The 144179-nt window shown below is 38.7% G+C and overlaps 2 protein-coding genes across 7 annotated transcripts; both read right to left on the bottom strand.

Annotated features, from left to right (window-relative positions):
• Nucleotides 1–26903: 26903 nt before the first annotated feature.
• Nucleotides 26904–42746, bottom strand: CCDC34 (coiled-coil domain containing 34). Of its 5 annotated transcripts, XM_039367111.1 has the most exons (8): nucleotides 42257–42336; nucleotides 41838–42064; nucleotides 39284–39407; nucleotides 35155–35271; nucleotides 31966–32124; nucleotides 30228–30369; nucleotides 29321–29411; nucleotides 26904–27152 (listed from the first exon to the last, which is right to left on the bottom strand). In XM_039367111.1, exons 2-8 carry the CDS (start codon nucleotides 42047–42049, stop codon nucleotides 27074–27076), a joined length of 924 nt encoding a protein of 307 aa, XP_039223045.1. In that variant the 5' UTR covers nucleotides 42050–42064; nucleotides 42257–42336; the 3' UTR covers nucleotides 26904–27073. The 5 variants fall into 5 exon arrangements, with proteins under 5 accessions (XP_039223045.1, XP_039223043.1, XP_039223041.1 ...); XM_039367109.1 differs by lacking the exons at nucleotides 26904–27152; nucleotides 42257–42336 and adding an exon at nucleotides 42510–42746 and having other exon boundaries at nucleotides 28723–29411; XM_039367107.1 differs by lacking the exon at nucleotides 26904–27152 and having other exon boundaries at nucleotides 28723–29411.
• Nucleotides 42747–44338: 1592 nt separating this feature from the next.
• LGR4 (leucine rich repeat containing G protein-coupled receptor 4) lies at nucleotides 44339–128709 on the bottom strand. Of its 2 annotated transcripts, XM_039367103.1 has the most exons (18): nucleotides 127802–128708; nucleotides 86994–87065; nucleotides 74589–74660; nucleotides 73580–73651; nucleotides 69852–70067; nucleotides 67756–67827; nucleotides 66656–66724; nucleotides 65798–65869; nucleotides 65632–65703; nucleotides 65103–65171; nucleotides 63787–63858; nucleotides 62928–62993; nucleotides 60679–60750; nucleotides 58391–58462; nucleotides 56720–56845; nucleotides 51571–51692; nucleotides 49541–49621; nucleotides 44339–47416 (listed from the first exon to the last, which is right to left on the bottom strand). In XM_039367103.1, exons 1-18 carry the CDS (start codon nucleotides 128041–128043, stop codon nucleotides 46140–46142), a joined length of 2916 nt encoding a protein of 971 aa, XP_039223037.1. In that variant the 5' UTR covers nucleotides 128044–128708; the 3' UTR covers nucleotides 44339–46139. The 2 variants fall into 2 exon arrangements, with proteins under 2 accessions (XP_039223037.1, XP_039223038.1); XM_039367104.1 differs by lacking the exon at nucleotides 58391–58462 and having other exon boundaries at nucleotides 127802–128709.
• Between the last annotated feature and the right edge of the window lie 15470 nt (nucleotides 128710–144179).

The raw sequence follows: 144179 nt of genomic DNA, 5'->3' as shown, positions 1-144179 counted from the left end.
CGCCTTGTACGCCGGCATTTACGGTATATTTGATAGACAAAAGTGTATACCTTTTATAGTAACATTACCATAATTGAATACTATTATAAATATTTTGTTTTAAGTGCCTCCTGTTGGAGGAATTAAGTTCCTGTTTAGCATTCCTAAAAGGTTTATATAATTCTGGTGTAAGTCATCTTGCATATAGACCATAGATCATAGAATAATAGAGTTGGTAGGGACCTTGCAGATCTTCTAATCCAAGTCTCCTGCTCAAGCAGGAGACCCTACACTATGGGTGTCAAACTCGCCACATCACATGACGTGTCATGACGTATCATGATTTTTTTTTGCATTGACGGACCTGGGATGGGCGTGCCCTCTATATGATGTAACTGGCCCATGAGCCAGCAGTTTGAGACCCCTGCCCTACACCATTCTGGACAAATGGTTGTCCAGTCTCTTCTTGAAAATCTCCAGTGATGAAGCACCCACAGCTTCCAGAGGTAAGCCGTTCCACTGATTAATTGTTTCCACTATCAGAAAATTTGTCCTTGGTTCTAGGCTGGATCTCTGTTTAATGATCTTCCACCTGTTACTTCTTGTCTTGCCCTCAGACACTTTGAGAATAGGTTGATCCCTTCCTCTCTGCGACAGCCCTTCAAATATTGGAAGACTGCTATCATGTCACCCTTAGTCCTTCTCTTTGTTAGGGTTGATATGCCTAGTCCCTCAATCGTTCACCATATGATTTAGCCTCCAGACAATTATTTTTACTGTTTTTGAATGTTGGTTATTGTTGTTCTTGTTTTTGCTTTTTCATTGTTTTCCCATTACATGTTAGCATATATGATTGCTGTTAGTTGTGAAGTCATGTCCGACCCATCACGACCCCATGAACAATGTTCCTCAAGGCCTATCTGTCCTCTACCATCTTCTGGAGTCCATTTAAGCTCACATCTACTGCTTCAGTGACTCCATCCAGCCACCTTATTCTCTGTCGTCCCCTTCTTTTATTGCCATCAATCTTTCCCAGCATTAGGCTCTTCTCCAGTGAGTCCTTCCTTCTCATTAGGTGGCCAAAGTATTTGAGTTTCAACTTCAGGATCTGGCCTTCTAAATAGCAGTCAGGGTTGATCTCCTCTAGGCCTGACCAGTTTGATCACCTTGCAGTCCAGGGGACTTGCAGGAGTCTTCTCCAACACCATAGTTCAAAGGCTTCAATTCTTTTGCGCTCAGCCTTTCTTATGGTCCAACTTTCACAGCCATACATTGCAACTGGGAAAACCATGGCCTTGACTATACATACTTTTGTTGGCAGGGTGATGTCTCTGCTTTTTAGTATGTGTCTAGTTTTGCCATAGCTTTCCTCCCCAGGAGCAAGCGTCTTTTAATTTCTTGGCTGCAGTCCCTGTTATGTCCCGAGCCTTGCAAACGGCTCGGGCGTTTGCAGGCAGTCCCGGGCAGGTGCAAAGCTGCCCGGGACCAGACAGGCTGTCGCCAGCGCCGTGCGCATGCGCGGGTGCTGGCGCGGGAAAAGTAACCCATTTACCCGGGAGTTGCCTATATAAGAGGCTGTTAGGCGTTTGGGCTGAGCTGAAGCCATCTTCCTGTAAGCTGAACGCTGAATAAAAGAACCTGAGAACTCCAGCTGCTTCTCGTGTCTGTTTTCCCGCCAAGGACGCAACACTGGCGACGAGGATGGGATGCCTTGCACTACCTGGAAAGGAAAAAGTGTAAGCTTACCCAAGGAGTCCTGAGCGGCGGAAGAGGAACGGTGTTGACTCAGCAGCTGCCCGCCAATCCAGTGCGCATTCGGGGGTAGGCTGGCTGATAGACCCGTCTCCTGAAGATCCGAAGATGGCGAAAATCGGAAGGCTTGCGGAATTCGACGTCTCACATCCAGAGCGGTGGGAGTCCTACGTATCCAGAATGGAGAACTACTTCAAGGCAAACCAAGTGAGGGAAGATAGCTTGAAGGCTGCCACCCTGCTTTGCGCTTGCGGCCAAGACGCCTTCGAAATCGCAGAAAACCTTGCAGCACCTGTTCCAGTAGAGTCTGTAAGCTACGCAGACCTGAAGAAGCTGCTGAAGGACCACTTCCACCCCAAGGTGTCCGTTATCTCATGGCGCCACACCTTCGAGCAGAGGGATCAACGGTCCGGGGAGTCAGCCAAGGAGTACATCGCCGCGTTACGGAAGGCCGCCAAGCCCTGCGAGTTCAAGGACCTCGAGGAACGACTGAGGGACCGATTCGTGTGCGGGTTGAGGCATCGAGAGCTACAACAGAGACTTTTCGCTAAGGAAGAATTATCCTTCCAAGACGCTTTAAGGGAAGCCACCGCGGAAGAAGCAGCAGGCGGCGCCGTCAAGAACATGCGGCCGATCAGAAGCAGTGCAGAGGGTGCGTCCGTGCACCAAGAAGACGTCCGACGAAACTCCGAGGAGGATCCGGACGAAGAAGTCGACCGTCTACACCCCGCGAAGGGAGAAAATCAGAAGGAAAGCTCTTCAGCTCCGCTCAAGTGCATCGGCTGTGGAGGTCGCCACAGGAGAACCGACTGCAAGTTCCGCTCCGCTACCTGCCGGGCATGCGGCAAACAAGGGCACATTGCAGCTGTGTGTCTGGGCCGACGAAAGGCACAACCTCAAGAAGAACGCCTGAAGGGTACCAGAGTCCCCAGCCAGAATAGGGTAGGTTTTTGCGCTTCGCGTAGAAACATTTGTAGGACAGGCACACACAAGCCCATGAAGAAAAAGCTGTCACTCAACGTGAAGCTACAAGGGGTTCCATTATCTATGGAACTAGACACAGGGTCTGCCCTTTCCATCATTTCATTGCATACATTTAGGAAGATTTGTTCCAGTAGTGGGACTAAGGCCAAGTTAAGGCCTTCTGATATTGTATTAACTGATTTTCAGAACTCAAGAGTGTGTGTTAAGGGGGAGGCCACCCTTAACGTGCAATACAAGAGTTTTGAAGGTCCACTAGACTTGTTAGTAGTAGGGGGTGAAAGAACGAGTCTCATAGGACTCGATTGGTTTGAGGCCCTGGGGATACACGTCACAGGACTCAACAGCTTACAAACACTCGACCTACAGGAAGTCTGCAAGGAATTTGCAGATGTTTTCAGCCCCCAGCTGGGCACATTCAAAGGACCACCTGTGTCCTTAAAGCTAGACCCCACTGTCACTCCCATTAGGATTAAAGCAAGAAGGGTCCCTTTTGCTTTAAAAAGTAAGATTGACACTGAATTAGACAAACTAATCCAACAAGGAATCCTAGAACCTGTTGATTCCAGCCCATGGGAGACCCCCATTGTCACGCCTCTAAAGGCAAATGGGGACATTCGCATTTGTGCTGATTACAAATGCACACTCAATAAGGCATTGCAGCAACATGCCTATCCTGTTCCTGTGGTCAGTCACATCCTGGCCTCTCTCAAGGGGGGGCGTGTTTTTGCAAAGCTTGACCTAGCTCAAGCATATCAACAGCTGCCTGTTGATAATGATGCTGCCATAGCTCAGACTATTGTGACCCACAGGGGAGCCTTTAAGGTAAAAAGGCTGCAGTTTGGAGTGAATGTCGCTCCTGGGATTTTCCAAAGCGTAATGGAAAACACACTACGAGGTATACCAGGGGTCTGCCCCTACTTTGACGATGTCTTGATTGCAGGAGACTCCACACACATTCTAGCTGAAAGGCTTAGGGCTGTCCTGTTAAGATTCAGGAAATCAGGCCTTAAGCTCAGAAAAGACAAATGCAAGATTGGGGTGCCTTCTACTGAATTTCTGGGATTCAAAATTGATGCTGCTGGGATTCATCCTGCTGAATCCAAACTAACTGCTATTTTAGAAGCACCCAGGCCAAAGTCTAAGGCCGAACTTCAGGCCTTCTTAGGCCTCCTGAATTTCTACAATTCTTTTCTTCCACATAAAGCTAGTGTAGCTGAGCCTCTTCACAGGCTACTAGACAAACAAGCTGTGTGGCTGTGGTCACAAGCACATGAGGCTTGCTTTAAAGAAGTCAAGGCCTTGCTCACTTCTAACAGTGTTCTTGCACATTTCAACGAGTCTCTCCCTGTGTGCATCGCTTGTGATGCATCCCCCTACGGGGTTGGAGCTGTCCTGAGTCACCTCAGGTCTGATGGAACTCAGGTTCCTATTGCATACTACTCCAGAACATTGTCTTCTGCCGAGCGCAACTACGCTCAGATAGACAGGGAGGCTCTGGCTGTTGTTGCTGGAATTAAAAAATTCCACGATTTTCTATATGGCAGGCATTTCACGGTCTTCACTGACCATAAGCCTCTGCTGGGACTGTTTACCACACGTAAGCAGACTCCCCACATCATTTCCCCTAGAATGCTTAGGTGGTCTATTTTTTGTCTGCATATGATTTTTCATTACTCCACAAGCCTGGGAAAGAAATGGGCCATGCTGATGGCCTCAGTAGGTTGCCTCTGCCAGTAGTAGAAGCTGACCCCGCGCCAGCTGTCAACATTCTATCAATCCAAGCCTTGCCCGAGCTTCCTCTTAGTGCCAGGGATGTTACCGCTGAAACAGGTACAGATCACACACTTTCACGTGTCCGCTCCTGGGTCCTGTCCGGGTGGCCTGAGCACTGCCCTAGTCCTGAGTTTCAGAGTTTCTGGTCCAAAAGGAACGAATTGTCCCTCTCTCAGGGTTGTTTGCTTTGGGGAAACAGAGTTGTCATTCCCACCTCAATGAGGACTAGGGTCTTAGAATCCCTCCACGAGGGTCATCCTGGCATTGTTCGTATGAAGGCTCTTGCACGCAGCCACTTGTGGTGGCCTGCTTTAGATAAAGATATTGAGGCTAAGGTACACGCATGCCACATGTGCCAACGATCTCGCCGGAGATGCCCCAAGCTCCTGTGCATAAATGGGAGGAAACACAGTCCCCATGGTCTAGGGTGCACATTGACTACGCTGGGCCCTTTCAGGGCCAGTTCTTCTTGGTCCTTGTTGACAGCCATTCAAAATGGCTTGAGGTTGTGCCTGTCTCGTCCACCACCACTGCAAAGACTATTCAGGTACTGAGGGGGATTTTTGCTGCACACGGGCTGCCAGATGTCATTGTGTCTGACAACGGCCCTCAATTCACCTCCTCCGAATTCCAAGCTTTCTTACAGGCAAACCTGATTCGTCATGCCACATCTGCGCCTTTTCACCCATCCACCAACGGTATGGCTGAACGCATGGTGCGCATCGCAAAGGACGCCTTGAAGAGACTCACCTACGGGGACTGGCATCACAGGTTGGCTGACTTTCTCCTTTCTTATCGCACCACACCGTCCACTTCTACAGGGAGAAGTCCAGCTGAACTTCGTTGGGGGCGCCAACTTACTACGAGACTTGACCGGTTGCATCCGGACAGACTGCCTTCATCTACCTCACATCCTAGGGCACCTAGACAACTACTTGTGGGTGCCCCGGTTTGGGCTCGCAATTACGGGCCTGGTCATACATGGGTCCCCGCTTCTGTGTCCAGGATCACAGGTCCTCTCTCCTACGAGGTTGCCCTGGACAACGGTCGTGTCCTGCGTCGGCACATCGACCAACTCCGCTCTAGGCGGGACTTTTCTGCTGAAACTCCTGGGTCTTTTCCAGGGGGGGAGGGGGACCCTTTGGAGCAAAGGGAAGGGCAAGAGCTACTGCCCATCGCCACTGAGGGAGCCACAAACGGCTCGTCCCAAGGTTCTGCAATTGCTCCGAAAAGGAAGTCTTGGAGCTTACCCACACAACAGGCACTCACGCCTACTCCAGCCAGGGAGTTACCCCGGGGGCATACTCACTTGCCACACACAGCACACAGCACTCCAGCAACGGAGGATACCCGGGGGCATCCCAACAAATCATTCCCCGCAAGAGAGCTGGCACACAATGCCCAAGGTTGGCCTGACCTTACCCCAAATCCTACAGGGGGTCAAACATACACAGAGCTAGTCGAGGAACCAAGTCCCGACTACAACACCCCTAGCACAAATCAGGGGACACCTGAGTTTTGGGAGAGTACAGAAACCCACACGAGCCCAAACACAGAATGGGGTTCAGGGAATAGACAGCCTCCTGACAGGTCTTGGACTGACCTAGGGGGTTCTACAGAGACGCCCAGCAGTGGCTATCACTTCAAGGGGCCTGAGGGTCTACAGCTAGGTAGGACAACCAGGTCACAAAGCAACAGAAGCCCTGGCCTGACGAGCCCGGTGGGCAAGCAAGCAGGCCAGGCATCGGGGCACAGTCCTTGGAAGACACCAGGGCACAGTAGAGAGAACAGGCTCACGCCTCCCTCCAGTCAGGGGACTTATGCCAGTAACCCAGAGCTAAGAAGGTCACAGAGAGCAAAGAAATCTCCTAAGTACCTAGAAGATTACATAACATTGTTGGCAAGACAAAAGCCAGTAAACAGTGGGAACACTGGGGAGCAAATTGTCGTGTAAAATAAATGTTGTATGTTGGTAGTAGTTTTAGCCCGGGGGAAAGGGGTGTTATGTCCCGAGCCTTGCAAACGGCTCGGGCGTTTGCAGGCAGTCCCGGGCAGGTGCAAAGCTGCCCGGGACCAGACAGGCTGTCGCCAGCGCCGTGCGCATGCGCGGGTGCTGGCGCGGGAAAAGTAACCCATTTACCCGGGAGTTGCCTATATAAGAGGCTGTGAGGCGTTTGGGCTGAGCTGAAGCCATCTTCCTGTAAGCTGAACGCTGAATAAAAGAACCTGAGAACTCCAGCTGCTTCTCGTGTCTGTTTTCCCGCCAAGGACGCAACAGTCCCCATCTGCGGTGATCTTGGAGCCCAGGAAGATAAAATCTGTCACTACCTCCATTTCTTCCCCATCTATTTGTCAGGAATTGAGAGGGCTGGATGCCATGATCTTGGTTTTCTTAATATTGAATTTCAAGCCAACTTTTGCACTCTCCTTCTTTACCCGCATCAAGAGGCTCTTTAGTTCCTCTTAACTTTCTGCCATTAGAGTGGTATCATCTGCATATCTTAGGTTGTTGATATTTCTCCCAGCAATCTTAATATATAATAAAGTAATGTATTAGCAGGTACTTAAATTCGTGTTCTCATATGTTCTCGGGCCTGATTCTCAGAGATAGGAAGATATTTAAACTTAGAGTCTTCTTCAGGGGTAAAAATATCTACTACTATTACTCCTACTACTTCTACTTCTACTTACTATTACTTACTACAGAATGGGCACAAAGTTAATGCAAGTACAAATTTCTTGATCTTATTGAAAGAGAGAGGGGATATTGGAACTGGGAGAGAAGGGAGTAAAACTGCTAAAATAACTTGCTCAGATTCTGATAAAACATGAGGGGGGCTCCTTTCCCCCAAAAATAATAGCTCAGATTATATTAGATCAAACACGCGACATCACGCGACACATCGAGACTTTTTCCCAATTGCCGGCAATGGGGTGGGTGCGGTTTTGGCGTGACACATCCGGCCTGTGGGCCGGCAGTTTGACATGCCTGTATTAGATCCTAAATTGACTTCACAAAAGGGTTTTGTTTGTTTATTTGGTTGGTCAGTTTCTTTTCTGTTTCTTTTTTTCCTTTTGATAATCCAGATAGCAATAACTAAACATTAAAAACAGTTAATGATTTTCTTACTGGTTGCAGCCAGACAGTTAGTGAGACAGGTAGTAAGATTTGGATAAACAGGAAAGACTTTGAGTATTTCCATACAGTGACAAATGTGCTAGAAAATAACTTTAATGGAAAAACTAGCAAAAAAAAGGTAGACAGCAATATCATAATAACTCAGAAGATTTTTTTTTTACTTCATTGGGTTTAAACTTTAATTATGTGCAAGAAGGACAGAATGATTGTCTACTAAGCACTTTGATGTTAATGCTCATTTAATTCACTCTCTCCCCCCCCCCCAATTCCCACCTCTGTGCAATAATTTAGAAGCAATATTTTTAGAGCCAGCTGCTGAAATCCTTTAAAACCATAGGAGAGCAGTCTGTTTCTAGCTCAAAACCAACCTTGGTCCTAAATTGCTCTAAAAGTTACATTTTGTTGGACTTTGCTTAAATATGCTCTTCTATTCTTAAAAAGCCAAATCCAAGAGGGGAAGAAAACCTGAAACCAAATGCCGTGTCATTGGGTCCAACCATAACATATGAAAGTCCAAAAATAACAGCAGAGATATTGTGGCAGTTCCTGACCTTCTGAATCACACATTGCCTGCATCACATGCCACACAAGTGACTTTCCAAGCCTGTTTATCAGAGATGCAGAACTATTATATGAAAAAAGCTTTTCTGGGATTATACCTTTTGGAAGTGAAAGCAAAGGTTCATACTTTTGAACATTGCGAATAAATTAAAAAAAAAAGGAAAACTAGCAGCTCCTTCCAGCCATATAGGATAACGATACTGCTGCTATTTTCAATACGCAATGAAGGTTATTGTGAATGAGAACCATTATTCAACCATGGGTTACTCTTACTTGAAAGCTAAAGTAGTGTAGCCTACATAGCAAGGGTAACCGCTTGATTTTACTGAGCAAAGGACCAAATCCGGACAAATAGGGAAGAGTCCTTGTTCAATCAGATGCAGGTTTGGCATTCAAACTAGTCATGAAAAATTGGAAAATTCCCAAGAAAATCAAGTAAATAAAAGGGCCTGTTGATTCACATCTAAAATCATCTTAAAATTTGGTTTGGAAAGTGCCAGGGTCATTTTTATAAAGCCAGGTCTTAAAAGGTTCAGGGAGTTGCTTTTAGATCCCAGAAGTGACATAATACTTGAAAATAAATTTAAATGTTGAATGTTGTTTATATCTATGAAAAAATAAAAATGTAGACCTTTCCAGCATTTATTCAGGCACTTTTCTTTTCCAAACAATCCTTTTAAGTTTTTTTTCTGTATTGTTTGTATTGTTTCTCCTCTACAGCCTTAAAGTCTGGATCATTTTTTTTAAAAAATATATGCATTATATGTATTTTTATATTGTGGTGTGGGAAAAATCCAGAGAAAGAAATATTTTGGGAAATATTAAAAAGGCAGAATATATTTCCTCAGAGGCAAAATATATTTCCCCGAAGGATTTCAAAGGCAGGAACCAACCAACCCCCCACAAGTCTCTCTGCCCCAAATAGAAACCAGGTCTGCAGAAATGCAGATGTGATAATCTTGTCAGAAAGATTGGAGTCAGGAAGCTGGGATTAGAAAGAAAGATCCCTAGAATCAACAATCCCTCACACCAAAAAATCCAACAGCTATCAGCCACAGCCCCAGGGAAGCAAGATATGACCTCTGGGACATAATAGGATTAACCACCACCATCAGAATACCAGAAAGGCACAGTCAGACTCAGATCAAAGTTCATGCCACGTGAACGACTCCAAACAAAAGCCCAAGAAGGTATAAAAACCCACTCCCTACTACATGTGGTCAGTTTTTTTCCAGAGCCATCTTTCTGTCTGGCTCTCTTCTTCAATAAACTACAACCTTCTTTCTAAAGCAGTCACCATGTTGTTTATTCCCAGCTTGGACTGGACCCTGATGAAGATTTTTCTTTCAACAGTGGATCACATGAATATGTGAGGAAAGAGAGAGAGAGAGAGAGAGAGAGAGAGAGAGAGAGAGAGAGAGAGAGAGAGTGACACATCAGCGATATCCTCTTTGCCTTGCTGAAAATATTTTTACTAGGTTTCTAAAGGGTTAGCTAAACCTTAGCATTTCTAAAGCTATCATTTAATACCTCAAGGCTAACCCAGGTCTAGAAAGACGTTTTCCAGAAACAATGTCATTATGTATAATGGCTTTAATAGCAGTGACCAAATTCTTAGCTTTAACTCAGGTTTACTTCCACAGAAATGCTTTTCACTGAAAACAGTGGAAGATGCCCTAAATACTTAAGATAGAATTGTGGAACCAAAGTTTTACTTTTTGTTGTCATTGACATCTTGTCTCAGAATTCTGTTCCCAATAGTGACTATTGGTTTGTTGCTCCTGTTTTTTGTTTCTCCAATATACCCCAAGTAGATTATTATTTATGAAATAATTTAATTTCAATTTAATAATTACCTTATTTAAGTTTCATTATGCAATGTGGTAGTTTTGTAACTGGGCAATCTGGCAATTATTTTACTCTCTTGTGATTTTTGGAGACACAATCATGTCTTTCATATGTGAAGTGTATCTTTAGTATCTCTTTTTTTTTTTTGCAACTTCTTCAGCCATATCTGACCAAAATTTATCTTTTATTGAAAATTTTTAAAATTTTACAAAATAAGAAAAAACAACCCTCCCCAACCCACCCCAACCCTCCCACTCCCTCCCTCAACTTTCCCAGAGCTGAATATAGGCTTAATTAAATTTTCTTAAATTCTTAAAGAAAAAAAATATATAAACCATAGATAAATCTAAATACGTTACTTAAACTACTAATAGAATAATTAACAATAATATATATATATATAAAAGACATAAATATTAAAGAAAAAAAATACTTAAAAAAAGAAGAATAAAGAGAAAGAAAGAAGAAAAGAAATATAAGAAAGTAAAATAATAATAAAACATATAAAGAAAAAAAATAATACAATCTATAAAATATTAAAATTTGTGTATAAATTATTGATAAACTAAGTAATATTTTTTATATCCAACTTATGTTGTATAAAATCTATCCATTTTTATCCTTAGTATCTCTTAAACCAAAGCTTTTGAATCTGATCTCTCCTGTATCACTCATTTTTCCCCTCCATCACAAAACTGAATACATTCTAAAAAAATTAATGTATGAAAGCAATTTTTCTTTAAAACATGATTATCTCAAACTACTTCATATTCCTCATATACACTTCAGAATATTCATTCTCATTCAAAAAGACAAACATAGTTTAAAATATCAAAAACAGAAAAGTTCTGCTTTGCCTTTAAAAATAAGCATTAATTTTCATCCAGTGTGCAGGAAAGTTTATGTCATTTTAATTGTAATGTTTAAGCAATTGTAATGTTTAAGAAAGAGAACAGAGAGCTTGCAAGTCATGGTAATTCTAGTCAACAGTTGCAGTCTAAACAACAGCCTCTAATTTTCTGCAAAGTTATCAGTAAATGTATCTTGAAATATTTAATATAATTAGAAAAACATGCAGTTAGAAATCATGATAACTACAATATCACGTATAGTCAATAGCTCATAATTTATGTACACGTGAGCTCAGTTAGTTTGACTTGTACTTTAGTTTCAGATAATGGTTAGGGGAAACAACAATACAATATTATTGGAGAATGTGGCCAGAGAATATCTCTGGAAATTAATCAAGAATGTTATTTGGTTTTGAGAAATACATGCCAATAGATTCAAAGGAAAATCAGTTTTAATCAAAACCCCTTAGAAAACCACAGATCTCAAGATCAAATAGCATAAACCTCTGTCTGTTTCTTTATTTTTTTTTCCACTTGGATCTCTATGGAGATTTGTTTTTAACTATAGATTCGTTGTTTTAATTTCCTGTCTGAGCATAGTGCCATAATTAGTATATTTCTAGTAACTCTATTCTTTAAATAAGCAATTTGTTGTCCACTAATTCAACATTTCAAAATATATGTCCAGTCTTTACACATATAGCAGATATTACATTGGGAAGGCTGTGGCATTAACTCTACACATTTCACTATTTGGCACATATTGAACTCTTTGTCACTGAAAATGTCCTCGTTAAAGATGACAAGCCTTCCCTAATTTATCTGGCAAGAATGTAGCACTGTGGCTTTTCCCACCAACTGTGTTATTTGTGTAAATAGAAAAGAGAGAATCTAAACCAGATAGCATAAGGAGGGTTCTGGGGAAAAACACACATACTCCCAGCTATTCCTCGGTCAACACATTATTGTCTCTAAACAAAGTCATGCATTTACATCCCCACTTTGGGCCAATTCAATGTTACCTGATTCAGATCATAACCGTTGTACATGGATAATAGAAAGTTAACCCGTTCCTCATCTGTAATCACCTTCTAAACCAGCGTTTCTCTGCCAGACAACTTCAAGAAGTGTGGACTTCAACTCCCAACCATTTTACTTCACCAATTTATTTTTTTAAAAAAACAACACCGTCCTACATTCCCCCAAATTGACATAGTTGAGTTTCTTTTTTTAAAAAAAAAAAAAAGCTTGAGGCAAAGAGTAACATTTTGGTTTAAAAAGGATATAAAAGAAGAAAGCTTTCTTCACCCTCCAAATAAGACTATGTTCTAATTAAAATAATAGTGTATGTTTATACGTTGTATGCAAAAACTTTTAGGCTTTATATATTTTATGTATTTTGTAGCTTAATCTCAATTCTAGAGAAAAGGTTGGTCAGGGATAGCCAAAACAAGTATCTGTGTGTGCTGCATTGTAAGATCTGAAGATCTGGGTCTATAACATTAATTTAAAAATGTCTATGGAAATTCTTAGTCATCCATGTCATGGGTGTCCCATAGGTGCTTCTCCAGGACTTTCTTGTTTTTCTTTGAAGACATTTCACTTCTCATCCAGCTCTTCAGCCCCACCATCTAGTCAGAGCTGAAGAAGCAGCTTGGATGAGAAATGAAACATCTTCAAAGAAAAGAAAGTCCAGTCCAGTTGCCTCCTGAAAAAGCATCTTTGGGCATTAATATATATATATATATATATATATATATATATATATATATATATATATATATATATATGCGGGTCTTTGGTTGTTCGGGTTTTCTCCCACGTAAAATTGGAAGTGTCTTGATGACGTTTCAATGAAGTCTCATTCGTCATCTTCAGGCTGGTGCTTTCAGCTTCGTGCTTCTAGGAGCAATATGTGATTGTAGCTGTTTCCTCCTTTTAACTGCCAGTGGGGGTATGAACTGATTGGATGAGAGCTTGGCTGTGTTCTGATTGGATGGAGGTGTGTTCTGATTGGTTAGGAGCTTGGCTGTGCTCTGATTGGCTGGGGGGTTGGCTGTGCTCTGATTGGCTGTGCTCTGATTGGCTCAGTCAAAAAAGAGAAACCAACTTCTTCCCTGGTCCAACATCTTAAAATCACAGGACGTGAAATTGACTTTTAAAAGACCAGAACTATCGCCAAAACTGAACATTTTAATAACAGAATAATCAGAGAAGCCATCGAGATAGAAAAACGCCCACACAGCATGAACAAACGAGATGATATCTCCCGCTTACCAGCCATTTGGAAACCCGCCCTTATTGACAAACGACTCCCTAACCCAAAAAAATGACACCAGACCCACACTCACAAAAACCACACAGGATGTCACCACCACACATCCACGCAAAAAGCAAACCCAAAGCCACACCGATGATGAGGCATGACCACAAACCAGAAGCCAGACCACAGCTGCATCATTAGCCACTTTAAACCCCTCCAATCCATACATGAAGCAAACTGACACCCACCACGAAGATGAGGCACGACCACGAACGCGAAGCCAAAAAATAGCAATGCAGCTCACCATTTTAAACCCCCCTGCAACTCAGACTAACCTGAGCACAACAAAGCCCCCATCCAAACAGAACACTCCCCCAGCCAATCAGAGCACAGCCAACCCCCCAGCCAATCAGAGCACAGCCAAGCTCCTAACCAATCAGAACACACCTCCATCCAATCAGAACACAGCCAAGCTCTCATCCAATCAGTTCATACCCCCACTGGCAGTTAAAAGGAGGAAACAGCTACAATCACACATTGCTCCTAGAAGCACGAAGCCGAAAGCACCAACCTGAAGATGACGAATGAGACTTCGTTGAAACGTCGCCAAGACACTTCCAATTTTACGTGGGAGAAAACCCGAATAACCAAAGACCTACATACAAACACCCGTGAAAACCTCAGAAAACAAATATATATATATACATACATACATACATACATACATACATACATACATACATACAGTGCTTTTTTTCTAAAAAACAAAGGTGCCGGAACTCACACATGTCATACAACCCGCCTTGCCTACCCTACAAGGTTCCATCCAAAAAAGGTGCCGGAACTCCGAACTACACACTCTCACTAATGTACTTACATCCAATGGATTCCAAAGAAATAAGATTACCAAACTAATCCAAAAAGAAACCCCCACTAAAACCCAAGACAGAGAACAAGAAAACGGCAAAGCCCTCCTCCCTTACATAAAAGGTACCACAGACAGAATCAGCAAGATCCTCCACAAACACAACATTAAGACAGCATTCTGCACAAACAGAAAAATATCCACCATCCTAAGAAACCCCAAAGACAAAATAGAGTTAGAAAATCAAGGAGTATACGAAATCCCAGGCACTACTTGTCCCACCACATACATTGGACAAACCAACAGAAGAATAAGTGCACGCATTGAAGAACATAAGAACTCAGTCAAAAAGGAGGAACCAACTTCTTCCCTGGTCCAACATCTTAAAATCACAGGACATAAAATTGACTTTAAAAGGACCAGAACTATCGCCAAAACTGAACACTTTAATAACAGAATAATCAGAGAAGCCATCAAGATAGAAAAACGCCCACACAGCATGAACAAACGAGATGATACCTCCCGCCTACCAGCCATTTGGAAACCCGCCCTTATTGACAAACGAGTCCCTAACACAAAGAATGACACCAGACCCACACTCACGAAAGCCACACAGGATGTCACCACCACACGTCCACGCAAAAAGCAAACCCAAAGCCACACCAATGATGAGGCATGACCACAAACCAGAAGCCAGACCACAGCTGCATCATTAGCCACTTTAAACCCCTCCAATCCATACATGAAGCAAACTGACACCCACCATGAAGATGAGGCACGACCACGAACTCGAAGCCAAACATTAGCAATGCTCACCATCTTACATCCCTCTGCATCTCAGATTAACCTGAGCACAACAAAGCCCCCACCCAAACAGAACACTCCCCCAACCAATCAGAGCACAGCCAACTCCCCATCCAATCAGAGCACAGCCAAGCTCCTAACCTATCAGAACACACCTCCATCCAATCAGAACACAGCCAAGCTCTCATCCAATCAGTTCACACCCCCACTGGCAGTTAAAAGGAAGAAACAGCTATGATCACACATTGTTCCTAGAAGCACGAAGCCGAAAACACCAGCCTAAAGATGACGAATGAGACTTTGTCGAAACGTCGCCAAGACACTTCCAATTTGATGTGGGAGAAAACCCGGATAACCAAAGACCTACATACAAACACCCGCGAAAACCTCAGAATATATATGGAAAAAAGTAAAACTTTGCCCAGCTTCAGCTTATGAGGCCAAATGGGAAAATCTATGACAAACATAACAGCAACTAAGGTCTCACCCTAAGCACAAATTTTGGTCTGCATTCTAACCATTGCTAGATTTTTTTTAATGTTGTTTTGTACTCTTTCAGTGTGCTTATCATCAAGTAGCCTAGATTTTGAGGAACCTGTCTTCCCTTTTTTATCCTTTTGTCAAGTGCAGGGGCCCTATATGTAGATTCATTCCTCCTGCATGATCTGCATGGAACTTACAGCCCAGGAATTTATGCAAGGTAAGAAGGATTTAAGAAGATAATGAAGGTTGTAGCAACAACTTTGTAGTAAAAAGAAAAAAGCTTGCATTTGGGAGCTTGTGCAAGTTATCTGATAGATTATATGTGGACAGATATTGTACTACAATTATAGCAGGATTGGTCAAGCTTTAACCTTCCAGCTGCTGCAAAAATTACGAGATCTGACATCTTCCAGCATTGTGCATCCTTGCAGGAAATGCTAGGAATTGAAGTTCTGCATTAAGTGAAGAACTCCAATTACCTTATTATATTGAGAGGAATTGAAAACATTATCTTTGGGACAATTTCTTCCATATCATTTTCCTGATTGTTCATCCATTCCAGGCCCTATTCAAGAGGAAGACGACATAAGATAGACTTCCCCAATCCAGGGTCCTCTAGATTTAATTTAATATCACCTGCTGACTTTTTTCTTTTCATTTTCTCCTTTCACTTTTCCTATTTAATTAAAATAGAACAGAACAGAATAGAATAGAATAGAATATCAGAGTTGGAAGGGATGTTGGAGGTCATCTAGTCCAACTCCCTGCTCAGGCAGGAAACCCTATACCATTTCAGACAAATGGTTGTCCTATCTCTTCTTAAAAATATCCACTGTTGGAGCATTCACAACTTCTGGAGGAAAGTTGTTCCACTGATTAATTGTTCTAATTGTCAGGAAATTTCTTCTTAGTTCTAGGTTGCTTCTCTGTTTGATTAGTTTCCATCCATTGTTTCTTGTCCTGCCTTCAGGTGCTTTGGAGAATAGCCTGACTCCCTCTTCTTTGTGACAACCCCTGAGATTTTGGAAACTGCTATCATGTCACTCCCTAGTCCTTCTTTTCATTAAACTAGACATATCTAATTCCAGCAACCATTCTTTGTATGTTTTAGCCTCCAGTCCCCTAATCATCTTTGTTGCTCTTCTCTATGCTCTTTCTAGAGTCTCAACACCTTTTTTACATCGTGGTGACCAAAACTGGATGCAGTATTCCAAGTGTGGCCTTACCAAGGCATTGTAAAATGGTATTAATACTTCACATGATCTTGATTCTATCCCTCTGTTAATGCAGCGTAACACTGTGTTGGCCTTTTTGGCAGCTGCAGCACACTGCTGGCTCGTATGACTCCCCAATTCCTATTTTAAACCCCAATATTTTAAATTAACTATCAAGCTGATTTTCTTCCTAACAACTGAAAGAAACTATATATTTTCATTCACACAGAGAAAAACAGGGACAGAGGTATTTATGATTAGTTGTATAAAGGTAAATAGCTATTATCCTGTTCACTACTGCAACCTTTTGTCTTTCTTCATTATTTTTGGGGGGGACAAAGTTTTATGCAATTATATCTCACATGGGATAATTCCCAAAAGGAGTAGCAAAATACAGTTCATTTTCCTGAATTAAGATGGATGATATTGTTGAATATTGTTGAACTCTTTAATCCTGAAATACTATATCCCAAAGCAAAGCTGTTTTCAAGAACTTTTCCAGTATCATATTATATAGCAGCATTAATGCCCCACCTGCAATAATAAAATTATTATTTTTAATAAAAAAATGATACTTTTGCTTGGAATTTTCTCAAACACAGTTGCTCACTTGGAAGGCAAGTCTGTCTCAAGTCATGCATTGAAACCATTTTCAAATCAGTAGGACTTCATTTCAAAGCAGAACCAGATTCCAGTATAACAAACAGAACAGAAAATGAAATAAATGAAATAAAAAGCAGAACGCAAGCTTCCTGCTGACATTTTAAAATCAACTCTTTGTTGAAGAATAAGACCTCTTTCTTTCATGCAGTACCTAAGCTTCAAATCTGATCCATCATCCCCAGGATATCTGTCATCTGAACAAGAGTAATTATGTATGGTTGTATTCTAACAAAATGTAAATATCATCATTTTGAGATAGTTAAGAGCCCCCTTCGCCATATAAATCGGTATGTGGTGGCAAGCAAGACAGTTCTTCAAAAATGGACCCATTTACCTCCACAAGAGTTCTTGAAAGTCAATTACATGCATGTGGTGTGACGTGTATTAGGTATTTTCACATAGCATGCTCATTCGTTTTCAGGTAAATCAGAGATTAACTGATGTTCCAATGTTCTGGGTTTGGTGCCATATTAAACTATCCAGCGGTATTATTCACATTACTCTGCATCTATCAGTAGAGTATACAAAAAAATGCATACATTCTTTTTGGCTGTATTTGAAATCTATAAAAAAAATTCAAGCTTTTTTCATATACGGGTGCTGACTAAAATAAATATATTGGAAGCAAAAACCCATACCTGATTTGCAGTTATGGTTTTCTGTCAACATTTTGAATTAGGGTTGAGCTGGATTTTTGTTTGTTGTTGCTTTGTTTCTTTGGGTAAGGAAGATTTTCAAGGTTTGGGAATTGTGTCTATATTAGTTTTATTGATGGAGAATGTTTCCCCAAAATAGATAAACAAAATATTTCCTCCAACGATATTTGAAACTTTATTACTCAGCTAGTACTGCCATATGCAATCATATTTTACTTCTCTTAATTTAGTGTACTAGAATTATATTAAAAATGACATATTGAACCATAAGCTAATCACATGGGTAAAGCAAAATTATGGCTGAATATTTTGAGGTTTAGTGTGACATACAAGCCCACACTGTGTCTCATTCTAATGACTGTAGGCAGTAGATACAGAACTATTTAACTTTGAGTATTCCCAAGTATGTACATGTTCTGCTTGGTCTATTCTCCAAAGCACCTGAAGGCAGGAGAAGCAACCTAGAACTAAGGAGAAATTTCCTGACAGTTAGAACAATTAACCAGTGGAACAACCTGCCTCCAGAAGCTGTGAATGCTTCAAAACCTGGAAGTTTTTAAGAAGAGACTGGACAACCATTTGTCTAAAATGATATAGGGTTTCCTACCTGAGCAGGGGGTTGGAGTACATGACCTCCAAGGTCCCTTCCAACTCTGTTATTCTGTTATTCCGTCTAATTATACAATGCATTTCTCCTTTGTATGAGAAAGATGGGGGTTCCATTTCTTATTTATTCCTTCCAACTCAACAGAGTGTTGGGAAGAAACTGTGTACAAGGGGGCTTAGATCTCTGTCCATCTGTCTGCTAGAGGATTACTCTCCAAAATCAGAACAGAATGGGATTGAATGTAATGTGCTGAGGAAAGCTGTCAAGAAAAACATTGAGTTTTAAAAGGGCAGGTCTGGTTGAGAGCAGCGGGAAAAAGAATCCAGGGGGGAAAAAATCCCTAAAGCATCCCTATGGAAAGATAATTGGGTAGTAGTAATTGTTAACTTTTCCATTCCAAACCCAGTTTCTCCTGCCACTTAGTGGTAGAAGCTAAAGTGGAATGTGTACAGCAGGGGTCTTCAAACTTGGCCTCAGCACGCTGGCTGAGGAATTCTGGGAGTTGAAGTCCACAAGTCATAAAAGGGCCAAGTTTGAAGACCCCTGGTATACAGCCTTCTTTATAATCCCAGCATACATATACATATAAAGAAATACAGCCACAGGGAACAAACAGAAAGGTACACAGAGTGATGCAAAATGTTACTTTGTTACACAGAAGAAAATACAGATGCTTTTTCTAGCTACTAATAGAAACAGGTTAGAAAAAAATCCAGAAGAATGCTTTTCCCGTTATTAATCCCTAAAGCTTATTTTAAAACACTGTGATTTGGTTAGACATATAAGATCATTGATCAAAGTGGAACATTGATCATGTAAGTAAATGTATTTTCTAAAAGCTAATGTATAATTTTTCAATGTTTGGGAGATCTCTAGGTCTACAATTCCTTTACCACCACTTCTGCCCAAAAAATCCCTCTTGCTCATTGTTTGTAATTAAGTCTTTCTGATTTCATTGGAGGACACAGATTTTTTTTCTTATTATTATTATTATTCTATCATTGTAAATCCTTTCTTCAAGAATAAGGACCTTCTCTTATGATTCTGTACCAAAAGCATACCAACAGTATTTGTCTTGACTGGTTATTTACCACAGAGTCAGTGTCAGCTCTTATTTGCTGCATAGACAGATATTTTCCAGCATGATCTGTCCCCAGCCTGGTCCATTAGGTCTTCCAAGGGTGCAGCATTGCCACAATAACTGTGTCCATCCATTTTCTACTAGTCAATTTCTTCTCTTCTACCTTTTCCAGTATTATCAATTTCTCTAAAAAGCTAGGATTTTACACTATGGTCAAATAAATTAATGTTATACAGTATGCGTCCTGAATGAGAACTCTGGGTTGATTTGTTCAATGTTTTAATTTTTTTTCTTGGCAATTTGTAGTCTTCTCAGAGGTATTCTCCAATACCAAATATGTAAGGTATGTAATGTAACATAACATCAGATATGACTAAGGAATTCTGTTTTCCCCACGCCACATGAAGAGAGATGGTTTTTAATTGATAAATGGCAATTTCTGCTCTCTAATATCTTCCACAATCATTTGAGGTCAGGAGACATGGATGTAGCCCTGGAATATAAATTCTTGTGGTGAGAAATGAATTAAATAATGGCAAAAGCTCAAATCATTTGAAGCTCAGTATCCTTTAATCCTTCTTTTGGAAGCATTTAAGCTGTCCTTAGAGAAGCTATACATCAGTCATGAAGATCTCGTATTAAGAGTTCCTCCTCCACTGAGAGTAAAATGGGTCAGTCAAGGTTACTGATTGTAAGGAATCTGAAGTCAAGGTTAAATCTAATAGTGTAGATCAGTGTTTCCCAAACTTGACAATTTTAAGGCATGAGGACTTCAACTCCCAGAATTTCACAGCCAGCAACGCTGGCTGTGGAATTCTGGGAGTTGAAGTCCACATGCCTTAAAATTGTCAAGTTTGGGAAACACTGGTGTAGATCCATGTTGTCTTAATTACAGTGCTACTAGATTTACTTTGAAAAACATTGAATTGCTAAAAAAACAACAACCCACAACCCTTCAAAATTACTCTGTATTATCTCCAATGGGCTAAAATCAGTATTTGGACAAGTTTGTACCCCATGTGTTTGCAGTACAAGCAGATAGGCTTTTATTTGAATTTTCTCACTTTATAACCAAAGATGTTTCATGCTTAGTGAGGGTAGGGCACTACCCCCCTCTTGCCTCTGATTACCCAAGAGAGTCTCTCATCTATTTGCTTAACATAATTTTCATGGCTGAAGTTCAAGCCCCGGCATCCAGTGATGGATAAATGACCATCCCAGTCAGGACATTGGCAAATAGTTCTGGCATGAAAGGTTGGCTGATGAAGATTTGCTAGAACAGACCATCTGATGATGTTTGCCACATCTTTTTTTGCTATAGTTACATGTTGATAGTTAAGATGCCAGTGTATTAGTTCAGTGATGGCAAAACTTTTAGAGACCGAGTGCCCAAAAACTGCCCCTGCCCCCACTCCACCCTCCTGCCCTGCCCCTGCTCTGCCCCCATCCCCCCCCTGCCCACAGGACCACTCACCACCTCCAGGGCCCGCCGCAAATCACCCAGGCAGCCCAGCAGTGCTATGGCGACCACAATCTCTGACTGCACCCCGCAGCATCAACTACATGATGGGGTGTGAGTGCAGAGTCTTGTCTATGCTGCCTGGCTGCCATGTCCTTGGCTGTGCTGCTCCACGTGAGCCACGCTCGAGGGCAACTCTCCTTCAGGGGGGCTGCTGGAGAGGAGGGGGTCACAGAGGGAGGCAAGGCTGGGGCAATGGCATATGTGCCCACAGAAAGGGCTCTTTTGTGCTGCCTCTGGCACCTGTGCCATAGGTTCGCCACCACTGTATTAGTTTATTTGAAAATATATTATTTTTAGAAACAATATACTTACTTTGGAAAGTAAAATTTAAATTGCTTAAGTTGCAGTAGTTGGCATCTCTTGCAGCCTCCTGGATTTTTAAAAAAAATATGTATTCTCTCAGCTTTTCTCTTTTAATTTATTTATTCCATTGATTTTTGCTCTGTTGGTGGGTCTTGTGGGTAAAATTCTGTGCAATTGCTCTACATTTGGGAGAAGCATATAAGCACACTTCAGATATTCCCCATGGTGAATATACACATTCAATCATCATTATGTAATGTACATGCATATGCATTTGCATCATAGTATCTGCAAAGCACCAGTTTAGGACCATTTTCCTAAGTCCATATCCAATCCTATTCAGTTCACTCAATTTGATCAGAACAAAGTAAATACTTTTGGAATGTAGTATCACGGAGATGACTCTTGACCTATCACGATTCTGTTTAAAATTGTTCTTTCTACATTCTACAATGAGTAACAGATCAATACTTTTTTTGCCATTGTCTTTGTTTTACTGTTATTTAAACTAAGAGAACTGGTTGTGACTTTGAACTCTGGATTTTGATGGTGAAATCTATCCAAAGGGAAGAGTAGCCAAAAATACATTGATTTGTGACATCTAATTATATGTAGAAGAGGAACTTTCATCAAAACAATGAAGCAAAAATTTTGTCTTTTCATAATTGTGTCACAAGGTGACACAAAAATAAATAAGGGGTGACATTGTGCTATGGTGCATGTTTTATCACTCGTACCATTTCTCAGATGAATAGATGATTGTTGGTGTCTCCACCACTAATGAATATCTTTATCACTAGCAATATAGTCTCTTGATCATGGGAAGGAAGGCAAGGTTCGACTGATAAGCAGGAAAGATAAGGTGTGTATTCACTATTGGGCCAAGGTTAGACATTCTGTAGTTAACTTTTGTTTAGATGTTTTGATTCTTATGCTACAATCTTTGGGACAACTTTTCCTTGTTTCACCCAAAATCTTTTGCTGTTTAAAAAGCCGAGAAGAGCTATACTTGTCACCATCTCCACATCTGGCAACAAAATCCTAAATAGGAAGCTTGTTCACGACTTCAGTCTTTCTGGCTTGAAATAGGCAACTATGTGCCAGACAAGCTCAGTTAAATATAAGTAGGTTTTTTTGTTCCTTTAAACCCATCTGACAAACTTGTCTAACAGAGGTCTCCATCTTACAAACAGCTTGCCGTCAGCCAATATACCTTCTCTTGCTAGTAATGTAAAAAAACAAAACAAAATCCATCCAAATCAACAAAATAGCATAAAATAAAATAAAGTACCCTGGAGGAGCATCAACATTAGGATGCAACAAGAGAGCTGCACTTTGATTTCTGTAGTGTTTCTGACCGTGGCTGTTTGCTTACAAATGTTTCATTACTCAACTAGTTAACATCATCGGTGTGAGTGTAGGGTTTGCTCCTTGTCAATATACAATAGCTTCCCTGGACAAAATTGGTGGAGGCATGCTTTTCTGTTTGGGAGTTCCTTGGCTAGGATATTGTTTTCTGCTTGCTTGTTTGTCTAGTGTTAATCCCTGCTGATCTGGGTTTGGGCTGTTGGAGCAGATGTATTCAGGTCTGTTTCCTTCATAAATTTTTATCTCTCTTAAATGGTAAGTAAATATGGTTTATTTCTATGTGTCTTATTGATGGTTGTCTTGTCTGAATGCCAAACATCCAAGAATTCTCTAAAATTTTCAGATTTGCTTGATCCAGAATGCTCATAGTTTCCTACTTGCAACAGTGGTTGATTTTTATTGTATATTCTGACTGCTCATTGATGTTCATGGATGGACTCTGCTTGTCTTCTGCCTGCCTGTCATACAGTGGCATTACAGCCTTACATAATATGTTGCAGTTCTTTCACAACACCCTAATCAAGGAACTGCAAGGAGAAAATCACACCAATTAGCTGCAGGGCAAGCTAATGTATATAATAGAGAGCAAACATCTGATGATGTTACCCTACTTGAATAATGAAACTTCTGCAAGCAAAAAAAACCAAGTATAGAGAGTACCAAGGACTCCACTATTAAATTCTCTTTTATTTGAGGCTTTGAATTGTTAGATACCTCACAGACATTGTTTTTTTCCTCCGTCTTTAGGGGCTACATCCAGAGAAAAAGCTCACTGAAGAAGCTGGGAAATATTGCCACTTGCATATGAGTTAATCTAATCAAACTTGCATATGAGTTAATCATTACAACATTTCTTTTTTCCCCCGGTGTTTAAAATATGTTTAAGACTAAAGATCTGCCTACTTAGAATTATTTGGATTGCTTTATTTTAAACCAATCACACTTTTTTCGATATTCTATCATAACATAAAATTTCAGATGTATGCTTTGTATCATTTTGGAAACCAACCAAGTAATGCTTTTCTTCTTCCCTATTCACCAGTACATTATGTTGACTGAACTGAACCTGACATGTACACTCATGACCAATCTTGCCTAAAACCTCATTCAGGAGGGTAGAAAACCATATTTGTAACGCCATAGATAAGATTGCTCAAGAGCTTTCATTTTGAAGTTGCTATTTTTAGAGATTTATCTTTTTTAGATGCAACACATTCTACAAGCTAAGCAGAATAATACCTCTCTCCCAAGGACATATGAAGACAAAGATAAAATTAAACATGTAGAAAAATGTCAATTTTTAACTGTCCCTCCTCTCCCCTCCTCAATATAGAATTTTTTGAGCATCTCAGATGGTGTGGTATCTTAGTATTGTCTTCTCTAATTTTAAAGTGTGTTTGCATCAACTCAGAATTGTTTAAGAAACCTATTATTTTTTGGATAATACAAATTAAATTGTCAAGGCAAAATATAAAGAAGTATTTTTAAAGAATACCATGAAGAGGTATTTCAGGCCTTTTGATGGTAGATTTTATTAGGACCACACACCTTTGCTTTGTTCAGTAACCTGTAAATAAATTACTGTAGGTTTAATTGTAGGAGACCTATTCATTAGCTCCTTATATTTAAATATATAGGAGTCTTGATTAATATGCTAAATATAGCTAAAGTGGGTGATAATTAAATGTATTTACTATTAGAGATTGTGAGTATAAACAAGTCTAGGGACTCAAGTCATTTCTAGACAAGACTTGATTGCAATTCAAGTAATCAAGGTTTTTTTCCTATGCTACCCCAGACACTATATTACAAATATCTTCCCACCACTCTGCTCTTAACAGTGTGCGGCTCTTGTCCAGCAATTTACAGTGGCCACCAGTAGGACCGCCACCAGCTGCGTTGGGAGCCTGTCCCCCTCCCCTTGTCCCTTCCTGGGCATGGAGGGAGGGAGGGAAGGAAGGAAGGAAGGAAGGAAGGAAGGAAGGAAGGAAGGAAGGAAGGAAGGAAGGAAGGAAGGAAGGAAGGAAGGAAGGAAGGAAGGAAGGAACAATGAAAGGGAGGGAGGAAAGGAAGAAAGGGAAGGAGGAACAATTGAAGGGAGGGAAGGGAGGGACAATGAGAGGGAGGAAAGGAAGGAAGGAATGAGAGACAATGGGAGGGAGGGAAGGAAGGCGCCCACCCCAGTCCCACCCCTCTACCAGAGACTCATGCATCCCCTCATAGCCCCACCTGCACCCCCACAGGCGCCCCCCAACCTGAATGACGAGCTGGCCACACACCCCTGGCCATTGACTTCGCTTGTCAAAAAGTTGCAAAAGGTGAGCACATGATCCTGGGACACTGTGACCATCATAAGTATGAATCAGTTGCCAAGCATCTGAATGTAAATCACATGACCCTGGGGATGCTGCAAAAGTCATAAGTGTGAAAAATGGGCAAAGTCACTTCTTTCAGTGCTGCTGTAACTTTGAACAGTCACTAAGTGAATTGTTGTAAGTCAAGGACTACCTGTGTTTTATCATTTTTTTCCTTTTTTGGGGTCATCAAGTTTTTGACACCTTGCTAGGTGACATGGTAGTCGGAGACTGCCTTATCCTAAAAGTGGTACAATGGATGAAAAGGTTGAAAAGCCCTGATCTAGACCATATATTAGGTTGCCCACAAGATCGCTTGAGGAATACGGTGTTCAAGGTTCGATGATTTCTAATTTATTTTTTGTTAGATATTTGGGAATTTGAAATAATGCATTTTTATTTTAAATATGTATAGCCATATCATAGAATCTTGTACTGTATACTACAACCTCTGAGTAGGTGATATGAAAGAGTATCCTGAAGAAGCAAAGTATAACCTTTTCTGTCTAAAATTCCTTTCCTACACAATTCATTTTACCATTTGAAAATTCTCTGCACTATCTCAAAATACCTTATTTTCTTCTACATTTTCTTTTTCACTGTGGAGTTAAATGTACTGGAATAAGTCTGGGGAGACCTATCCTATACCATGCAGGCTATGTGACGTTGGACCATTCACTATTCTTAACCCAACCTAGTCCACGTTTGTCCCAAATAAAATAAAGCAGCCATAGCTATAAAAATAGTACTATAAATCTGGTTTTTCCTCCACCTAGAAAAAAATTACCTGATGTTATAAGCTGTTTGAACATTCATCAATATTTGGTGTGTAATAACCTTGCTACCAAATGCATTTTAAAACCATCAGCTGTGTTGAATGTAAATATTTGTAGCAAACTTATTTACAATTAGTTTTCATTTGAGCCACAATCCTGCATTATAAATATTTTTTAACTCACATGCAAGCCATCCTAATTTGGCTTTTGCATCTGCAGCATCTGATTTAATGTGAATGATATTTATGGGGAATTATTCAGACTATTCCCACCTTCAGCATTTTTCATAATGAAAATGGAACAGGACTGTAGTGGAAGGATTATGTGCATTTATATGCTCAATAGAAACAGTATAGGAAAGTTAAACTTTCTTTGGGCTCTCAGAAATACTTCATTTGCAGTATTCATTCTTCATGACACTCTCTAATCAAATTCCACTGGTTTTTAGAAGCCAAGTATAATATTTTACTCTAGGTCTTAATGGTGTTTAATACAACTGACTGACCCAGGTACTATTTTAATCACTGATCTCTTATATAAGATTATGTTCCTCCTGATATCTCTTGTTTTAAATATGTTTTGGTCTAAAATAAATTATCACTAAAAGTGTGAAAAGACATTAATAGAATTAAATTTAGGCTAGAATTTTATGATGCATTTTCTTAACTAAAGCCTCTGGCAACAGAAATAAAAATCGCTTCAGTAACAAACTAACTGATAACTCCTAATCCTATACATAGGTGTTTTGTTTTGTTTTTACAGTTTCATTCTGATTAATTGTGGCATTTCACAACATTCTCCTAAGCCCTTCAGTGATTTGAATGGAAACTTTAGAGAAAATTGCTCACCATGTTATGCAAACAGAAAAATGCATTCCTTTAGCCACCATTAGCACCCAATGCAGATACATGCATATTTCACACATATACTGATTGGTTAGATCACAAGAGTTTAGGGTTATTTTATTTCCTCCTAGATTCAATAATATTAAACAAAGGAGATAGACTGTTTCATAGCTTCAGACATGGGGAAGAAATAACTTGGATGACCGAAATATTTCCTTCTTCAGTTGTACTCCTTTGAAAAAAAAACATTTAAGCAATATTTTCTCTAACTCTGCACCCTCCACCTACATTCCCATCAATACTACCTCTCACAGTAATGCTGTACTATGCCTTCTGTTTATTTCACGCATTTCATGCGTGCTAGGAGAGGGAATCAGAGGAATTAATGACTAACAGCCTTAGATTCATGGTTCTTGTCTTCATCATTCCCAAACAGACGGGCTTGGGTTGAGATTGAGACTCTGCAATTACAAAGACCAGATTCAGTGAGTAAGATAAGGGAATAAGTATAGCAATCTGCACTTAACATATATAACAAAAGTATTAGTTAACATTATTTTAAAATAATTACCGATAACCCTATCTAAGCAAGCCTTGTATCATACATTGGGTCGGTCCTCGAAGATTTGCTGGAAGTGTTTATATTTCTGGCCTGTGTTTGGAAGCCTGATGCACAAGCTCTTTATGCCCACTTTTTTTCCATAGCACCATCATGCTTCTATAGTAGAATGTCAGAGCACCATTGAGCTGAGTATGGTATGCTATATTGTCAACATAATCTTTCTCAGAATTCATGGGATTGAAGTTGAAGAATGAACTACAGCATTCCAATGCAGAGAATCTAATAATTAGAGGATAGAAGTATATATGGCAACTTCAGCTTAGTTTTTTTTTTCTAAGCCAGGCCCTGAAAATAGTCATTACATGTACAGCTATTTATTTTTTTAAAAAGGTTATAAATCTTGACCTGTTTGAAATCATCCAGTAAACATCAAGGAAAAGCAATGAAAGATATAGAGGTGATGCATATATTTAGGACTCACACCAATATGAGGTACTCTTGAGCAATTGCTTGAGGGACAACATTTGTTATCACCCATATTGAGTCCTGTGGCATTAAAAGCAACATCTGATAGCTGAGCAGTCTCCACAATAGCCTGTTTGTTTGATATTAGAAGCATTATGGGAAATCAAGTTTGACCAACATCCCTAGAATAACTGCTGTCATCTCTATTTACAAAAGGCCAATTTGTAGACAGCTGTGCACCATGTTCTGCAAGTCAGTTTAAAATTACCCATAGCATTTGGAACTACAGAGCACCATATTTTGTGAATAAACTGTCGAACTTGATGTCTCATGCTATTAAAAAACTGGATAAGCTAATGAGATTCAAATTGAATTCATCTAGGATTCATTTTGTACGAGCCTTTTTTAGAAGACTGATGCAATCTCTTCTATAACGACAAAAAGTGTGTAGGAAAAGAATTATAGTCTAGTCGTTTCAAAAATTATGCCTATTTGCCTGGTTACTCAAAATATTAAGAAATAAAGCTCTTTTAGTTCATTAAGAAAAAAAGAATAATTATAAAAATGGCCAAGGTTTCTTGAACATATAATATTCAGAATATCTGAAAGAGGATTTCCAGCTAATGGCAAATGGATTTAATTCTAATCATTATTCTAATAAGGTCAGCATCACCAAATTGTATTTCTTGCTGCTCAATTTTTATTTTATTTTTCAGGCAATGTTGCAGACTTCTTTTCTATAGAATGGTTGGAAAATCTATCTGGATAAACAACTCTTGTTTTTAAATTATGACTAAACCATAGTTTCTCCTCTTATTCTCTCTTTGGTATTGATAATTATATTAAAACAGAATGCACTTTAATTGTGCATTATTTTATTATAAGCTTGCTCCTCTTTAAAAATCCTAAAATTTACATGTAGAAGATATAATTACTTCTTGTGTATAATCAACAACTTTATGCTTTAATGTGTACTATATTTTATAAGCCATTAACGAGAATCATTAATCTTGTAATAATTTGTTTTATTCCTTAAACAATTGCTTTTAAAACATAAAATGAAACAATTTATTTAGAAATTACAAATTGTATTTACTGGTAGGTGCACTATATACTGTATAAAAATTCTATTCCTTCTGCTAGCTTAAGATTTAAAATAAATATTATTTATGCATTTAGCTACCACAAACGAATAGTATTATCAGAAAAACTAAAATGAAGAGAAAATATATTACAAATATAGCACATATTGATTATGTCATATTGAAGGGATGCATTTCACAAATCAATAAATAGGGAATTAAAATGTTCAACTCCACAGACTGCAAGTTAGTTAAACAAGCATAATTAGATAAAACCCAATTCAGTTAACAATAAAAAATGAAAAAGTATCAAAAGCCAAGAAATCATAGATGTTTACATGTCACACCTAATATAACACTTTGAATGTCACTAATATTATTTACAAAATGCCTGTGCTATTTCTGAAGTCTCTGTAATGATCCAAGATAAATATTACTCCTGGATTTTTGAAAAAGCATTGATGAAGATCTATGGGTGTGGCTGGATAGAGGCCTCTTATTTTTCTTCACTGAAACATACTTCTCTTCCTTAGGAGGAGGCGCGGGGATTGGTTTCCAAGGTATGGGGTTGTAAAAGGCTGGAGCTGGATAGGCATTTCCATCTGGGTATGCTGAAAAGTTTAGAAAGCAATAGTTAGGAACTAGTATGCAAGCTAAACTTCACTGTCAAACTGAAGAAAATAGTGGATTAATTATAAAGTATTTGATAGCCTGACTTAGTCATGATTAAATGAAGATTCAAAGAGCTTTCCTTGACTGATTTATCTGGCATAAAATTGCAGTTTTTCGCCTCATCGACCTAAACCCATTGATACTCCTTTCAGCTCTGGTCTACAATTTGCATAGGTTCTTTCAAATATTACTCAGAATTTGCTTTTATGACAGCAGCACTTATGGTATGCAGACATTTTTATATTGCTTAGCAAACAAAAGACCATCATGCCCCTAATCATATCTTCTTCAGCTGCATCTGTCCCTTCTCTGTAGTGTACCTCCACCCTTAGCCTGGTTGGTTCCAGGCAATCCAGTAATCATTTAATTATTAGGCTGTGTGATATTATCTTGTATTTATCTTCACTGGAAAGAAAAAGAAACCCCTATGTCTTTCTCTTTCTTCTTAGGCCAGGAGGATTTTTTTAAAAAAGTCTGTTGTAACTAGTAACAGCAATACAATGTGACATATTTTAACCTATTTGCTATAATAGTGAAGTAGGTTATATTTGTAGGCATATGCAGATCTCTATGAGGTCACTGGTATGCTGTTAAGTATGCTCTGAAGGCCTGTCTTAGCACTTAATGTCCCTTCACATCCAAAATATTTACCACCTGGCTAATTAACATTTTAAAGAAAACTTTTGAAAAATCAACATTTCTATACAAGTTGAGGATATATTGGTTATAGTAGTTGACTGACTACTGATACAAACTTGCAAGTTTCCCATTGACATAGGCATAGCCAGCAGAAGCTGGGCGGGGCTTGTTTTTAGAATTCTGCAGCCATTCTTTGAACATCCTCTCTGATTTTTCTTTTTTCTCCTGTAATTCAGCTTCCCGTAGCTTTTCCTTTTCCTGCAAAAGTAATAGGCATGTAACCATATTTAAATACAAAGTGCCTTGCAACCTGCAAAAATATATTTCATCCAGGTAACTGACTGCTCTAGAAACAATCGGGTTATAGTTACACTTTTAAGTCATACTGATTTGAATTGGATTATTTAATAAGCACATGCTTAATTCTCACACCAAAATAAAAAGTTTTAAAGGTGCTTGTAATCTATAGTGGGTTTAAATTTTCCAAACCAGATTTAAAATCAGCAATATGTTTACAATTTAATCATTATTCTGAGTATATCAACACACAGCATCTACCTTCTTTTGGTGGGACCAGGGTAGCAGTACACTGACTTGTAAGGTAATCTTTAGATTAGAGATGCTGGCTTTCATAAAATGTGAGCAATGTTAGGATATGATTGGCCTATAACAGGAGTGTCAAACTGGTGGCCCATGGGCTGGATGCGTCACACATAGGCCACAGCCACCTGGCTCCGCAAAGGCAAAAAACATCACAATACTTCACGTGACGTGATCGAGTTTGATACACGTGACCTATAACAGCCAAACCTGCTAAAGCCTACTGGGGCCAATTTAATCTAACAACACAGTCTATTTTTTTCCTTATTAAAAATGAATTGGCTTTTGTTTTTATGTTGAATTGTTCTCTATTATAAGCTACCAGATCTGCATTGTTTAAGTTGGATAACTACGTACATTTTATAAATAAATTAACGAAGTTTTATGAAAGCCTCAGTAAAGGTCAATGTTCATGGCTGCATGTATTTATGATTATGTCACATGAAATACTGCAGTTTGGAATATAAGAAGAATGCAAGGTTAAAAAGCATAAATTAATGAATGGAAGTTTTAAAAATATATTTTATTTGTAAAAATAACAGAATAGGGAAGACACACTAGAGCTAAAAGAAGGTAGTCTGATTTTCAGGAATGGAGTTGATGACTACATGAACCATTCTTGTTTCTTCCATGACTACATATTGCTTTATGTTCTTTAAATTACTTGTCTCTTTCTGAGAAATTTACCAATTCCACCAAACTATAAATTTTTTGGTCTTCCTTTTCACCAGTTTCTCTAAGAGGGAAGAACATAATGAATATGTGTATACGTATGTAAAATTATTTCAGCTACTCTTTTACTTAACTGGTTAATCATTTTATTCACAGTAGTTACTGCATTAGCCACATTGTAACAGATATTTCAGGACAATATATACAACAATTTAAAATTCAATTATAAATGAATATAGCACTAAAATATAAAAAAATATCTCAAAAAAGGCAGATTAGAAAGCCTAGATTAACATGTGTATAAAGAAAACCCTGTGCTGAAAGATACTGTCAAATATGCAAAATGAGTTGTTGTGAGAAACATATTCTACAAATGTTATTTCATCACTGAAAACATATTTCATCATTTCTCGCAACTGTGGATTTTTTATGCTTCAGTCTTAAACCTAACAAACAAGATCCAATTATCTTTAACCAGAATAAACAGGAAAAAACTCATTCTTTTTTAATGTTAGTAATTTACACCAAAAAAGAAAGTTCAGTTATAAGTTTTTTCCAAATAAAAAGCTAAGTTAAACTTACTTTCTCTTCTTTCTTTTTTTGAAGATCTTCAGTGTTCTTTTTCTTCAGCCATTCCTTATACATTTCTTTTGCTTTTTCCTTTAACTGTATTTTCTCAAACTCTTTTATTTCCTTTTCCCTTATTTCTTTTTTGAGCTTACGCTGTCTCTCTTTTTTTTCCTGCAGAAGTATTATTTTAGAAAATATAGGTAGAACTATTATTACTCAGACAATCTAAGTTCTTGATATCCTGAGCATTCATGAATACCTACAACTGAAAAGTATGTGCTCCCAATGCAGATTTACTACCTGGCTTATATACCATGGCTATTTATAAGGATACTATACTCTTCTTTTGCAAATTGAACCTGTCAGAGTCAATCTTGGACATGATTCAATGAAAGAAGAAATGTTTCATTTCCACTTTCTTCTGGAAGTCTATGGGACTTAATGTAGCATTTTTTCATTTTGCTAGTTACTGGTTTTATGACAGTTATTTACCATTTTAACCAAGAAACTTTGGTTATATGTGTTGCTCTATGCAGAAGAGGTACACTTATAAGCTTCCTCAATTGAGCATACAAAAAAAAAGACTATTTTCATATTTGTAGGCTGATTAGGTAATACCTGGCTAAGATTACTCATAAAGGGTCATCAATAAACAATTACAGGAAAATGCATGTGACCATCTCCATTTTAAAGGCCCATTGACCATCTTCAGCCTCAGTGGATTTATATAATGTTTTGTCATTTTATACTATGATTTTTTCATGTATTTTTAATAAATGCATTTAGGAAAAAAGTTTGCTCATAAATATAAATATTAATATTATAGCTGTGTTTCATGTACAAGACAATTGTGATTGTTTGGTTTATGTCATGCCCAAATTAGTCAAGGGAAGACCAAAGTAAGGCTAAAACAGAAAAGAGTGGGTGAGTCTCTAACTATTCATGCCACTGCTCAAGCTTGTTTCAGAATGGCTGACATTAAGAATTATTGATTTTTACCATTTATTGTTGTCGCTGGGGGCAGGGAGTTCTTTTTTTTTTAATTTTCTGTACTCTGTTTTCACTGCTTGTAAACTGCCTAGAGTCACTGTGAGTAGATGACATATAAATTTCCAAAATAAAAAAGAGAGTGAGAGAAAGAGAGAAAGAAAGAAATCTGTATCCCACCTTTATTATTTTTATAAATAATTTTCCTCACAACTACAATCGTACGAGGTGGGTTGGGTTGAGAGTGAATGACTGGCCCAAAGTCACCTAGTTAGTATCTCATGCCTAAGGTAGGGCTATAACTCACAATCTCTTGATTTCTAATCTGATCCTTAACCACTGGACAATATAGAGGGAAATGCCAATGTTCCTTATTAAAACATATATACAGGTAATCCCCCAAGTTCCAAAGGTTCCCTTAGTGAATGTTCAAAGTTATGCGATAAGTGCCCCCTAGTGTTTGCGAGCAAGTCCCCAAAATACAAATGGGCCAAAGAAACCTTGGAGGCCTGTTCCATCACTAGACCTCCCCATGGCCTTCTCCACCCTGAGAAACCTCATGTGCACGTAACGAACTGCGCATTCGCCCATGCATTTGATTAGTGAATGTGTGGGCGAAAGCAGGGAGAGATCTTGTTCAAGGTACAAGTTTCATTTCTACGAATTTTCGAGTTATGAATGGAATGGGCAGGCTCCATTACATTTGTAACTCGAGGATTACCTGTATACTTTTTAGATTATTAACCTGGTCTGCTGATATCAGCCCAAAACAATCTATGTACCATTAGAGTTTAACTATCTCTAAAGCAAAATACCGAGCAGCAGCAGCATCACATATCATAACATCAATTCTGCATACCTGAACATGCCAAAACTAGTATAGTTTGTGCTTTGTATTTAGCAAAAGCAGTCTGACACCTCAGTTAACAAAATTGATTTTTCCATTTGTCTACAGGGCCTCCACAGGAAGAAAATATAACAAGGTACAGATGGCAAACAAAAAATTACAACATAATAGTGAACATAGCTTAATTATTTTATTAATTTCCCCAAAATAAAGAATTTAAAACACTTTATACTTACGTTACAAAACAATTTACTAGTTACATAACAGTTCTTATGTGTGTTTTTTTCTTGTTAAATTTGCAGTTAGAATTTTAGCCTAGTTGTTAAATTTCCTCTGAACCATTGCCATTCTGGGATAATTTGACATCTTCTGGAAGGTAATTATTCCAGATAAAACAGGTCTGTCTTATCTGGAATGTCATGTCTGGAGCATTTCAAACTGCATCTATTTTGGATGATTTACTTTCAAAAACTGCTAAGCTGCCCCAGGGATAGCATGACCTGGAAAAGAACTGACATTTTACCTATCTGTAATTGATGGTTTTGGAATCTTTCTGGTATAATATATATTGGTCTTAATCTCAGTGTATGTCTTCCAAACTGTGTGGGCAATTTGTATGGGCAGTACTCAAAGGTTAAGATCTATCTAGTGCATATTTCCCAAATTTGCAACTTCCACATATCCCAAAATTCTTAGCAATGGCTGGGAAATTCTATAAACTGAAATCCCACTAGTTTGAAAATTGCCAAGGCCTAGGAAACATTCCTATACAGCAAAGAGTATTCCGAATTACTTGCAAAATGTATAAAAATCATTGTAAATAATATAAATATAAGCCAAATGATTATCATTTGGTTATGAATTACATAAATTATGTTTAAGTCTCATGTATTTTCCTGTCTAAAACTCAAATCAATAGAAAACAGAATTTAAACAATCTTTAACATTAAATTAGCAGAAAGCAGGTATTTTTAAGAAAAGAGTTTTTAAAAAAACCCACAGGAATTTCTATTTAACCATGAGGAATTTTCTTCATTAGCAGCACCGATACTGAGCAAACTGCTACCCAGAAAAAAAAACCTCAGTATAACAAATGGAACCTAATTCTGAAAATACACGTTTGTCTGTTATTAGTTAATTGATCTTAATCACTGTTATTAACAAAATAAGGAAGGTCACGTTTTCATCCTAAGGGGAAGGAAATACATTAATTCCTGCTGAATAACCAAAATAAAATCTAACTAAAAATCTACAGTGGATTTTAAAAGCTTAGGAACTAAAATATTATTTTGGTTCACATTAAAATAGATATTATATACCATATCACAAATATAATATATAACTGAAAGAGAAAAGCAGTTCTTCACCCTTTTCACCTCTTCATTTTTTCTCTGGACCCACTCTTTGTGTTTCTCTTCAGCAATTAATTTTTTTCTTTCTCGTTCTTGTTTTTCCTTTGTTGCTTCCATTTGCTGATTCATTTCCTATTGAAAGAGATGGAAATTACTCTTTGCTTCTTGATTGCTTTGCATAAACCACAGCAACTTTGGATCAAATACAGTTCTCATTGCAAAGTACATGACAAATTCATTTTATTTTAAAGTAACAGTTACCAGAAATCTTTTTGCTACCTAATGTTTTGTTATGATGTGTGTATTTAACTTATCATAAAGTTTTCTCTGATGAATGAGTATGCAGTTGTGTAAGGGGCTACATGGATGAATAGTTAATGAATATCTTGGATGTTTGTCCTTCCAGAACCTGTAATCTAAGCTTGTCTTGATGAAAACAATAAACATTGAAGTCATTTCTAGATAAAATCTACAGGCTGAAATTCATGTTTTGAGGCATATGTCCAAATCCTTGTTCTCTTCAGAATCATGAGGTGCCGTTCTCCTAGTCACCCCAAAATGTACTCAGAAGAAAAGGGTTAACCTTATTTTCTTTTCAGAGGCAGAGTATGACCTTGGCAAACTGCGAATTGCCCTGAGTTTTCTTCTCAGCCATCTCACTGAATTAAGTTGCAAAATACAATGTGTTCGTGCATTTATTGAACATGTTAAACATATTAATTTTAGTTCTGACTGACTGGGGACAATATTGGCATCAATGTCCCTAGTTGAGAAAGATTAATTCTCCTCCGAGAATTAGATTAGAAACCTCAGTTTGTGCAGACAATGAATACTTAAATCAAACTCAATTGCTCCTTCACTCAAAAAAAGCTAATGAACAAATCATCACAGTAAACATAGATAAGGATCCCACGGTAAACATGGATTAAGGGCCAAAATGTTAATAAACTTTGGTTTGTGTTTGGTTTGCTTCACTGAAAAGTTTTTAACTGGCATCAGTTTTTGCATTTTTTTTAATGTAAGGTGTTATGCTTGTTTACCACCAGAAGTTGATTCAATATGAGTGGCACATAAATAAGATTAATAAGTTGTTATTAATCTCTTATTCAAGTTCCTTGTGTGGAAGAAAGCAAGATTGTGCAGGTCTGTTCTACTAACCTAATCTTTCTGCCTTTCTCATGTTTCTGCTCAGGATATGTGAATGAGGCAGCCATGCATACATAAACTAATGAAATGGAATGATCTATTTAGTGATATCAACATCTTTGTATAATTATTGGCTACATGCAAACGTTATGATTTAATGAAGATCTCACTGATATGGATTGGGCTACATAATGCTCTAAGCCACAGGTCGGCAACTTGCGGCTCCGGAGCCGCATGCGGCTCTTTGAGCCTTCCCCTGTGGCTCCCAGCCTCCTCTGCCTTTGCAGAGAGAGACAGAGACAGAGGCAATTGCACTTCCCTGCTTCTCTCTCTCTCTCTCTCTCTCTGTGTCTGTTTGTGTGTGTGTTGTGTGTGTGTGTATGTGTAAAAGAGAGTGCACTCACAGTGTTCTCCGAGGAGCTGAAAAGCTTTCTGGGCGGAGCTCCTCCCTTTGCTGCGTCTTTGAAGGAAGCAGGAAGGGCAGGAGAGAGCTAGCTAGCCCAGCTAGGCTGACTCAGGAATTCTGGGAGTTGAAGTCCATGAGTCATAACAAGAGACGAGGTTGCCTACCCGGAGGTTGTTGGACAACAGCTTGAAGCTTGCCAGGTGAGCAGCAGATAGGAGGGGGAGAGAGAGAAAGAGAGAGAGAGGGAGAGAGAGAGAGTGGGGGAAGAGGAGTGGCAGACCAAGGGCAGATAGAGAGGGAGGGAGAGAGAGAGACCCTTTTGACATCTAAAATGAAGATAACACTGCATATATCCTTTTTTTACCTTTGTGTGTATGTAATTTTATTCTCTTAAAGCATTCTCTTGGTGATCATTGTTTTAATAGTATGGATATTCCCAAGAGTCATATTTTTACTTTTATTTTTAATGTGTATATGTGTGTGTGTGTATGTGTGTGTGTCTGTGTGTGTGTATGTGTGTGTGTATATATATATATACACACATATACACATACACACACACACCTATAATAAAGGTAAAAAAGGATATATGCAGTGTTATCTTCATTTTAGATATCAAAAGGGTTTTGCGGCTCCCAGTGTTTTGTTTTTGGTGGGAAACGGGTCCAAGTGGCTCTTTGAGTGTTTTGGGTTGCCTACCCCTGCTCTAAGCCATAATGTAGTTGTTTTTTTGCTTAGCATATTGTGTAAACCCAGCTCTTAAGATTTGTAAACATGTTTTATTTAATGTAAATATGTTTATTGTTGTAACCATAGTTCATAACACAGAGATGCCATAAAATACATTAAATCATAATGAAAATATAAAACAAAGTAATAGAAGTATTAGAAGTAAAAATGTTGCAATAAAGTCAAAGCTACAACTAAGACCTTAAGTATTTCTAAGTGTAAATGACAACAACTTGTTTGCTGACTGTTAGAAACACATGTGAAATATAGTTTAATTTTGCAAGGCTTGAGGCCTTGAGTTCATCTGTCATTAATAATTTGGGCCTGATCCCATTGTAAATGAAGCAGTGGAGGATATAATGGATATCTTCCACTTGATCAGCACCACCACCACCATCACCATCAGGACACAGGCACTGTTCAATAGGGAGCTTACAAAAACACTCCCTTTGAGATATGCAGAGGGCCTGGCTTGCAGGCAAGGGATGCTACAGTCATTCTCAGGGAAGAAACTGGTTATTTTAACCAAGTACTGGAAGAGGCTTCTATGTTTTACATAATGACACCAAAATGAAACTGTGGATGATTGTACTGTTAAAACATGATTTACTGCAATGTTTCATCCCAGCAACTGTTGCTTAATTAATATACCATGTTTAACGAAATTGAAGAACACACATGAACCACTTGGTATCCTCATTTTTTTACTTAACAATATTTTGGACTTAGGGAAAATTATTTCTTGAGCCTAGGCCAAACTGACTTCCTAAAGATTGCTCAGAATGTTTTAAAATTAATTAAAAATTTAGAACGTCTTTTGTTCTTTGCCAAAAGTGCTTTTTTTTCCCATTTACTAGAATTCAAAACTGGCAAACTGAAAGAAGATTTACATTAAGTAGATAAAATAATAGTTATGACAATAAATTCTTTCACCAGTCATTCAAAAATTACTATTGCATTACAGTCAAAAATGTCTATCAGCATAGATAGCAATGGGAAGGTAGAATTTTTCCTAAAATGCAGTAGTGCAAACAATATTGAGATTAATATAAAGACTGCATCATCTCAAAAAATAAAGTGGGACTATTCTGAATATTACTAGAAAATAAATTCATGAGCAAAAAGATTACTAATACAAAACTTTTTAGAAATAAATTTAATTTTGAAATGGACAAAGGCTCAACATATTCCTCTAACACAGCGGTTCTCAACCTTTGTGTGACGGCAACCCCCGTCACACGGACGCGCCGCTCATGCGTGGCGCGTCGCACATGCGCGGAGCCGCCCCCATGCGTGACGCGCATGCGCGGTGGCGGCCCCATGCATGGCGCCCCCTGAGGGGGAAAAATGGCAGATCACGTTGTTTGGCGACTCCCGTAAAATGGTCGCTTGACCCCAAATGGGGTCGCGACCCAAAGGTTGAGAACCGCTGCTCTAACAGTCATGTAACATACTACAGTTTATCACAACATATGTCGACCATAATATAGTCAACCATCTCTTATCACGGATCATATAACTTCACTTACCCATGAACAGCACACATTCTTTCAGGTGTTAAAGCTTCAATATAGACATGGGTAAAAAAAATTTCAAAGTATTAAAATATTTTAAATTTAAATGTTTAGGAGGGAGCTGGTTAAGTAAAATGCAAGTAACAGCTTCTATCAAGCATAATATACGTACAACACAATAAAAATAGGCACAATTAGTAATGAATCAGGACATAATCAGCAAACAAAAAGCAGGGTAAATATGATCAAAATATAAAAAAATCTATATTTAAAAAATAATTGGGAAAATATGCATTTTGATGTCTCACCGTCTATTGCTAATTATAAAGATAATAAGCTATGTATTCACCTCCAAAGCTTTTGCTTGAAAACGAGCACGTAGTTCTCTCTCTTTGCAAAGGAACCATTCTTCCCATGGTGAAAGACTAGTATGAGCAGGTGAATGTTTATTTTTATCTTTAATTTGTTCCAGACTGTGAATTGACAAATAAGAAATCAGATGCAATAGTGTTTATGAATACTATTTTAAAATAAATCTGTTTTCAAATAAAACAAGAAACAAGTAATTTTATGAATAGTTCTTTACAATATTACTATAATTATGGGACTTTACTCAAAAATTTGTTTGCTACTGTGTAGGCTTCTCTGCCTTTAACATTCTCCATGAAATTCTATAAATCTGCTTCTGTAGGAAAACAGAAAGTGGTCACAGGAAAGAGAGAAAAAATTATATTATAATAAAAATCAGTATAACCTTAGTAGATTTCAGCCAATGTTATACAGAGTTCCATTCATATAGCACAATGTCTCTCTCCTCCTGTATACAGAAATATATAGCAATAACTAATAAATTCAATTAAAATGAAACTGTTTTCCTCCAATAAACTTTTTTTCAATGTATACTGGTCACAGAAGATACGGCTTTTCTGTATTGCATTAGTATACTGTAAACACTCATTCAGAATGTGATCAATGCATATATAAAATATTGTACTCAGATATATGCCAAAAAATATCAAAAGCTCATACCCATGTATTTCAGAATTGCAGATTTTTCATAATTATATTGGATGGAGGGGGGAAATGACATGATTAAATTCATGATTTGATCTAAATATGTATTTTCAATATATATGAATGAATATGAATATGTGAATTTAATTTTAGTTAAAAATGTATATTATCATAAAAATGATAATCAGAACATTTCATCTATGTCTAAGGTCTTTATGATACAGAAAAATAAGCTCTGGTCCTATTGTAACACATTGTTTGCTAGCCAATGAGTATGCAATTGTTACCACAGTACCCTGGATTTTTTGAAGCAGCCACAGTATTCAGATGCATGCTTTTGATTTTTAGAGGTGCAACAAAGTATTCATTGTTAATTATACTATGACTTTTGAAATTAACTCAAATGATGAGGCCTTGTGATAGAATACCAATGTTTGTTTTCCTAAAATATTAAAATAGTGTATAATGGTTATCAATTTGAAGGTGGAGGGGGAAGGTGAGTAAAGTTTCTGTCCAGATTTTTTTGGCTGGGAAATGATCGTAGATGAATGTTAATGAGTAACTTTAATTCCTTAAACACATTAAACATAAATACAAAATGATATTTATAATATATTGTAATCCAAGAACATTCCTTTTTCTATTATTTTTTAATACAAATACACTTGCTACAAAAACTAAGAATATACATCAAGCTCCTTCCTGTCTTGGTAAAGATAAGTCTTGCCAAATACTAATATTTGTAGACATCATTTCTTCAGTCTTCCAAACGGGTCCCTTTCAGAGATCCATGGTCCAATTCTCTGAGGTGCAGTCTCAACACAATTGTTTAGGGGAAATGATCCCTAAATCAGGACTACCATTTCTGCAGTTTACTTCTGATTATTTTAGCAGCTTTGTTTTCCTTGCCTTTATACCACTTCATGTTTAATCAAATCAATGCCTTTATATGATAGTGCTCATCTGATTTACTAAGAGCCAAAACATGGATATTTGAAAGTAACCAAAATGCGCAAAATTATCTTTATAAAATTTGTTATATAAATGTTATATAAGCCATTCATGCAATGTTATCTGATTTTGTTCAATTCCAATTTATGTGTCCCCATCTAATTTGGAGGATATTCAACCCTCCAGACCACAAAAATCTGATCTTTGTGCCCCTTCTTGGATGTGAAGTACTTGAATATCCACTTTATTCTTATTTCTTAAAATTTTACTAATCACTAAGCTTGTTTTCAGTTATTTATTGATATGACAATTCTAACTTTCTAACTTGACACACATCCACCTTGTCTATGGGAAACGAATATCCAATCAATCCCTGGTAAAACACAAACTAGAAATAAATTTCTAGGCAAGAAATTGGATTTCTAAGTTTTATATATTTGTAGGATGTATAAACTGCTTCAGTCTAATATGGCTCTATGCAGTATATAAAGCAGAAGCCATTTTCTCCTATAAATTAGTATAGAATCTCTGTGTAAAATATTGAAGATTAGTCTTTGGGGCAAATACGCCATTAACCAACCTAAGGTATTTAAAAAATACTATGATGCCCTTTCCTGTATAACAGATGCCACTTCCAGTGCTTTAGGGTTAACTTTGATGACACTTTATTGGGGCAAGAACAAACAGCAACACTGCACAATAGAACAAAGGGGAAATTTTGCCGTTTTGCAGACTTCTAGGCTCTGTCCAGTAGTGATATAAAACTCCTTGTTTCAGTTTGTGGCACCTCAGGGCAGAGGCGTTTGGATAAACAAAATGCTTTCCATTAATATTAAATATAGTTTTCCAGTGTCTTTCAAACTATCTGGGCCCCCATTAGCTTAATCAAAAAAAAAGCCTAATAAAAGTATAAAGTTGCACTGTGAGTGACACATTACCTATGGTGGTGTTTCATCTTCTGAGGGATGCTCGATCCCCTGCTAGTTGTTGTTTCTCCCTCTCCCTCATGGTGGAAATCTGATAACTCTGGATGGAAACTGTCAGAGACCAGGGAGAAAGTGGAAGACTTGCCGGCCCCCTCGTCATCAGAACTAGCAGGGGAGGAATAGACTGCCTCCCGCCTGCTTTTGGGGGGCTCGGAAGTAGGCATGATGGTGACTAGTACCTGCGAAGAAAGGAGCGAATGGAGCGAGAGGTCTTCCTGGACGTCCCTTTCCCGCCTCTCCACCTCGAATAATGCCCGACTCTCCCCACCCTACCCATGGCTACGCCTCAACCCCTCTCTGGGACAGGCACCCCAGCCTTTGCACCTTCCCTTCCCGTTCAACGGTCCACTGACGCAACGCCCCCACGCTACCTGAGGCCGCCGCTTCTAAACCCGCAGCGCCTACTCCGCTCCCAGTCGTCCCTGCGGCACAGCTGACTCCACCAATCACTATGCGCAGTGGATGTCATAGCAACAGGGACGCCTCCTGCCGTCTCTCAGGAGCCCGCCTAGAGCGTCTCGGTCCCCGCTCCGCTTTGGCGGTGCGTGGCTTAGGCTCCTCCTTCATTTCTATTTGTCTCCACAGCTAGCCTTAATTTAACTTTTCCTTCCCTGGTTGACTTACGGCGCTTTAATAAATGTTCAGAACCCACAACTGCATGTGGGCCTGTATAATCTTCCCGATTCTTCTCTCGCCGTCCAGTTATGTCTGGCTGAGTTACTTCAACAATGCACCGTCTCCGTCACTATTGCAGGCGAATCTTCATTTCAATACTGGGCATCAAGCTGGCGGGAGTGTTTTGCGCGACATGTCAAAGCTTAGCCAAAGGGCTTAAGTTCTCAGTGAGGCTGAGGCTTGGAATGCGCAAACAATGGAGTTCGAGCGCTGTCTGCATGTGTTTCTCTCTCCTCCCCCCTCCCTCCTCTGCGGAAATGTGCATTAGAAAGCTTTCCAGGAGAACAAATCCGCACCCGACTTCCTTCAGGTTCTGAATTAAGATATATATATTTTTTTACGTTCTGCTGTAATTTTCCTGCTAGCATGGAGCAAGTTGCAAAAAAGATGTTGAGACTTTCGAGAAAGAACAAAGAAGAGCAACCAAGATGATTAAAGTCCTGCAGAGTAAAGCGTGAAGAACGATGGCAGTGTTTGGGTTTGGCTACTCTAGAGAAAAGAAGGACTAGGAGGGATATGATAGCAGTATCCCAGTATTTGAGAGGCTGCCCCCCAAAAGAGGGAGTCAACTTAATTTTCCAAAGCACCAGAGGGCAGGACAGGAAACAATGGATGGAAATTAATTAAAGAAGCAACCTGGAATTAAGGAGAAACTTCCTAACCGTGAGGACAATTAATCAGTGGAACACCTTGCCTTTAGAAGTTGTGGGGGCTTCATCACTGGAGGTTTTTAAGAAGAGACTGGTCAGTCACTTGTCTGAAATGGTATAGGCGGGGTCTCTTGCTTGAGCTGGGGGTTGGATTAGAAGACCTCCAAGGTCCCTTTCAGCTCTAGTCTGATTAAGTGGCAGCCACTATTGTACCTCCACCATCACTCTTCCCTGCAACCTTAGAAAATTAAAAGCTCCCAGAGATGGTTTCAAAAATCCGGATGGTCACTGGATGTCACTCTTTGCTCCCTTCTAGTGGTTGTCTGAATCTTTTTTCAATACATCTATGGTAGCCCATTATGGATGCAATTTTTGTATGTTTCTTAAATAGGACCAGAACAGCTCCCTTGTTAGAGAAACCTTTCAACCATGTTATCTCTGCTTATGCAACAATCTGTATTTCTAGCTTGATTCAGGGTTTCACTAAATATTTCAAGTATGGCAAACTCCACTAAACATTTGAAGTATGGCAAACTCCACTAAACATTTCCAGGAAAAGAACATGTCAGTAGATCAGGAAAGAGAAATTTCACCATGCCATGGCCAAAATATAAAACCTTGTTATATTCAGCCGGCATATCTGTAACATCCAGTCTCTTGTGCAAAGGAAGCAATCATGACCCACAACTTTCTGCTTTACCCTGAAATCCAACAAACACTGGAACAGTACAAAGAAATGAGCCATAAATCACAGTGTAAGACAGTTTAGACTTTTTGGCACTGCCCCATGAAATAACATCTATAGATCAATATTCCTAATGGGATTTATTTTGGATTTAGTCTTATCATGGAAGTAAAATTACTATTAATGATTTATATCCAATTGTGTTAATAGCAGGAATACTAATAATTGTGGTAGGAGTTGTTTGGGAGAACACAGCAGGGCAATAAATCTATGAATATGCATGAATAAAAGTGTTGATCTTATGACAGTGACCTGGTGAATGTTCATGACTACTGCATGTAATACTATGTGTAAAGTTACATGGCACTTGGCCTGTAGCATTAGGTTAAATATACAACTCTAAGAGATGTAAGTATAACAACAGAACATATTAGAATACTTCCTTGTTTTCATTTTTTCTATGATTTTACTAGGAACAATTTAGGTTTACAAAATTATAGTATACAAGAATGATAGTAGCTTATATTTTGTACAAGTTAATTAATTTTGGTACACAAAGCTTCCGGTTTTATTACAGTAACAATATACAACTGAAGTTTATTTACAATGGAAAAAAATATAAACCACAATTTAAACATTCTGCTACTGGCAGCTTCTATATTTCAGGAGGTAGCTTTAATTAACAAAATGTACTGAAGCCACATTTCCCATCAAGTGTTCTATCAAATAATTTACAAACCAAGAAAAATTCTTTTTATGCACACTATGTACAGTTTAATTTTCATCACTGCAATTCTAATGTTATTTAATAAAATATGTGCCAGAATTTCTGGTTTGGCAGTAGAATTGCTCTCATTTAACATTTTGTTTGAAAAAATGTAGCTTATGCATTGATAATAAGAGAAAAAGGTTAATTTTAAAATGCAATGATCTGTGCATCTCCTTGCTTCCCCTTTTAAGGAAAGTCAACCTGGTTTCACATTACTGTAACATTACAATGAAATAGAAGATCCTTAGTATAGGTACCTTACATTGTTCTGTCTCTACATTAGGAACATCTCAGCCTCTTTTACTCTTATAAAACCTATTCTGTTAGTATATTCTATCTCAGACTTTGCTGTGTACCTTCCAGATGTGTATCTGAGAATTACTAATCTGCATCAGGAGAGCACCAGGTTGGGGAAGATTCTACTATGTGCTGTAGTTTCACTGAAAATAAAAAGATTTTCATCTATACAAAGTAGAGTTAGTTTTTTTTTGCTGTCAAAATAATATATAACCCAACATGCACATTTAAGATTATAGGACCATGGAGTATTCTGTTGCCTTTGTGAAAATTACTTAAACAGGCATTAGAATGCTCCCAATATATCCATTTTCCAATGCATGTAGATCAGAACATCCCCTTTTTGGAGGCGAGAAACAACTGTTATGAAACAACTGTTATGGCAGAACTCCAAAGTGAATCTCAAGACTATAGGAATGTTCTAATAGCATATATTTTCAACAGAGGTTAAATATTAGTGCAGCAAACCTGAGTTTGATGTCCACTTAAGTATGCAAAAGATCAGTTTCAAACTGTTTTCAAGCAGTACTCTCAAAATAAAAATTACTATGCCAAATTACTCAGAATATATTATAGGGGTGATAAGTATTTGGCTGAAATAAATAGTTTTAATTATAGACAAATTAATCCATAATTTGACCTAAAAAAGAATGTTTTGCCTGTATTTATCTCACAGTTGCATATGGGAAAAATATTCCCATCTTTTGGCCCTGCAGTAAATTGTCCTGAGATTCAGTCAAAAATGCTATACAAAAGTTAGCAACAGCCCCCCTTGCCCAGCTCCAAAAATACCCCCCCCCCCAAAAAAAAACCCTATAATATTCTGTTGTGTTGTGCTTATTTATAAAAGTTATCAGGATCCATATCACAACAGAAAAATGAAATTTAAACTGCGTAACATGGAAATAAGCTTCAAATATAATATATACTTGCTTGGAAAAAAAGTTTTTAAAAATGGATTACAAATTTTGGTTTTCTAATTATTTACAAAAGAAGCAACAGCTCTTATTTAAAATGTATAGCTCACGGTACTTAGGCCTATATCCCTTATTTATAATTAATATCATACAATGATTAATAAAAGTGCTTTCAGATGAAAGAATGAAACAGGCATGGTCTATATATGAAGCATCGTGCTTCCTCCTTTTTAGCATATGGATTGCTTGCAGTAAAGCCCTTCAGTCTTTAATCCTCGGGGTGTTGTAGGCATAGCGAACTAACGGAAAGCCTCTGCTCTGATAAAAGCAAGCTCGCCCGCAGGCCTGCACCTGATCTGAACTATCCGATACAAAGGAGTCCTCTTCGTCAGCGTAATCAGAATGGGCAGACTGTGTACCACAATCTGACCAACAGCCATCAGGCCTTTGGCAAGGCACTACAGTCAGAGCAGGACAACTGTGAGATTTTACTAAATGTTTACATGGTGCAGGCTTGGATATAAGAAGTGACTCACAACATTCGCACATGGTCAAGCTACCTTGCAAATGTGTGTACATGCTACAGTCGTAGTAGAAATCCTGAGTCCTACAGCCAGTTTGCGTATTGACAGCAACTGTTCCAATCCCGTTCCTCTTGGTGATGTGCCATCTCAGTAACTTCCAATCTTCCTTGAATTTGGGGTTGAAGAACACATATAAAACCGGGTTCAAACAAGCAGGCAGTGGGAAAAATATCAGAGTGACAGACTTCATTATTTCAGGGCTGATGGCGATTGCAGTGATGAGTGGAGCAAAAGAGAAAAATGCAACAGGGCAAAAAAAGATGCAGTTGGTGAAGATGAGCCAAGCAACATGTTTAATCATGCTAGCTTGATTGTTCTTGGAGAGATCTTCCTTTTCTAGCTTGCAGTAAAGTTTTGTATAAATAACAGCCATTAGCAAAAAGGCTAATGAATTAAGGAGCACAAGGGTAACTGTGAAGCCTAAAGAAGGGGCTTCTCCAGTAGGAAAAGGTAAGCAAAGGGGTGACCCAGAATATTCTCCTTTATGGAAGACTGGCAAGCATGCTGCCATCAATGTACACAAGAATGCAAATATGGCTGCAATTCGAAAATGGTTTTGATGGCTGCTTTTACCCTTTTTAATGATTTCCTTGGCAGACAAGCTCCGCTCAATAGTAGCCAACAAAAGGAAAAAAATTGCCCCTTCTGAAGAGAATATAGCCAGAAACTGAGCCACTTTACAACCATTGCCAGTTTCCCACCAAATACCAAATTCAGCGAACCGTCCCCAGGAAACTGCATCCAGGAAAGTTAATATACCGGTGTAGATCCCCATCAGTAAATTAGAGATAGAAATCAAGCCAATGAACAATTTGATTGAAGGCAGTGAAGTAGAACAAACAAATATACTTAAGATGACAAGTATATTGAAGAGTAGGGCAACCAAAAAAATAAACCAGACTGTAAGACGAATCATCCAGCTTCCCAGTAGGTATTCGCATGGCTTGAAAGCACCTAAAACAGTGGAAAAAAATGTGCTAAGAAAAAAAGGTTGCCAGTTGTAGCATATTATAACAAATAAGTATTTTTTTTTCCTGAAAACAACGTAAGAACATTTACATTCAGGGTTAGATTAATAGAAAAAGAAAGGTAGGTGAAGCAATTAGGTAAGAAAATATTCTTGAAATAGCAACAATCAAATTAAGACACACTTAAGAAACAGTTTTATAACCTGTGTGAAATATACTCTGTATTTCTGATATTGTGTATTATAGTAATGGCTGCATTGGCTGAAACTGTTGTTTTTGTGCCCTGTTTAAGGAAGCCTTGACTGAAGCAGTTTATAAATTCATAAATGGAACATGTGTAAAATAGAAGTACTGATGAAATGTAGTATTTTCGGAAAAAAGAAAAGGACGAGAATGAACACTAGCAGCTCTGAGCTCCCTACATCCTGGGATGACTTTGCTATGGGTTTTTCTATATACCACTTAGACTCTCAAACAAAGCTGCTTGCCAAATCTTCAAACTGTCTAGTTCTACTCCTCCATTTAGTAAAACAGGGAAGAAAGTGGGATGATACTTCACTTATTCTTACTTCTACTACAAAATCTATTTTGCATCTGTTTCCAAATCTCCTGAGCGGTAGCGTATCTAAACATGGTAAGGATGTAAAACATTAAGCAGAAACCCCAGGGCAGGAAACACAGCTGGACAGGATGACATTACTCCCTAAGCAACTGGCTAATGGAGAACTTGCAGTAAGTGCTGGACTACTGCCTCATTAGAAAATAAGGGAAGATTATGCTAGAAGAATGACAAAGGTTATTTTTGATCCACAATAAAAAGGAAAATATCAGTGTAAAGAAGATCTTATGGCAGATGCTTAGACTACAGTAAATGAATAATATCTCTGGAAACAGCGGCATATTTCTAGGGATGCTAAAGAAGCTTGCATGTCTTATTTCAAAGCTTTTGTCTGCAATTTTTGAAAATCCAGTTTGTCAGTCAGTCTGAATTCTGAGAGAACGCTAGGACATAGACATTTATCCTTAAAAAGAGTAGAAGGATGGATGGATGGGAAATTAAAATTAAATAGCTGCATATTAATAAGGTCAAATCAGGTTATTAAAGATCAGTTAGAGAAAAGTATATTGTTTTTATTAAGAGCCAACATATTTATCAATTATTAATCTAGTGAAAAATCCTTATCTTTTTTTCAAAATAGCATGATAAATGAAGAAAAAACAAAAATATAAGCACATTTTGATTTCAGTATAATATGCAAGAAGCTCCTCATTTTGTTGTTAAAATAAAATAAAATGTAGGGTGGATAATATTTATTTATTTAGAATTGTTTGGCCACCTAATTTGCCATAGCGACTGGACAGCTACAACAGATAAAAATACAAGAAAACAGAACAACAAATATATAAAACCTATAAGGCCTTGCTTAGATAGGAATCAAAGCAATATATACAGAAGAAGAGATATCATCCAAGGATGTAAAAAGGAACCAGTTATTTTAGTTCATCAAAAGCTGTGTGTGATGCAGCTACTTACAAAACCAATTTTATACTATATAAATTTATAGTATCTGCATCAGAAGATGTAATTACTTTATTTTATTATATCCTTGAGCATTAAGGCCATGCCTATGTACTATATTTTAATAAGGTCATTAATAAATCAGAGTTGAAAAATTAAGTTTTATCAAAATAATTAAATACATTGACTAAGCTTAGGTTGCAAAAGAGTCACAAAACACAATCTGCAAACATCTCATGATGTCATGCAGAAGGCATGAGAAGTAGCCACAGATGCAAACTGGAAATGAAGCAGACTTTGCAAAAAACATTAGACATTAACCGTGTCAGGCAGTGGAACAGATTGCTTTAAGAAGTAAAAGGTCTCTCAGAATATTTAAACAGATACTGTATGCTGTAGATGCTTCCTTTACTGCACCTCCTTTATTATGTTGAAGAGCAGGCAAAATGTCATCTGACAAAAGGCAGACAGCGAAGGAAACTACCTGTATCTTTTATCACACAATTGACTATATACATAAATAAAACAAACTTCTATAATGTGAGATAAATTTATCTGAAATAGAAGAGGAAGTGGCCACAGAATATGTACCTGTTGTGGGAGTACAGTGGATTACTGTTTGACCTGGTTCTTTCACTTCAGCGCTACTTAAGTCATCTACATCTGGTGCACCTAGATTAAAAGGACAAGAAAACCAGGTTTACAGAAATATGAAAATCTACTTGATATATTTTTTTTTTTTTTAAAAAAAACAACTCAAGAAACTAACTTTTTTTTCCTCATCAAGTCAATCTTGACTCTGAGTGACTGCCTGGACAAATCCCTGCAGTTTTCTGGGCAAGATTTTTGGAAGTGAATTGCTATTGCTTTCTTCCCAGGACTAAGAGAGAGGGGGACTGGCCCCAAAGTTATCCAACTGGCTTTGTGCCCAAGGTAGGATTAGAATGCATGGTGTCCTAGATTCTAGAGCTGTGCTTTGACTACTACAACCAACAGTTTCTGTTACATAGAATTACTTAAAACAGGGATAAGAAACAGATTCCTCAGGGGCATTGCCATGAACACCCATCAAGACTTCATTAAAAATTCATAAAAAAAGGAAAATAATTATTAAATGAGAGAGGAGCCAAGACTGGAAAAATATGGGATATAGTAAATCACAACATAACAGATGGGCAGTAATTATATCCTGAATTCCAAGGACAGGATGTGTCATTAGAAGTCTCAATTTATGATAAAACCTCTAGCCATGATTGGGATAGAAAAATGGAAAGTCTTCCTTTTCTATTCCAATTCATGAAGTCAGTAACTAAGCACAGATGGTTGAACATTTTTAAACTAGAAGTAGTTTCTCTGCAACTCAGTGTTATTTATTATCCATGCTTTTCTGGAATATATGCTTAACTCAAATTTATCCTTTCTCCCTATATCTTAAAGTACTGATATTTTTTGTCTCTATACATTATTTTTCTATGTTATTAAATTTTATTTTCATTTTGTGAATTGTATTTACAGCTCCAATAGCTATGCATTCTTTTCCTTTTAATTGTGGTTTTTTAGTACTCAAGAAAGCATTTTCAAAATTCTTTGCAAGTGGCTAGGCTAAATATGGCATTTCTAATACAATATTATAACATAGGGGGTGGAAAATGCTCACTGCTGTCCAATTTCATTTTTTTCCAGTCACTGCCTACAGTGCCTCTTTATGGAAACCATGCAGTACCATCAGAGATTTCTCAAAATTCATGAACACAAAGAGAAAAGGTGCACACATACATATTGCTTTCCCTGGATTTGATATAAATATATTGTGATAAAACTCTTGAATTTGCAATGGATTATTCATAAGCCATTGTCAAATTAAAACATATATTCATGCCTCCAGAGAGCAAATAGATAAAACATCCCAGATCTTATACTCTTATGAGACAAAGACCTTTATGAATGTTCCTACAAATGCCAACCACATCTAATCAGATAAGATACCATTTCTTTGAATTCAGAGGTGAGCTATGTTTATACTTTGAGGAAAATAAAGAGGAAATGTTTTTGAATTATTATAACTTTTTATCATTTTGCATATGGTATGCCTGCAAGACAGACACTTTGTGGAGACCCACAGCACTTTTTTAAAGTTCCAAATGAATAAACACTACGTAATAAACACTCTAGCAAAGATAAGTTTTAGAAATTCTTTTAGGTAGGCAGCTTTTCAGGGGAAAAGCATTTTTTTAACATGGAAATATACTCAAACATAAACATATTGTTAAGCAGTTATCCCTCTTCAAAAATATAATTCCATGTAATAAAAATGATTCTATCCAGGCCCTGATATGCCACTGAGCATGCTTTTGCTTTGGAATTTTTGACCAGAATATTATACATGTTTATACCCAAATCACGTAATATGGATTATATAGCCCCAGCTGATCTCAATCATAAAATAATATAAAAACAAAATATTCTGCATGAGTGTTTAAATAGGTTAAATATCAGACTATGTTCAAACTATAAACATAGCTAACAACTGAATTCATTAACATATGCTCTATTTAACATCCTTAAAATCCCTTTAACTTTTAAATAATCTGCATATATTATGATTGTAACAGAACACTCACTTTGATCATTTATGATTTCTTGACTCTGATTTTGGAGGCTGGGATCTTCAGTATTGGAATTCAAATAAGAGTCACAACCCCAGAAAGGACAACATTGGTAGGCATAAGGGACAGACAAAGATCTGAAAGTATGAAGAGAACGATAGAAAAAAAAAAGTTTTATTTATTTTACTTGTATTTTGGTACAACTGATTGTAGTACATAGCAATAATGTAAGAACAAATAAATAAAAATAGAATAATAATGAAGACCTCATAATTATAGGCCAACAATAAAAAAAAGCGTAACTTTCTATATAATATCTGACCTGGACTTCACTGTCCCATTCTAAACCGGTTGCTTTGAGGACATCTTTATTTACAATACATTATAGTAACTTATCAGGAAAGTAGCCATTGATGGTAATAATGGCTGGGCCAGGAATCTCTAGGAAGAGATGTAGTTAGTAAATCCATCACAGATAAAAATAGGGGCTGTTCACAATCACTCTAGCACACTGAGAGATAATCCTGACCTCATCCCTTGTGACTCCACTAGTCATGTTGCTGGCAGATCTAAATAACTTTCTCAGAGAAAACAAAAGCAAACACACATGGCTGTCATGATTTGCCATCACAGACTCTAACAGACCTTCCAGAACTTTCTGGATTTATGTCAGCACTCATATTAGCAGAAGAGCTTCCTTAAGTGATTTTCCACAATTCAGTAGTAGCAAAGAAAAAGCTTTTCTCCTTGGTGTAGACCTTCCAAAACATAATAGAGTCATGTTAGCTTTTAGATTTTTGCCACTGGCAGCCTAGCCATAGGTATGGCTGCTTCATCCCTCACAATTTTTCACTAAAACAGCTGTTTTGATGAAGAGTCAAAACATGTTTAAGAGTCAATTAGTCAATAGCTTTAGTTGGACGTTCCAGCCTGTCATACCAAAGGCCTCAACTGAAAGCTGGAATAATAAGCAAATTCTGAATTTCACAGGATCCAAAAGCCATAACTGGTGGGCCTTATTAACTGATCCATCTATGATAAAAAGGTTTGTGACATGGAATACCTTCCTCAGTGCAGAACGTCTAGGCCAGTGGTTCTCAGCCTGTGGGTCGGGACCCCATTTGGCGGTTGCCAAACAATGCAGTCCGCCATTTTTTCCCCTTTTTCCTTAGCTGTGCTACTCCCTTTTATTCTATTGGCTTTTGAAAGCCAATAGAATAGACTCTCTTGAATAGAGTCTAATTCTATTGGCTTTCAAAAGCCAATAGGAATTGTCCAGGCTGTCTCTGCCCTGCTGAGCCCGCCAAAAGTCCCATTCTGCAAACGGTGCTGCACCAGTTGAGTAGTCCTCGACTTACGACCGGTTGGGGGGTCGCGGCATTAAAAAGGTGAGAACCACTGGTCTAGGCCAAAGTGTTCTCTAGTCTGATAGAGAAATGGAGGTAGATATTACCTGAAATAGGCTAAAGAAAGTCACAATGACCATGAACTAATAAGCTGCACTCAAGAGCTTGAAAATCTCAAGTACTAAGCTGAGATTCAACACCATCTCTAAGACTAGCACTATTAGTTCAATTAGGAAAGTTCCTGAGCAGCAGAATATCTAGAGTACCATCAGGATTTCTGTTTTATTTTATTCATTCTGCTCTAGGTACATTTACTCAGAACTCTTAGCCTGTGTCATTTTAGGCTCTGTCATGAGAATGGAATGGGAATCCTTTACAATGATGGGAACTCTCCCCTTCCTGAGGCCCATGTCATAGCTCTGCTTCACATCACAGAAACCAGGTAGGAATATCTGAGATTAGATGATACTGTCCAGCTCACCCAACCAGGTGTCTGTCACACATACCATCTTTTCATTCCAGATCAGATCATTCATGAAGTGGGTCTCATTCATGTCCAATTTGGTATTCAACAGGAGAATTGACAAGCTTTTCTCCCCTCACCTCTTTAAGCAGTAGCATTTTTTGAAGCAGATTTTTTTCCCCAAAAAATATCTTCTGAGAAAATCTTGAAGTTAAAATGAATGTTGCAATTTCCTAAAGCTTGATTTTATTTAGAGAAAAAAGATACAATATAGATTGATACAAACTGAAAATTAAGAAAAACTCATCTGAATGTAATCCAATATTATGTTATAGTGTTGTTATCTTTAGAGAAGCAAGATGTTTTGTGAAATCATGTTGTTACCTGTGCATAGTGAAATGAACGTTCATCAAGTTGGCTGGAGAGCAACAGCCTTGCGCAAGTGAATTCCCAGGAAAGCACAAGCACTAAGCCCACACCTGTCATCCTTATTGTTCTCTCGGGTTACATGAAGTTCTACATACTGCAAGTCTGGATTTCCTGCCCTGTCCCTCTCTCTTAACTAATTCAAGGAATGTCAGAAATATTTATGCATTCAGAACAGGTCAGATCCATATTTTCTATTATTTTTAACTGTATCCTGTCATATTACTTAGTTATTAAAAAACTAATAATTCCGATTAACCTTAAACATATAACAAATGAAAAATATTACCAACAGAACAGTAACGTTATCAGTGCTAACAGACACTAGATCAGCTTTTCTCTCTCTCTGAATAAAAACTCATCAACCAATGTCCAAACAGCGGGGATACATCTGACCTGCTGGGCTTATCCAAAATGAGTTTTCCATAGGAGATGTGTAAGAAAAAGAAGGAATAGGAAGAAAAGCCAGAGGAAATACAGCAGCTAGATAAAAGAAATCTGAGTCTGGGGCAGAAATATAATTTGAGAAACTTTTTCAGACATGACCCTTTCTAGATCTCCTGAAAAAGGAGGAAAGAGCACATTCAGACTTGCAAGATTTTGTTACTATAACCTTATAATAAAAGTATTAGGTTATATGTTTTCAGGTTTCGTGTACCTTGGAGGACTGACAAAAGTTATTAACAAACAACAGAGCCTTGCCCTTTATTTCTTCTGAATTAGCCTTAATGAAGGAAATAATTCAAGTTAACTTCTGAGAATGTTTGTGCATTTGGTATACTAGTGTATACTTGTCATACTATTTTCTTGCAGTTGTAGGCTGAGCAGAAACAATAGGTGTTGTTGCTCTTTCAAGAGTATAATACTTTGGGCAAACTCATTCCATCCAGTATTTATGCTGACAATGTCAATGTTAAAAGATTTATAGTAATCCACTACTCTTTCTTACCCTGGGTAAGAAATGAGAGTGGGGGAAAAGATAAAAAAAGATTAATTAAAGCATGATTACTTGCTGTTCCAAAACAGGCATGTCAAACTGCTGGTCCATGGGCCAGATGCGTCACGCTGAAACCGCACCCACCCCATTGCGGGCAATGGGGAAAAAGTTGTGATACGTCATGCAACATCGCGAGTTTGACATCCCTGCTCTAAAATAATGAACACCTGATGGAAAGCTGAAGAATCCTAACAATTGGGATCTCTTACACTCAGACACTGTACTGCACTATAAATTCCTATTCTATATATCAAATGGGAAATGTACTTTTTCCCATTTTATTTATGATGAACACATAGGACAGAAGCTTAACTGTATCAAAGTCAATATGCAGGTCTACTCACTACAGTGCATTGGTGCCAATACTTTATAATGTCTGGTACTACTATCTATCTATCAGCCAGAGAACCCTGTCTACAGTATTACTTGTTCTATGAGTACAGAGTACAAGATTCCCTAAAAGTATGCTGGGAATTTTTTTTTACAGATTCTTGCTTGCTCCCTCTATATCTGGAAGTTAAACCTGATAATTATCTCAAGATTTTCAAAATGAAACATAGGTAAACTGAATTATAAATGTTTTAGAGCCTAGTGATACAGCTAAACCATTTAAATTCTTATATTAGTTATGTTGATTTGGCACCATCTCTCTATGACCAAGGTAAAAGTCTAACTGATAAATATCATTAAAATAGAAATGCCAAAGATTGGATATGGTATATTATTAATGTAAAATGTGAGTTTTATAATTCTGTTAGAGCAGCGTTTCTCAACGTTTGTGTGACGGCGACCCCCGTCACACAAACGTGCCGCAGATGCGCGGCGCGGATGTGCGGCGGCGCCCCCATGCGTGGCGTGGATGCGTGGCGGCGCCCCCATGCGCGGCGGCGCCCCCTGAGGGGGGAAAATGGCGGATCGCATTGTTTGGCGACCCCCGTAAAATGGTCGATCGACCCCAAATGGGGTCGCGACCCATAGGTTGAGAACCGCTGTGTTAGAGACTGCTGAACTTGACTAATAAGTTAGAAGTCTTATAAAAGAAAAAAATACAAAAGAAATTCCTTTCTTGTAATTCATCTCAGTGTTGTCTATAATCAGCTACTTCATTATAATTTAGTCAGCTGGCATGAACTCCCAAAAATTTCATAAAAATCTTTTGAAATGCAATTTGGAAATGAAAAGAATTAAATATACGCTTAGAAATGCAAAACAAGCATGGTACCTGTGAGATACATTCCTTTCCATAAAGGGCACTGAGTATATAAAATATTGTGCATCTATAATCAATGTGAATCAAGATCTATTTGCAATATTCCTCACTGTATGGTTTTCCAATAGCTTATCTTCTTTGCAACTAAACAGTTGGTGAATTCTCTAAGTAAAATATTTTAAGGCCTAAATACATTTATTTGGACATTTAGCATTTCATCCTCCAGATAAGCTATGGAGAAAGGTTAAGCTACCAAAATTTGATTTGGGAAAGGCAGAAACAGCACGAGTCCATATTTAAATTTTTGACATATACATGGAAGAATAAAGAATTTTGTCCCAATTCTTCACAACAGATTGAACACTGGATTAGTTTCCTACTAGTAAGAAGAACATAAGAAGCCTTATAGTGATACATTACTAAAGAAGAAGAGTGGTTTGGTGATAATTCTGAATTCAGCAGGGATTTTAAGTGTAGAATCATAGAATCATAGGGTTGGAAGGAACTTTGGAGGTCTTCTAGTCCATTCCCCTGCCCAAGGCAGGAGAACATATACTATCTCAGACAAATGATTGTCGAATCTCTAAATAAAATGCAAGAGTGCTTGCTAAAATACAAGGGTGTCTTAACTGAACTGACATGATTTGGGGAAAGCAAGTGTAATCTGAACAGAGTAACTGTATAGTTAAAATATGAGGGTACCAACTTAATTATTGACTCACCTTAGTTTCGTGAAGTCTTTTGGTGATAATGTTTCTTTCAGTTCAATATTGCCTATCAGCTTAAGTTGCTTTAATCTACTCAGACCTTCAGTTGGAAATGAAGTCAACATATTGAAGCTCAAGTCTCTAAAGGGATGGAGAGAAAGAAATAAGTATGAAGGGGAACAAAAATACCAAACAGTTGAATTTGCAAAACAAAAACAGAAGAAATAGCAAGTAATTCTACAATAAGAAGGCTCTACTAAAAAGCTGCAATCTATTTTTTTTGGTTTATAGTGTTTGTAGCCCTCCAGAAACTTACAAAGGCATATGCTTAATAAAAGCAAAAAAAGCCTTAGCTGAGAGATTACCTAGTGAGTTTCATAGCTAAGAATGAATTGGGACCTGACCTCTTTTGCTGCATTTCACTGACTTTAGATTTCCTGTTGCTACATTTATTTTGTCCGACAAGCATCTTATCCAAAAGGGAAAGGCAGATATTTACCAGTCTCCTTTGCTTTCCCATACTTGCAAGGATTGTCATTTCTGACAACACAGCAGCTTTTGCCACCCTGACAAGTAAACTGTCCCATGCAGCCGGGCAGCTAACGACTGGGCAGCAATCATTAAGCGGGTATGGAAGGAGTATTAAAAACTGTAAGTGGATATGACACAGGTAATTTAAAGAAATTGGGAAAATTTATTGTATATGCGCTGATTAAAATTCTCCATTAGAAATCTTATAACTTGTCCCATGTGCAGAATAAAGACGGACCCACACGTTGGGTAGCTCTGGAAATTATCTGGGGTATCCTATTGAAAAAGCACACTTCCTAGGTCCCAGGAGATGTCAACATTTAAGGGAAGGGATCTAGAGCATGCACTGTATCTGAAATGGGCAGATGACTTCAAAGAAAGACGGTTCTGTAACAACTCGGCCTGTACCATCTAGAGCTATAAAGGTGATAACCAGCACCTTGAATTGCACCTGGAAATGTCGTGTTGTAACTCTAAGCTCCACATAAAACTTGTTGCAAGGAAAGTGACAAGGCATTAGTCACTATGAGCAAGATTTTCTGGTTCAGGAAGGGGCTCAATTGGTAGGTAACACATTCCTCTCCACCCAGACCTTCACAGAATCCAGCATCGTGGAACTTCTAAAAGGCATTCTCTTCCTGGCCAGGGATGGAGATATATAAATGATGATATTACATCTTTTGCTGTCAGATAACCTCACCCAATGAGGAGAGTTGAAAGATTTGCACCCTGAGGTATCCCACATTGTAGTTGCCTAGGGCTGGACCTCTCCTTCCACCTCCAAAAACAACTGCCACTAGCTGTGAAGAAAGGAGGAAAAACACTGGAAAACAGTGCCTCTCTCTACCATTCTCCACAGTCTGTCCAGAAAGATACCACAGTCGATGGTATTGCAAGCCGCCAAGAGATCCAGATCTCCTTTGCATGAGATCAGGTAATGGGGATTTGAAAGAAAATCAATGTCAATCTAGGTTTCCACAGGCTTTTTCATTAAAGTGCAATAACATATGTGATGACATACTACCTTGGACATTATTTTTGCTTCTTTTAGATACAGGATGAATGGTTTTAACACACTGTGCAAAAGATGGTTTTTTTGAGGAGTTATAATATTTTAAGATTGGAAATGTGCACTATGCTAAATGGCCTACTTACAGGTTGGTAATAGCACTGAGCGTAGTAAATGCTTCCTTGTTAACCCGGTGGATCAGGTTTCTGCTGAGATCACTGCAATTTTAAAAAAGAACTATTGTGTTAGTGATTTACACTGACACTTCCGAATGGTCATTGTTTGCAGTTCAATGATTACATTATGTTTTAGGTCACACTAAGTTTCTAACAGATAAATAACTTGAGTTTATCTGTATTTTACAAGGTCATTTTGACAATTTTCTTTATCTAATTCTTTTAAAAACACTTAATTCACTGGAAAGCGTTACAGTTTGGGGACTATAAAGATCTAAGCTCCATACAGTACGAAACTGTAATATTCTGTTTGTTCTCTGTTCTCTAGGGCACTACCAGTTTACCTAAATCAGAATGCAATTAAATCTTGAAACCTGGGGCATGAACACTTGCTTTGTTGCTAGGAAAGAACACCAGACTCTACTCCACATAGGAAAATGCCTTTATGGACACCAGAATGGAAACTAATGTTAAAAATGGCTTATCTTTGTATTTAGATTCTCTTTTGCATGACAAAAAAGTTGCTTCCTGTCATTGGGTTAAGCCATATGCTATCAGTTTAATGGAACAATTTCCCTATAATATCTGGATGTTATCTCAGCCTACATTGCTCTAAGGAAGAGCTGGTGTGTGTGTGTGTGTGTGTGTGTGTGTGTGTGTGTGTGTGTGTGTGTGTGTGTCTGCATTATTAATTTCTTCTCTTCTGCTATAAACCTACACTAAAAGCTGGGTCTGTCTGTGGCCACTCAGTGAAGGAATCTGTAATTCAAACGCATCAAGGGTCATTTTCATTTAAATCTTTACCAAGAACAAATGATTCTTTACTAAAGCCCATCAGAAGTCAACACAGGTTTACGTGTATTTGATTTACTTTGCAGATTCAGCTAATTAAGTTTCAGAATACTTGATATGGCTTTTAAATATGAGTAAAACCAATTTAAATGCTTCAGGGGTGATTTGTCATTTCTGGAAGTAAATTTTCTAAAACAGAAAAATGTTTGTGGTATTCTAGATGTAGTTCCAGGAGGAAAAAAAATACATTTTTGGGCAAACCAGAATATGCCACAATCAGAATACAGAATTACAAATATTCCTGCAGGTTGGTTACCCATTACATTAAACCAAGCACAACCCAACATAAGCAGTGTGGGTTCCAACATGTAAAACTTGTAATATATAAGCAAAAAGATGAAAACCAATGTTTAATAGAAAACCAAAGAGTTTATATTTTTCACATGCTTGGATTAAGAACTAGCACACTTGTAATCTAGAACATTTACAGTAGTCCTCAATTTATAACTGATTGCTTAGTGACTGTTCAAAGTTACAACAGACCTCCCCAGGGTTACTTATAACCCGGATTCAAAGTTCTGACAGCTGACCTTCCCCCCATGTGATCACATTTTGGGTATTTGGCAACTGCCCACATTTACAGCCATTTGCAGCATCTCATGGTCATATGACCACAATTTAATACTTTTTTAATGCTGGAACTGTTGTTTACTTCTAGTTTCTGACAAAAACACCTAATACAGGCAATATATTCAGTTAACAACTGCAGTAGCTCATTTAACAATCTTCAAAAAATGGTTGTAAAATCAAATCAGGTCCTATGGTGATCCACTTATAGACCGTCCCAACTTATGAAATCCCAGGCCCAGCTGTGGTCATAAATCGAGGACTACCTATAGTGTTTGAAATATTAATCCATTTTTTTAAAAAAAAATCCAAATCATGGAACATCAGGACTCGTATTGCTGGCACAAGATATATCTTCCGACTTGTTGAAGAAAACATTTCACAATATCATATTTGTTTACTGATTATCAATTTGGTGCAGCTTTTAAATGAGCAAAATGTGTAAGGAGGCAGTTGTATTTAGATAGATTAAAATAGATAGTCAGGAGTGGTGGTTTGGATTTAGACTGATTCTGAGTGAGGATTTGTTTACAAAATTTGATAGATGACAATATGTAATGTGATTTTTTTCTATTACTTCTTCCATCTTTTTTCTTCAATCAAATGTACATACACACTTACATATTCAAAATATTAAGGAGAAAAAGGGGGAAGATTTATGTAATAAATTTTGATTGTATCATTGGTACCACCCCAAATCTGAGATGGGAAGCCAATAGATATTTTACTGATTTTTGTTTTGTTCGGATAAGCAGCTTGTCTTCCAAAACTGAAAACAACCATTCACTTTCAAACTTCTCTTAACTTAAAAGACATCTGTAAAGAGAGAGTATACTTACAGAGTATGCAAAGATGTTAGTCCCTGGAATGTATCTTCTTTGATTTCCTCAATTTGATTATGCTGCAAATATCTGAAATGCAGAAATTAGGTAGGAATGTTTTCATCAAGAAAAGGCATACATCAGATGATTCATTATATTCTGGTGAAACAGAGTCCCATTTAACATGTTACTTAATACTAATTATTGCTTATAAAATAGCGTGGAAAAAAACAAAAGAATGTCTTTGAGAGCGGAACAAGAAATAAAATCCTTTTATCTGATGCTTTCATAACATAACTGAAACTGAATGGAAATGATTCTGAGTCATGACCTGCAGTGCTTTTTGGCAAATTTCTGTTCCTATCTGAAAACAACTTGGCATATATTTGCATCCAGTGTAAGCATATAGCGCTGTTTAAAAACAAAGACTGGAGCACTGAGAGGTTAATACTTCATCTCCTAAGAGAATATGAACAATCATTAGATCACAGAAAGAATGTGCTATATCAGGAACTGACTCTCCAGACAGAAAAGACTCAAACAAAGGAGAGCATGAAGCGAATAATGACAACCAGAAGTAAGAAATATATAAAATATCCTGTACTTCTAGAACTCGGGAACATCTTTAAAACCTTGCTGAAGATAAAGAAAGAGGCCAAAAGTGAAAGAATTAAATTTAACAGAAACAGGAAGGAAACAGAAATAATCAAATTCACAATACTGCATGCTTCCAACACTAGTTAGAACAGATCAGCTTCCACAAGAAGAACACAGGTTTAAATGCAACCACTTGCAATGAATTATAAACCAATTAAACTTTTTTTTTAATTTTCTTACTCCATTTATAAAAGCTCTGGGCAGCTAACAATCAGAAATATCACTAAATCCTCCTCCATCCTAATAATAAAGAAATACTCTTCCAAAATAAACAATTCACAACATAAATCAAATATACTATTAGAATTACACAAAAGTGGAAAAAAAAAACATTGAGTAATGTGGTCAAGTTTGTGTTGACTCTTAAAGACCACATAGATAAACCTTCTCCCAGAATACATACTACTGTACTTTCCGGCGTATAAGACGACTTTTGCAAGCTTTAAAATTAGCGCCAAAGACGGGGGTCGTCTTATACGCCGAGTCGTCTTATACGCCGGAAATAATGATAGTTTCCGGCGTATAAGATGACTTTCTAGGCATGCAACTCGGCGCTGAAGACGGGGGTCATCTTATACGCCGTGTCGCCTTATACGCCGGAATATACGGTATATATTCTCGAGATTTAAATCAATAATCATAGCACAACTTCTTTCCCCCTTGTGACAATAACCAGATCTTAACTGCTCTCCTGAATCCCAAAAGAGAAAGAACAGATTAAATCTCCATGGGGAGGCAATTCCAGAGTTTGGGAGTATTTATCCAAAATGCCCACTTCAGATGGACTGTGTTGATAGTATTCAACTTGAGTGGACAGGTAGATAAATACTGGTCCTGAGCACTACAACACCAGCACTACTGGTCCTGAGCACTACACTCCCGAATCACAAGTCAGAAGCCAACAACCGGTGCAACACCCAAAGCAAAATGGTCTCTTAGGTGTATATGGATAAGCCCATAAATGCTTGAGCCACACTTTGTACTAGCTGAATGCTTTCCAAGGGTAGCCTCAGGTTGTAGTCCAAGTGGGAGATTGCTTTGAGCAGGGTTATCTGGCGCAGAATTATTCTAAATAATCAGGTCAAAAAAAGATTTGGGGGGCAGGGTGTATACATCAGCTTATTCCAGAGATAATGAAAATATCTCCTCACTGAAAGAAGTAAACATTGCTGCTTGAATCCATTCTCCTGCCATTTCACAAGAGGCCTTAACCAAACACGAAAGGTAAGACAATCCAAACATATATTAAGAAGAGATGTGGACAGTCATTTGTCTGAAACAGTATTGGCTTGAGCAGGTGGTTGGACTAGAACAGTGGCCCCCAACTTTTTTGGCACCAGGGACCAGTTCCATGGAGAAAAGTTTTCTGCAGACCAGAGAGGGCATGGTTTTGTGTGTTGCCTGCACCCCGTGGATGGGGCTTTGCCTGTTTGCACAGCCCGGTTGCTGGCATGCCACAACCTGGTATCGGTCCACGGCCCAGGGGTTGGGGACCCCTGGACTAGAAGACTTCCAAGGTTCCTTCCAGCTCTATTCTGATTGATTGAAATAAGGAAATCAAACAAAACAGAAATCACTAACAAATTAGACCCAGTGTGTTTTTTACTTACATTTCTTCTAGGGAACTGCAACCTTTAAAATGTGGAAGTTCTTTTATATTGTTGTAAGACAAATCCCTTAAAAGATAGGAAAAGGAAAAAAGAAAAAGAAAAAAGCAAGCTTAATTTATACAAAATTGTTTGTTTTTATGAGCTTTATCAGCAAACCATCCTCTTCCTAGTTGTTGTTTTTTCTTAAGAAACTGACATTATTTTCCATTTAACTTAATGTGGAAGGACAGAAATAGAGCACTTAAATTCAGAAGTCACAAAATTACTATAGTAAAGAAATATTTCTAACACTGTATCCTCTGTGGGAATAAATTAAATAGTAAATTGATGTGCTACTGAGGAATCATTAAAGATCGCAGGATCAGCTATTTTCTTAAAAGCTCTCTTTATTAAGCAAAAGGTAGAAAAGAAGTTAGAAGTTTAAATGTTGCCTCACAATTTTAATCAAATTTGGAAATAAACCACAATTTATTAGAAGTTATCATCTGTTCATTAACTATACATTTGTTTCCTAGCATACCTAATGTCATTTGGACAGGATTTGCTATAATCTACTATTTATAAGCTAGTCTTATAATATCGAACTGAATAAAAATCATGTGTAACACACCTGGCTTTTAATTAAGGTTTGTTTCTTAATTAGTCAACCAACTTGTAAGCCGCCTAGAATCGCCTTTGGCAAGATGGGTAGCATATAATTTTAATAAATAAATACACAAACTGTATAAATTGGTCTTGATGTGTTTTTTGTACCCCCAAAAACCAAACCATTACCAAATTTACCAACATCAAATTAATTTTCTGAGATTATGATCCCTATTTATAAAAATAGATTAGAATCAGAAGTTTATGTACTTACAAAGTCCGAAGTATCTTTTGCTCATGGCACAGACCAGTGGGAATATTACTTATTTTGGCACCTGTAAAAGTTCTGTTGAATAAAATACCATTATCTGTAAGAATACCGGAAACAGGATTTTTTAAAGGAACAGCTTTTCTAGAACGCTATAAATCATATGAACCTAGCTTAACCAGGTATTGTAGAAGTATTGATGTATCCACTTAAGCCACTTTATAATAATACGCTTTTTATTTAGAACAAGAGGTTTAAAAATTGGACCTGTTAACACAAACAGTAAGCTAGCATTTCTGGCTTACTGATAGCAAAGGGTTGATACACACTACCTAATAATTCCTTCATGGATTTTCCAGTAACTTTTGCTTGGAGGTATTAATTGTATGCATCTCATCATTATGTTAAAGATAGACAACTCTTTAAAATATCCTGACTATCTAATCAACAAACAACTCTGGCTGTAGAGGGCATATAAGTCAATGATTTGGATGTAATGCTAAGCCATCCATGACTATTAAACTTCCTGCTGTTGTTATTTACTTTTTCTTTCATGAGAAACAATTGGGAAGCATACGCTAGCAAGCCTGTTAGCATACTTAGAAATTCTGAGCACCCATTTTTTGCGCCAACGCTATCAAGCACAAAAACTGCTTTACAATAAATCTCCATCATTAAGAGATATACTAAACTTGATTTTCTTTACTTTATCTCTATTCACGGAATCTAAATACATACATATTAAATCTAAATAAGTACGTATTAACAGTATTTTGTGTGTGTGAAAAAAGGCACCATAAATATGTCTTTGCCTTCCAAAATTTTGGTCTATAATTTTATTTATTTAATAAATCAAATATATATAGCTGCCCACCTCACTGAAGGTGACTCTGGACAGTGTATAACAAACAGATAAAATCACGTATAAAAGCCACATATATATATTAAAAAATACAAAAATCACAGTAATAGTAAATATTATAACAACAGAAATACAAATTAGGTAAAGAGGGAATAAAATAGCCAGCTCATTAATGGTATCATCTAAGCAGTGGAGCCATTAGTAGATGTGTCCAATTCCCTAGGAGCTCCAGGCCTGATAATATAATCAGGTCTTGAAGGTCTTCTGGGATATCAAAAGGGAAAAAATGGGGAAAAAGTTACAATATGTGATGACACATCATGTGACATCGCGAGTTTGACACTCGTGTTCTATAAAGTGGATACCATGGCAGAAAGGGCACGTCTCCTAAGACCCATAAAATGTAAGTCCATAGCTTTACTAGTTATTTCATTTTTGAAGTCTGATAGTAAATACTTACAAACTCTCCAGATTGATCGTCCCTGTTAAATTAGGAAACCATTGCACCATGTTGGCTCCACGAATAACTCTAAGAAAAACAGAAATGTAATACATTACAGCTTCACTGTTCAACAGAAAAATCAACTCTATGGAAACAGAAGGCTTTGTTAACATTTTTTTGCTAGTGTTTTGTACTGAGGTAACTTCCTCTTTCTCACTAATATTTACTAATGCCAGATTTAAGCCAAGAGGTTGAATATTCTCAATTCTTTGTAGCATTGCAGCATTAACCAAAATTATTACCAACTTCTTTTAAAAAGTTTTGTTTACTAAGGAAGCTAATGCATTTGCACTTATTTATAACAATCTGTATTACACTTATTTTAGTCTTGTTCCAGGTTCACTTGTTTGAAAAAGTAACTACCTATATTTATGGAAACAAAATCTAAAGCAAAGATTCTGAGAAGTAATTCCACTGAATATATGTACTTAGGATTAGAAGACTAATTAGCACAAACTCATTTTAAATTAACTGCAAGGGTACTTACAAGGAATGCAAATCTGATAAGTTTTGAAACGCTGAGTTCCCAACGAAGGATAAAGGATTATCATACAGATGTCTGAAAGAGGAAAAAAGACAGGTTTTATCATTCATACGTTTATTTTTTGATCCATTAACACCCCCCCCAATTTTTTTAAAAATTAAATACTTACATTGTTCTTAAAAGCGGATTTCCTATAAATGCATTATCAGGGATCATGGAAATATAATTACTGTGAAATCCCCTAAAAATAAATTGAAAGTGTTGGATTAATAGTTTATTATTTGGTGATCATATATCGAATTTTAATAATCTTTTCAAAATGTGTAAAAGGAAACAAAGTAAAAAAAATTCTGTAAGAAGGAACAATCTCAGCTTCTTTTCCACAATTTCAAAAGCTCTTTATATGCAAGATCTATGTACTGGAAGATAATCTTTCTATAAGTTATTTCAACAATCACACATTAAAACTGTAAGTATAGTTTCCATGCAAAAATGGACAACAGATATTAGAGTCTGGCAACTCAAGCTGAATTTATCCAGAATTATCTTTAACCAAACCTCTCAGCAAACAGAATGAAAACAATTGGAAGCTAGGCTAGAGCCATTAGAAACTAAACAATGTAAAAATAATCTGAATTTTAGAAGCATACTAGAAGAATTTGGTAAGGAAGGAAAGAGATATAGAGAACACTTACCTCATACAACCTGATGAAGATAACTGTTACATGATGTAATTTATATATTTATATATTTCAAAACTAAAGAGGCAATTTTAAAGGAAATAAAATCTTCTTTGAAAATGGAAGTTATTATAATAGTCATATTAACTCGTTAAAAAAATAATCTGCATTGCACTCAACTAAATAATACCAAATATGAGAGACCCAAAAGCCAGATTACTTATTATTTTAAGTTGATCCTATAATTTGAACTTAATTCATTTTAGTTTAAGAAAAGGAAAAAAATAATCTTCATAAAACTAAACATTTTTTGTTGGAAAAAAATAAAAGTATATAGTAATACTCACAATTCTTTAATGCTCGGAAGGGATTTAATTGCTTCTGGAAATTCCACCATGCTGTTATAATTTAAATCCCTTGAAAGAACATAAACAATGGCATTATGTTGTCTATTATGAAAAAAAAATAATTAACAGTCTTTAGCTTATTTAAATCCTCTTGGTTTAAGCTTGCTATTTGCCTCCTACTATGCCATAAATTCATGAACACACATTAACTTGACACACATTTATTTCAAATACTTTATCCTCTCATAGGATAGTGTTATAATTTAGCTCATTAATTTTAACAGATTTTAGAATCTGGATACTGAATCACTAGAATTCCCTCCCTCCAATGTCCTTGATTGTTGCAATGCTTGCCTTACCCTCCCTGTTGACATTCAACTATGAAATTACAAGTCCTTCTTGGTAGGAGCCAAAGATCTTCTTGCTCCAGAGTAATGCCAGTTTCCCTCTCTCAATTCTGCCCTCACTCAGAAAACTGGCACTCAGCTATTCATTGTTGGGAATGTTATTTCCTTTCACCTTGCAACAATGTGACTGACTGTAATGATTCCTTTAAGGCAGTTCCTATCTATAATTTCTTTATCTCTCTGATCTTCGGTAATGCCAATTAATAATAGGTTAGTATCATCTTACTAATATATATCTATTTTTTATAACTTCTGTTCATGGTGGGTCTCAGTCGCTAGATCAAATGTGTTGCATAATCACAGTATATATGATATCTCAACTTTTCATGGTTGCATGTTTATACCCCTAAAAGCAATAATTCTTTCCATTTTCTCTTTTCAAGTATCACTCCTTCTTTATGTAGATGAAAAACTAGGGAAAAAGAAAGAACAAAGCTAAAACCAGCCCAGCTACCAAAACCAAAGTAATACATTGAAGGAACTGTGAAATTTCCCCATTCCTGCAACAAAATAATTTGCGAAAGAAAATCAAACCAAGTTGTAACCAGTTCTCTTTCACAACAAAGTTAAGTATATTTGTAAATGTATGTAAATCTGGATAATCACAGCATATTTATGTTTAACTATAAGCCTAAACGAAATAGTTTAAATTCCTAACGTCAATATTTCAATATTTGAAGTCAGAATACTCACAAAGTTTCTAGGTTGTTTAATCCATAAAAACAGTGTTGTCCCAATGTTTTTATCTTATTGTTATGGAGATGCCTGAAAAAGAAAAGGGGATGTAGAATCCATTACTTCATGAATCATTTTTTGCCACACTGTTTCCCAAAATTAAGTTTTATGCAAAAAATGCATCACAATGGAAAGACCATCCTGAGTAGTGAAATATTAACATATAAAATCCTTTTGGTGGTCAAGCAAGGTAGTAGAAGAACAAATAAGTTATATATTTTGAAATCCACTCTGCATTTTTTTTTGTTTTTAAGAATAAAGTGTCTAGGAGTGAAAAAAGTCAACCCTCTGATTCTGACAAAATCTATGGAAGAATCCAGAAACGATTTTTAAAATGGATTTTCACAAAAACCAACTTGATAACACAATTCTCCTCAAGTCACAAGTATGACAGGAAAGGTTATGTAAATTAGTCCAGTGTTATAGCTGATCCCATGAAAGCTAAGATGGAGAGATGAAATGGCATAAAAACACCTGGAATGCCAGTGTGGAAGGACAAGAAGTAAATTAACTGGGCAGAGGTACGTGCCTCGGTTCAGGCCTAGTTCTGGGAAATAACTGCACTCCAGAAGTTAATATGGATGGCCAATTTTCTCTAGGGTACAATCAATAAGAGCTCCTTGTCATTATGCTTCACTGGCAAAGTCATGTAGATTCGTTGAAAAATTATAACTGAGTTATTGTCATGATTGACAATATCTGGGATTTCTTTTGGCCTATGACTTCTCAGGAAGCAGACAGGGTGCTGTTTGTGATACCTTGCCTTCTGCTGACTGGATGTTTGCCACTCTTAGCTTCTTCATGGGGGAAGTGGATAGCTTTCTGGATCTGGGAGAGTCCAACATCAAACTGTGGGAAAAAATACTGCCAGTGGCCCTGAAGAAATCTATAGATCACATATTATAAGAGGCCCTCTCTGGTTTCAGAAATGTTATCAGGTATCCATCTTTCCTTTTTAGGGTAGGTTCTTGTGACAGTAATGGGAAATCAGCTGTGAAGTACTCTAGATAAAATAATCTGGTCTCTGTTCAGTCAGGACTCAAGCTTGGATGTGAAAAAAAGATGACAATGGTCACACTAATGCATGACATTTATTGTGAACTAGGATAAGAGAAATACACCAATTCTAGTCCTTTGATACCTTTGAGCTTGCCTGCAGGGGATGAAAATTGGGGATGAAAATTGGGGCATTATGTTTCAGTATTTCCACTCGTTCTTCAGTGGGTGATTTCTGGGTGGGGGGGGAGAGGGAGATTTGCCTTTTGACTATTCTCTTGAAGCATGCCACAGGAGTGAGCTCTCTATCCCCTATTTAACTTTTATATGAAGGCACTAGAGCAGGCATGTCAAACTGCCGGCCTATGGACTGGATGCGTCACGCCAAAACCGTGCTCACCCATTGCCGGCAATGGGGAAAAAGGCCCGATACATCGTGCGACATGTGACGTCGCGAGTTTGACATGCCTGCACTAGAGGATGGAAGTTGCAGCCAGGGGTCTTTTGTCAGCTTTAGTTGTGTGCCAGTTGTAGTACTATCTGATGCAAAAAAAAAAACACCCTTTCTACAGTGAGTCATGCTGTCTATTTAGATTAGTGTAATGCACTGTGCACGGGGCTATTCTTAAAGGCTGCAATTAATTCATTGACTCCAATACATTGAGGGCATAATACACCAATACTACAAGCCATACAATAATTACATTAGGCTTGTGGGTGCAATTTGAAGTGCTAGTGCTAACCAATAAAGCCTTACATGGTTTAGGACCAAATTATTGCAGGATCGCATTCTCCCACTGTCTGGCCAATATGATCTACCAGGAAGAAACTATTAGTGGTTCTCATCATACAGAATGAGATGGGCTGAACCTTTGTGGTGCTTCTTTTCTTTCCTTTGGAAAGATCTCCCTGAGAATATCTAGTTGGTTTTCACCCTGGTTGCCTTCCAGAAGCATCTTGGAATGAAGAATTTTCCTTTATAAAAATGTAATGAAGTTATAAATCCATTTTTCGCTTAAATTAAGCATGCACTGAGATGACAGAATGCAAATACTTACAGGACAACAAGGCTTGACAGATTTCTGAATGCAAAGTCAGGGATGTGGGCTATATTATTGAGAGCCAAAGTTAAAGCTTGCAGTGAGGGAAGATTGCTGAGTGGGATAACAGGAACTTCAGTCAAACTGTTATCATCCAGCCACAAGTGACGTAGTTGAATGAGACCCTCAAAACTGTCTTCTGGGACAGCTGAAATATGGTTAGCATCTAAACGTCTGAAGAAAAAGAATATGAGTGTTAAACAAAAGGTGACATGAGAAGCAAATTATTATTTTTAAAAAATAAACAATTAGAAAGAAGTAAATATTTGAAACTGGGGGAACGCAGCCCAGAGGCTCAGTCATGGGCCTAATGATCATGCAAATCAGTCTAGAGAGAAGGTACTAAGTTATATACACCACACAGTACAGTTTATCTGTCAGAAGAACACAAAACATACAAAACAAATAATTGTCCAATTACTCATTGATTCAGTGAATACTCCTTTTAAGCAATACAAGGACATCTTCATTAATAATTTACCTCCTGCGCAAGCAAAAACTGACCTGAGAACTTAATGCAACTCCTCTTTCAGTTACCAGGGATTCCTGCAGGTTTATTATTGTAATCACAGTTAAAATATCCTTAAAGGACTGAACTGGCTACTTACAAACAATTCACCCTAATTCAACATGACAGCATTAATCTATAAGATCTAAACAGCTTAACAGTCAAGCTCTGCAGTATCTGTCAGCCCCTGAATAGCTGATAAGGCATATTTATGCCTCCATCTTAGGAATGCCTCCACCATGTGACAATTCTTGTTTTCCGGAATTCTCAATGATGGCAACCCAATTACAGAACTCCTTCAGAAAGTAATGCTATCAAATTTGAGATAATTTAGATCGTGTTTTTTGTTTACTCTTAGCACCTACAAATAATGCCCCAGAACCAAAATGTTTCCATGCTACATTTGTTCATTTTCCAACAAACCTACGTATCTGTGAATGTTTTAGGCACTTTTGCTAATAAGAAACTAAGCTTTATCAAGTGTTGCTCAAACACTCTGATTTTCATGTATTTCATTTCATGTATTTTAAATATTACATTTCCAAAATTAATTTGCAGAAATATAAAAAAGAATTGTATGCTGTACTATTATATACATAGTACTTGTGCTTTTTACTATACTTCTGAAAATGATCTGTTGCTGAACTGTGGTTACAAAAATTGTAAGAAAAAATTATTACAAAGTCAAATTTCAATTTATGTAAGAGCTTCCTCTCACTATCTAAGTTACAGCTTTCTCTGAAACATTTGGTCATAAGCAATCTATTTAAAGACTGGTCAATAAAATTGTGGCCACTGGCCAAAAATGTCAATTTCATTTTTACCTTCCTCCCTCAACCATTTCCAAAGCATATAAAAGGCAGACAGAAAAACCAAAGGATCAATTATTTCTTATATAAATGTAGGATGCAAATGAATGAGTGATATGCAGGAACTTGCCAAACTGATAATTTATTCCCAAGAGCATAAGTTAGAGGTGATGAGCAATGAGCATAATAGAAGGCTATAACAACATCCTTTGATAAAATGCATTTCTGGCAAGGTGAAGAAAGCAACGCCAAGTAAGAATATTATTTCTCCAATTATTTCTGGTCAAGAGATTTAGATGACATTTATAATCAGAACATAAATTATGTTTTATAAAATCCAAGCACTAAATACTAATAAAAACTAATCAGCAACAAGAATAAAGCAGTATGAATGAAGAACCTCTAAGATGATTATGCTTCATTATCCCTTTACATGTTATATCTCTGTACAATTAGAGTCTGTATGACTTAGTAGTACAAAAAGGATACAATGGAATATAGGGAAGAAAAAAGAAAAAGATCAGAGTTTTAATTATACAAGACATAAGCATAATAGCTTCCCCTGTTCTGCTCATGATAAGAAAAAAATCATTTAATATTTCATTACTTTTCAATCACTTTATACCTTGCTCAGGAAACCCAATTGGATTATTCTATTATTGATTATGACAGTCACCTCAAATAAGCCTAATCTTTAGTCTGAAAGTTAACATACCTTTCAGATAACAAATCTTTGATTTAAAAAGCAGATTTGCATTATTTTTCATTTTTAACAAAAAAAATTAGTAGTCAGAAAATGTGTATCTCAATAAATCAAAAGATATCAAACCATCCACTCAAGGCCGGAAATTAAACTATCCTAAACTAAAAAAAAAAAAAAAGTCAAAAGCTTCAGAGGAAGAAAAACTTATTTTGTCATCAATTAAAAGTCCCCCTAAAGCACCCTTCCCATGTAGAAGGGAAAGTTGCCAGACATCCAACCAAGTCACATTTAATTTGGAAGATTCTGGAATGAGATGATAGATTAAATATTTGTTTAGTTAATATTTAGTGAAAAAGTATCTTGGCAACAAACAGATTTTCCAGTATTTTACATATTAAGTGTTATCTATTTTGAGACTATACATCTCAACAATTTTCAAAGCATTTTTCTTTGGAACAAAACCTTCCTCAAAAGGTCAAATTCTGTTAATAATATAGTCACAAGATACTATTTTATGCTCTTCTTAAGTTAATTACTTAGCCTCTGTATTTGACAACCTCTGCAACATTTCCTAGAACATGTCTCTAAGGCAGTGTTTCTCAACCACAGCAATGCTGGCTGTGGAATTCTGGGAGTTGAAGTCCACATGCCTTAAAATTGTCAAGGTTGAGAAACACTGATCTAAGGCATACTGCCAAATGAAGATCTTTTGACCATTACTCATACAAAATCCAAGGCAAATTTCTGTACTACATTATATATACTATTATCCACCACAAATCTTCTGTAGCTTCAGTTAATATAGAAGAAGCTACCCCAGCCAGGGTGCTCTCAGTCACCATACTGTATTTGCTTTTATTTTTCTCTACCCTCACACCAGGCTGGTAAGCACAATTCCAATAATTAACCAGGCTGCCTCTGGAGCATAATATTGTCAATACAGCACCAATTTAAAATTTGGGAATGGAAGACAACTATGGACTCTAAACCCTTTGCAAATATAATACCTCTGAGTTAATCTTGAAAATAAATATAAGTGTCCCACCCTTATTATGAATCTATGCACTATTAACATTTATTCATTTATTCATTCGTTAAACTTATTTCTATGCTGTCATAATAAAAAAATATTCCTGGTGGTTTACATAAAACGAACTAAAATTAAACTAAACTAACCTAAGAAAAATGAAAATGGCTAACATTCACATAAGAGGTGGCATTTTGAAACAGCTTTTATTAATTAAATTTATATGCCATTATCTGACTATCTTCAAGAACTACTGAAAGACTAACCAAGACCAACCTCTCGCACCCCCACACTTGATAAATTCCTTTAGATATTTCTATTTATTTTATAAAAAATTAAATCATGTATAATTACTTGAATATAGCACAGGGTATGTTCTCCTGTAATAAAGTGAATCAATCAATGAATTAAAAAAATCTATAATGAAGTCTCTGGAGCTTCCATAATTGAGCTGTGTATTACTGTTAGGTTTTTCTATTACGTACATTTATTTGAGCTTTAATTTAAAAAGCCTTCCATTTGCAATAGTTAAGAGAGCTGTATGAACAATCCTCATAATTTTAGTTTCCAAAATACAAAATAATTCATGAAATATAAAATATGAATCCAACTAACATGCATTCAGGCAATAATACTTACAACGATTGTATTCCACTGAGTCCTTTGATGGCCTCTTTAGGAATAGTTTTCAATTGATTGTTCTGCAAAGTGCTAGAGAGAGAGAGAGAGAGAGAGAGAGCTGTAAACTGATATCCATTGATTTAGCACAATTTGTTCCTGCTATAGGTTTTGTATATGCCTCCTTCCTCATTTCAAAATTCTGAATTAAATGTATTTGTGTAATATAAGATGATATATAGTAATATACTATAATAATAGTATACAGTATATAGCTGTAATGTAATATAACTGTCTGTCTTAAGAAAACCTTGCTCTCCTTGTTATAGCAGTTTTTTTCTTAATATAATAAAAAAGAAAAAAAAATCAAAGAAAACACTATTAGGAAGAGAGGCAATCCTTCAGGGACTAGTTGTTTTTTCTTTATCCCAAAACATTTTATCTAGCATCATAATGAGGTACACAAGTGGGACATTTGTTCACTTGGAAAGAATTCTGGCTAATTTGAAGATACATTTTGCAAAAAATTCTTTCAAGAAATGTTTTCTAAATGGAAAGCACGTATAGCAGGGGTCTTCAAACTTGGCCCTTTTATGACTTGTGGACTTCAACTCCCAGAATTCCTCAGCCACAAGTGATAAAAGGGCCAAGTTTGAAGACCCCCTGACCTATAGGATTAGTTGACTTTCAGCTCTCCATCAGACACATTTGGAGATAGCTTGGCAGAAAAAATAACTGCTGGTGGCTCGCCCCACCTATTTTGTCTAAGCTGAAACCATGGTATTCTGTGCATTGATCCTTAAAGAAAAAAGAGGTACAAATACATGTTTTTCTTTTTCTCAGCAACTAACTGAAAGGTTGATGTTACATCTGAATTATGAGAAAAATAAAACTTTTTTCTCATTATTAGCTCTATACTGTACTAGAAACTAGAGCAAAAACATATTGTTCTGCTCATTCTATCAGTGAACATGCTGACTGGACAAGAAAGAAGAATTATACTATGAAGCACTTAAATTTGATTACTTACAGAACTTTGAGTTCTTTCAACCCAGACAAGGCTTTTGGATGAATAAAAGCAAGGTCATTGCCAGCCAGCCGTCTGGAAAAGATTGCAATAATAATACATACACAGTATTTCTATTTGTCTGATAAATTATAAATGCAAGTATAGAAATAAACTTTTACACACATTCCAGAAACTCCCTCCCAATGATTTTGTATTTCATTGTCATCAACATCACATTTTCTTATTCAAAGCAAAACACAGTGAACATGCATTCTGCAAGATATTCTCTTATATTTAAGCTTAGTTTTATATTTACTATTTACATTACTTTATTATAATCAAAATTCTTAAATACACACACACACACACACACACACACACACACGAATGAATGAATGAATGGATGGACAAGACCAATGTCCGTCCTAGTCTAATATTCTTTATTGTACTGGTTGTGAGATGCTCAAAAATAAGGTACAGTATGAGATTTCTAAAAGAATCATATTCAGTATCTGCTCTGATGCCAAGGACCCTAGCCATTATAAATAGGATTTCTTAATGACAGTAAAATTTGTAAGACTAAATCCCTTTTAAAGCCATCTAGGTTAGTAATCACCATTACATTTTACAGCAGTGAATTTTATATAGTTTAACCGTGTGTTGTGCATAGATGATGTACATAGTTTTGCCTGCTGGGATTCTCCTGTCATTTGATTTAACAGGATGTCTGGATTCTAGAATTACAAGGGGAAAAATGTAACTCTTGTTTCTTCTATAAGGCTTTATTTTATAACTGTCTATCACCCACCTACACTTTTCCCTCAAAGGCAGGATCTAATAAATAAATGTATTTGTTAAGATCAATAACGTGGACTAATTTAAACAATTTAATCCACGGTGTGTCATTTTGTTTTTCAAATCAATTGTACAGCCTCTATGTTGTATTCAAGGTGGAAAAGAAATTTTGAAATGATTTATTTTGGTCTGATTTTTTTATATTCCCAAAACCTAGCATTTTAACAGGGGAGTTTATAGACTTTCTATACTCACCGTAGGTGATCTGCTATAGGAAAACAGTTATTTTAACATATGGTTAGCAATTATTTTTTTTATTGTAAAGTGTGTGTGTGTGTGTGTGTGTGTGTGTGTGTGTGTGTGTGTGTCTGCATTATAGAACACTTTAATCCTGGCTAACGCTAGTTGATTTCCTTTACCTTTCTTATAATAATTCCATCTTGCTTTAATTTAACTTTCAGCTGTTTAGCTTTTACTTATTTCAATGCTACATTCAAGCAAATTTCATAGCTAAAGCTACATGATCTCAATCTAGGGAGGGTTTCTCCCCCCCCCCATTTAATGTTAAACAGTATGGGGGACAAAATGAAATCCTGTTAATACTCCACAGTCCAAAGGTACGGAGAAAAACAGAATAATCATTCATTATAATTACTGAGGGAAATACAAGCACACCAGATAAACATGATGTCATTTTGACTTCAGACAAGGAGTCCCTGCTAATTTACACCCTCTGTTTCGCTCAACCCTCCCCTCCCCTTCCCTGCCCATCCCATTCTTTTCTCTTTTCCAGTGTGCATGATGTTTCCTTTCTATAACATGAATGTAATGACCCTGCTCTATAGTTATATAAGCATCTGGGAGTTGTGCAGCTGAACCAATATCTTGCTTGAAGTTCAAGGAAAGGGTTGCAAAACATTTTATTCAGCTGATGTTTACTGTAAAAAAAATTTCACTATAGTTTTTTCCCCCGACAAAGAATGCATTTCAGGCAAAAATAGACAGTAAAGTGATCAGCTAATCTTTTTTTTTAAAAAAAAAAAATGGGGGAAGTTTAGATGTTATAAAATTGAAATTTAACTAAGTTGTTTACAGGCTACTCTGCAACAATGCCCAATTGATAGCTTGAAACAAGTAATTCATTCTAGCGGTTGTCCCAAATCATATGGGAAATTTCTATCTTCTGGCTAGTAAATTAAAAACAATTTAATCAGCAACATCTGATATCACTGTGAATAGGTAAACACACACATAAAAACAATACCAAAAAAATATTTATTTTTAAAAATTGAGTTTTGTAAAATAGAGGTTGCCACGTTTTCAAGTGTATTAAAATGAAGTGTATATATTTATTTTTCTAATATACTCCACACCCAGTTAATAAGAAAGAATAGATCATATACTGTCCTCGTAGACTATGTCAATCATACTAATTCAATGGCAGGATCATCTTTAGTGTAATTATGTTCTAACGTGATGTGAAAACTGGTATGTCCCGAGCCTTGCAAACGGGCTCGGGGCGTTTGCAGGCAGTCCCGGGCAGGTGCAAGCTGCCCGGGACCAGACAGGCTGTCGCCAGCGCCTGTGCGCATGCGCGGGTGCTGGTGCGGGAAAAGTAACACATTGACCCGGGAACTGCCTATATAAGAGGCTAGGAGCTTTTGGGCGTTGCTGAAGCCTTCACTTGTAAGCTGAACACAGAATAAAAGGAAACCTGAGAACTACAACTGCTTCTTGCGTCTGCTTTTCGCCAAGGACTCAACACTGGCGACGAAGGTGGGATGCCTTACATCGCCTGGAAAGAAAGAGGTGTAAGCTTACCCAAGTGAGTCCTGAGCGGCGGAACGACGGAACGGCGTTGACTCGGCAGCTACCCGCCAATCCAGTGCGCATTCGGGGGTAGGCTGGCTGATAGACCCGTCTCCTGAAATGGCAAAGGTTGGAAGGCTTTCGGAGTTCGACGTCTCACATCCAGAGCGGTGGGAGTCCTACGTAGCCAGGGTGGAAAATTACCTCAAGGTGAACCAAGTGAGGGAAGATAGCTTGAAGGCTGCCACCCTGCTTTGTGTCTGCGGTCAAGACGCCTTCGAAATCGCAGAGAACCTTGCAGCACCTGTCCCAATAGAGTCTGTCAGCTACGCAGATCTAAAGAAGCTATTGAAGGAGCACTTCCAGCCCAAGATGTCCGTCATCGCATGGCGCCACACCTTCGAGCAGAGGGATCAACGATCCGGAGAGTCGGCCAAAGAATACATCGCCGCATTGAGGAAGGCCGCCAAGCACTGCGAGTTCAAGGACCTCGAAGAACGACTGAGGGACCGATTCGTGTGCGGCTTAAGGCATCGAGATCTACAACAGAGGCTTTTCGCCAAAGAAGAATTGTCCTTCCAAGATGCCTTAAGAGAGGTCACCGCAGAAGAAGCAGCAGGCGGCGCCTGTCAAAAACATGCGGCCGATCAGGAACAGTCCAGATGTTGCATCCGTGCACCAAGAGGACGTCCAAGGGAACTCCGAGGAGGATCCGGACGAGGAAGTCGACCGTCTCCACCCCACGAAGGAAGGGAATCAGAAAGGAAGCTCTGCAGTTCCCCTCAAGTGCATCGGCTGTGGAGGTCGCCACAGGAGAACCGACTGCAAGTTCCGCTCCGCTATCTGCTGGGCGTGCGGGAAACAAGGACATATTGCAGCTGTGTGTCTGGGCCGACGAAAGGTACAACCTCAGGAAGAACTGCGCCTGAAAGGTACCAGGGTCCCCAGCCAGAATAGGGTAGGTTTTTGCGCTTCGCGAAGAAGCATCTTCAGGACAGGCACACACAAGCCCATCAAGAAAAAGCTGTCACTCAAGGTGAAGCTACAAGGGGTTCCATTAACTATGGAACTAGACACGGGGTCTGCCCTTTCAATCATATCCTTACATACATTTAGGAAGATTTGTTCCGGCAGTGGAACTCAGGCTAAATTAAGGCCTTCTGACATTGTGTTAACAGACTTTCAAAATTCGAGAGTGTGTGTTAAGGGGGAGGCCACCCTTAACGTACAGTATAAGAATTTTGAAGGTCCACTAGACATATTAGTAGTAGGGGGTGAACGAACGAGTCTCATAGGACTCGATTGGTTTGAAGCCTTGGGGATACACGTCACGGGGCTCAACAGCTTACAAACACTCGACCTACAGGAAGTCTGCAAAGAATTTGCAGATGTCTTCAGCCCCCAGCTGGGCACATTCAAGGGAGTGTCCTTAAAACTAGACCCCACTGTCACACCCATTAGAATTAAAGCAAGAAGGGTCCCTTTTGCTTTAAAGAGTAAAATTGACACTGAGTTAGACAAGCTGATCCAACAGGGAATCCTAGAACCTGTTGATTCCAGCCCTTGGGAGACCCCCATTGTCACGCCTCTAAAGGCAAATGGGGACATTCGCATTTGTGCTGACTACAAATGCATTCTTAATAAGGCATTGCAGCAACATGCCTATCCTGTTCCTGTGGTCAGTCATATTCTGGCCTCCCTCAAGGGGGGGCGCGTTTTTGCAAAGCTTGACCTAGCTCAAGCGTATCAACAGCTGCCTGTTGATGATGCTGCTGCTATAGCTCAGACTATTGTGACCCACAGGGGAGCCTTTAAGGTAAAAAGGCTACAGTTTGGAGTGAATGTCGCTCCTGGGATTTTCCAAAGCGTAATGGAAAACACACTACGGGGCATACCGGGGGTTTGCCCCTACTTTGATGATGTCTTAATTGCAGGAGACTCCACACACATTCTAGCTGAAAGGCTAAGGGCTGTTCTGTTAAGATTCAGGAAAACAGGCCTCAAGCTCAAAAGAGACAAATGCAAAATTGGGGTGCCTTCTACTGAATTTCTGGGATTCAAAATTGATGCTGCTGGGATTCACCCTGCTGAATCCAAACTAACTGCCATTTTAGAAGCACCTAGGCCAAAGTCTAAGGCCGAACTTCAGGCCTTTCTGGGCCTCCTGAATTTCTACAATTCCTTTCTTCCACATAAAGCTAGTGTAGCTGAGCCTCTTCACAGGCTATTAGACAAACAAGCAGTGTGGCAATGGTCACAAACACATGAGGCTAGTTTCAATGAGGTCAAGGCCTTACTCACTTCTAACAGTGTACTTGCACACTTCAATGAGTCCCTTCCTGTGTGCATCGCTTGTGATGCTTCCCCTTACGGGGTAGGAGCTGTCCTGAGCCACCTCAGGTCTGATGGAACTCAGGTTCCTGTTGCATATTACTCCAGAACACTGTCTTTTGCTGAGCGCAACTACGCTCAGATAGACAGGGAGGCTCTGGCTGTTGTTGCTGGAATTAAAAAATTCCATGATTTCTTGTATGGCAGGCATTTCACGGTCTTCACTGACCATAAGCCTCTGCTGGGACTGTTTACCACACGTAAACAAACTCCCCAAATCATTTCCCCTAGAATGCTTAGGTGGTCTATTTTTCTGTCTGCATATGATTTTTCCTTACTCCACAAGCCTGGGAAAGAAATGGGCCATGCTGATGGCCTCAGTAGATTGCCCCTGCCAGTAGTAGAAGCTGACTCTGCGCCAGCTGTCAACATTCTATCCATCCAAGCCTTGCCCGAGTCCCCTCTGAATGCCAGGGATGTCGCCGCTGAAACAGGCACAGATCACACACTTTCACGTGTCCTTTCTTGGGTTTTGTCTGGATGGCCTGAGCACTGCCCTAGTCCTGAGTTTCAGAGTTTCTGGTCCAAAAGGAACGAGTTGTCCACTTCTCAGGGTTGTCTGCTTTGGGGAAACAGAGTTGTCATTCCCACCTCAATGAGGACTAGGATCTTAGAGTCCCTCCACGAGGGTCATCCTGGCATTGTTCGCATGAAGGCCCTTGCGCGCAGCCACTTGTGGTGGCCTGGTTTAGATAAGGACATTGAGGCTAAGGTGCATGCATGCCACCTGTGCCAGCGCTCTCGCCCAGAGATGCCCCAAGCTCCTGTGCATAGATGGGAGGATACACAGTCCCCATGGTCTAGGGTGCACATTGACTACGCTGGGCCCTTTCAGGGCCAGTTCTTCTTGGTCCTCGTTGACAGTCATTCAAAATGGCTTGAGGTTGTACCTGTCTCATCCACCACCACTGCAAAGACTATTCAGGTACTGAGGGGGATTTTTGCTGCACACGGGCTCCCAGATGTCATCGTCTCTGACAACGGCCCTCAATTTACTTCCTCCAAATTCCAAGCTTTCTTACAGGCTAACATGATTCGTCATGCCACGCCTGCACCCTTCCACCCGTCCACCAACGGTATGGCTGAACGCATGGTCCGCATCACAAAGGACGCCTTGAAAAGACTCACCTATGGGGATCGTCATCACAGGTTGGCTGACTTTCTCCTTTCTTATCGCACCACAACGTCCACTTCTACAGGGAGAAGCCCAGCTGAACTTCGCTGGGGGCGCAAACTTACTACGAAGCTTGACCGGTTGCATCCGGACAGACTGCCTTCATCTACCTCACATCCTAGGGCACCTAGACAACTACTTGTGGGTGCCCCGGTTTGGGCTCGCAATTACGGGCCTGGTCATACATGGGTCCCCGCTTCTATTTCCAGGGTCACAGGTCCTCTCTCCTACGAGGTAGCCCTGGACAACGGTCGTGTCCTGCGTCGGCACATCGACCAACTCCGCCCTAGGCGGGACCTTTCAGATGAGACTCCTGGGTCTTTTCCGGGGGGGAGGGGGACCCTTTAGAGCAAAGGGAGGGGCACGAGCTGCCCACTTCCAATCATGGAGCCACAAACGGCCCATTCCAAGATTCCGCGAGTGCCCCAAACAGGAATTCTAAGAGCCTATCCAACTACCAGGCATTCACGCCTACTCCAGCCAGGGAGTCACCCCGGGGGTACAATCACTATTCACCTGCACAGCACAGTACTCCAGTCAGGGAGGATACCCGGGAGCATCCCAATAAATCATACCCCGCAAGAGAGCTGGCACATAATCCCCAGAGTTGGCCTGACCTTACCCCAAGTCCTACAGGGGGTCAAACTTACAGGGAGGTGGTCGAGGAACCAAGTCCCGACCGCAACACCTCTAGCCCACATCAGGGAGTAACTGAGTTTTGGGAAGGTACAGAGACCCACACGAGCCCGGACACAGAACGGGGCTTAGGGATTGGACAGCCTCCTGACAGGTCTTGGACGGACCTAGGAGGTTCTATAGAGACGCCCAGCAGTGGCTATCACTTCAAGGGGCCCGAGGGCCTACAGCTAGGCAGGTCAACCAGGTCACAAAGTGACAGAAGCCCTGGCCTGACGAGCCCGGTGGGCGAGCAAGCAGGCCAGGCATCGGGGCACAGTCCTCGGAAGGCACCAAGGCATGATAAGGAGAACAGGCTCACGTCTCCCCTCAGTCAGGGAACACCTGTCAGAAACCCAGAGCTGAGAAGGTCACAGAGAGCAAGGAAATCTCCTAAATACTTAGAGGATTACATAACATTGCTGGCCAAACAAAAGCCAGTAAACAGTAGGAGCACTGGGGAGTAGAACACTGCATCAAGAAATAATTGTATGTTGGTAGTAGTCTTAGCCCGGGGGAAAGGGGTGTTATGTCCCGAGCCTTGCAAACGGGCTCGGGGCGTTTGCAGGCAGTCCCGGGCAGGTGCAAGCTGCCCGGGACCAGACAGGCTGTCGCCAGCGCCGTGCGCATGCGCGGGTGCTGGCGCGGGAAAAGTAACACATTGACCCGGGAACTGCCTACATAAGAGGCTAGGAGCTTTTGGGCGTTGCTGAAGCCTTCACTTGTAAGCTGAACACAGAATAAAAGGAAACCTGAGAACTACAACTGCTTCTCGCGTCTGCTTTTCGCCAAGGACTCAACAAAAACCATGTTTACTGAGGATGCCATATCTTCTTTATTAAAATGATATTTCTCTGGAGGAATGCAACTTCACAGAATAATGTTATTCGCTTGGAGAGATAAAAGCAAAGCAGAATTTTGTGACTGTTTGATCAAAAATAATTTACAATATCCTTTTATTTCTGTCTCTTATCAACACAACATGTAGAGATAGTGGAATCAGCAACTATACCACACACACCCCACGAACCTGTAAGGACAGTGACTACAGGGTTAAAAGGTGGTAAGAAAAAAGCTGAAAAAAATTCTATAAAACTAAAAAACTGAGTCACTATAGGGCAGTGGTTCTCAACCTGTGGGTCGGGACCCCATTTGGGGTCGAACGACTTTTCACGGGGGTCGCCAAACAAGGCTGTCCACCATTTTTTCACCCTTTTCTTTGGCCGCGCCCCTGGCACCCGGTGATGTATAAGTGGTTGGGGGTCACCACAACATGGGGAACTATATTATGGGGTCGCGGCATTAGAAAGGTTGAGAACCACTGCTATAGGGTTATATAAAATGTAATTAAAATTCAAGAAATATTACATGGTGCTACCTACAAAGGTAAAATAAAACCTGAATTAAAAATTAAGCTGCAGTCACTAGCCGAAGTAACTGGAGATTAGTCACAGCAATATAATTATAGGAGTTATAGAATTTATATTTGCTTAGCCTGTCCAGATGTGGGTTTTTGAAAAGGGAGAAGTTTGGGAAAATACAATCCAGTACTCTGTACCAAGAATCTGAAAGTGATGGTTCCAAAGAAGAGACAAAGCATTGCTTTCAAAGCTCTAGAACAGATTTTGGAATGCTCACTTGGCTGCTTCACTTTCCCCAGATGTCTGCACACACATATATTTGCACAGACAACAGTTCCTTCAAAACTGCCAGCAAAGCTGTCCACATTCACAAATGCATAGACAGTATGGTTAGGCTTTAGAGAAGGATTTTCAACCTTTTCACCCATTGTACCACTTTTAGGATATGGCAATATCCGAGTAGCACCAGTCACCCAGCAAGGTATCAAAAACTTGATGACCCCCCCTAAAGGGAAAAAGTGATGAAGTACAGGTAGTCCTTGACTTACAACAGGTCGCTTAGTGACTGTTCAAAGTTACAATGGCACTGAAAAAAATGCCCCCCCCAAGCCACACACCTGCCTGCCCGCCCACCTGCGCTCTTCCTTCTGTCCGAGGTTTTCATTGTTGTGAGCATTTCTGTTGAGGACTGGCAGCAGGGGTGGGCTGGGGAGGGTGGTGTTTGGTTTTTATTCCCCCCATCTGCTGGGTGTTTGTAGCAGGTTTTGGTCACTTCACATGACCCTGAGACACTGTGACTGTCATAAATATGAATCAGTTGCCAAGCATCTGAATGTAAATCACAAGACCTGGAGATGCTGCAACATTCCAGCTGATCGGTGCTTCTTCAGGACTCAGCAGAAGCGCCAGGATCAGCGCCGAGCTCCAACTGGATCCTGGTGCTTCCGCTGAGCCCTGCAGCTCCAGCCATCTCTCGCTCAGGCTTGTGCAGTGCGGTTCAAATCATTCCCCTCCCCCGCTACTTTTCTAGGATGGTCGCATACCATCTGCCAGGTGCCAATGTACCACAGGTGGTACCTGTACCACTGGTTGAAAAGCCCTGCTTTAGAGCTTCCAAAGAATGCAGTTACTTTAACAATCCAAGAAGGGTCTTTTCATTGCAAAATACTTCTTTTAAATACTCAGCATGGCTATAAAGTATTAATTAGATCCAGCTTCATATCATGAATTCTCTTATTTTATTCCCCCAAAAAAGCTTTCATATGTAATCAGAGCCCCCCCCCCCCATATGTCCTTAAGTACACACTCACTTCTTTGGGTGTCTTTTCATTTGCATATTCCTAACACTGCTTTTTTGTCTTTTCTTTCTATTGTTACTAAATCTAATGCCATATTGAATTTAAATAACCACTACTATTGCAACAGTTTGTGCACTTTTGAATGACAAAGAACTCCAAATTCTGGGATTTTAAATCCATTAATCCGAATGCATTTAGGCTACAAAGGAGTAGCCTACAAATGCTTTAAGTTTTTTAAAACTAATTTTGTGGAATACATTTAGATATTTCAGTGTTTCCCAAACTTGACAATTTTAAGGCATGTGGACTTCAACTCCCAGAATTCCACAGCCAGCGTTGCTGGCTGTGGAATTCTGGGAGTTGAAGTCCTCATGCCTTAAAATTGTCAAGTTTGGGAAACACTGAGATATTTGAACAAAACTGTAGATACTTTGTAAGGAAAGCAAGAGCTCTGTCAAACTCTCCCAGGAATTCTAGTCCCCATCTAATACTCAGGGCAGCAACATACTAATTACAGCTGATTTACAGTTTGTAAAGGAATCTTGGCAAGTGCCCATGGAACATGAGTAGAACAGTAGAACAGGCCTTAAAATAGCTGTATCAAGCTTTCAAGAATGATTTTCACAGACTTAATGCTCATGCTGACATTACGTACAATACACATATCATTAAAGGAAATGGCAAGGTCTTTGATAGTTTTCTGTAATGCCTTTTTATAAATTACTTCCAGAAGAGTAATTGCCACAAAAGAAAGAGTTTCCATTATATTCATTAGCATGCTACAGATTATTAAATGCTAATAATGCTATACACATACTTGTCCTGAACAGTGTATAAACTATAACTTTTTCTTTTGACTACACTTGTAATAATTCATGGTCAACATTAAATAAACAACTTCCTCATGTTGGAGGGAAGGAGAAAACAAACCAATGTTAACAAATGTGACAGGAGGAAATCTAAAAATATTAATCAACTTACATATTTGAATATAAGATAATTTCTAAACTAGTATAAAAAAAGAGTATGTGAACCATGCCTGTTATAATAGAAGGAATTCAACAGGCCCACGTTATAAGGGAGTTTTATTTAATTGGTTGGACATTATTTTAACAATATTTGCAATATTCAGTAGAATTTGTTCTTGAGTTCTGGTTCCCATAATATATGTTTATGAAGTTTACAACAACAAATATTACAGATGGTACAAGAGTTCTGAATATCTGTCTTAAAAGTGGAGACAAATGGCCCCAAATGACTATGCTGCTCTCACTTATAAAGTTCTCTACTAACATAAAGTTCCCAAGTACTAATTGCTTTTCCTGTAAGTAGTAGAGGATGTTTCAGGTTTGTCAGCCTATCCTGCTCTGTGAAGTACAGTGTGCATCAAAAGTCAGCAAAATATTTTCTAGAAATAAAGACTATTTGAATGGCTTTCCTTGAGGCTTTTGTCTTTGGGTGGAACACAAGAGACAATTTAGACTGAATAGCTAGGTGAGGCTTTTTTCAGTTTCTATGCTCCTGGGAATTTTAGAACCTTCCCTTTTAATTCCTATAATTTAAAAACACTGTCCATTAGATATAAAAAAAAGCTTCTATCACAGAAGGACGCATCAATCAGAAAACCTTCAAGAATCTAATTGCTTTCCTACAACAAAAAGAGATCTGGAAATTGGCAACTCCCCTGACAAACATCCAATGCCATGTAAGTCCAATGCCATGTAGTTGAGTAAACTATATAATGATCTTCACACCACTATATAGCCAATATACAGGCTATTATTCTACTAAAAGAAATGCTGTATCTGTGTATTGCATGCAGGCATATGTGTGTTTGTGTGTGTGTATACTACAAAAATCCTGTGTGTGTGTGTATACATACATACACACACACACACACACACACACACACACAAAGTTTAGTGTACACTTTAGTATTACAATTTACAATAAATTGTGGGCTGCAGTTCCAGTATAAAGTGGCTAATCTTAACACAACAAGTTTTCTTTTAATTTTCCCTAAGAATGAGATAAAATTTCATCACAGTCTACTTATTAATACCAGTGGTAATCTGTAACTCTCAGAGGCAAAATGTGGCTCTTAGCTACAGAAAAATTCGCAGCTGATCATATTCAGCAAGTAGCAATAATTTCTTAGTGGTTAGAATGAGACACTTTTGTAAAACAGAGTTGGTACTTTTTTCTTGTTCATGTATCCAAGTTAAGCAAACTGGTTATAAATGTTTGATAAGCTGGGATCATGAACTGGATAAGGTACAAAGATACCACACCTCCTTAGATCAGGCATGTCAAACTGCTGGCCCGCGGGCAGGATGCATCACGCCAAAACCGCACCCACCCCATTGCTGGCAATGAGGAAAAAGTCGCAATACGCCGCGCAATATCACATGACGTCATGAGTTTGACATGCCTGCCTTAGATGATTTAGATCTACTTTAATGTTTTTTGGGGGAATCTCTACTTAGTTATTTTTAGGAATTCTGAAGTATGCCTCTGATACAGCAAGGACTAGAAACTGGCTTTTTAGCTGTCAAATTAGACAAGACAAAATATTTTTCCCTATCATTCAGATGTTCCTGGCACATAGTAAGCACAAGGATTTGTCACATATTGTATATAAGTTATGCAATCAATATAGCACAGCTCCATTTAAAACTGTGGTAATTACACACTCCCATATTGCCTTTGGGCAACACTGTAATTACTCTATGTCATCACTGAAATCACAATTAAAATAATTACTATAAAAAGATCTCTTGCAAATGGTGTTTGAAGAAATATGTTTTCTCTCATTAGCACAGTATCATTACTGTTTGTTATTTAGTTGTCAATGAATTCTTCAGCCAATTTCTACTCATTCACTCTCCATATCACATACCACAGTATTATATTTAATACTCACAGCTCTTCAAGATAAGGGAAATTCTTGAAGGCATTCTCTGGTAATCTTGTTATATTGTTCATACTGATGTCCCTAAATGTGGAGAACAAAAAAAAAATTACAATTCTGTGATAAAAATATTTTGATCAACTAATTTAGGTACTTAGTTCAGTGGTGGGATTCAGCCAGTTCACACCACTTCAGCAGAACTGGTAGCTAATTTTTTGTTGCCCAGGCCCAGAATGGACTTCCATAAGCAGCATCCACACAGAGAACTGGTTGTTCACATATTTGAATCCCACACTGACTTAGTTGTACATGTTTCCCCAACTCGGAGCTATAATTGCACTACATTTTTTGGATTGCAATTATCAGGACATCTATGCACACATGAACTCTGCATTTTATTAAAACTATTTTTGTATTACTATTGAATTTTTTTTTAAAAAATGAGCACCATGAATTTGAACGTTCATAACAATCTCTTCCTTTAAAAGAAAGCAAAAACAAAAGAAATGAATACATTCAAACCTTAAAAATTAAGCCACTCAAACTGATAAGTATATAGTAAAAACATGTCTCAGCTCTAACATGGTCATACTTTTCTGTAAAATATTTGTATTTTTTTTTAAAAAAAACCTCAAGGTAATTGTTTTAAACAGACTTGAATTTCAGTCCTACAAACAAATGCAGACAAGTACTTACATGACAGGTATGCAAAACAATTTGTTGATTTCCTCTCATAGGAAGAGAGATTGAACAGGATAGTTTTCCTTATGGATGATCAATTACTTTTAATATTAGAAGTCATATCATTGGAAGGATGAAAAAGGAAGCTGATGGCCCAGAGTGTTACAACAATATTTATTTAAATGAATACGTTCAAACGAGTAAGTCTTTCTGCCTATCTACTGAACAGATTCAAGCTATCATACAAAGTATTCTAGTCCCACCTTAGCCATGAAAGTCAGCTAGTGACCTTAGGCCAGTTACTTTCTCTAGACTTAGCCCAACCCATTTCAGAGTCATTGCTGTGGGGAAAATAAGAGGAGGAAGTGTGTTGGATATGTTTGCCACCTTGAGTTATTTGTAAAATAAAGACAAAATACAAATAAATAACAATAGATACAACTTAATTTTAACTGTCCTTGCTATTATTATTTTCAGACAGCATTTAATGTACTGGCATATTATTCTTGTCTTCCCCCTTTTCACCACAATAGATACATCAATTAAAGCCATTAATTAAAGTCACTGAAAATTCATATATGATCAGCACAGGGATGATACCCTATGCTCAAACTGACAATCTCTCCCATTACTTTTATTTAGATGCTAAAATGTGTAGAATCATATAGAGACCAAAGAGATCACATAAATGAATTGCTGAAAACAACAGTACCAGTTTCTGTGATGTTCAGCCAAATAAATCTGAAACTTCCTCAAAGCATAACTTTATATCGTTCAAATCTTCTAGAAAGATACAAATAATAAATGCTGACAACAGATGAAAGCAACATAATGTACTTCCAGACTCCATCTTGTTTCATGCATGAAAACAAGCAACATAAAATCAACACTGAACCAAGACTGAAAAAGATCAATAGATCAAAGAATCATAAAAGTTTGAAAGATAACCTTCCCTTATGGGACATTGAAAGGAACTGTTGGGTTCAGTATACCTTTTTTATAGTGGTTACTTTTTATTCAATTCATACTCACTCATCCATTCATTCTTAATCCTATTTATTCTTTTACTATGAATACTTTTTAAAGTACAGTGGTACCTTGGTACTCAACTGCTTTGAACTCACCGAATTTGGTACTCAACGCATTTTGACTTGAAAATATTGTCCCGATAGTCATGGTTTGGTACTCAATGCACAAGCTAGAACTTGTTGGTGTTGGCTGCCTTGTGACTCACATTATTTCTTATGGGAAAATTTGTTTGGTATTCATCGTTTTTGGCACTCATTGGAACCAATTAACTTTGAGTATCGAAATACCACTGTATCCCATCCTCACTGCATTTAACTTACTTTTATTTCAGCTAGATCAGGGGTAAGCAACCTCGGCTCTTTTATGACTCATGGACTTCAACTCCCAGAACTGAGTTGAGTCAGGAATTCTGGGAGTTGAAGTCCGTGAGTCATAAAAGAGCCGAGGTTGTCTACCCCTGGCCTAGATTAAGTAGTTAATATTCTACTGTAACAAAATAAGCAAAACCATGCTATTATGCAGTCATGTGCACTTTTTAAAAAAAAATAATGTTCTCTACAGCAGATCACATACTATTCACCTCCTTTTTCCATTTACCTATTTCTAGTAAAGGTACATATATTTATCTTCTTGCTCTGTTTTTTTTCTATTCGTATATAACTTGCAATCATTTCCTCCATCATACACAACTATCTTGGTTTTTGATGCATTCATTTTCGGACCTGTAATGAACAATATAGTGACAAAATGGCATAATCTGAAAATAAAAATACATATAGCCACACCCAGCACACCTTTAATATCACCTCAAGTATTCCTTATATATTTATCCAACAGTATATTAACTAAGATCACGTAACCCTTCTTTGTCTCTCTATCTCACTAGTGTTGAATCATTCACTAGGCATTCCTTTACATTATTTACTTCAATCATATATTGCTTTTATCATAGCAAGTTTCGTGTTCTCATATTTGCACAAAAGTTCCACAAGCCTATTATCATATGCTTTCTCTAAACCAACAAGCATACAATAAACTTTCTTACACTCATATATTTCTCAATGAAGAGCTACAGAGGAAAATTTGGTCTGTATACTCTTTGCCTCATATAAAGCTGCATCACCCTTAACAAATTTTGCTCGTTGTCAGCTTTCACATACTTTTGGGCACTAGGGACCAGTTCCGTGGAGAGAGGTTTTTCCAAGGACTGGAGGGGTTGTGGTTTCATGTGCTGTCTGCATCCCATGAATGGGGCTTCACTTATTTGCATGAACCGGTTTCTGGCATGCCGCGGACCAGTGCCAGTCCATGAACCAGGGGTTGGGGACCTCTGCTCTACACCACAATTTTTCCAGATTTTTGCCAGGTGACCTTAGAAGACTCCAATCCCCATGTAGTTTTTGTATTCATTTATGCTACGTTTCCTTTGGTATATAGGAACAACAATGATATTGCCCAAATGTCAAGCCTAGATATAGTCTTGAGACATACATTAAACAAATCACACAATTGTTCCATAAACCAAGCATAGATCTATTTTAATATTTCAATAGTTACACCACCAAATCCTGCATTTTAATTTTTCTCACAGCATTTATTACTTTCTTTGCATCACTTTTAACACTAGCATTCATTTCAATTCCATCTTTGTCTTATCAAAGTTATTTCCATATAAATCCCTAACGTACTCCCTCCAGCATTTCCTTACTATACTTTCATTGCAAATTATCTTCTCCTGCCACCATTCATTGCAATACAACACTAAATACTGCAAAGGGGAAACCTTATTTCACACAGGTTAATTAATGCTGATTAAATGTAACTCAGTTCATAACACCATTTATTTTCCATTATGCCCGTTTGTCAGCTTTTCTAAAAGTACAATTTAATTCCACCAAATCACATTGTTCACATCAACTAAGCGGCTCCCCTTGAGGAATTCAGATCATATCCATTCATGAAATAACGAAAAAGGGAAAAAATGAAATTCCTTATGAATTGCAAAGAAATAATATCCATGCAAAACATTATTTGCTATTTTTTCTGTACAATGTTTTTTAAAAATATGTATTGTTATAACTAACAGTAAAAAACTAAAAGTATTCACACGTAACTAAAAAGAACTGGATTAAATTATGTTTTATGTAATCCTCAAATGGAGTGGAATGCAATCTCTGTCCCAGTGAAACAAGAATAGTTGGTTTTCAATACTTGTTGTAAAAAGACTTTCTAGTCTATGAACACAAAGGCTAAGAAAATTAAGGTACAATTTTAGGAGATGTTTTATTCTCATAGTTAATATATATGAAATAAACGATAGGTCCATGGTGGCAGAGGGCACCTACTAAAATCATAATTAAAAAGAACAATAAAATACTCCCAAACCAATTTGTATAAAGAGACACAAAGTATGACGATTGCCCCATAAGGAATGTATTGTCTAACTGATAGAAATATATGAAATATTAAGCACAACCAGTTTTTGCAGATGGGAGAATTTTGAATAGCAAATGTATAGAAAAATGCATGGGCAAGACAGAGCAGGGAAAGTGTGGCTCTCAAGTATCGCTGGCTTACAATTCCCACCGTTTCTGGCTGTGATTATGTCAATGGCAACTGTAATCCAACATTTATGGAAGCCTATGAGATACTGAAAAAGTGATATTGGCATACTATAAAAAACTATGTAATAAAATTCTCCAGACAGTAAAAGCACAGGATTTTTAACACTTCTTAGTGATGAACAGATCAGTCAAGCCTCCTTAAGGAAAGAATTTTATAAAACAGGGAGCCAGCAGAGTTTTCCAGTCAATATATTTTCATCCCCAGTATCACCCTAAAATTTATATCCAGACAATTATTTGCTAAGTAAACTATTATCACTGTATGCTTTGATTTGGGGAAGGGGTGTCCTCATCTGCCTAGATGGTGTTAAAGAAAGTTATGTCACCTTCTTCTCCCATTGTTAGGAATAAAATTTTAGAATAAAAAGTAAAGTTAAGTGACACATACTCTAAAATTTCTACATGTGGACTGCAAGATTTCTACACAATTTCTACATGTACACGTACCTTGGAAGAGTTCTGCACGTAGGCTATAGGATTTCCACACTGAGCTATAGGATTTCATGATAAAGTACATATAAGGGAATAGGTGAAGCAAAATAGCAAGGGGCAGGGATAGTGTATTTTGTTTAGGCGATCCTGATAAGACTGTAACCTCAGAGGAGGGGCCAAGGAGTCGGGATAGAATGTATATAATGTGTGTTTTCGCTGTGACTAGGTGTGGCTCAAATATTTATTTGGAGTCCACCACGCTTTGCAAACCGTTGTAGCCAATAAATCTCTGTCTAATTCCAACTTGCTGTTTGGTGTTATTCAGAGGGCTAGAATTTCTACCAACACCATTAATACGACAGTGTTGACAACTGCTAAGAAAGATGTGCTGACTCTTCTCCTTGAAATTAGAGAAGATATAAACACCACTAAAGACTCTGTTAATCTATTCAGTGTGTTTCTGAATGGATGTTGCCATGAATAGAGTAACTCAGCTGGAAGAATGTGGGAAGCCAATGAACATAACTATAACTGATTTATTAATGATGGTGAAAAATATTTAAAATAAATTCAATAAATTTATTAAAGAGGTTTCTTTAACTTTATAATCTAGCCTACTTCCCTTGCATTTTCCAGTGGTCTCCTATCCAAGCATTAACCAGGTCTGATTCTGCTTGTTTGTTTTTTAATCATCCAATTTACTGAATTACTGCCATCTGCTATGATGGATATTTAGAGATGAATAAAAAAAAAAAAGTTGTATCTCCTACAGGTTTGTTATGGAAAACTATGGGCTATCAGATGGCTTTTCCTAGTAGTTCTTCTAAATTTTAAGCAACCTAACTCTCTTTGTTAATGAAGAATAAGAAAGTCCTTTTTCTGCATACCTGGAAATCACCATTCCAGAACTATCCCCATATTTTTTGTAGCCTATTTTTATAAACATTAAAAATATTAAATTTTGAGATTCAAGCAATGTTTTTACAGAAGCAGACCAGATCATATCAAAAGTGGGATTTTAAAAATAGTTTTACTGGCAGGCATGACTGATACATTTCTAGAATTTCTGGTTTCACGCCTGCTATTCTTTAGAAAAGGATTTTACTATGTCAAAATAATCTGACAGTCTTAAATTCACTGTTTCTAAAATGTAGCATAACATTAAAAACACTTGAATGATTTATGTTTTATTTGCTTTTATACTAAATACGGATTCCAGTTAACCAAGATAAAGCATTGGCAAGATTGATTTCACGTTACATCCCAAGAAAGTGCCAAGGATGCGCAATGGAATTTGCCACCAAAAGATTAAGCTGCAGTGTGAAAAGGGCTGCGAATGCAAGATTATACTTGAAAAGACGTATGATACCCATACCTAAATAATTCCACACCCTGAACTGAGGGTATTGAAAGATTTGTTTTAATTAAAAGAAAATTAACAGAGCAATTGGTAAGCTGCAAGTGAAGCAACAATCCTCTGCAAATCCATCTTTATTTTCACATTTCAAGAATGTATGGGATTCCTTAGTAGAGTACAAAGGCAACATTAAAAAAAAAAAGTGTCACCATTACTGATAAAAGCAGGGAGAACAACTTAGAAGACATTAGTTTCTGGTGTAGACATATTAATGTGTATGTGTCTTTATTTAGTGTATGTGTTAATCCGGTTTATCTAAAAATATTCTGTTTGCCAGATTTGTTTGTACTGATTTCTCTCAGTTTGCTTCCTATGAAATGGATATTTTGCTTTGCTCTGTGAGAAGCAAATATGTAATTTGATATTCAGAAATCATACCTACATATATATTTTGTATTTAACTTTTTAGCTAGATATTTCCTTCTGAGCTTTGTCATTTTTATTTTATGAAATAAAATCTTCAGCAGAAATTTGAAAGTTCAAAACTATGGTTTTGTGTTTTGGAATTCAAATTTTATCTCTGGTTTGTTTCTAATTTCTCGGGCAAATTACATTTATTTTTGACTTTTTAGTTTGATTCAAAGAAAATGCATGTTTTATAACTCTTTTTTTTTCCCACCAGAATAGTATTTGTGACTACACACATATGGTCACCAGATTGATTACCTATTGGTTTATTTGAATTACTGACTTCATAATTTCTCTTTCAAGAATTCACCCCAGAACTTTTAAATAATAATTTATTAAACTTATATGCTGCTCAACTCTCAATGGCTCATATTACATTTCCATTCAATCAAGATGTGCCATATCACATTCTTGTATTCTAAAAAATTAGTGCAAATTACTAGTAAGGTTTATGAAAAAATCAATGTTATAGATTATGAATATTTTACTTCCAAAACTATTATATAATTACCTTGGTTAAAATGTAATTTATGTAGCAAAAATAGATAGTTCAGAAGGCAAAAGACACTAACCCTTGAGTAAATCATAAAAAGACATTAAAAATTAATCTCATCCCTCTAGAACAGTGATTCTCAACTTTTTTAATGCCGTGACCCCAACCGGTCGTAAGTCGAGGACTACCCAACCGGTCGTAAATTGAGGACTACCCAATCAGTCGTAATTCGAGGACTTTCCCTGCCCAGGAGCGCCGTGCATGCGTGGTGCCGCCCCCTGCAACGGTCAAGACGTAGCTGGCAAGGGGCAGCGATGGCGCAGGGCGAATCTCATAGACATTATTCCTGCATGACACAGAGTTGAAGGGAAGGACATCAAATTCTTCAAGAACTTTTAAAATGCATGAAACATGTACAGTTCATTACAATTAGTCAATGAAGAAACTTCATTATCAAAAGGAATAGTAATTTGATATCAGGCCCCGAGAACCAAGAAACACAAATAGAGTTAACTTCTGAACAATTAGCACTTTGACTTATATACTGCTTCACAGTGTTTTACAGCCCTCTCTAAGCGGTTTACAGAGTCAGCATATTGCCAACAATCTGGGTCCTCATTTTACCAACCTCACAAGAATGGACGACAGAGTCAACCTTGAGCTGGTGAGAAACGAACTGCTGAACTGCTAGAAGCCGGCAGTCAGCAGGATCAGCTTGCAGTACTGCATTCTAACCACTGCGCCACCATGGCTCTTATTGTTCTTCACCTAAAGACAGAAATCTTGCTATAAACTAATGCCATTACTTGCATTACTATAAATATTCTCTGAAAATTTCTAGAGCGGAGTCTTCTTAACTCTCTTTCTCCCGACCAAGCTATCTAAGCTTGAGCAAGCTATTTGCAAGGAAAGGGGCGTTGTCTTACCTGAACGCCTTTTCTCAGCAGGATGATGTAGAGTCCAAATGGATGGGTTCTATGACGGCCTTCCTGCCTGGCAGACTGGGTAAAAACTTCGGCCACACCCCTTCCTTTGGGCGTGACCCCAGTTTTGACTTAGGCGAGAAACTTTGTTGGAATTAACCTTGCAGCTCTTTATTATATCTTTATTATATCCCTGCCTAGACCTATCCTCTGGGTGGGCTTGGACTCTACATCATCCTGCTGAGAAAAGGCGTTCAGGTAAGACAACGCCCCTTCTCCAGCAGGATGACTGTAGAGTCCAAATGGATGGGACATACCAAAGCCCTCATGTCCCCCTGGGAGGGAATGTCTAGGCTACCGAACTCTGAGCAGATACGACCTGTTGAAGAACTCTTCTGCCAAAAGCCGCGTCTGCTGCTGCTAGGGAGTCTAAACGGTAGTGTCGAATGAAAACCGAAGGTGAGGACCAGGTTGCGGCCCTGCAAATCTCTTCCACCGGAGCTTGCGTTAGCCACGCCGCAGATGTGGCTGCGCTCCGAGTTGAGTGGGCAGTCACCTGAGTGGGTGCTGGCAAATCCTGTGAGACGTAGGCCTGCGCTATGCAGGCTCTGATCCACCTGCCTATGGTGGAAGAAGATACCTTCTTTCCCATAGTTGATGGTTGAAAGGACACAAATAATGCTTCAGTCTTTCGGAAAGCCGAGGTGCGTTTCACGTAGAAACACAGTGCTCTCCGTACGTCTAGCTTGTGCCATCTGTGTTCTAGCTTATGTTTGGGTCTTGGACAGAAATCAGGAAGCGTAAGTTCCTGAGATCTGTGAAAGGTGCTATTTACCTTCGGGATGAAGGTCGGGTCTGGTCTAAGAACGACCCTGTCTTTGAAAAAGGTACACAGATCCTTCCTTACTGACAGAGCTGCTAGTTCTGAAATTCTCCTTGCCGAAGTAATTGCCACAAGGAAAGCTACCTTCAGTGATAGGTGATGGAGTGAGCATGTTTCAAGAGGTTCGAAGGGTGCAGATGTCAAGGCTAGAAGGACCCTAGGCAGGTTCCAGGACGTGGATGTTGTGCTAGGGAAGTTAAGTTGTCGCAGGAGAGTACGGTTGAGAGGGCCGAAATCTGTCTGCGGATGGTATTGACTGACAGGCCCCTATTAAGACCCTCCAATAGGTAGTCTAGGATATTGGGGATAGATACTGCGGTCGGGTCTAGGTGAAGCGAAGCGCACCACCTGCAGAATCCCTTCCATGTAGCGTCGTAAATCCTATTGGTGGACGCCCTTCGTGATGCCTGTATGATCGATATCACCCCTGCAGAATAAGATTGTTTAGTTAAGCTTTGCCGCTCAAATGCCAAGCGGCTAGTTGTAGCCACTGGGGATCTGGGTGTACAAGCTTGCCCTGACTGAGTTTTACCCTGTCCGGGGGAATCCTCCACGGAGGTGATATCGAAAGGTCCACGAGGTCGGCAAACCACGGGCGCCGTGGCCAGTGAGGGGCAATGCAGACCATTTCTGCGCCCTCCAGGATCATCTTGCGTATGGTTGCCGGTATTAGTGGCAGCGGTGGGAAGGCGTACAGGAGTTGCGCCGGCCACCGGCACCTGAGAGCATCCGTTCCCTCCGATCCCGGGGACGGGAATCTGGAGAAGAACCTGGGGAGTTGTGTATTCTTGTGGTTGGCAAATAGATCTAGGTGCGGTTGTCCGAACCTCCGGGAGATCTCCTCGAAGAGAGCCGGGTCCAGACGCCATTCCGACTGGTCCACCTTGGCTCTGCTCAGGGAGTCCGCCTGGGTGTTTGTTTCCCCTGAGATGTGTTCCGCTCTGATGGAACTCACATTGGCTTCTGCCCACCGAGCCAGAACCAATGCTTCTTTCATTAGTTCCACTGATCTCGTTCCTCCCTCCTTGTTTACATGTGCCTTGGCTGCTACATTGTCTGTAAGCACGAGGACGTGTCTCCTCGTTACTAGGTGTGAGAAATGACGGAGGGCCAGGTGTATGGCCCGGAGCTCTAGCCAGTTGATGCTGTGTGACAGGTCCTTTTGACCCCACTGGCCCTGTGCTATCTGGGTCCCCAGATGGGCTCCCCATCCGAACAGGCTCGCATCTGTCGTGAGCGTGACCCTGTTCGGTTCCCTGAATATGCTCCCCTTGAGTGTCATGGGGGATAGCCACCATTTTAGTGATTTCATCACCTGTGCTGGTACCAGCACACTCCTGTTGGAGGTGCTGAGGTTCCTCCTCTGGTAGGGTAGGAGGAACCACTGCAACTCCCTCGAGTGGAGCCTTGCCCATGGGATGATGCCCATGCAAGATATCATCTTTCCCAGGAGCTTCGAGAGTTGTAGCAAGGGCACTCTCCCGATCTTTTGAATTTGGTGGATTAGCTTGGATATGCTGATCAGTCGCTCCTGGGAAAGGAATACCCTGCACTGTGACGTGTCTATCACCGCGCCCAGGTGTTGCAGTCTCCTTGAGGGAATGAGGTGGCTCTTGTTTAGATTGACCGAAAATCCGTGCCCCTGTAGGGTTCGGATTGTGGTCTTGAGATCTGTCCTTGCTTGTTCCCGAGATCTGGACTGAATCAAGATGTCGTCCAGATAAAACTGGACGCGAACCGGAATCAACCTGAGATGGGCCGCTAGTACAGCTAAGATCTTTGTGAATACCCTTGGTGCTGACGACAGTCCGAAGGGTAATGCCCTGTATTGGTAATGTCGCCCCGCGTAGGTAAATCTGAGGAATTTCCGGTAGCTGGGGTGGATGGGGATGTGTAGGTACGCCTCTGTGAGATCTATTGAGGATAGTAGATCGTCTTCCCTGACGCTGGCTAGTATGGACTTTAAGGAGTGCATCTTGAACCTCCTGTACTTTATGAAATAGTTCAGGCCCTTCAGGTCCAAGATTGCTCTCCACCCTCCTGATGTCTTTGGGATGACGAAGAGGATAGAGTAAAATCCTCTTCCCTCCTCCTCCTTTGGTACCTTCTCTATGGCCTGAATTGACAGGAGGTGGACTATAGCCGAAGTTATCAGCCTCGTCTTGTGTGCTCTTCTGGAGATGGGACATCTGATGAACCGGTTTGGTGGGGGAGAGCAGAAGTCTAAGGTCAGGCCATGTCTGATCGTTTCCAGGACCCAGGAGTCGGTCGTGGTCTGCTCCCAGACCCTGATGAAATTTCCTAACCGACCCCCAATGGGAGTATCCTGTTTGGCGTCACTTGGTGCGTTTAAAGGATCTGCCTCCCGCTCCCCTATATGGGCGTCTGGACTGGAACTGGCCCCTGGCTCCCGGGCTCTGGCGATCCTGGGTTCGATCCTGTCTGGGGTAGAAGGATCGTGAGCCTCTGGGCCAGTCCCAGGATTGCCCTGATCGAAAGGGCTGCCTCCATTCCCAGGGGCTTCCTGGGCGGGAACCCTGTCTCCGGAAGTCCTGACTGCCTCTCCTGTCTAACTTCTTTGATGGGTGTACTAGGATTTTTTTCTTGTCTCTGCCTTCGCTGACATGTGGGTCCAGAATGGAACCAAATAGGTCTACTCCACTGTATTTGGACGTCGAAAGACGCCATTTGGACCTCAGGTCTGTCTTCCAATTTTTGAGCCATAGTAGCCTACGTGAGGCCACTGTGGCCGCAATGGATCTAGCCGCATACTTTGTTGCGTACAGTGAAGCGTCTGAGACAAATTGCGAGGCCGCGAGGAGCTTGGCCAATGTTTGGTGTATTCTGACCTGGTCTGGAGGCACCGTGCCTTGCAGTTCCCTCAGCCACATGATGCTGGCCCTCGCGAAGAAAGATGAGGAAGTGGCTGCTCTGGCCGCCCAGGCTGCAGCCATATGGGAACGCCGGAGTGAGTGTTCAAATTTCTTCTCCTCAGGCCTCAAGACCTCCGCCATGTCTCCTGGAATCGCGGAGGTAGAAAATAATGAGATTAATGGGTTATCGACAGTGGGAACCTCTAACATGTTAGAGAAGGAGGGAGATAGATTGAAAGGCTTTCTTTCCGCGCTGTTTGGTGCCGGTGGGCTTGCAAGTGAGGACCATTGTTCCTCCAGCGTGGTCCTGAAGACCTCCGCACATGGGATGTACTTATCTTGTGGAACCTTTTTGGCAAACAGAGGATTGGCCTCCTTGCTTGTTGAGGGCTTCTCATCCTGTACTGATGTTAGGTTGACTGTGGAAACAGCCTTTACCAGGAGTGATTTTAGGAGCGCTGGGTTAAAGAGTCCAGAGCTCGTTGCCTGCTCAGGTGCCGTCTCCTCGTCCTCCGAGAGGGGCATGTCTGACATGTCGAGGTCCACTGAGTCACCCTCTCCCAGTTGAGAGGAAGTTTCAGAGGTGCTGGTAGGGGGTGGCCTAGCCCGACCCTTACGGGGTGTGTGAAAGGCCACTTGTCCCTTAGAAGCCATGAACTGGGAGAATGCATCCTGCATGAATGCATGGAATTGTGCCGACCAAATGCCCTCCTGCGCTTTGTCGTTAGAGTGAGGCGCTGGGGTGCGGTCGGGTGAAGAAGCTGGTGAGGAGGGGTTGGAGGAGTCTAACTGTTCAGTTTCCCCAGGAGGAGACCAAGTCTTAAGCACTTCCTCGGCAGTAGGGTCTGTGCTGGGTGCCACCGCTGGGACAGGGGAAACCGAATTTGTCCCATTGGCATTGGTTCTCTGTGCCCTGCTAATTTGTCTTTCTAAAGCCAAATGTCTCCTCAAAGCCTCTCGCTCAGCCGTTTTAGACTGTCCCTTCTGAGAAAGGTGTTTTGTTTTAGCTTTCTTCTTCCCCCCCACCTCAGATTCAGAAGATCTGCGTTTTTGTTGTTGCTGTGGGGGGGACAATTGAGGGACCTGTGTGACTGAATACGAGACATTGTCTGCCATTGTGCCAGACACCCCGAGTAGGTAGTGCCTGGAGTGGGGGACAGGATACGCAGATCAGATGCAGATGTTTGGGGCTGAGCCCTCCTCTGCCTATACAAACAATGGCCGGACAGACAGGAGTCTTTGGACAGAAGATCCTGCAAGGCAGTGACTAAAGGTCACTATAGGAACAGTCAGAGAAAAATACTCCTCCTCACCTCCTCACTTAGTCCAGAGAAAGTGCAGTTTATACCTCTCTCTCCCCCTGTCTGTGGCTGTGGCAGCAGACCACGATCAGAAAGGTTCTCTTCCTTTTCCCTCTTCCTTCCTCCTGTCTCAGTTTCTTGCGATAATCCCGGATTTTAGCTTAAGGGCTGCCCCTTTGTCTGCAAGGGAATGGAGTCCGGATGGCCCCGCCCCCAAGGGAAAACGGCGGGAAGGTCCGTTCGCTCAAAATGGCGAATGGGGAAGAAACCACGCCTCCTAATGTTAGCCCGGGAATCCACGAGGTTCAAACAATGGCGGATCTTTGACTCTGAGGCTCTCGCGCCGCTCCGCTGGTCTATGCCGAGCGGCGCCGCGGTTTAGCCGCTTTCCGCGCGGCTCAGCTGTTTCGCGCTGAGCGGCGCCTCGTTCTATCGGCCCCAATCACGCTTTCCGCGCGGCTCAGCTGTTTGGCGCTGAGCGGCGCCTCGTTCTATCGCCCGAACCGCTCAGCTGTTTGGCGGCCCCGGAGAGCGGCGAGCAATCCGGTAGTGAAACCCCCGCCCCAACAGCTGCTCGGTGGGCCGGTTATCGGCGGGCGAGCGATCCGGTCCGGCTCCAAGCCTCCCGTTAGTCCCTGACGCCCCACTCACGAATCCGCCGATCCCGGCTGCCTCTCTCGAGTCCTATCCGCTGCCAGACAAATTTTCGTTCAACTGGAGGAAGAGGGGATTCCCTTTTTTTTTTTTTTTTTTTTTTTTTTTAAGTTAAGTTAGTTTGTTCTGAGAGCTGCTTCTCGCACTTCTACCAGGCTTCGAGACTGAGTCAAAACTGGGGTCACGCCCAAAGGAAGGGGTGTGGCCGAAGTTTTTACCCAGTCTGCCAGGCAGGAAGGCCGTCATAGAACCCATCCATTTGGACTCTACAGTCATCCTGCTGGAGAAGCAGCCCTTTCCTTCTGGGAATCCTGATTACATTCCACCACATCTGAGTTTAAATAAATTCTATGCAGTTGTCTTAATATGTTTATATGAAACAGTTTTGACTTTTTCAAGTGTTTCTCATTTTCACCAAGTTGCATAATTATAAAGATAGTGAATTTCAAAAAAGACATACTTTAAGAATATGAATTCAGAATTCTTACTGCAGATATATAATTAGGGTTCTAATCAACAGTTAAACAAGGCAAAGTTCTGTTAGTTTTTATATCTTCAGATTTATTAAAAGTATGTACACAATGCATATTTTCCTTTTGGCTCTCTAGAACAAGTGCTGACAATTAAGACTTTGTCTAGCTAGAATTTGAACTATTAGTGAACAGGTGCATTATGTTATCTATGTTTCCACTTAACTATGTGTGAGGACTTGAGATCATTTATGGGGGGGGGGGATGACAAAACTAAGTAGAAAATCTTGCTTGACTGATTCAGTATGGAAAATCCTTGAAATCAAGCCAGGACATTAGGGAGGAAAAACACAAGCATTTACATATTTGAGGTTTGAGAATTTATACCATATTCCAAAACTTTTCAGTAGAATAGGAAGCCTTTCTACCATACTAATTTTGAAATATAGGAACCACTTCTTTAATCACATGAAATTCTTAAAAAAAAAAAGTACGGAAAACATCCAGGTAAAATGTCATGTTAAGAATGTTATGGAGTTGCAGATGTTCAGATGAAAACATGGCAGTCTAGTACATCTCAGCAAAACAGCATAGATGATACAGAGGCGAAGACCGACAGCCAGGCTATATGCCCAAACTAACCAAGCTTTTTAGAAAAAAAGATAAGCCATGAGATTGCCGACATGAGCCACGCAAAGAAAACATGATATGCTCACAGCGTTCATGTGAAACCTCCTTAAGAGATACTGGGTGTGCCCAATCCACTTTCCAAAGCATGTTTAAATGGAGCAAAATTAAAATGTAAAGAGACCTTCAGAGTATTACAGCACCTAAAGCCATCTGGAGGAGTGCACCTACCATCTGAGAAAAAATAGAAGAAAGAAACCAATTACAAAGAATTTTTAAAAAAAATAAATGCAAATAATTTTGGAATGAAAAAGTTAAAAAGCAGAATAGTTAAATCTGGAATATTGCCTTATTTAAAGATTTTTTTTAATTAATTAAAGAAAATATGCACATATACTCTCATCGACCCACTCCCCCCCCCTCTCTCTCTCTCACACACACACACACACACACACAAACACATCCATCCATTTGAAAGAAGATAGTTTAAATTTGTTAAGGAAGCTGAATTGCTGAATTGCTGACCTTGTTAAACAAAGAGATAAGCTGAAAAAGAAGGGAAACATGAAATTCTGACACATAATTGCAAAGTATAGATTGCTCAAAGGGACTAAAGTTTTATGCATATGGGAAAAAAATTATGTCTTATTTTTTATTCCCCTTTTATGGATTACTAATTTCAAATTAAAAAGAATGATTATTAATAAGGGAAGGGAGGGGAGGATTGTTGGACAATTCCAGAAGAATATATGACAAATACATTGACAAAGAAAATCATAACAGATAAAACTACCGTATATTCTGGCGTATAAGATGACTCCCGTCTTCGGCGCCGAGTCTAGAAAGTCATCTTATACGGCGGAAACTACCGTAATTTCCGGCGTATAAGACGACTCGGTGTATGAGATGACCTCCGACTTCGGTGCCGATTTTACCACTTGCGAAAGTTGTCTTATACACTGGAAAGTACGGTATTTCATTGGCCAGTAAGATTATTCTATGTGTATAAAACATAGATATGTTGAAGTACCCAAAATGGAAGATAAAATAACTATTGTGAAATACAGAACCTTTTATGGATTTTTTTTTTTTTTTGCTGAAAATGGAAAATGCTAAAAATGATGCTTTTTAGATTGAATGATGAGAAAAGTATTGAATAAGGGACAAAGTAATGATCATTATATTTAAGCAGGAAGAGGGATAATTTTGAGTGTAATTGCTGTAATAAAAGTTGGAAGTCATTTTTTTGTTGTCTTTTCTTTTTTTCCCCACAACACAGACACACAGACAAATGGATAAGGTAACTGTTAGTATTTTATTCTTATACATGTACTGTTATCACATATTGGTGCAGAATAATGCTTTACTATTGCTAACCTTATTCTCCTTTTAGATAGCATGGAATAGTATTGTATTGTATTTTATTGCTTTTATAATAAAATATAACTATTACCTTATACCAGGGGTCGGCAACTTTAAACACTCAAAGAGCCACTTGGCACCATTTCCCACAGAAAACACTGGGAGCCGCAAAACTCTCTCTCGCGCGCACACGCGCCGGAAGTGGGGCTTTATTGAAGAGTTTAATTAAAAAGAAATAGAGGCTACTGTGCATGCGTTCTCTCTCTCTTTCTCCATCTTCTTCTCTCTCTTTCTCTCCTTCTCTTTCTCTCCCCCCTCTCTTCCTCTCCATCTCTCTTTCTTCTCCCTCTTTCTCTCTTTCCTCTCTCTATTTCTCTCTCTCCCTCTCTCTCTTTCCTCTCCCCCCTCTCTCCGATCTTCTACTCACCTGGCAAGCTGACTTCACGCTGTTCTCGGACAAACTGACACACGTTCTTATTGGGCTGGCTCTCTCCTGCCCTTGGTCTGCCAGTCCTCTTCCCCCACTCAGTGAGAGAGACAGAGACAGAGACAGAGACGAGACAGAGACGAGAGAGAGAGAGAGAGAGAGAGAGAGAGAGAGAGAGAGAGAGAGAGAAGGGAAGCGCAAATGCCCCCCCTCTCCAAATGGCAGAGGAGGCTGGGAGCCGTAGGAGAAAGCTCAAAGAGCCACATGCAGCTCCGGAGTCGCAGGCTGCCAACCCATGCCTTATACAGTTAACTTTAATATTTTATATTTAATTATTCCTATATACCATATAAGTTTCTAAGATATTTTAATCACAGAATTATGGGCTATACATTTATTTTTTTAACTGTATCCCTCACAGTCTAGTATAGATTCTCGTTATGTTTGGCGAATGCAAAACTCTATGTTGATATTGATCTCGCATTGCAATAAATAAATCTGATTTCACATTTTATTTGCTAACTAGCTTCTAATTGCATAATTTTCCTTACATTTTCTTCCAGAAGATACTAATGAACAATAAAATAGCTATTGACAAAGAAAGAAAAGAACACATCCCAGGCTTTAGAATTGTTGCAACTGCTCTTGTCAAAAAGATCACAGACAGTCCTAGCCCTGAATTTAGGAACTTATCATGCGCTGGAAACATAATACAATGTCTTGTTTTTGCTTTTGAAATATATGTGTAGTTTTATAATTAGATAAGCTCCCATTTATCAATTCTATATGTAAGTAAGCTACATGAGCATTCTGAAGTCAATATTTAGGAATTTTGTAAACATACTTTTAAAAACATATCATGTCTACATATAAAAAATATATAAATTTAACAGGTGTGATCCTCATATTCATTCAGTCGTGCTGTTGAATTCAATGAGGCTTATCCCTATTCCTATTTGTTCCTCAATAAATGGGAACATGAATCTAACAAAGAAAACCTAGATTGCATCATAACTGCTTTTTTTCCTAAAAAAAAAAAAAATCCAGAAGACCTAACAGCTACTGTCTATTCCTACTTTGCAATTTCAAATATCTTAAAATTCCTTCAGTTTCACGTATTTTGATCCTCCTTTACCCACACCCAGTGTTTAGAAAGCAACATGAGCCTCACGTTTCAGAATAAGCCTGACATTTAGAAAGCTAATGTTTAAGAAGTGCAATAAAACCAGAACAAAACTGAAAATATAAACATAGTTTAAGTTGTAACTATGCCAACGAGAATAGGATATTTTAAGCATGCTAACTACAAAAATGCTAAGAACATAAACAGTTCCTTGGCTGGATCAGATTGTTGGCTTACTGAGAAGTCTTTGATTAGGAAATTTATCAAAGGCTTTTTGAAAATATAAGTAGATGGTGTCTATTGGTTCTGTGAAGTTTATTAACACCCTAAAAACATTCTGGTAGGTTAGTTAAAAACATGCAACCTGTCCCTACACTTGGCCTCTGTAGCTGCAAATTGGGAAGTAGTCAACATAACTTCAATTATTAATAAGGCTGATGGGGAGATCTAAGAAATTATAGGCCCGTCAGTTTAAATTTGTGTGGGGAAGATACTTGGAAACTGTTCTTAAAGATAAAATGATTAAACATTTGGAGATACAGAGCTTGGTTAGGGATACCCAGCATGATTTCACTAAGAAAATGTCCTTTTTAACCAACTTACCAGAATGTTTTTAGGTTACTAATAAAAATGTAGAGCCAAGACTTCTCAAAAAGGTTATAATAATGGTAAAAAAGGAAAGCCTTTTTTGTGAATAAGCAGTTAGCTAAACAATTTGAAAACAAACAGTAGGGATAAATAGACATTTCTCATAAATGTAACTAGAATAGTTACAAATGTAGTTGTAACTATCCTAGTTACAAATGTAACTAGGATAGAACCCCAAGGTTCTATCCTAGGGCCAGTGCTCCTTAACATTATAAATGATATGGAATTGGGCATGAGTAGTGAAATAGCCAAGTTTGTTGATTGTTCAGAGTGGTTAAAAAGAAAATAAGGGATTGCAAAGAGCTCCAAAGGAATCTCTGCAAATTAGGATAGTGAGTATCAAAATGGCAGAAAACATACAAGGCTTTTCAACCAGTGGTACGAGTACCACCTGTGATACATTGGCACCTGGCAGGTGGTATGCGACCATCCTAGAAGAGTGGTAGCGGGGGAGGAGAATGAGCTGAACTGGTGACAGCACCGCACAAGCCTAAGCGAGAGATGGCTAGAGCTGCAGGGCTGCCAGGATCAGCGCTTCTTCGGGACTGTCAGGGCTCAGCTGGAGCTCGGGGCTGAGCCCAGAAGAAGTGCTGATCAACTGGAATGTTGTAGCATCTTCAGGGTCTTGTGATTTACATTTGGATGCTTGGCAACTGATTCATATTTATGACAGTCACAGTGTCCCAGGGTCATGTGAAGTGACCAAAACCTGCTGTAACCACCCAGCAGACGGGGGGAATAAAAACCAAACATCCCCCACCCCACCCCCGCTGCCAATCCTCAACAGAAATGCTCACAACAATGAAAACCTCGGACAGGAGGAAGAGCGCAGCCGGGTGGGCAGGCAGGTGTCTTGCTCAGCTGTGGCTTAGGAGGCACTTTTTTCAGTGCCATTGTAACTTTGAACAATCATGAAGCGAACTGTTGTAAGTCAAGGACTACCTGTACTTCATTTTTTTTTTTATTTTGGTCATCAAGTTTTTGACACTTTGCTAGGCGACTGGTGGTACTCGGATATTACCATATCCTAAAATTGGTATAATGGATGAAAAGGTTGAAAAGCCCAGGTCCAGCAGTTTAGCTAATGTGTCATACCCACCTTTGGGTTTGCATTCAACAACCCCATCCAGCTATCTATATTCCTAATGTTTGAATCAAGTAACCACCAGAAGCCTTATGCCACAAGAGGAGATTCCTCAGGGTGAGAGAAGATTGGTTTGGCCCTTAAGAAATCAGTCTTTCTTAACAGAGAACTTTTCCTTAGTCCAATGTCCTCTTTCTCAAAGATCCTCATTCTCTGTGTTGCATGGGGGATTCTACTATCACATCTCTGAGAGGGTCTCATCCTTGGCCACGTCTCCTTCTTCTCCCTCCTCCCACCTTAGCCCATTTACCTCCAGTGTTCCTCCTCGGCTGGCCTGTCTCCAGCCATTCTCCTTGGCCAATAGGCCCCTGACCCTCTGCCCTGCGCCCTTTCACTGAGGCACCCTTTGTCCCGGGCCTTTGGCTGCATGGGACAGATGGCCACAAGACAACTGGGTGGCAGGCATGCCCTGGTACTGCAGTGACAGCCTGTGATGGATGATTGCAGAGCTGTGGGGGGGCTTTCCCCCAAACAGTTCACCTCCTTTCCCTCCCCCGTTCACCTCCTTGCTGCCCCAAGGTTCCCCCCAGTAATGGCAGAAGCCATGCCAGCGCTGTTCGCCTCCTTGCTGCCCCTCGCAAGGCTTCCCCCACACACACACACACAGAATGGCAGGAGCCCCAAAACCTGCAGAGCAGCTGCAACACCTTTGAAAAAAATCTTGCATCGCAGCTGCCCCCCTCCCACATAGCCCCTGTGATCACCCATCACAGATTGCCCCTGCAGCACCATGGCATCTGCCTGCCACCTGATTGGCTGGCGGCTATCTGTTCCATGCAGCCAAAGACCCAGGACCAAGGTGCCTCAGTGAAAGGGCCAGACCGAACGGTGGGGGTGGAGGTCAGGGACCCACTGACCAGGGAGAATGGCTGGGGGTGGGCCAGCCAAGGAGGAATGCTGGAGATAAATGGGCTAAGGAGGGAAGAGGGAGGAGGCACGTCCAAAGGTTGGAGCCGAAGGATCTTAGACCCCCTGAGAACACCTTCTACCTGCTTGTCTCTTCCTCTCTTTCTTGAGACAGTTAGTCTCAAAGGGTCAAGCTTGTTTTGTGAGCATCAGAAAGTCCCTACACCAGGGACGCCATTATCTCTTAGATAACCATACATGTGACACTTAAAGCAATATATCATGTATATCCCACACACCTACTATCTCTCTACTTTCAGATATATTTTAGAAGACATGTTTACATTTAATATTTAGCTTTACTGTTGAATATATTTTAGAAATCTTTTGCTTCTGACTTCTATCAAGAAATACTTAAAAATTTAAAAATAAAATGTTGCTATTTACAGCAGCAATGATTAAAATAATTAGATATTAGGTGCTACTATGGAGTATCAATGGCCCAAGTAAAGTTTGTGAGACATGAGTCATGCCATGAAAGAGTCACTTGATAGTAAGATGGATGGCATATAAATAAATATATGTATGTTCCATATATATAAACACATTAGATGAAGTCTGATGCAAGGAAGGCAGAAAGGTTATTAATGAATGGGCAAAAGTAGCACAGAGTATAGTAAAGCCGAACAATAATTAAAACGTTAGCACAATGAACTTATCATTTCATCATGTATTAGCTTTATATTCATAGCATTTTGAAATAAGTATTTTGATTACATTTTCTAATTAGAATTCGCTGGATTCATTTCAAGAAATGCTGTGTCGTGATTTTTCCAATAGTTTCAAAGATATATGCCTCTCTTTCCTAAGAATAGTCAAGTCAGTAACAACATTAAGGGGAAAAAAAGTATTTCAACTTAAAACAACAATGTGCATTACTAGTCTTGAAAACAAATAGACACACCAATCATAATACGGACAGTTACAGCTCATTATTGAAAAAAGCATCTCTCTAAAACACCATTGAGATTCAACTACTAAGCAATAGTAGAGCTAACCAAGTGATCTATGAAGAAAGAAGGATCACTCTGTTATTTGATGCCAAGAATGTGGGTGGCAATCTCAGCCAGAATCCAAAGAACCATTTAACTAGTTCCACATGGTCAAGAAGACTTTGATTTATGCTACACTGCATGTAAACTGAGGAGAAACATCATTCCTACAATGACAGAGAGAGACAAACATATAGTGTTCCAATGTTGCAATGGGGGGGGGGGAATCATACAGTACTTGCGTTTAGTTAAATCAGGCTGCAGCTATCCTGTGGAAAAGAGTGGCAATAATTGGCTTCTTTCACCTCTGATGAACAAAAGCATCATTTGATTTCACAAGGGGCAAAATGAACCAAAGATAGTCAGCTAGCTGAATCAATGGGGTGGAATAATAATAACCTGCAGCATTTTCTTTTTCTCTTTGTTCAAACTTTCAAAGTTGTTAATTAAGACCTACAAAAAGCAACCCTACTGGATTCTTTCAGTAAGGCATTAAACTGCCTTTTTACTTGTATTTAAAAAGAGAAAGAAGCCCAAACTTCTGAAAGACGGTAACTAGTCCAGTTATTTTTGTGTATTTTCGACAGGAAAATACATTTACAATTTACCTCCTGAAAATTATTTTCAAGAAAATATAGGGTGTTCTGTGAAGTTTACTGCATCTTATTTTTAGTGTAATGTTAAAAGAAACATAAACATAAACTACAGATAGTTCTTTCGCTTATTACAACTGAGCTCAAAATTTCTGTTGCTAAGCAAGGCAAGGTAAGGGAGTTTTTCCCGTGTTATGAATTTGCTTGCCACGGTTGTTAAGTGATTCATATGTTGTTAAGTTATTAAATTAGTTACATGATTGTTAAGTGGATCTGGCTTGCGTTGACTTTGATTGTCAGAAGGTTGCAAAAGAAGATCACATGACCCTGGGACAATGCATCTGTCATAAATACATGCCAATTGCAGAGTGCCCAGATTTTGATCATGTGACCACAGGGCTACTGCAATGGTCCTAAGTGTAAAAACCAGTCATAAATCACTTTTTTTCAGTGCCGTTATAACTTTGAACAGTCTTTAAACGAATGGTTGTAAATCTAGGACTACCTGTATTCTTAGAAACCATGCTAATGAAAATCTATACCTTGTATACTTTCTTAAAAAGTATACAAAACTGTGTTTTTAGAGATTAACGACAGAAAGATGTCTGCATTTCTATCACAATACAAAGCCATGATAAAATTGCCTAAAAATACTTTATGTAAATTCAATAATTTCTTTTTCTTTTTTAAATCCATTCAAAAAACAACTTCCCCAACATATTAGAAATGCTTTTGAAATTCCCCCTTGGTTAAGCAATGGATTAATACAGAAGCTGGAAAACATAGGCTATTAAACAAGCTTCTGTATGTTATGTTCCTGTCGTGACTACCCACTTCTTAATTATTTCAACTATATGTTTCAAGTGAAAGTCTATACTAACAAGCCAGAAGGTCAAGCTATCATTCAGCCTCAAAGCTTACTGTATAATTTTGGTTATTCGCTTTCTTTCTTTCTCTTTCTTTCTTTCTTTCTTTTCTTGAATTCCTGAAGATATATAAAACTAATACATTTATCTAAATTACTCTGCGACATAACACATACATATAGTATAAGACAATGCTTTCATATTTTCATCCTAATCAACCACTCTGGAGATAGGTGCATGCTTGAAAACATGTGTTTTAACAGGATATTAATGCTCCAATATTTCTGTCGCTTGCTTAGCAGACGAGTCAACATGGAGCCCTTAAACATGCCAACAAATAAACGGCTGATACTTTAGCTGCCCTGGAGTGGTGAATTATTAAAAAAGGAAAGCAGGTGCTCTCATCTCTTGCCTTGGTCAAAACAGTCCAACAAAGCTGCACTTCTCTACCTGTTATGTTCACAGAATTTACTATCAAAGTTAAAAAATATTAAAACTAAACAAAGACATCTGATGCATATACATACCGTAAATGCCGGCGTACAAGGCGACCCGGCGTATAAGACGACCCCCATCTTTATAGCCGGGCCGCATTCCTAGAACGTCATCTTATACGCCGGAAACTACCAGTATTTCCGGCGTATAAGACGACCCCCATCTTTGGCACCGATTTCAGCGCTCGCGGAAGTCGCCTTATACGCCGGCATTTACGGTAGCTATTATTTTAAGAGGTCCAATGACTTGATTTTGATACTCTATTGACTTCTGTAAAGAGAAGAACCATTTTACGCTTCTGTAGGGAAATAAGAAGCAAATTTAGTTGTGAACTACAACACAGTTAATGAATTTAAACCCTATACCAGTGATGGTGAACCTTTTAGAGACAGAGTGCCCAAACTGCAAGCCAAAACCCACTTATTTATCGCCAGGTGCCAGGTGGACTTGGCCCACTGGGTGGACATGGCTGTGGTCATCATGGCAGACTGGGTGGGTGTGGCCAAGGTGGGCATCTTCACCTCGATGTTGCTCCTGAGGAGGGACGCCTGTGGGGGCCGGGCAGGGGGAGATCCAGGGGGTCTCTGGCAGGTGAGGTGGTGGGTAGGAGGCTTGTCCTGCTGGGTGAGGCGAGGCAAGCGCAGGGGTTCCATTGTCACAGGGCATGGTGAGGCAGGGGCTGGGGCGGCTGCTACCTGACACCATCAGATGCTGCACACAGAGGCCAGTTGAGTGCATGGATGCTGGGATGCATCTGGCCTTGTGGGACCTTGGCGAGTTAGCGGGTGGCTGGTTGAAGAGGGACGGTTGCCATCTCCAAGGCATGGCGCGTGTGCTCACAGAGAGGGCTCTGAGTGCCGCTTCTGGCACGCGTGCCATAGGTTCACCACCACTGCCCTATACTAAGTCCTAGTTCCCTAACAAAGAGCCTCTGAGTGCTGGTATAAGACTTTTTCTTTTAATTTAAAAAGAAAATTAAATGGGATGGTAGCATACCTCAGACATTATTTAATTTTCAATAATGCTTTTGGGCCCTCCAAAATCCCAAGGCATTATAAGAAAATCAATCTGACAGGAGGCCTTAGGCAAGAATACAAAAAAAAAAGCACATGAATGCCACATATGACCCTCTGGGGCCTCAGGTTGCCTAGTCCTACCATTATTGTTTACAATAGCAGTGACTGGGCACACAGAACATTGTAAGCCAAACTCAAAATGCATTACGACTTAGTGTGTATGGCGAATCCAGCCACAAAATTTTAACTTCCAATTTCTTTTAATAAAAATTAAAGTACATCAATATTTATTCGCAAAATAAATATTTTTACAGACTTACACCTCATTTCACCATCTCCTACGAATATTCATGGGCAGATAAGGTTGCAGTACAAACCTAACTCTTTTATAACGCTAGTTCTGTAAAATATTAACAATCAGATAAACATTAGAACAAGGTCTTTCAAAAGAAAAATCAAACTTGTTAACATTAAGAGGATCGAGATCAAACAGAGATATAGGAAATACATCCCGCTTACTAGCTACTGCTCTTTGAAGTTATAACAGATTTCTAGCCCAAGTTCTAAGTGTGAGGAATGTTATCCAACCCCCTTTTTTTTCTCCTTCAGATATTCTAAATGCAAAACTGCCATATAGGTAGTCCTTGACTTACAACCATTCGCTAAGTGGCATTTTGAAGTGACCTATGACTATTTTTAACACTTATGACTATTGCAACATCCCTGTGATTAAAATTCAGACACTTGGCAACTGACGTATATTTAGGACTGTTGCAGAGTCCTGGGTCATATGATCACCTTTTGTGACCTTCTGACAAGCAAAGGCAATGGTGAACTATGTTACCCACTTCACAATTGCAGTAATTCACTTAACAACTGTGGCAAGAAAGGTCATAAAATGGGGCAAAACTCACTTAACAACTATCTTGCTTAGCAATAGAAATTTTGGCCTTAATTACAGTCATAAGACAAAGGTTACCTGAATATGAATATACTATTAATTTACCCAATCTGAGTGATTAACTACATCATGTTACAGTGCCAGCTCTAAGATATTATTTGATTATCCTGTATAGCACAATCATAAATACCTATATAATAAGCAGTTTTCTCAGAATGCTGATAGTCACTACATTGCTGATGTGCCACTCCGTTGCTGATTATGTGTACTGTATGAGAATGGATTTACTCCCAAAGTATTCTTACATGAAAAATAAAACTTTAACAAGGTTATAACCAGTGCTGGATTATATCAGAAACTATCTAGTTTCTAAATCTAAAACTAGTTTTAAATCATATTTATTGTATATTTTATACTGTTTTACATGTAATAATTCACAAAAGAAAAATAATTAAAATGTAACAATACAGATACAATAGATTAAAAATGTGCATGGATATAAATACCCATGGCGGCCACACATCTGTTTGCATGAACTAAAAAATTCTGCTCAGATTTTAGAAATCACATTTTAGAAATCACATTGTTAAGTCAGACCTAGAATTGGTCTACATTTAAATTTCCTATATGCATACACATAAAAATATGGGTCACCAAAATTTAAAAAACCCTGAAAAATAAACTATTGTGGGGGAGGACCTCCTTTACAATTTGCTAGAATCAGAATGTGTTTTAAGAGAGTTAAAGCTGTACTAAGAAACAGAGAAAAGAAAGAAGAAAAATAATTAATAAGATATCACTGTACATGTTAGAACTCATTAAATGTTTACAATGAACATTAAGTAACCTTAGCATAATTAGATGAATAAAGCCTAAACAGGAACCCCTACAGAGTACATCATATTTAATTTTTTTTTCTTATAGGATCTTTGGTGCCTGGCTTTACTATAAGAATAATTGTAAAAAATGCCCCTTCCCAAAACCTAAAAACTGAAAAATTCATCACATTTTTTTTGCAAATATTGATGCATCATTACCTATTTAAAAACATATCATTTTTAATTTTTTTTTGCTTCCTTAAATACAGGGCAAAATAAAGCTCTCATCTATGTGTACAATCAATTTATATTATAAAGTGCTATATTACATGACAGCATACATTTAAAAGCTACAGTCAGAAGCTGTCAGTATCTCTCTTTTGCCTCATTTAAAAATATTTTTTCATTTTCTAGACAACTGAAAACAGGAAGAAAACAAAGGAAAAAATAAATGCTATACCTATAAGAGTACAAATTAGACCGATGCCATTTATCAGAGTAGAATTATAATTTTCAGTATTCTGCTTATCACTGGTCAAGCATGCTTGGTTACATGTTTCTTTTATGGAGTTTATAGGATTTAAATGCATATAAAACATTATTAGATTAGTGGTTCTATGTACATCACAGATCATCTTAATTATTTCAGTGAGATGCTAATACACTTAATGAACCGTAATATAAACCATACAGAAATGATTAATAAATTTGTTAAATCATTTTAAAAAAAACTGCATTTAATATAGCTAATAGGCAGTTTCATACATTTTTATAATAAAACAGTATTATTAAATATTTCATGTCTTTTATTTTTTACTCTATTTATATACCTATGTACTTCTTCTTCTTCTTGTGCCATATCCGTTATCGGACATTGGCGATCATGTTGGCGATCCTGTTTTTATCAGCAGCCGCACGAAAAAGTGCTGCTGAGTTTTGTCCAAACCAATCCCTTAAATTTTGAAGCCACAATGTTCTTCTTCTGCCTGGACCTTGTTTGCCTTCAATTTTCACCTGGAGGATTAAATGGAGTTTGCCGTATTTTTCTGGGTGTCGCATCACATGTCAAAAATATTCTAATTTTCATTTTTTAATTGTTTTTGATGATTTCCCTTGGCTTTTCCAGGTGGCTTATCACCTCATTTCTGAACTTGTCAACCCAGCTTATATATAACAGCCGCCTGTAAATTCACGTTTCAAATGCTTCTCGTCTCTTCAGATGGCCTTCTGTCAGAGACCAACTCTCTACTCCATAAAGCAGGATAGAAAAAATATAGCATCTGATAAGCCTGATTTTCAGTCTCAGGCTTATGTTGTGACTGCAGAAGACATTTTTCATTTTGAAGAATGCTGTTCGGGCTTTTTCTATCCTTGTCTTTACTTCAACGGTCATGTCCCAGCTTTCATGTAAATTGGAACTGAGGTGTGTGATCCTTTCAAATTTTTCTAGTGGTTTTCCTTCTGAATTTATTGTGGTAAATTAACGGTTGTTTGCTGACGACCATGATCTTGGTTTTTGAGGTGTTAAGCTTCAAGCCATATTTTTCAGGTATTTCTGTGACTCTGTTGATGATGTGCTGAAGGTCTTCATGCTTACTGACAAGCAGAACCATATCGTCAGCATATCTTAGCTTATCTATGTACAGAGAATTGTTGTTTGTAGGTACACAAAACACTTCTAACCAGTATTTAGCTGGAACACTAGAATACACTTTCAGGCACTTGTAAACTGCCAAAAATCATATGGATTGAACACTAAGTACTACACAAATTAAAGTATTACTTTCAGAAAAGCAATGAACCAGCTACATACAAATACTAAATTGTAAAAAAAAATTAAAATCCTTTAGGGATTTTAACCTTTTCAGGTCACAGAACCGATTGTTTAAAAACTACAATTATAATCCCTTGACCAAGAGGCAAAGGCTTAGTCATAAAAAATTGGCTGTGCTCAATTTGGAGGGGGGGAGTAGGTGGGAGGGGAAGATTTAGTCTCTCACAAAATTCCAGAAAATTCCTATGGACATGAGAGTTCTACGGAACCTAGTTTAAAACTCCTGCAATGTAGTATATTTCATTGATACATTTTAGAAAGGCATTTAATTCCAGAGGAATCTAAATCTTATTTGGTATTTTTCCATAATTAGGCATTAGCCTGGTTTTTATGGTATAATTCTTTCTTTAGTTTCACAGTATTTTAGGGAATTTTATATGAAATGCGACCAATTTTATTTATCAGCCATCTAGAGCAGGATAAATAAAATAACAACAACAACAACAACAATAATAATAATAATAATAATAGTAATAGTAATAATAACAAACACTTTACTCATGAACGAGCCTGAAAGATTTACATATGTTTTTATCTTCAATTTAAAATAGACATCAGAATCCAAACCTGGTACATTAGACCCTAGGAAATACAAAATTAATTATTTAGTTTTGAATACCACAAACTACTGAAACACATGAGTATTTTCATTCTGTAATACAGGGGTGTCAAACTGCCGGCCCACGGGATGGACGCATCACGCAGAAGCTGTGCCCACCCCATTTCCGGCAATGGTAAAACTGTCCTGATACGTTGTACGATGTCACGTGACATGTCTGCTGTACTAGAAGCAACATGGCTGAGCCCAGAGGATAAAAACCAAGGCTCTCCAGCCTTCTTTCTTAGATATTTTCCATGATTACATACTGTATATTCTGGGGTATAGGGCGACCTGGCATATAAGACGACCCCCTAGTTCGACGCCGGGTCACAAGATGATCGACACTGAGTTGCAAGATGATCGACGCCGAGTCGCATGCCTAGAAAGTCATCTTATACGCCGTAAACTACATTATTTCCGGCGTATAAGACGATTGACGCCGAGTCGTATGCCTAGAAAGTCGTCTTATACGCCAGAAACTACCTTATTTCCGGCGTATAAGACGACTCAGCTTATAAGACGACCCCCGAGTTCGGAGGCTGTTTTGACGCTCTCAAAAGTTGTCTTATACGCCGGAATACATGGTATCTCAGTTTTGTCTCTTGCTTTGATAAATCAAGCTGGTAGTTATGCTGTAAGCAACTATTTTCAGGTGGTGGTGATTGCCTATCATCTTCTAGCATCATCCTTTATTTAGCCTTGCTGTTTATGAGAGGGTTCCCACAATTTGTGCACCATACTAACAAGTAAAGGGTTAAGAATGAAATAAATCAAGATGGTAGATATGAGTCTAACAAGACAAAAATCATGGATTCAATAATTCCACAAACTTTGGAGCCATCTAAACAGATTATGCCGTCAACAGTGGATGATTCATTTTTCTTTTGAATATTTAGAGCACTGTTTCTCAAGTCTCAGCAACTTTTAAGATGTGTAGACTTCAACTCCCAGAATTCTCCAACTAGCAGCCAGCTGAGGAATTCTGGGAGATTAAATCCACACACCTTAAAAGTTGCTGAGATTGAGAAACACTGATTTATTTCAGAAATGTAGCACTGGCACATGTAGGCTTCAACAACTTCTGAAGCGTTAAGCATAGGCAAATCTCCATCTCCATCTCCAGTTCATTTCTTTCATTATTTCAGGAACTGTTATTGTTTAAAAAACTGGGAACTGATTAATACTTCGTATATTCATTTCCGAGGATATAAACACGTTCACACCCTTTCTCCCACCACAACTGCATCCAGAATTTGAATAAGCTTTTGTTAGATTATATAATAACATAAAAATGCAATATAGAAATATCCTTAAGTATTTGGATGAGATTCAGTCTGATTACAAATGCAGAAGAATTTATTCTTGACAATTTAGCTTCATCCTGGGTGTCATTTAATTATTAATTACTTAATAACTGATAATTTTAAAGCATTCAATTATTTAAGAATATCGGCATAAAAAGTGATAATTTAGACATGTTAAGTAAAACACAGTAAGCAAGATAGAGAGGTATAGAACATCATAATAAGAGTTTCGGTTTTCTTAACCAAAAATAGAGCCGTGCCCATGCTGGAATGTTCTATATACCTTCAGAACATGTCACTTGGGAGAGGGCAGGGTCAATATGGTACTTTCCAAAAATGAAACTTCTGGACTGGAACCAGTTTAAAATGATTCAAGGGTGGCCCTGCCATAAAAGAGGCTTGTTTCATCTGGAACACTTCAACCAACTTCTAATTGGGAGAATTTACTCCAGGAAACTGCTGAACCACCTCCAAAATGACACAAAAAGTTGTGGACAAATTCCACCCCCATACATAAAACTATTTAACCAGCTTGTCAAGCATCTGTTAAGAAGTATTCAATCAATGGTTCACAAGACAGAAGAAATAACAAGATCATATAGAGAGCTATTCAACCACACAATATACTGTTGAATTCAGCAAGAGAATATTCCCCTTAAAATAAGCACTACAAGGATGACCAAAAATAGGCAAGGAACAAAATTGGAAACATGCATGTATCTATTACTTGGTAAAGGAAACTTTAGCTTGGTTTGAAATACAGGTAGTTCTGACTTAAGGTCACAATTGAGGCCAATATTTTCACTGCTAAGACAGTTATTAAGTCCAGTTTGCCCCATTTTACGACTTTTCTTGCCAGAATTGTTAAGCAGGGTGGGTAATAATTGATGATTTAAAAAAATAAAAAAATCGAATTTTTTAAATTTAAATTGGATTTTTTTATTTTTATCAAATTTATTTTAATAAAATGCTTTTGGAATAAAAATCTATCTAAATATAGTTTTCTATTTAAAATACATTAATAATTTAGTTTATTCAGCATGAAATGGAGCTTAGTTATATACTATGAGGCTGTATATTCTGCAATATTTACATTTTTGGTAAACTCATTCAATGAATCCAAGCTCTGCAAGCTGAGATAACATGCATGGCATTGATGCATTCATACAATTTCACAGTAACCATGAGATAAATCATAAAACAAAGTTCAGGAATATTCCTTTATCCCATTGTTTTGCAAATCTGCATACACTACAAACTGTATGATTGTTTGAAGAGAAATGCATCTGTATCAGGCTCTAAATGTTTTAATTAAATAAACAAATTTGACTAGTTCTCCAACTATGTGTGATTAACCAGTTAAATCGGTTCTGATATCACTGTTTTACTAACCTGACAGCTTATTATTCTCTATAGGAAACCTTCATTTTGTTTGCAAATAATAATATCAAAGATTACCAGCAAGAATGAGTCCTTACATTAAAGAGCACCTGTCATCCATTCACCGGCTGCCCGCCACGTCCCTCACCTTGTTGTGTCACTGTCGCATCACCAGCCATCCCATTAAAGTGAATGGGACTGTCAGTGAGTGAACAGCAGATCAGAGGAGCCGCTGTGGGACAGAGATGACAGCTGCACTTTAATGATTTAAATCAAGCCTTTTTACTAGTGATTTAAATCATGATTTAAATCAACTTGATTTAAATCAAATCCAATCTGTTGTTAAGTAATCACAACAGTTTTTAAGTTAGCAACATGGTTGTTAAGTGAATCTGCTTTCACCATTGACTTTGCTTGTCAGAAGGTCGTAAAAGTTGATCACATGACCCGAGGACACTGCAGCCATCTTAAATATGAGTCAGTTGCCATGTCAGTTGAATTTTGATTACATGGTCATGGGAATGCTGTAACGGTTATAAGTTGTGAAAAACAGTCATAAGTAATTTTTTCATGCCATTGTAACTTCGGAATGTCACTAAATAAACTGTTGTAAGTCAAGAATTACTGTACATGAACATTAGTGTCAAATAGCTCTAGTAAGTTAGTGTTTTTAAACCAACATCTTCAATCTGTCTCTCTGAATACTAATGCGTTTTCATAATTCTGACAGCACACTTTTGTATACTTATGAAGCCATTCCAATTCTCTTGTATGAGAATCATAAGCCCCAACTTTTTAAAAAGGTTGTTTCCCAGAAAAACCATGCTGCTTTATAAAATACTACATTATCATGCATATGTTTAAAACCAAGTACCAAGTGATTTTTCTCAAGCATTCAATTGATTTACATAAAACTCTACAGAGAATAAGAGCTTTATCTCTACAGTATCAAACCCTGATAAATTAGCTACTGTCCTTGTTTGCAGATAAAATACAGAGAGCCCTCAAATTATGACTATTTGTTTACTGAGATTTCAAACCAACAATGACAATTATAACCGGTCAGTGGTGGGATTCAGCCAGTTTACACCACTTCGGCAAAACCAGTAGCTAATTTTTTGTTGCCCAGGCCCAGAATGGACTTCCGGAAGCGGCATCCACACAGAAAACCAGTTGTTCACATATTTGAATCCCACCACTGTAACCGATCCTTATACTTAAGACACAGCGTCTCTCAGCCATGTTATCAAAATTCAGCTGTCTGGCAAATGGCATGTATTTACAATGGTTGTAGCATCCCAGGAACATCTGTGATTGCCATTTGCAACCATCCCAGCTGGCTTCTGACAACCAAAGACAGTGGGAGAATCTGGATTCACTTAATGAACATGTGATTCGCTTAACAACCATGGCAAAAAAGGGTTAAAAATGGGAAGGACTCACTTAATCACTGCCTCACTTAACAATTTAAGTTCCAATCTCAATTGTAGTCATAAATCAAAGACTACCTGTACTTATCTAGCTTTTATTTGAAAATGAACTTTTCTCTATATAGAAGTAGTCCTCAACTTATGACCTGTCACTTAACAACCATTTGAAGTTATGTTGGGCCTGGAACAGGTGCTTCCTGACCTCTAAAGCATTTCTGGCCATTGTAAAAAGCCCTGCACAACCACACCCTGCAGCCATACGACCACATTTTGGTTGCTTGACAATCAGCTCATTTTTAAGACCGGTCGCAATATCCCAGTCAAGTAACCATGATTTTAACATTTTTTGCCAGTTTCTGGCAAAAAAACAGACATTCAGAAGACTCAGTTCACACTTACCACTGCAGTATTCACTTAATAAGTGTAGATTTGTTTAATGACCACTGTAATTCACTTAATGACCACCACAGAATGTCACAGAATCAGGCCAAGTCATATGGATTCCTTGACTTATAACCTAACAACTTACAACCAAAAATCTGGATCCAATTGCGCTCATAAGTTGAAAACTACCAGTATAGAATAAAAACATCTTTAATAATAGAACATTTAAATTCACTTAAAATTAAGAATGTGTGCATAATATTTATTATATGTGGAAAATAAAGTGGTGCTTTCTATGGAAGAAAGCTTTACCTGAATAAAATTAGTTTAAGTCAAGTTTGTTCCAAGATGAACCCCAGAGATATCTAAGTATTTTGGCAGCTATCTGGAACTTGCTTGTATTAAAGTCTTCCAACATTTTTTTTAATTTCCCAAACTAGTTTATACTCCTACTATTTCCTGAAAGTCTCCCTTCTGACAACTAATTGATCTGACCTTGCTTAATTTGCATGCCCAGACAATATCAGCGAAGTGCTGTTGAGACACAATCACTTATTCTTACTAAAAAAAAAATCTGCAAAACTTTCACTTCTATTCTAGGAAAACATTAAGTATTTTATCAGTGTAAACAGATATGTGTTGAAGTATAAATAATCCATTTTTACACACTCTACTTAAATGGGAAACAACAAAAACCCCTGACAAAAGATACTCTATTAAAGTTATGGCTGTATAACCCCTTTGAATTAAGACCTACTGAATACTCGCTTATTATGAGATACATGTAAGATTAGATTATGTACTTATTTGGTGTTTTGTGCAAATTTGTGCAAATTTATGCTTGCACAAACTTTACTGAAACAAGGATTATAACTACTCTTTACAAATAAATAACATTAAACCCTTTACACATTTAAATCCATAGCATATTTAAACAGACAGTGACTAAATATCAGAATCAGGACCTTTTTGGCAAATATTAGGTACAGTAATGATGAAAATGTCTTACTGCTTCTCTGCTACTATTTAAGAAAAAAAAGAGTAGCGATTTCCAGTTTATATTTAAATATAAACACTTCTGTAAGAAAATTATGGAGTTAAGAATTAGGGAGGCTAAATGAAGGCAAGTGGAATGAAAGAAGCAAACCAAATAGAACTCAGTAATTGTGGCTTTACTATACATAGGATGAGGAGACTGAAAGAGAGAGAAATAAACCAATATAAATAAATTCAAGAGATTCTGTAGAGCTGTACGTATCATGCTAAACCATTCATTTCACATGTCTCTTAAAAGAAAACAGTGTTAAATTACTGCAACTTAGTACCAGGTTTAGCAAGAAAATGCTTTTGTTAGAACTAGTATTTTTCTTCCTCTACCCCGATCCACGAATTTACCAAGTTGCACTATACTACGCTATACAATAACCAGAAATGTCTAATTTAAGTGTTTATAAACATTCAGAATTCAATAGATTTCTACAACATTCCAAGAACCTATTTTTTCACTGTAAAACAAATCCTTTCATAAGGGGGCAGCTTAATTTAAAAATCAGATAAGTAAATATTGGAATGGATTGGTCTTTCTTCCTATGTAAGCTACCGTGCCTTTTTTGAGCGCTTTATGCCATGATCAAATATCCACCTATAATCAGAAGACTCTCCAACAGTGAGAGAGGATTTAGCTAAATTTATCTATTTATTTATTTAAAACCTTTATACAGCCACCTATTTTATAATCAACTCTGGGAAGCTCCCAATCAATGTCCATGAACACTTAGTGCTTATTATCCATCATCTCCCCTTCTCCTCCCCAAAAACTTTTTTCCCCACTTCTCACTCTATGGCTAAGAGAGAAGGAATGGCACAAAACTGCCAGGTGAATCTCCATGTTTGATGGGGAATAGAAGCCAAATATCCCCAATCCAATTTGAACACCTTATAGCCCAAACACCATACTGGAAAAGTAAACCAACAAGATGGTTAGCTGAAATAGAGAGGGCTTCTTCTTGGAAGACAGGGGGCTAACGTATCCATATACAGGTAGTCCTTGATGTTCAACAGTTCATTTAGTGACCATTTAAGGTCAAAATGTCACTGAAAAAAGTGACTTATGACCGTTTTTCACACTTACGACTATTGCAGTATCCCCATGGTCACACGATCAAAATTCAGATGCTTGGCAACTGACTCATATTTATGACTGTTGCAGTGTCAAGGAGTCATGTGATCCCCTTTTGTAACCTTCTGAGAAGCAATAGGGAAATCAATTTCACTTAATAACCGTGTTACTAATTTACCAACTGCAGTGATTCACTTAACAACTAAGTTGCAAGAAAAGTCATAAAATGGGGCAAAACTCACTTAACAAATGTTTCGCTTAGCAACCGAAATTCTGGGCTCAATTGTGGTCATAATTTGAGGATTACCTAAGGTAAGATTTTCTTGAGCTTAAAAATAAAGAGAGGCACTCAGCAGAACATGTCAATCTAATAAATTTGTGATATTGAGCTATGTTTGGCTATCATATTAGACATCAACTGTCATGAGAGAATGAAAACAATTATTACAACATTTATATGCTGGTAGAAAGCAATCATGAAATCAGATATTCAGCAATTAGGCACTTGAATTAAGCAAACCAAATCATTCTTGACTGCAGTATTTTTTTTACCTGTGATTATATCAATTATTTTCTACCTGCCATCAAATTTTATCTGTTACGGTGCTACTAATTATTATTGTTACTTTTTTTGCTATCAGGCCTTTTTCTTTCAATTCACTCTATCATTATTTACTATGCTAAAATACAGGTAACCCTCGACTTACAACCATTTGTTTAGTGATCATTCAAACTTGCAACAGCATTGAAAAAAGTATGATCGTTTTTCACACTTGCGACCATCGCAGCATACCTATGATTATGTGATTAAAATGTGGACAATAGCAACTGGCATGGAGTTGGTTGCAGTGTCCCAGGTCATGTGATCACCTTTTGTAACTTTCTGACAAGAAAAGTCAAGGGGGAAGCCGATTCACTTAACAACCATGTTACTAACTTAACTGCAGTTGTTCACTTAACAATGGTGGCAAGAAAGGCTATAAAATGGAGCAAAACTCACTTAACAACATAGCAGTGAAAATTTTGGACTCTATTATGGTTGTACGTTGAGGACTATCTGTACCTGAACTTTCAATGGAATAAAAAAATATATAAATCAGACCCATAAAGAGTTATTTACCTACAAGTTAGGAAGCCTTTTATAAAGCAGGAGAGAAAGTTCTCTACTGCTATTATAGCAGGTCAATGAGATATAAATGATTAGCATAAATATCTGTGAGGAAAACAGCTAGTAAAATTGTATACTATATAAGATAGTGGACTGAACCCAGTTTTGATCTCATGGAGACATAATTGTTCCTATCAGCAAAAGCAGTATGAGATAATTCTCTTGTCCTCTAGAGTTAATTTCATTTGGTACTTGAGGATAATCTCTCCCTGTGGCTCCCACTCATTGGAAGACCAGCATTAGTTTCTACCTGTTTGCAAATCTTACATTATGTTTAACAGTATCAATGTGGTCAATAATCTTCCTACTATATATTCTAATTTATACTCCCAATATATATGTTTCTTGGTCCTTTAGAATATACTGAACATATTCAAAGCCTAGTAAACATGTTAGACAAAAATAGAACATATGCTAGGCTGGCATTGGAATTTTATGTGTTTTTCTTGATGATTTAGACTTCAAGCCTCAAAACACTGGACGTGCTAGTTGGGATTGATGGAGACAGTACTTGAAAACATCTGGAGGAGATCAAATTGCTAAACCTTAATTTGAAGTTTGAATGTTCTGCAAGCTCTTACATTTTCCCTCTCCATAATAGTTTTCTCTCATATGCCTTGGTTTTCTCTAAATACCGCTTGCCACAACTTCCAGAATAGTAAACTGCCTAGTGGTCTTTTCAAATCATGGTTTATAAATCCACTGTAAACTATGGTTTGGAAATACCACCAATCACTGTTGGCTATTAAGTACAAAAAACAACAACAACAATAGAAAACCCAGGGGAGTATACGACATAGGGAGAACAAGTTCAGTATGTCCTCAATCATCAAATCATGTTTTGACAGATTTCATTTATAACATCTCAGTTGAAGTTAAGTAGACCGGTAGTTTATTGAAAATATACAACAAATAGCAATGCTTTCCTTTCAATATTTGTATGCTATTTCTAACAACGAATGTACAAAATCAAAAATATTTCATTCTTTTTAAGCAACTGATACCGGGGAAAAATATACTTACTTTCCTTTTAAATATGTGATTTTAATTCTCAAACTAACTCAACTATATAGCCACTATAGCCATTATACTAAGAATGAACACATCAAGACAAGTTTAAGCATACTACCACAAAGCTACATGCTCCTATACTTATACCTCACTGCTATACATGTTTGGAGGAAAAATACCTCCTGCATATAATCTTGCTAAAAAATCTGCACTGTATACAATTGTTGCCATGTACAGAAACAAGTCATAGAGAAAATACTATTAATACATAGCATGAAACCTCCAGTTTAATGTACTAACAAGAACAAAAAACTACTTAAATTTCATTATATGTAAAAAAAAATATTAAAACTTTTAACAACCAAATCTCTTTAATGAAATGTTTGCTCTTCTCATTCTTTGGTGCCACTGAGTAATGGAGTTATTTACCTATATTTTATGCTTCAACTAAAAAACAAGAAATAGTTTATAAAATCAGTAAGTTGTTGCCGTGATTTACAGTCTTCTCCAGTATAAAATAAAAGCTTTCCCTAATGTGGCGACCAGAAAATGTTTGGATCCAAAACTCACAATAGGCTACGACCCAAATATGCAAATACTCCCGATAGTCCCAATTTAGAGGAAAATCATCTAATTACCAACAAGAAAAATAACCACTTAAACCAAAGTTTTACCAAGCATACTCTATTCATTACAAAGTTCACATGATGTGCTTATATTTGTTTTATATAGGAATATATTTTATTCTAAAAAGCCAAAGTTACTTTAGTAATAAGTGACTGCATCTCGGTATCAGTTTATAATTTTAAAATCTGCCTAGAAAATAGAGCACACCCAATAGGCCTTGTTATAAAAGATTTGTGGGAAACTTTAATTAACAGTGGTGAGTTTTTAATACCACCCGTTTAAAATCCTGAGTGAATGGGATTAATGATGCTACTATTATGTGATCCTGTATAAAATTAGATGTGGGCTGGATTGCACATGCACACATATATAAAAGTTCCTGTATTAGGATTGGTACTAAAAACAGTAGGTCCTAGGGATAAAACGTGTTCAACAGTGGCTGGTCCCTTAAGAAACTCCCTTCCAGGAGCCATACAGTGGGTCTTTTCAGCTGTAATATTCAAAGGGTTTTTTTTTAAAAAAAAAAAACTATGAATTTCAAATAGATAATCTTTTTAAATTATGCCACTTTTATTTTTTGTTGCTGTAGCTTTGGGAATTGTTTACACTTCTTGAATAATGTTATTTAAGCATTTGGTTATATGCTCAAAAATAGATGTTTTATTCCAAGACTGCAAATAAATTGCTAATTACAAAATTAAAATTGTATCATTGGAAGCAGACATCTCAACCTATACACCTGCCTCTTCTCTACAAATATAAAACATATCATATTCTCAATTAAGAGCCACACATTTATCTCAAGCAAGTTTGAACTCTCACATTCATAATCTTGATTTTATGTTATTCTAATAAACTTCATTTAGGCTTCATATCTCGGGCTGATTTTAATTCTTCTACCTTTTTGACCTTTATGCAACAACTCACTGCTTATAATTATTTTGAAAATAGTTTCTCACTGCCTGTCCTGTCTCAAAGGTTTCAGCTGAAATATTCTACAATATTTCATCTGTCTTGCAAGACAACTAAACAAGATTTTTGCTTCATTAGTCCCTGAATATTTCACACCTGACTTTAAAACTATAGTTTCTCAAGTAAGCTCTAATAACTAATACTAAAACAAAAGCAATTTTTAGGAAATTCTTGAGACCTTTATGGCCTGCTGATTCAGCATTAAGAATGATTAAAAAGCCACCTACACACCTTGCAATACCACACCCTTGAAATCCTAGATGCAGTACACACCTAATATTGTATTCTGTGGTAGTTTATCTTTATAATGGTTTTGTTGAATAGAAAAGCTGGAGTTAATTGTATTGGTTCCTTCATTTTGCTGAATTTGCTTTCAAACTAAACCTAAGTAATATTGCCTGGATTAAGTGATTTGACACCTGCATTTCTGCACAAATAGAAAGGCATCAATTGTTTCTCTCTCTCTCTCTCTCTCTCCCTCTCTGTGTGTGTGTGTGTGTGTATGCGCTTACATATACCATAATGAAGTTAAGTCTTTTTGTGGACTGGAATGCATTGGTATATTCAGCCAAATATATTATTCATCCAAGCTACCAGGTAAACTATTTTCAACTTGTTTTATACTGTAGGCAGGCAGTTTATTACAGTCTTAGACCAGTACAAGCAATGTGTCTATCAGTACCTTGTGAGTACTTATAAATCTATTTTGAGACAGTAAATAAAAAAGGCAAAACAAAATTATAAAACAACCTGCCTAAAATCCATGAGTGAAATCCAAAAGAAGCAATCTATATCTATGTTATAAAGTGGTATCTATAATTGTAATTACATATAAAAATACAAAAATGTGGTATCTAAATTTTATGTAAAATGGGATATGTAATATTACAAAAATTGATAATTTCTAAGATTATAAAGCATCTGTGAAGCAGGAACTTGGTCCATTGTGGGCAGCATATTATACAGTGTATTTCTTCACAGTAGTCTCTCCAACAACCCTGGGACAGCACCAATGGGATCCACCAACGTTTCTGTTCGCTCAAATTACCTTCTTGCATAGACCCCATGTCACAAGGGTCATCCCTTTCTTCCCCATTTTTATTCATTATAAAAGCCCAAAACTAGAGAAATGGAAAATCCATAGATTTAAGAGGTGGCAAAACAGTGAGAAAACTTCTGCCGATTAAAAAAAAATCATAGGCATATTTATTTTGAAATGCAAGTAAGGTTGTTTAAGGACTAAAAGGCTATGACAAACGCTATGCACAATATATATAGCAATTTTACACCCGTGAATCCTATGTTAGCCAATCACCAGGTTTAGTTCTTTACGGTCAAAGTTCTTAACAGATGTCTCACTTTCCCTAGATTTCAAAAAGACCAACATTACTTGTCGTTTTGAACAACAAAGTAGCGAACAAGGCAATTAACAGAATTCCTAAACTCAGCCATTAAGTTCAGATAGAGATTTACTCCAAAACAAGGGAAGATAGGTTCACTCCTGACCTCAAAAAAAGACAACCTCGGGTACATTTTACTCCCAAATCACTGGAAGTAATTCACTCATCTGGCCGGATAATAATAGCCCAGAATGCGCACCACACACACACACACACGAGCCTTTCAATCGCGTTAGTTCATGGCAACAAAATCAATGGGGGAGTGCAAAGCGGTCGTTTTCCCCGCGGGCGGGGAGCTTTTCTCACCACAGGTAAGGGCTGCAGTCAAGCCAGGAGCTGGAAGCTGCAGGAGAGGCGCCTTTCTCTCCTTCACTTAGGCCAGATTATGAAGCACACACAACCTGTTTGGCAAGGTGAAGACGAGCGTGGCACCCCCCCACACACACACACCCCGTACCCCCTACCCCACCCCCTCCATACTTACAGTAAATGGGTGAAGGCGCTGAGTCCATCGGGCACGGCGGCGAGCCCTCTCCCGGAGCAGTCAACCCCTCCGTCCCCATCGCAGCTACAGGAAACCGGGCACGGAGAAAGGGAAGCTCCTTCGCTGGGCCCAGCCAAACAGCCAAAGCCCCAGGCGAAGAAACCGAGCAGAGCCAGGCGGCGCATCGGCAGACTCTTCTTCCTTGTCGCCGCGGCGGTGGCCAAAAGCTCCCCGCCGCGCATCGCCCGGCCGGGGACGGTCCCTTCAGGGATAGGGGGCCAAGTGCCGTACGCGCGCGCCCCGCCCGGGCCCTGGGGCTGCTCCGCGTCCTTCTTCTGGCGCCGCTGGCTGGCTGGCTGGCTGCCTCCTTTCCCACCTCTCGGCGAACCCTCGGTCGGAGCAAGCGTCCTCCTCTTCGTTCCCTTCCCCTTCCTCTCAGCGGCGTCCCGCCGCGCGAAGAGCCGACGTTTCAGCCCCCTCTCCTCTCTTCTTTCCAACCCCACGGAAAGGCGGCAGACTGTCGTCAGTCCTCTCTCACAGCAGCAGGTAAAAACGTGCCCCGTTGGAATCTGCCATTACAGTTCTTCTCGAGCTCCTTTTGCAACGCCGCCGTAGGTAAGCGCACTTCTCCTAGGAAGTTAACCCTTCAGCCATTCCGGCACACGCACTCGCCAGTTCTTTCTCGGCTCGGCCGTTTCGCTTTACCAGGACTGCCCGGTCGCCCGCCCGCCCGCTTGCTTGCTTGCTTTCCTTTGCCTTCTAGGGTTGCACACAATACGCGGACTGCGTGTGCGCTTAACTCGCCCAAATCCCGGCGCCTGCTGAAGCGATATGCAAAACAGCGAGGTGTGTATGCTAATGAGAGAATCGTACTGCTCGTTCTTATTGGTCGAAGAGGAGCCTCAGCCTAGTAAATATATACAAATCTCGGAGCCTATTACGCCCCCCCCCACCCCACCCCGCAAACCTTCTGCAGTCCCGAGCAGAAGGAAAGAAACGGCCTTTCATTGGTTAAAGGGAGCTACAGATGGGCGGGACAATAGGCGATTAGTGACAGGAGAGGCGGAGGTTTCTTTCGATAACCGAGAGGGCTTGCAGGGTCGAAAGGGAAGGTTGCTTCTAAGATGGAGCCTCTTGTTGGATGCGACTTGCCCTGCACAGCTGCTTGCTTTTCTCCTGGGATACCAGTCAAAGATTTCTACGCCTTTTGCTAGGAAACGGCTTGCTGGAATTGCTGTCGTTGAACAAAACAGCCGTTCAGGCGTAAGGAAGGATCCTGCAAAATTAAGCACGTGCTGGTAAATACTTGAACCAAGAGGAACCTCAAGGCCTGAATTCATTTACTTTTTAACTGAACTTTTTTCGCTAAGTTGATAGGATTGCAGCTGTCCTGCAAATGCAGTATTTGAAAAAAAAATGCCCATGATCTGGTGGCAATTGCTTATGCCTAAGAACTCCTTGAAATGAACCCTAGGCAAAACAAGTTAAATTGCTATGTTGGTTTTTGAAGTCTGCTTTTCTGCAAACTACTGCTGCTGATTTAAAAAAAAAAATACAAGTAATATTGCTGAAATAGAAAGCATTGAATGCCTCCTTGAACAGTACTCAGCATTTGGCTTTGATGGAGCTGCTGTTTATGAGGAGAAAAACCAATTACAGGTAGAGGCAGAAGGGAATTTACAGAAACACCTTTGGAAGGATTTTAGAGGCTATTATCCAGCAGTACTAGGTCTTATACCATCTGATGCCCTCCAGATGTGTTGAATGTACAATTTATGAAGAGCTAGAGAACACAGCTTGGAGAATGGATGTCTATGCTTCTATGTGCTCTTTTAATCAGTGAAGACCCTATGTATAAGGAATATTACACCTGCTATCAATAATGGGTATTAAAGAATCTGGTCAGTGGCATTTTCATTTGCAGTGTAATTAACAAAACTAGCCTCCATTACAGTCCTGTTACAAGTTTTTTCACTAGGTAGTTCGAATGCTTGGACTACTGGAGAGTGCATATGTGACATATGACAAAGTTCCAACACTCTTCATCCCAAGACAGAATTTACAGGCTTCCAACTGCCAGTATACCTACTTCTGGATGCCTCAAAAGAAGTTTGAAAATGATACATAATTATTTTGGTTCTGTTAGCCTTTAAAAACTGAAAACAGCATTCAGTTACAACTTTGTTGCAGCTGCTACAGGTTGTGAAGTAATAAGTTTCCCTCCACAAAAGAAAAATAAATTACAAAAACATTTCATAACCACTCCATTCCAAATATCTTTACTGAATGTTGCCATCCTTCATGCCTACTTTTACATTTTAAAAAATGATTTATCTGAAGGGGAGTTGCAAAGCCATCTCTTTCATAGAAAGACTAGTTAGGAAACTAAAGCCTAATAAGCTGTGAGAGGAGCAAGTTGCTTACAAGTTATGTTACAGTAGTACTGTTTCAAAGAAAAAAACATTTTATTGCAGTTTCAAATACATAATAGTTGAGGCAGCTGAGTTCTTGAATATCATCAACACTGGATTCATAGGAGTCTAAAACTGTTTTTGAGCCTTTAAATGGCTATGGTTATTCAGAGTTTCATAAAAGTAAAAAATACTGGGTTATACTGAGCTACCATCTGATCCATATACAAAAGTTAATTAGAAAAACCGTTATGCTCAAAAAAGACTGAATTTGTATTTTTTCTTAAAAATACACTCATCTTTTTCCCCCTACATAAGTAATTTTCACATTCCTAAACATACTTTTTCAAAATATATTTCTAATCAAGTCAGTTGTTAGTAGATGAACTAACAAAGATTTACAATGATTAAATCCTCATAATATTTTACTAAAGCTTTGCAAAAATACAAATAATAGTCACGATACATTCACATTAATAAAAAACTGCATCACTGTCCCCCATTGAATTCTGCTTGGCTGGATTAGATGTACTATTGTCTAATAATTATAAATACTGAGTAACGTATTTGCTTTTGTCTGTGGGAAACAGGTTAAGACATGATTCTACTTCTTAATAGATGCTCGTGTAAATCTGATGACATTATATTTTAACATAAATTCAGTAATAGACCTTAATCACCTTAAATGGTGGGGCTGAATGACTGACATTGAAAAGGCTGCTATTGTGTGCAATGTACCATGAAGGACTCCTTTGTGCAGATTTGCATCATATAAGGAAACAACTTAAGAGAATAAGTTGATGGGCATTGTGATCATAGAGGTGGAATGACATAGCAGATTTCAGCTTTGCTTTTCTGATTGTCAGGAACTTTGTAATATTTGGAAAATAACAGTCTCTTTCACTCAAAACTATTCCTTACATTTTAAACATGGCATGTAACTTTCTCATGGGGATTGTGTACTTTGGGGGGAGAGGGAAAGAAACCCAGAAACCTTGCTGAGTCTGGATGCCCTGGAAAGAAAAAATATCAAGGAAAAAATTATTTAAAAATGCAAGTGAAAGTAATCTTCTCATACCACAAGCTCTGTAGAAACAAACCACTTCCTGAACTAAGTCAAAGCTTAACTTCATTCATTTGAAGTTAGTGGCAGCAGAAATGTCACTCTATAAGTAATTTATAGAACTATAAGGAGCAAAGATTTTTTTTAAAAAAAAAAAACCTCTTCTGAAGGTTGATAAAGGTAGCAATAATTAATTATATAATGGGCTTATATCATCTAATATTGCTTGTCTCTTTTCAGATATTTCCCCCCCCCCTCAAACTCCCCACCTCCTATCAAAGATATACAACTATTACCAGTAAATTAAGGACAAGTAAATTATCATTGTACTGTGATTTAGATAGGTTAAGTTTCAGTGGATTGGATTGTTCTGGCTAGAGAAGGTAACTCAAGAATATCACATTAAACTTTGTAGGATTTATTTCAGAGGAGAGTTGCATTACATGGTCTGTCATTGACTTATGAGACTGGTACATGCTGCATTCTAAGTTCTATTCTTCACATAGTCAAAAGGATAACATCTATCCACAAAAGGGGAATATTAATAAATTCAAAAGAATCCAAGGTTTGCAGAATGAAACCATTTTTTTTAGAAAAATAAAGTAAAAAGTGCCAGCAGTTTAAAGAAAACATAAACAAGAGATAGAAAACCAATGTTGAGGTGATTGGCTTCAGTCCGCTCTTTTTGTCAGGCATAAGAGTTGTTCAATAGGTACAGCCATTTGAGTTGTGCTAAAAGCCATCATGGTCATAATTTCATGAGAAAACCTTGGGAAACAATTACAGTGTGAAGATCTTTCCTTAGGCCCCACTAACCAAGACATATATAGCCATGAATATATATCCACAATTTGTTATTAACATATTTAATAATTCAAAAGTAAAATGGGCTCTATTTCTCCAAACTTGCCCTACCTTCTTGACTCACTGCATGACAAATCTTTTATTCATTTCTTTTTTTAAATACTACCCGGTGCAGCTGCCCAGCATCTGAATATTTCATTATGAGAGTACAGAAATTAACTTTAGTATTTGGAACAAAATTGTCTAATGTCTGAAAGAGAATTACTGGCCCAATTCTTTGACAATGTTAGTATATAATAAATAAACTATCCAGACAAATGGATTGGTGAGCCATCTGAATAGAATAAAATAAAATAGAACAGAACAGAACAGAATAGTTGGAAGGGAATCTTGGAGGTCTTCTAGCCTAATCTTTGGGGAACGAGGACTCGCTATGTTAGAGCGATTCCTTGTTCCGGCCCCTCAAAAGGCTCATCCTGTAGTACTGGTGACAGGGGAGTACAGGGCCCTAATTGTAGGCTGCTGTTGCTTAATGCCAGGTCCGTTATCAGCAAAGCCCCCCTTGTCCGTGATTTAATATTGGACAGCGGGGCGGACCTGGCATGTATAACCGAAACCTGGCTGGGCCCTGAGGGGGGTGTTTCCCTCTCGGAGATGTGCCCGGACGGGTTTGTGGTGCTTCATCAGCCTCGACATCAGGGCAGGGGTGGGGGAGTGGCAGTCATCGCTCGGAAGTCCTTGAGTCCTCGTGGGATTCCTGCCCCGGAGGTTGTTGGGTGTGAGTCCCTCCTATTGAAGTTGGGTTCACAGGTTCAGTTGGGCTTGCTGCTGACGTACCTACCTCCCAGCTGCGTTGCAACAGCCCTGCCTGCGTTGCTGGAGTCAGTAGCCGGGTTGGCGGTGGAGTTCCCCAGACTTATAGTACTGGGGGACTTTAACCTACCATCACTCGGCGATCGCTCAGCGGCAGCGCAGGAGTTCATGGCTTCCATGGCAACCATGGACCTGACCCAGGTAATTCAGGATCCGACCCATAGGGGTGGTCACACGCTCGACCTTGTATTTCTCTCGGGGCAATGGAGACATGATCTGGAATTAAGGGGAATAGAGATCTCGCCCTTGTCATGGACAGATCATTTCCTATTGAGGCTGGACTTCAGAGCATCACTCCCCCATTGCAGGGAAAGGGAACCGACTAGGTGGTTCCGCACCAGGCGCCTAATGGACCCAGATTGGTTCCAGGAGGAGCTTGGGGAAATACCTGACTCCCTTGTCCACAACTCGTCCGGGTCCCTGGTTGCGGCCTGGAATGAGGCGGCATCCAGGGCCCTGGATCGAATTGCGCCTTTGCGACCTCTCTGTGGTGGTGGTCCTCGGAGGGCGCCTTGGTTTACTGAGGAGCTCCGAGAGATGAAGCGCCACAAGAGATGTCTACAGCGACGTTGGCGGGCCAGTAACTCTGAATCTGACCGATCACTATTAAGAGCCTATCTTAGGACTTATTTAGTGGCGATAAGAGCGGCAAAGCGTGTTCACTTTTCCGCACGTATTGCGTCCACAGAATCTCACCCGGCCGCCTTGTTTAGGGTGACCCGCTCCCTTCTTAAAGTGGAGGAGGCGGAGGAACCCTTGCAGGGGAGAGCTGAGGAGTTTGTTCAGTTTCTTTCGGACAAAATCGCTCAGATTCAGAGGTACCTGGACTCTGACTGGGCAGTGCCAGCCGAGTTGCCAGGGGCTGGTCTTAGTCATATTATCTGGAGCGAGTTTGAGCCTGTGACCCCTGATGAAGTGGACAAGGCCGTGAGGGCAATGAATGCCGCCACCTGTTTATTGGACCTGTGCCCCTCCTGGCTGGTTTCGGCCAGTAGGGAGGTGACACGAGGCTGGCTCCAGGCGATAATCAATGCTTCCTTGATGGAGTGGTCTTTCCCGCAACCTTTAAAGGAACCCCTGGTGAGGCCCCTCCTCAAGAAGCCTTCCCTGGACCCAGCTGTTTTGAAGAACTTTCATCCCGTCTCCAACCTTCCCTTTGTGGGGAAGGTTGTAGAGAAGGTGGTGGCATCTCAACTCTTGCGATCCTTGGATGAAACCAATTATCTGGACCCTTTTCAATCTGGTTTCAGGCCCGGCTACAGCACTGAGACTGCTTTGGTCGCACTGACCGATGACCTCTGGCGAGCCCGGGATAGGGGTCATTCCTCTATCCTGGTGCTTCTTGACCTCTCAGCGGCTTTCGATACCATCGACCATGGTATCCTTCTGCGTCGTCTCGGAGAGGTGGGGGTGGGCGGCACCGTATTGCGGTGGTTCTCCTCCTACCTCTCTGACAGGTCGCAGTCGGTGTTGGCGGGCGGACAGAGATCGACCCCTAGGCGCCTCGATTATGGGGTGCCTCAGGGCTCAGTCCTGTCCCCCCTCCTTTTTAACATCTACATGAAACCGCTGGGTGAGATCATTCGGCGACACGGGGTGAGGTATCATCAGTATGCGGATGATACCCAATTATATATCTCCACCCCGTGTCCTTTCAGTGAAGCAGTCGACGTGATGTGCCGGTGCCTGGAAGATGTGAGGGTCTGGATGGGGGTGAACAGGCTTAGACTCAACCCTGACAAGACCGAGTGGCTCTGGGTCTTGCCTCCCAAAGGCCAACTGGATGGTCCATCTTTAGTCCTGGGGGGGGCAAATTTACCTCCCTCAGTGCAGGCACGCAACTTGGGTGTCCTCCTGGACTCACAGCTAAATCTGGAACAACATCTATCGGCTGTGGCCAGGGGGACCTTTGCACAGGTTCGCCTAGTGCACCAGTTGCGGCCTTATTTGGACCGGGAGGCTTTACTCACAGTCACTCATGCCCTTGTCACCTCAAGACTGGATTACTGTAATGCGCTCTACATGGGGCTACCCTTGAAGAGCGTTCGGAGGCTGCAGTTGGTTCAGAACGCAGCCGCGAGAGCGATTGTGGGTGCGCCAAGGTACGCCCACGTGTCACCTATCCTCCGCGAGCTGCACTGGCTTCCTGTGGGTCTCCGGATGCAATTCAAGGTGTTGGTTATCACCTTTAAAGCCCTTCATGGCACAGGGCCAGGTTACTTACAGGACCGCATTCTGCCGCACAGCTCCCAGAGACCAGTGAGGTCCCATAGATTGGGCCTCCTTCAGGTCCCGTCGGCCAGACAATGTCGGCTGGCGGGCCCTCGGGGAAGGGCCTTTTCTGTGGTGGCTCCGACCTGGTGGAATCAGCTTCCCCCCGAGGTTCGAACTACTCCCACCCTGCCGGCCTTTAAGAAGGCCGTTAAAACCCTCCTGTTCCGGCAGGCCTGGGGCTGATGCCCCCGGGGGGCCGGGATATGATCAGACTCGCGGTATGACTGCTTTATTTTATTGTTTTATCATTGTTTTAACTTTGTACGCCGCCCTGAGTCCTTTGGGATTGGGCGGCATATAAATACTGAAAATAAATAAATAAATAATCTTTGCTCAGGCAGGAAATCCTATAACATTTCAGACAAATGGTTGTCCAATCTCTTCTTAAAAACTTCCAGTGTTGGAGCATTCACAACTTCTGGAGGCAAATCGTTCCACTGAATATTTCTTCGAACTGTCTTGTTTGTTGGATTGATTATATCCTATTCCAGAAAAGTTTTCGTTGATACAATTTGTTCAGAAAGTGGTGAAGAGATGGATTGCAAAAATTGAGGCATAAAGTATTAGTAATACCTAGATACCTATTAGGAAAGAGGCATGGTGTCTCAGGGCTTAATGATGCTGAAGATGGTCTTTGCTCCAGTGATTCGAGTCCTCGTATTATGTGGTGGGGTAAGCTCCCATCACTCGCCTCAGCTTTTGCCCACCTAGCAGTTCAAAAGCATGTTCTATGTGAGCAGATAAATAGGAACCACTTCAGCAGAGCTGTCCCTTCATGTAGTTGGTTAGATGGTATTAGTAATATTTTGGTATCTATTAGGAGACGAACTCTGCCACACATGATCTTTCCAGGAAGCTCCTGATTTGCCTTTCTGACAACTTTTCTTTTCATTTGTGGAGGAAAGTACAAGATGCCAAGCAACAAAGAAGCCTTGATTGAAAAAAGTAGAAGTAGCAAGAATATCAAGGGAAAGTGACTCTGTAATGCTGAAATTCTTGATTTTAAGGGGAACTAAAGCTGAGTATAATCAAATTTCTCCTTCATTCTACATTTTTTATAACATGCCCCAGGCTGCAGAACTGAGTGGCATACAAGAATATCTTGGATTTTTAAAAGGAGGCCTTTTATGTCAGAACAATGACAAGTGGAATTCTAGTGGAAGAAACAAATGATAAAAGGTGTTCAAGTTAAGAGGGAATTTCTTTAAAGGAGAAATTAAAAGTACAAGTATAAACAATTTCAACCCAGAAAACATCTCACTGAAGATCTGAAGAAAAGATACACACAGAAGGTGGAGCCAGTGAAAAACATCTAATAGGTAGCTCTGATTATAAAGGTGGCTTCAGAAAAACTAAAGCTCCAAATGAAATGAAGTTAGTAAAGTAAACCAAAAGCAGAAAAAAAGTATTATGTCTGTATGTCTGTTCGATATCTTCAAAATAAAAGCAAAGGGACTATAATACCAGCAATGCAAATAATAATAAGCAATGAAAAGGCAAACTATTTTGATTCATTCTTCAAAGTTGCACCAGGTAATGGTAAAGACCAAAATGAAAATGCAGAACTGATGCTTGAAATGAATAGAAATATGATCAGGGAATATGTCTTTTATTCCAATCATTGGTCCTATTTTCAAAATGAAAAAAGACAGTTGAGGGAACCTTAGACCAGTCAGACTCATATTAACATTGAAGAAGATTTTAAAGCAGCTTATAATGAGAGAAATCAGTAAACATTTTGAAAACGAGCAGTAGCAGTAGGAGTTTTTAAGATCAAGTCTTGCCCAACTAATCTTATTTTTTGATCAGGTATCTTTCTTAGTAGCTTGTGCAAATGTTATATACAATGTGCAAAATATCTTAATTTTGAAAAAAAATTAAAAATATTTAAAAATATTTAAAAATATTTTTAAAATGACAATTCACAAGCCTTTTCAGTGCTGACCATCTGGCATTATAACCTGGCTTGAAAAATTACACTCAAAGAGTGTTCATCACTGTTTCCTCATCAAACTGGAATGAGAATAGAATAGAATAGAACTGGAAGGGACCTTGGAAGGTCTTCTAGTCCAGCCCCCTGCTCAAATAGGAGAACCTATACTGTCTCAGACAGGTGACTGGCTAGTCTCTTCTTAAAAATCTCCAGTGATGGAGCACCCACGATTTCTGGGGGAAAGCTGTTCCATTGGTTGATTGTCCTCACTGTCAGGAAGTTTCTTCTTAATTCCAGGTTGCTTCTCTCTTTGATCAGTTTCCAACCATTGTTTCTCGTCCTTCCCTCTGGTGCTTTGGTGAACAATCTGGCCCCCTGTGCCTTGTGGCAGAGATATTGACGAGTGCTATAAAATTCAGTTGTTGGTATTATAATCTTCAATTATTATTTCTTTGAATTGATGATGGGATAGGGAAATGCTTATCAAATATGCAAATAACACAAAATTCAATTGAATACAGAAATAACAAGATTATCTTGATAGGTTGCCAAACTGGGTTGAAAATAGCAAAATAAAATTTAAGAGAGACAAATAGAAAGCTATTCAATTAGGATAAAGAAGGGAAGTATGAGATCCATGTTGATTCTTGGCAACTTCCTGGACAAATCCATGTGGGTTTCTTGGCAAGATTTTTCAGAAGTAGTTTTCCATTGTTTATTTCCCAGGGCTGAGAGAAAGAGGAACTGGCCCAAGATCACTCAGCTGGCTTCGTATCTCAAGTGGGACTAGAACTCCTGATCTCCCAGTTTTTAGCCTGGTGCTTTAACCTGACTCTTCTAATAGCATTATTGGAGATTAAAGGTGGCTTGTAGGACAACCAGACATAAATCACATTATGTTACAGTGATTTAAAGGTATGTGCCAGAACTAGTTGGCAGCTAAAGATGGATTGAAACCAAGAAGTAAACAAGAGATCAGAATCAGAACAGGAGCAATGGCAGGCTGTAGTAACATCTATGAGTCAAAGCATGCCCAGTATTAGGACATCTGAAGTCCAAGAGCTGAGTCAGAAACTGGGTCAGGAAATCATGTCAACAGGCAAAAGATTTGTGCCAGAGTGAAAGGTAATGTCTAGAGCAGAAACCAGCAGGAAGAGGGGCGTTACATGAGAACATCCCACTGCAAAGACTGGAAACATCGTCTTCCTAGGACATCATTAAATTAATCAAACATACTGTATCCTGCTTCCTGCCAGAACTCCATATTGAAGTGAGGATATTGGTAACCAAAAAATATATGATCCAGGAAATCTAGTTGCCAAAAATCTGTCAGTTACACAAATTGTAGCTTCTGACCTTTCTTTTTCCTCAACAAAGAATGGAACAAACTGATTTGCATGTTGTTGAAGAGCTGAGCTCACCATATGTTCATAACATATTTTTATGGCAACTCCTTAACATGCAGTTCTTATGATGGAAATGAAAGGGCAGTTAAGAAAAATCTCACAAATAAGAGTCACTAAGAAGGTGCATGGATGTACATAGGTTATTATAAACAACAGAAACAGCAGTCCTGTAACTTAAGGGAGAGGAGAGATCCATTAAAAGATCATAATTCAAGCAGGTCTTAGAGAAATGTAGAATTTCTAATATAGGAAACCTATAATGAAGGAATTAAGGCTTTCTTGCTTCAACCCATCAATTATTTTTCATGTGCCTGCGTATATTGTTTTTCATTATTTGGTGAACATGACGTTCTGCTGTGCAGAAACTAACTCAGTACTGAACAGAAAAGATTGGACAGGAACAGGAAAGATCAGAGATAGGTAGGTGGGATATGCATGGTTTATTTTGTAAAACCATCACATTTAATGTTTTTATATCTACTTATGGGCCCAATAAATGTTAACAAATAAATTGTAAAACTGAAACACAAATCTGTAACAATAATGGCATGACTGTGAATATATATTGAAGGCAGCACTGTATGGAGGCAATATTGTAACCCCAGCCAGAGTCATTGGAATTGTGTGGCAGACATATTTAATAAGTAATAGCAGTAGCACTAACATTGAATGCTTGAATTTGGGATTGGTAATAATCATAGAAGCATTTGAAAAAATGCAAACCAATATAAGAGAAAAAGAGTGATTCATACAATATAACTGATTCCTAAAGGATAATTTAAATTGTTATATTTTACCTGAGATTTATCAGCTGAAAATTTTCAGGAGTGAGCAAGACACAGAATTCCCAACAAAGAACTAGAATGGAATAGGAACATAAAGATTGTCCCTTATACAATACAGAGCTGGTAAAAATTTAGATATGAAGACCTACTGCTAGGAACTAGAGTGGACCTTTGAATAGAGGATCACAATCACTTAGTAGATTGTAAGTCAGTATATATTTACTAGGTAGTAAGTAATGTTGAATGCTTACCCTGATATCTAAAAAGATATGAACATGACAAGAAAGAGATAAATACAGATATGACCTACATTTTACAGTTAACTTCTGCTTTTTTGTCTTTAAAGTCTGGGTGATCAGTTAATACATATTAGGCCAAAGAGCCACCTTTGAACTGTAAACTATCTTTGCCCTCTTCAGCAGAGAAGTTCTTTTTTCATTTAAAACAAAAATGACAAGACCATGAAACAAGTGTATGCCAAACATGCAAACTCAAAAGTTTTCAGAAAATGAATGGTTACAACTACCCAGATTTTAAAAAATTAAGAGAAACATTGGAATATATTCTTTGATATTAATAGTTTGGAATTACATATTTAGTCAATATAATTATTTTAACGAGAGGAATGTTGAAAAATGCACTTAAGAATTTTACTTGATTTAATTTTCATGTCATTATTTATAATTTATGGGTTAATTCTGGATTCTCTGACTATTAATGCAAATTTAAATATTCTGCGGCTTAGTTAGCCATTTGGTTCTATTTTGTTGGTTGCAGTTTGTTCCTCCCTTTAAATGATCTTGCCATGGCACATAGTTTTTGTGATAATTCCCTCCAACTTGATGAACAATTTTTCACCAGAATTGTTGGTCAGTAACTATTTCTGAGATCTTGTAAGCTTATAGCCATAATATTAGTTACAATATTTAGTGCTCTTCCCTTTTGCTGGTCTCTTTCTCTTTGCTTCTGATTTTCAAAGCATCAGAGTCTTACCCAAAGATTCCTGCTTGTGCATTGTGTGTCCAAAATATGTAAGTGTTAGCATTGTTCTGGTGGGTGGTCTGATTTTATTTCACTGAGTGCCACATTATTTGTTCTTTGTGTTGTCCAAACATAGTTACCCTTCTGGAATTTGTCCCTGACAGACCCTCTCCCTATCTTTGCAAGGCCCATCACCATTTCTGTCTCATCTCCCAATGCTCCGTAGGAATTCTCTTGCCCAGCAAAAATCTTTGCCTAAACATTCACTCCCCAAGTAGCCTCCCCAGCATTCCATAGCAGCCGTCTCCCTCCCATGCTTAAGTCTGACTAATGTGGAATGGCAATATTTAGATGGTGAGATGAAGGCAAATCCTGGAACAATGAGCAATATCAGCCACACAATTCTTCGTTGTGTTGTGGTATTTTGAGAATTCAGGCTAGGTCTCAAATGATTTTTCCCCCCTGTAATACTTCCTAATCCATAGGTTTTTCTCTGGACAATGGTAAAAACACAAGTGTTGAAAACACATCCTACATTATTTATGACATATAATTCTGATAATGCAAAACAAGTCTTGCTATATGTATATCATGGGTTACTCAACTGGCATCATTTGCTCCCCCAATTAAAAAAAAAATCAGGTTAATTGTGGCCTCAGTTACCAGAATGTGGCCCATTCTTACCAGAGAACCATATACGTAAAAGATAAATGTGGAAACCTTTTGTAAATCACTGTTGTCTGTCTTAACTAAAATCATTAATAGTGGACTAACTTAAAACATATAGCACTTTAGCAGCATCTAGTGGCAGACACACTCAATACATCTATAACAGTATAATAATCAGCAGCAGGGTGAGTTAATTTTTTGAACCCTGAGCAGCGCTATATGAAATTGACACATTCTTTTTAATATACATTTCCATAAGCTATAGTTCACCTTTTCAGAGGCACACAATTATTTAAAAATGGAGAATTCTGATTGCATAGGTATATTCTTATAGCAGCAGGTTTTTGAGCAGTAGGGCATTATTGACAATTAAGTGCCATCAAGTTGGTGTCAACTCTTAGTGACCATATAGGTAGATTTGATTCAGGATGACTTGTCCAGAACATAGTTCTTCTGGTTTGATGTACCCATTGATGTTGTAATTGAGTCCATTCATTTTGATGGTAGTTGTCCTCTTGTTTTTCTTTTTACCTTTCCCAGCATTACACATTTTTCAAGAGACCAGATCTTTACATAATATGTGCAAATATGATTGTTTGAGCCTTATCTTTGTGCCTTGAGTAAATATTCTGGGTTGCTGCTGGATCTGTTTATTTCTTTTCTTGGATATCTGTGTTATCCTCAGGAGTCTTCTCCAATGTCTAAGTTCAAGGATTCTAATTTTCATTAGTATAGACACATCCCTGTCTCTGAATTTCTAATTCAACACCTTCATTGCTACTCTACCAAGCAATCTGTACTTCTTGACTGCTGATTTCTTGGCTAACAATAGTTGATTCCATATACACTATCTACCACTTCAATGTCTTCATTGTCAACTCTAAAAGGACATTATTACATTAAAATATATCCCAGAATATTATGTTTTTCAGTTTAAAAATACTGTATATCAACCATTCTAACATAAAATGCAGTTCAAGGATGTTAAAAGATTAAAAAATAATAAAAGAGTATATCACAAATGCATAGCAACTTTATTAATGTTCATTTAGGCAATAGATATTAAAATGTGAGGATCGGTACATTATATCTGCCCAGATAGATTACTGACAAACCAACCTTCCTGAAAGAAAGCAGTGGCAAACACCTTGTTTCTAAGAAATGAGTGCATTTAAATCATGGCGACTCAAGTCATCATGGCAGACTTTACAACATTATATATATTACAGGGGTCCCCAACCCCAGGTCCATGGACCCGTACTGGGCCGCAGCATGCCAGAAACCGTGCAAACAAGCAAAGCCCCATCCGCGGGATGAAGGCAGTACATGAAATGGAAAACCTTTCTCCATGGAACCGGTCCTTGGTGCCCAAAATGTTGGAGACCTCTGATATTTTAGGATTATTGAGCTCTTTGCATTGATTAAATGGAATGCATTTTTGAATATTAACCTAATTATTTAATACTTTCAAATCTGGAGCTTTTGAAGCATCTGGAAGGAACTGTAGTTTTGTTCTTTTGATTTTTCTCTAATATAGCCTTTCAAATCCAAAATCCCAAGCCTAAGTGTATAAACCATTGAACAAAAAGAAAGGAGCAAGCCCGCTGAGGACATCCTGGGATCTTCACAGTGATTCTCACTCAATAGATTTGGCTTGATAACATTACCATACTCCTATGGTAAAAAGATCATTGTTGATTTCAGAAAAGACAAGTACAGCCACACTTCTCTGTGCATTAATGATTCGCCTGTGGAGATGGTTACCAGCATCAAATTCCTAGGTGTGCAGTTAACAGGTAGGCTGGCTTGGTTGCTAAACAGCGAGATACTGGTGAAGCGGGCACAGCAGCGCCTGCATTTTCTGCATCGCATGAGAAAAGCACATCTTCTTTCCCCTATCCTTACCACTTTCTACAGAGGGACGATCGAGAGCATCCTGTCATACAGCATCACAGTCTGGTTTAGAAACATCACTGCTTCAGAAAGGAAGGCAGTGCAGAGAGTGATGAGGATGGCTGAAAAGATTATTGGCAGTTCCCTCCCTTCCATCCAGGACATGCCACATAAGCGTTGCTTGAGCAAGGTCTACAAGATTGTTTGGGACACTACACATCTTCTTCATGACTTATTTTCCTTGTTACCTTCTGGGAGGAGGCTCTGTGGTATCCGAAACAGAACATCCAGATTGTCACAGTTTTGTTCCATACAGTGTTAACATTGTGAACTCTGAAAGCTTCCTCCTTCTGTTATGTATTCAAGATGGACAGTGATTAATATTTACATGTTACTTATATGTAAGGGTGTAGGTCTATGCATGTTGTATATAGTATGTTTAAATGTGTGTTAAGTATGTGTACACTTTGAGAGCAAGCAACTAAATTTCATTTTTAATGTGTGCCATTGTGCCCACAGTAAAAAAAAAAGACAATAAAGGCGCTCTCTCTCTCTCTCTCTCTCTCTCTCTCTCTCTCTCTCTCTCTCTCTCTCTCTCTCTCTCTCTCTCTCTCTCTCTCTCTCTCGGCATAATGACATTTGTGATCCAATACAGACCAGAGCAGATCAGCTCCATTTGTTAAGTAATTGTTCAGCTGACATAGCTCTAATCACCTTTTACTTCTGAGCAAATATTTATAGATGTCCAATAGCTACAGACTGCAACCATAGGATCACACCAAACGGCTGGATAGCAAATCTTTCTGCTTCTGCTAGTTGGATAAATGAAGGTGGTCACCCCTTGTAGCTTTCTTCAGTGAACCCTAGAAATATTCAGGAACCCAGGATATATGGCAGCAAACCCAGTCAAATTTGGTGCAGAAACCTTGTTAAGAGGGAAAAAAATGCAGAGAATAGATGACAAGCAGGATTCTGGTTTCTTTCAAGTATCACATTAAGAATAAGGGGGGACAGACATGCAGATTTGTTTTACTGATTTTTTCAGAAGCTATTCAAACACTTTCAGCTCTATTAACCATTGGCTGCATGTTTTATTCATGACTTAGGGCAGGAAAGGAAATAAGTGATTTATTACAGGCCTCAGACTTGCAGTCTCCATATCCAAGGTGAAAGTGTACTATGATTAGATAAGTAAAAGCACCTGCTTGTTTCTTAAATAGTTCTTTGTTGTAGCTTTTATTCGTAATTGTTCTCTTTTCTCAGAAAATCACCGTACCCCCTTTTTC

The sequence above is a fragment of the Crotalus tigris genome, unplaced genomic scaffold (genome assembly GCF_016545835.1).
Source record: "Crotalus tigris isolate CLP2741 ecotype Arizona unplaced genomic scaffold, ASM1654583v1 scf7180000020579.960993, whole genome shotgun sequence".
Taxonomy (NCBI): Eukaryota; Metazoa; Chordata; class Lepidosauria; order Squamata; family Viperidae; genus Crotalus; species Crotalus tigris.
The sequence above is the reverse complement of the archived record's forward strand: the minus strand, read 5'-3'. Positions and strand labels throughout refer to the sequence as shown.

Bases quoted from the DNA above. Each gene is read 5' to 3' on its own strand.
- CCDC34 (XM_039367109.1), bottom strand. From the start codon at position 42,049: ATGCCTACTTCCGAGCCCCCCAAAAGCAGGCGGGAGGCAGTCTATTCC. The intron at 30,370-31,965 runs GTAAGTTTAACT...TTACTTTTGCAG, and splicing joins AAAAAAAGAAAGAAGAGAAA to GAAAAGGAAAAGCTACGGGA. The intron at 29,412-30,227 runs GTTTGTATCAGT...TAAACTTTTCAG, and splicing joins TGTCAATGGGAAACTTGCAA to CATACCCAGATGGAAATGCC.
- LGR4 (XM_039367103.1), bottom strand. From the start codon at position 128,043: ATGCGCGGCGGGGAGCTTTTGGCCACCGCCGCGGCGACAAGGAAGAAG. The intron at 67,828-69,851 runs GTAAGTATTTGC...TTTCTTTTTCAG, and splicing joins CTGTCAAGCCTTGTTGTCCT to GCATCTCCATAACAATAAGA. The intron at 60,751-62,927 runs GTAAGTAAAAAA...TCTGCATTTCAG, and splicing joins TGCAGTTCCCTAGAAGAAAT to ATATTTGCAGCATAATCAAA.